This window comes from Rhinatrema bivittatum, chromosome 19 (genome assembly GCF_901001135.1).
Source record: "Rhinatrema bivittatum chromosome 19, aRhiBiv1.1, whole genome shotgun sequence".
Taxonomy (NCBI): Eukaryota; Metazoa; Chordata; class Amphibia; order Gymnophiona; family Rhinatrematidae; genus Rhinatrema; species Rhinatrema bivittatum.
The window spans coordinates 30593469-30737647 of NC_042633.1; the positions used below are offsets into that span (position 1 = coordinate 30593469).

At 43.3% G+C, this 144179-nt stretch overlaps 8 protein-coding genes across 9 annotated transcripts; 1 reads left to right on the forward strand and 7 right to left on the reverse strand.

The window, feature by feature from the left end:
* Positions 1–13448: 13448 nt before the first annotated feature.
* Positions 13449–14387, forward strand: LOC115080330 (olfactory receptor 5V1-like). Its single transcript, XM_029584480.1, has one exon. The coding sequence runs from the start codon at positions 13449–13451 to the stop codon at positions 14385–14387; it is 939 nt and encodes a 312-aa protein (XP_029440340.1).
* Positions 14388–19566: 5179 nt separating this feature from the next.
* On the reverse strand, positions 19567–20502 carry LOC115080473 (olfactory receptor 6N1-like). Its single transcript, XM_029584668.1, has one exon. It carries the CDS (start codon positions 20500–20502, stop codon positions 19567–19569), a length of 936 nt encoding a protein of 311 aa, XP_029440528.1.
* A 9652-nt stretch (positions 20503–30154) lies between these two features.
* LOC115080331 (olfactory receptor 6N2-like) lies at positions 30155–31126 on the reverse strand. The gene has a single exon (XM_029584481.1). The coding sequence runs from the start codon at positions 31124–31126 to the stop codon at positions 30155–30157; it is 972 nt and encodes a 323-aa protein (XP_029440341.1).
* Positions 31127–41807: 10681 nt separating this feature from the next.
* Positions 41808–50657, reverse strand: LOC115080466 (olfactory receptor 6N1-like). Its single transcript, XM_029584658.1, has 3 exons — positions 50582–50657; positions 42929–42989; positions 41808–42827 (listed from the first exon to the last, which is right to left on the reverse strand). Exon 3 carries the CDS (start codon positions 42821–42823, stop codon positions 41852–41854), a length of 972 nt encoding a protein of 323 aa, XP_029440518.1. The 5' UTR covers positions 42824–42827; positions 42929–42989; positions 50582–50657; the 3' UTR covers positions 41808–41851.
* A 7227-nt stretch (positions 50658–57884) lies between these two features.
* On the reverse strand, positions 57885–59059 carry LOC115080467 (olfactory receptor 6N1-like). Its single transcript, XM_029584659.1, has one exon. The coding sequence runs from the start codon at positions 59057–59059 to the stop codon at positions 58088–58090; it is 972 nt and encodes a 323-aa protein (XP_029440519.1). The 3' UTR covers positions 57885–58087.
* Positions 59060–73547: 14488 nt separating this feature from the next.
* On the reverse strand, positions 73548–75456 carry LOC115080475 (olfactory receptor 6N2-like). Of its 2 annotated transcripts, XM_029584670.1 has the most exons (2): positions 75443–75456; positions 73548–74696 (listed from the first exon to the last, which is right to left on the reverse strand). In XM_029584670.1, the coding sequence occupies exons 1-2, from the start codon at positions 75454–75456 to the stop codon at positions 73781–73783; spliced, it is 930 nt and encodes a 309-aa protein (XP_029440530.1). In that variant the 3' UTR covers positions 73548–73780. The 2 variants fall into 2 exon arrangements, with proteins under 2 accessions (XP_029440530.1, XP_029440529.1); XM_029584669.1 differs by lacking the exon at positions 75443–75456 and having other exon boundaries at positions 73548–74707.
* An 8117-nt stretch (positions 75457–83573) lies between these two features.
* LOC115080332 (olfactory receptor 6N2-like) lies at positions 83574–84545 on the reverse strand. Its single transcript, XM_029584482.1, has one exon. The coding sequence runs from the start codon at positions 84543–84545 to the stop codon at positions 83574–83576; it is 972 nt and encodes a 323-aa protein (XP_029440342.1).
* Positions 84546–130417: 45872 nt separating this feature from the next.
* On the reverse strand, positions 130418–143520 carry LOC115080333 (vomeronasal type-2 receptor 26-like). The gene is made up of 5 exons (XM_029584483.1): positions 143406–143520; positions 139219–140043; positions 137443–137670; positions 135721–135844; positions 130418–131690 (listed from the first exon to the last, which is right to left on the reverse strand). The coding sequence occupies exons 1-5, from the start codon at positions 143505–143507 to the stop codon at positions 130774–130776; spliced, it is 2196 nt and encodes a 731-aa protein (XP_029440343.1). The 5' UTR covers positions 143508–143520; the 3' UTR covers positions 130418–130773.
* Positions 143521–144179: the final 659 nt, after the last annotated feature.

Sequence of the window (144179 nt, forward strand, 5' to 3'; positions counted from 1 at the left end):
CTAGGCCCCTAAGCAGTATACATAGTCACATACATAATAAAACAAGAAATCAAACTTAAGACAGACTCGACAAAAGAAATAATCCTCATTCCCACCCTCCCCCGTACCACTGTGCATTAGCTTGCCATTACAGGATCATACTAAAAGAAAGGACTTCATACCACATGCCTTAGTTTGTGGAGGAAGATCCGGTTCTGAGCAGTGTGGGCGGAGAACCCCCGGGGACAGAGCGCCTGTCCTGCACGGCCACAGGCTCTTCCAATCTGGAGTAAATAAGCACCGGTGCATCCCGTTACCCATGGGGTAAAAATCAGATTCCCAGAAAGGGTAACCAACGCCCCCCCCCCCCCCCCCCACTGTTTCTTTCTTAGCAATGCTAGAAACAAGCAAAAAAAATTATTATTAGAAGTGCCTTCCTGCAAATATTCAAATGGGGAAATGTTTGCCAAACGGGTGAAAATTGGCAAACTTTGCATTGAATCTGCCAACATTCCTGTTGTCACAAACTTTGCAGTGAATCTGCCAACATTCCGGTTGTCACAAATTTCCTAGGGCTTGACGCCCTTACCTGCTGCCTCTGACATGCCATGGGGACTCGGTGACCTGGGGTGGTTTGTCATGAATTTCTCTCATTTGGGGGCCTTGTTATTTCTGTCTGAATCCACAATGCTTTGGTTCCCCATCGACGTCACTGTACCATATTGGATTTCATGGTCCAACATTCCATTGGTGTCAGGAGGACCCAGGCCTGAACAGGGACCTGGGTTTTTGCGCCACTGAGCTCTTGCTGCATTTGTTTTCTGTGTGTGTGTATGTGTGTGCGTGTGTGTGTGCGCTCGCGCACGCACGTGCGTGTTGGGTGGGGCAAAAAGGAAGGCAAAAAAATTGATGTGCACCACCCAGGAAAGAGACCTCAGGATGATCATGTGTATTGATCTCAAGGAAGCAAAACAGTGTGTAATAAAGCAGTGAACAGAGGGGCACAAAGGTGCCTAAGAAGGATAACTAGGAGAAAAAAGGAGGGGAAATGTCCTCTGTACAGGCCATTGGTAAGACTTTATTTAAAATAATGTCCAATTCTGGATGCCAAAAGGATGTGGACAGGCTGGAGGTGGCACAGAGAAAGACTAACAAAAGGGCCAACACCAAAAGACATATGAGATGAGATATGTCTGTCCTAGAGGAGACAAGAAACAGGGGGCTAAGATTTAGGTATGAATTATGCACAGGAAGCCATTTTTTTTTCAAGGGAAATACTACTCTACATAAGAACATAAGAAGTTGCCATACTGGGTCAGACTGAGGGTCTGATCAATCTGATCAATCCAGCATTTGTCTTCACATGTTGCTCCTTGTCACCTTTCAGTTTCACTATACCACCTCAATTTCACTATACCACCTCAGATCGATCAATCTGATCAACCCAGCATCCTGTTTCCAATTCAGGTTACAAGTACCTGGCAAGTACCCAAACATTAAATAGATCCCATGCAACAAATGCCGGCAACAAACAGTAGCTATTCCCTATTGATTAATAGCAATTTATAGACTTCTCCTCCAGGAACTTATCCAAACCATTTTTTAAAGCCAGCTACACTAACTGCCTTAACCACATCCTCTGGCAACAAATTCAAATTCCAAAGCTTAACTGTGGGTTGAGTCTTCTATTTGTTTAAATGTGCTACTTGCTACCTTCATGGAGTACCCCCTTGTGCCATGTTGTGTCAGACCAAGCAACAAATCTCTATGTCAGAAAAGTAAACAAAGGTGAGAGGGAAAAAATCCCCCAAAACGATCTGGTTCTCAAAGGAACTGGCTGAAAAAATAAAGGCAAAAAGAACAGCATTCAAGAAGTTCAAAGGGTCCCAAAAAGAGGAACACAGGGAAGAATACCTGGTGAAGTGAGGGAGACAAAGAAAGAAGTCAGGAAAACAAAAGGTTAAGCAGAAGAAGGGATAGTCAAAAAGGTAAAATGAGATGACAAAACATTTTCCGAATATATCAAAGGAAGGATGACAGCCCGAGGTGGTATAGTGAAATTGAAAGGTGACAAGGAGCAACATGTGACGACAGATGAACAAATTGCTTCTGAGTCTACGTCTACAGTTCCTGCGTCCTTGTCTTCAGTTCCTGTGCTGGTCCCGCTCCTGCGGGTGTAGGACAGGGTGGTCCGTGACCAGACCAGTGGTACTGGCTGTGTAGGGCGCCCTGAGGGACAGTGCCAATGTCTCAACCTTCCACGTCCCTACTTGCTTCAGAGTCTATGTCTACAGTACCCTGCTTCAGAGCCTACGTCTACAGTCTATGGTTCCCGAGTCTTTGTCTCCTGTTTTTGAACCTTCGTCTGCCCACGCCCTGAGTCCGGCCTGCTGCCTCTTGCCATCCCAGTGGCAGGTCTGAAAGGGCCGGGAACGGTCGGAGGACTGTTCATCACCAACAACCCACAGTTGGTTCCAGAGGCATGCAGGGGGTTGGGTTGTCTCTCTCCACCCACGCTACACCTACCCTTGGCACGGGTTCGTGCCAGGGGCCCAAGGGCACACTCTCTCTAAGGGGGACCGCTCTCCCAGCGCTCCCCTGTAACAGATAAAGTATATCTATTTCCTGTTACTTCCAGGGATAGCAATAGTTTTCTTTAGTCTACCTGGATATGAATGTTTTATGGACTTTTCCTCTAGGAACTTGCCCAAGCCTCTTTTAAACCCCTCTATTCTAGTCACCTTGACCAAAAGGTGGAAGGAAGGCCAAATGACTGCCAGCATGATTAAAAGGAAGGTAAGAGAGGCTATTCTAGCCTTAAGAACATCTTTCAAAAATGGAAAAGGGATCCGAATGAAGAAAATAGGAAACAGCATAAGCACTGGCAAGTTAGATGCAAAATATTGGTAACAAAGACAAAGGTAGAGTTTGAAAAGAAGTTTTCTGTGGAAGCAAAAACTCATAACAACTTTTCCAGGTACATTTGAAGCAAAAAGCCTGTGAGGGAGTCATTTGGACCATTAGATGAGCAAGGGATAAAAGGAGCACTAAGGGAGGACAAGGCCATAGCAGAGAGATTAAATGAATTGTTTGCTTTGATTTTTACTGAAGAAGATGTGAGGCAGATACCCATGCCAGAAGTAATATTTAAAGGTGATGATACAGAGGAACTAAAGCAATTCTCAATGAACTTGGAAGATGTACTAGGGCAAATGGATAAACTAAAGAGTAGCAAATCACCTGGACCAGATGTTACACATTCCAAAGTGCTGAAAGAACTGAAAATTGAAATTATAAACCTATTAGTAATCTGTAAGCTATCATTAAAATCAGCTACAGCACCTGAAGATTTGGCAATGTAACCCCGATTTTTAAAAAGGGTTCCAAGGGTGATCCAGGAATCTACAGACTGGTGAGCCTGATGATAAGGCCTGGAAAAATGATTGAAACTAATATAAAGAACAAAATTACTGAACATATAGATGGTCATAGTTTACTCAATGCCAGGAATTCAGCCAAGGGAAGTCACTAATCTACTAAATTATTTATGAAGGTGTGATAAGCAGGAAGCAGTGGGCGTCCCTATACACAGGCTTATTCAGGATGTGGGCACCAGGTGGAATGCCACCTATCTGATGTGGCAGAGATAGTGGAACAATAGAAATCTTTATGACTTGTGTCTGGAAACAGAGACAGGTGTGAATTGCACCCTGGAGCATCAGAAAGTTTGCCCATGGTGCAGATGGTACAAGTCCTGAAGACCTTTTGAAGATTCCATCGCAGATCTGAGCTCCCCAAGAGCCAACCTGAGTGAGGTCATCCCATAGTCAATATCCTGGAGGAGAAGTTAAGGGTTTCCAGCATGAACAGGGACTGAGACCAAAGGTAGTGGTGTAGCAGCAACTGAAAAATAGGCTAAACCCTCTCACCCACCAGGATTCTAACATATTAGCTCTGCTGAATGACCCAAAGGATGTTTCGCTCTCCGGTTCAACATTCTAATTAACTTGAAGGAGAAGGTGGTGGCTAGGCGTGTAGGAGCAGGACACCAGAGGCAGAGGGGCAGTGAGAATGCAAGAGAGGAAAGCGTTGACACCCACAGAGTACTGTCAGTATCAGCAGCCACCCCCCATCATCATCAACAACCACTTTCTCCCCTCAGTTATCTGCCATTCCCCCATGCCCACCACAGAATGGGCTTTCCCGACATAGGCCCTAGCTCTAGTAGCTTGGCAGCAGAGACCATCATGCCCCCCCCTGCACAAATTTCAGTTGCATTCTATCTCACAGAACCCATCAAGGGCATGGGCCCAGATCTATTGGCATACTGAGCACACAGGGCTATACACCATAATATAATTTCAAAAGCCGGTGGTGACTTTGACACATGTCCCTATGCTAGGTATTGGCGCCTTTCAATAAGTAGGTTCTTTTTGTTTATTAATTGGGATGGCCTTTGCGATTATATGAATCGTTATTGTATATGCTTTATATGTTTTATTTCAGTTGGATACAATTTGGGGTAAGATGTGGCAGTGAGATGCTCCTGAAGAAGCCCATAGACATGTTGGGCACATAATGCTGCACTTGTGTCCTTCCCTGTTGGATTTTTGCATATTTTGGAGCTGCCTGAATTTTCTAAAAAGGCACTGCTGAGGTTACAAGTGTTTCAACTTCTCTATTCAATTGCAATTTTATATGATGAGTTCTGTGAGATAGGTTCTTATGGCCTGGGTTTGGCCTCTGTTGGAAACAGGATGCTGGGCTTGATGGACCCAGCATGGCAATTTCTTATGTTCTTAGGGTATTAGATACCCTAACGTTTGATTTATTAGGAACCACTGGATGATTTGATGAGCTCTGCATTTGTCGGGTGGCTGGTATAAAATTGATGACTGAAAGGGATTTCATTTTTTGGAGTTGGGATCAACCAAGTTCAATGTTAGGGGTCTTTTTTTTGCAGAAGAGGACATTTTAAACTGTTGGGGTGGATACAAATTTGTAGTATTATATTTATATATGGGATGATTTTGGTTTTAAGTGTATTTGCAGTATCTATGTCTTGACTGTTGTCTGACAATGAATCGCATGCATTTTTCAAATTTAAAGAGTAAAGTTATATTTAAATGCAATATGCATGGTGTTCTATTCTTTGTATTAAATGATCAGGGATGTTAGAACATGTTACTTTATTTGTGATTAGGTTGAAAGAAGGCCAGAGATGGTGATGCCTGATAGCATCCTTGTCTCTCATGACTTCCCTCCAAGCTCTCAATCCATAGGTTGTGATATGTGTGGGGTAGGAGGGAGATAATGTGGCCTGGCTTAGCATGTGTGGAATCAGAATAGAAAATACCCTTCTTTGGGGGTCTTGAATCTCAATTATAGGCCAGCTCAGCATAGTGTTACACATTAGAAACACGTAGTAAACAACTAAAAAGCCAACCTAAGCTATAATTGTTCCAAAGTCTTATGATCTGATTAGGAAATATATACTGTCTGAAATCAAGGGTTATTTTAGATTTGTACCTGGGACTTAGACAGAATGAACCTGGCATAGCTTGCTTGGTTGAAAAGATGAAAAACTTTGAGTTATTGCTTAAGAAATCCATCATGAGGTATCCCTCTAAGATAGAGGTTTAAGGGACATGTCGCCTTAGGCCTAAAATGGTGATTAGACCTAAAATGGAGGATGAAGGTGCATATTTTAGTATTAATACACAAAATTGACGAATCAGCATATGATTGGGTTGGGGGTTGTCAATCTGAGCCCTGATTGGCTCTGTGGTATAGTGAAAATCATAAGGATATGAAACAAGGAAGTGTATAATCAAAGAATAATTGGTTGATTGGCTCTATTTGAAGGAGTTAATAAACATGTGGATAAAGGTGAACCGGTAGATGTAGTGTATTTGGATTTTTAGAAGGCGTCTGACAAAGTCCTTCATGAGAGGCTTCTTTCTAAGAAAACTAAGAAGTCATGGGATAGGAGGCGATGTCCTTTTGTGGATTACAAACTGGTTAAAAGACAGGAAACAGAGAGTGGGATTAAATGGACAATTTGCTCAGTGGAAAAGGCTAAACAGTGGAGTGCCTCAGGGATCTGTACTTGGACCGGTGCTTTTCAATATATATATAAATGATCTGGAAAGGAATACGACAAGTGAGGTAATCAAATTTGCAGATGATACAAAATTATTCAGAGTAGTTAAATCACAAGCAGATTGTGATACATTACAGGAGGACCTTGTGAGACTGGAAGATTGGGCATCCAATTGGCAGATGAAATTTAATGTGGATAAGTGCAAGGTGTTGCATATAGGGAAAAATAGCCCATGCTGTAGTTACACAATGTTAGGTTCCATATTAGGAGCTACCACCCAGGAAAAAGATCTAGGCATCATAGTGGATAATACTTTAAAATCGTCAGCTCAGTGTGCTGCAGCAGTCAAAAAAGCAAACAGAATGTTAAGAATTATTAGGAAGGGAATGGTTAATAAAACAGAAAATGTCATAATTGCTCCATGGTGAGACTGCACCTTGAGTACTGTGTACAGTTCTGGTCATCACATCTCCAAAAAGATATTGTTGCAATGGAGAAGGTACAGAGAAAGACGACCAAAATAATAAAGGGGATGGAGCACCTCCCCTATGAGGAAAGGCTGAAGAGGTTAGGGCTGTTCAGCTTGGAGAAGAGATGGCTGAGGGGGAATATGATAGAGGTCTTTAAAATCATGAGAGATCTAGAACGGGTAAATGTGAATCGGTTATTTACTCTTTTGGATATTAGAAGGACTAGGGTGGACACTCCATGAAGTTAGCATGTGACACATTTAAAACTAATTGGAGAAAATTCTTTTTCACTCAATGCACAATTAAACTCTGGAATTTGTTGCCAGTGCAGTTAGTGTAGCTGGGTTTAAAAAAGGTTTGGATAAGTTCTTGGAGGAGAAGTATTTTAACTGCTATTAATCAAGTTGACTTAATAGCCACTGCTGTTACTGGCATCAGTAGCATGTGATCTATTTAGAGTTTGGGTACTTGCCAGGTTCTTATGGCCTGGTTTGGCCTCTGTTGGAAACAGGATGCTGGGCTTGATGGACCTTTGGTCTGACCCAGCATGGCAATTTCTTATGTTCTTATATGATTTCTATGATAACTGAAAAATATATTATTGCCTGCTTTTGACTTTTGCAGGCAGAGCAACTGCAGATTTCATTTCAGTTTGCTCGCTCTTTTTTTTCTTTAATAAAACTCTCAGAACAGGAAGTATTGGCTGTGTGTGAGATTTTCTTTCACAGCCACTTAATGATTTAAAGGTTGCTCTGTGGCACTTACAAGGAATAGCCACGCATGTCCCTGTTTGGTAGGCATTCCAGACAGTTCTATGTAAAGGCTCGTGGAGTCTTGCCCCAAAGTTCACATGAAAATCCAAGGGTGAGGGGGGAATCGGCGTGCATATGGATACCATGCAATTGCACAATGAGCTCCCATCTCACAAAGTTACAGTTAAATACAGTGGGGGTTCCAAATTCTCCCAGGGTCTCTGTCGCACACCTTCAAATGCTGTGCAGAATCATTGGGCGTCCACAGATATCGGAACAGCAGCAAGGTTTGCAGCGCTACGTAGCCCAGGATTTCATTTCTATGATCTCTACAACACCAACAGCTATGAATTTACCTTTACCACTTTTGTTGCCTCATCAACGCCGTTGTGAATTATTTGTTTTCTATGGAATCAAAAGGAATCCCCAGAAATTCTAATATGCGAGCATGCAAGGTTAGTTACGAATATTTTCCATGGTCTGCATTATTCTGCTAACATTCCAATGTGGGTTGCTGTTGTATTTTCAACACACCAGGAAACCTCATCTACATATCTCAGTCAAATCATTAAGATCTTAACTCATCAAGGTCTTTTCCTATAGACACCAGATGGGGGAAAAAAGCCTTAACAAATTGACCTCTAACAGGACATGTGGGCATTTTCCTCTGTTACAGCATCTCCTTATGGATAACATGATACATAAGAAATTGCCATACTGGGTCAGACCAAGGGTCCATCAAGCCCAGCATCCTGTTTCCAATAGTGGCCAAGTACCTGGTAAGTACCCAAACATTAAACAGATCACAAGCTACTATTGCTTATTAAGTTCCTAGAGAAAAAATCCATAAACTGCTATTATGGTAATTATCCAAACCTTCTTTAAACCCAGTTACATTAACTACTGAAACCACATCCCCTGGCAATGAATTCCAGAGCGTAACTATGCGCTGAGTGAAAAAGAATTTTCTTTGATTTGTTTTAAATGAGCTACTTGCTAACTTCATGGAGTGCTCCCTGGTCCTTCTATTATCTGAGACAGTAAATAACTGATTTATATTTACCTGTTCAAGTCCTTTCATGATTTTGTAGATCTCTATCATATCCCCCCCTCAGTCATCTCTTCTCCAACTGAACAGCCCTACCTTCCTTAGCCTTTCCTCATAGGGCAGCCATTCCATGTCCCTTATCATTTTGGTCTCCTTTCTCTGCACTTTCTCCAGTGCAGCCATATCTTTTTTTGAGATGTGGCAACCAGAATTGCACACAGTATTACAAACACCCCCCAACCCCTTCTCACATTAGCTTTAAGAGCTAGAGAAATATTTCTTGTAGTGTGGATGATACAACTATGGAATATTCTAGTGCTGGCATCTTCCATATAACCGGGCATAGTCTTAGCAATCAATACTATGAATGGCCACAGGAATACATGAACAGCAGAGCCAGATTCACCAAAGTCTCCCATTTTGTATCTGTGGGGAAAAGACCTTGATGAATCAGGCCATAGGTGTCCAGGATGTTTGAAAGCAGGCTGAACGTGATGGACAAAGCCTCTATATATCAACTTGCTCCTTAGACAAGAACATAATATTGGTAAATATACAAATTCACCGGACTGTAAGGGCACAGATGAATTAATCGTGCATGTTGGATGGATAAGTGCAAAGAGAGAGGTAGCCAAGTTTGAAGCTTGCAAGTAGTAATGCCTTCATCTAGACATCTTCTCGTCTTCCTATTGCATTCAATCTTGAGGCATGCACTTATGTGCATATATGCGGATCCACAGACTGCAGTTAGGCGAACCACAGACTGTAGTTAGGCGAACCCACATAACTGAGATGGTTGGCTGCATCAGCATTAAACTGATGGCATCCTGATGCACGCAAATAAGCCATCTTGAATCACACATGACCAGTCTCCTTGCTGTCATGTTGTCTAAGCAAGGTTTTTAATTGGATGACAGGCAACGGACATAGCTAACCCCAGAGATAATAAAAGGGAGTATTGTCCTGATGTATATGTATATAAAGAATATTAACTGGTGGAGCTCTCAGCCTAGGTGAATTTTTCTTCTCTTGGCAGAAAATAACATGAAAGGCAATTTTCAAAGACAAGAATTGAATATATAAAAGGGAATTCATACAAGCCTTCCCTGATCCATCAGACTCTCACTAGATAACTAATCCGCTCATGAATATGGAACTTCACTCCCCAAATATTCACCTCATTTACTAGTTACCTAACCTAATAAGCTAACTGGCTCTAGACCAGACTCGGACATGATTCACTGTATTTAATTTAATTTAATTTAATACCCTTCTTAAGGCCTTTCTTCTTCCAGCTGAATCAGCTTCCAAGTTCATGATCCTTGTTTTAATGTAATTTTTTTACTTTCTTACTTTTTGCTTCCTCTGATTATAAAAAGTTGTTCCTTATGTTATATTTATCTATCCCCTGTTCGATGTAAACCGACCTGATATGGTATTCATCCTTGAAGGTCGGTATAGAAAAATGTTAAATAAGTAAATAAATAAATTCAGCTGCATGAGATTTTGCACCTAAAGGATTTGGCAGATTTTCAATCTGTATTAGACATTATGGGGCTAATTTTGTAGCACCTTGCATACATTTACTGGCAAATATGCACATAAGTGATGCCAATGTTCAGAGTGGATTTAAGTGCAGAAGTCTGCTTTGAAAATTGGCCCATCCAATCTTCCTGCATGCAATTTCACCAGCTATTTAGCACATAGACGTGTTTTAGGAAAATTTACGTGCAAATGTTTACATTTTCAAATGTATGCATGTTAAGTCTAAACCCCGCCTCGACTCTGCCCCCGGCAATGCCTCCACTCAGACTGGGTAAATTTGCATGCATACAGAACATACCTGTATAAGCTTACCTGCATATCAGGTGGGCCATTTTTAAAAAAGTCCATGTCTATAGGTAAGACAATGTTTTGAATATTTCCCTCCCTGAACTCCATCCCGAATATTAAGATTGGACATACAACAGCTTCTCCAGGAAGAATACCCTAAAGCCTTCAATGAAAGCCCAACACAGTCATACCATGGGGTTGTAACTGCCAGTCCATGCAGGTTACCCCAATGCTTCATCATCCTAGGCAGATGAGTATATAAGATCCTGCATTTAATCCAACCCTTGGCATCCTCCGCGTCCTACCACCAAGCTTTGCAATAATCCAAACAGCTACCATAGCATTCAGTTTGTTGCCCAAACATCTGTCCCTTCCTCCTCCCTCCCCCAGCCCCTGGGCCTTACTAGACAATATCCATCAGTCCATCCATCACCAACCAGTTGGGAATTGATGCTCCCTGGTACTAAATCGGCCACCACATAGTCTGCAGTATCACCATCCTTGTGTTTCTATTCTTTAGCTCTTTTTTGGGGACCTTAACACTTCTCTCCTTTGTTGTTTGCAATACTGCAGTCTCCAGTTCCTCTCATGCATAGCCTTACCAGCAATCAGCGGTGCATTTCCAATCCACTCTTCAGGGAAGAGTGAACAGCATAATAGGTTTAGCATTTTTCTTCTTCTTTTGCACCTCGTCTTTTCACCGACATTTAAAAAAAAAAGTAATCTTTCCTTATTCTACTGCCTTAGCTCTTTTTCCTGTGCTAGCTAGCACCTTTGCTATCCTGATGACCTTCCCTGCTTTTATCAACCTTTCCAGGTATGTTTCACTGTTCTCTTCTACCTTTTGAATGTTAATATCTACACCCATTCCTGTTCAACCACTTCCTCTGCAAACCAGATTGGGCTCTTTTTCTTCTCTTACTTCTGTTTAGTTTCCTAACCTAAAGATTTCTTGCCCTAACTATGATTCCTTTTAGTTTAGCTCACTGTTCTACTTTGCGAAGATCTTCCCATCCTGCCAGTGCAACCCTAAGGTACTCTTTCTTATTAAAATTGTTATGTCTGAATCTAGGACTCTGATCTTTGTCAGCCCCACTCTAACTTCACTCTTATACTAAACCACGCTTTCTGAAATCGCTGGAATTAAGGTAACTATCAGCAGTGACATTCAAAATACTTTTCCCATTTGTAAGTAACATATCCAGGATTGCCTCCTCACTTGTTTTTCCTGTTTCCATTTCCCTTCAGACTGGCATTTGAAGATAGCAACATAATATAGTGGGTGTTGGCAGCATACAAGGAACAATTTGACTCAACCAGTCTGCCTGGTTGTCCTCTGCTTTCTCTGCTGTTTCTAAAGCCATTGCCCAGCTATTGGCCAAACAAGCTGGTCTGCCTTCTACTACCCCTAACCAATTAAGCACGATACTTCACTTAGATGCAGCTCCAGCACTGCTGTCTGCATCGATGGTGGGGGTGGAAGTGAAATAGAATCAAAAAGTTACTAATGAGGGCCAAGAGTAACAGATAAGTATGAGAAAAAAATAAGTGTGAAAGCTTGCTGGGCAGACTGGATGGGCCGTTTGGTCTTCTTCTGCCATCATTTCTATGTTTCTATATGTTTCTATGCTTTCTGGGGGACATTTTTACCCTTAGCTTGCAATTGTAGCCAAGTCATCTGCTGCCCATTCTAGGAAATTTGCCACCTCAACTCACTTATATCTTAGTGTGCATCAACACCCTGCCACTTTAAATATTTTATATTCATCAACTTTGCCTCATCTTCTTGAGTGCTTGTTGCAGTCATACCAGCATCACTCTATGCAAGTTGGCTTTATGCCCCTCTAATATATTAGATAGACTAGGTATGACCATTTATACATTCATCTAACACCCAGGACCCCCCTTCATGTCTTTTACTCTAGCGCTCCTAATCACCTTCTTCCTGCCCACCCCGATTCTTATCGCTGCCTTTGGTGTTTGCTACAAGAACTCAGCAGAGGTCTTGCAGCCATCCTGCTATTCTGAGACCTCTACTGGAGCAAGACCTGGAGCATCTTTACCATTCAAAGAAGTATCTTCCCCTTTTTTATTTTGATACAGACTCCAAGCACCTTGTGTACCTCTTTTATTGGATGGATTATGCACAATTCAAGTAATCAGTAGCACGTAATGCAGTGGGGATCTTCCAAGAAATGTTCGACATTTTACAATTTCCCAGTGACCAGCAATAACTCACCCTTTACACTTTGACTAAATCTCGCCTGAGATGGAGATCTATAGATTGCACCTATGTAGGTCGAAGTTCACATCTTCTCTTAAAGAGAAATGACACTGCCTCTCACCTCTTCCATATCACCCTTGATTCCAGTTGCTTTAAGGTTTTCCTTTACATAAAGTACAACTTTTTCTCCTCTCCTTTCTGAACTGATTACAGCTAGGGATGGTTTGATCCGAGTCATGAGACTCATTGTTTGAAATGAATCAGGACAGATCAATGACATTAACACTATACTGTTTCGTGTTCCCTTCTAAATGAAATAAAACAAAGACATGTTGTTCATTTTTTTTTCAGCTAAGTGAGCAATTTGCAAATAGAGGGGTTAATTTTCCATAGGATCTACACGTGTAAAGGTAACATACAATTGTAATGTAACTCTTACTTGGGGTGGGTTAAGTCCCAAGGGCACACAATCTAATTTATATCTTCTGGGGCTGCTTCAGCTAACCATTCACTCCCACGCAGGCTCTTAACTCCTGGGGGTGACTCTTTTAACGGGGAAGGGGGGGCCGTGGAATGACAGTTCTTGCTTATGGCCCAGACGATGAAAAAAGGTTGCCAGTGTTGTGTTGTACCTTAAGTGCTTCTTACGAGGCGAGAGTCTATAAAAATATTCGGCAATCCTGTTCAGTCACCAGCAGAGGTGGCTTCTGTTCTCAGTACTCCCTCAGGAGACTGAGGACAATGCACATTGGACTTGGAGGGAGAGAGAGGTGGAGAGGAAGGCTCCTGAACCTTGGAGAGGGAGAAAGATGCTGGGCAGAGGGTGAGGGGATAGAGAGTGAATGATTTTTTCATCATTCTTAGTTTGAAATATTGGGTGTTATTTGATGTGCCTACTATTTTCAAATATTTTATTGGTGTTTGCAAATTTTTTTAAAAAATGTATAGGAGATTTAAATTATTCTTTGAGCAAAGAATTCTTTACATCTGTATTCATTTCTCATTGTCCCATTTCTTACAGGTGGCATAAATTGAGTGAATGGAGCAAAATAACCAGACCATTGCTGTGACAGATCTCATTCTGCTTGGGTTTCCTGATGGACATATTGGATTTTCCACTCTCTTTTTTCTCCTTTATCTCCTAATTCTGGTGGGAAATCTCATCATTTTTTCCATCATAAGGATGGATCCTCATCTTCACACACCCATGTATTTCTTTCTCGGTAACTTATCCCTCTTAGATATCTGTTACTCTTCTACCTCCCTCCCCAGAATGCTGGTCAATAGCATGTCAGGGATGACTACTATTTCCTTCAACCAATGCCTAGTGCAATTGTATTTCTTTGTGTCCTTTGGAGGTGCTGAATGTCTTCTCTTGGCCATCATAGCCTATGACCGTTATGTCGCCATATGCAACCCACTGCGGTACTCGGTCATTATGAACCAGAGAGTTTGTTGGCAGCTGGCTGCCAGCTCATGGATCAGCGGGTTCCTGAACTCAGTGTTGCACACCATCATGACCTCCAACCTGCCCTTATGTGGAGCCCATAAAGTTAATCATTACTTCTGTGATGTAGCCCCACTCTTGAAGCTGGCATGCACCAACACCTACTTTAGTCAAATGCTATTGTATGTTATCAATGTATTTCTGGGTATTTTCCCCTTTTTATTTATTCTCATCTCCTATGTTCAGATCATTTCCACCATCCTGAAAATCCGCTCTGCTGAGGGGAGGCGCAAAGCTTTTTCCACGTGCTCCTCCCACCTCATAGTTGTGACAATGTTTTATGGGACTGGCAATTTGAATTATATAGGGCCCACATCGGGCTATCCATCAGAATTTGAAAGCGTTGTTTCCATGCTCTATAGCATTCTAACCCCGCTGATGAACCCTGTCATCTACTGCCTGAGGAGCACGGAGGTGAAGAGGGCTCTGAAGAAAGCAATGGGAAAGAAAATGCTTTTGCATAGGATGTAAAATGGTTTATGGATAGGCGGCAACCTTGCCTCATGACTTGAGACAAATTAAAAATTGGAGAATATATACCTTTGACATCTATTCTGGCTTTAGGATTAAAGTATTTTGATAATGTCATAAATAAAACCAACAAAACACAGAGGGGCAGATTTTCAAAGGGGTACGCGCATACCCCCCCCCCCCCGAAAATCTGCCCCAAGCTCCCCCTGCACGCGCCGAGCCTATGTTGAATAGGCTCGGCGGCGCACGCAAGCCCTGGGACGCGCATAAGTCCCGGGGCTTTCCTGGGGGGGCATGTCGCGGCGGCGCGTCATCCGGAGGTAAGGCCACGGGCATAGTTCCGGCCCGGGGGTGTTTCGGGGGCATGGCTGAGGCCTCCGAAACTGCTCCTGGGCCGGGGAATCATGCACCGGCGGCCAGCAGGGGCAAGTGTAACTTTTATAATAAAGTTGGGGGGGGGGGGTAGGTGGGGGGAGGCGGAAGGAAAGTTCCCTCCGTGGCCGCTCCGATTTTGGAGCGGCCACGGAGGGAATGGGCAGCGCACGCAGGGCTCGGCGCGCGCAAGGTGCACAAACGTTCACCCCCTTGCGCGCACCGATCCTGGATTTTAAAAGATACGCACGTATCTATTAAAATCCGGCGTACTCTTGTTTGCGCCTGGTGCGCGAACAAAAGTACGCGTACACTAAAACCCAAAATGTCTTTTGTGCACTGGTAGGACCTTTACCCTTAAGGTCTTGGGTAACCCTCAGGTTTTCCAGAGGGGCAGTCTGTGCAAGAGAATCCACAGACTGCTACTGATAATTCAAGTTGCTCACAGCCCTGGTTGACGGGGCAGGTTGCTTAATTTACTAGACAAATATTTGGCCAATTTGTGATTGTCAGGCTTATGGATGCGTGCTATTAATAATTATTTTCCCTTCTTTTGCTTTATCATTTCTGTACTGTTCTGCGTACCTGTTCATAGTAAAAGAAGTTACCTCCAAAGAGGTAAAGTGAGGTGACAGAACATTGTTCAGTAGGGGTGTGCATTCGTTTTCGATGTATCGGCGATCCGCAACGTATATGGCACTTTTCGTTATATTCGTGGGGAGGCGAAACGCATCACGACTCCCCATGAATAGAACTTATCTGTTTAATACGTTGCGCAGCGCGTGCTTTTTTTTTCGCCGCCATTTGCAATGATTTCCAGAAGTGCTTGCTAGCAGCTTCTCTCCCTGGCACAGTGTCTCAGTCAGATCACCTAAATAATAAACTGCTTCAAACAAACACAAACAGGGCTAGCTGACACAGACACTGCAGCCAAATAAAGAATAATGAGCTTTTTTTCTCTTTCCTAACTAGCCAAAATTGTGCAGCTTCCTTCCACAAAGCCCACCTCCCCACACCACCCCTGCAAAGAAAGTGTGTGGCACGCCTCGTGCTGATGTATATATAGTGCTGGCTCATCAATAAAATCCTCAGAGAGCACTGAATGACAGCGCAATTGGCTGCATTCAGTGCATTTGGGATTTTACTTGACTTGATGAAGTCCTTTTCATTAGTGTTTTACCTCCAGTTGTTTCTTCCATTTTGAAATCAGCCTCTTTCTATGCCAAGCAGTACTCTTACTGCTTTCCAGCCTCCCTCTCTTTTGTCAAGGATATTCTCACATTAAAGTCCCTGGGGGTCCCATGTGTAGCCAGCCTGTATCTACCCTCCGACCCATGTTGATCCGCTGTTTACATGGTAACCTCCTCCGCCTTGGCAATTCTCGTTTGTATATCTACTAACGCCACCAGATTGTAAAAGACCAGCGAGAGCTCACTAGACGCCAACAGAAACACCCCACTCTAGGGGCGAACCCATTCTAGGGAGTCCTTTCCTGCGCAAAGGAAAGGGAACTCTCCCCGGGTGTAGCCAGCCTGTACCTACCCTCTGACCCATGTTGAACCGCTGTTTACATGGTAACCTCCTCCGCCTCGGCCTTGAAAATTCTCGTTTGTATATCTGCTAACTCCACCAGATTGTAAAAGACCAGCGAGAGCTCTCTAGATACCAATGGAAACCCCCCACTCTAGGGGCGAACCCATTCTAGAGAGTCCTTTCCTGCTCATAGGAAAGGGAACTCTCCCCAGGGCTCTTGTTTGAATATTTGTACTACCACCAAAATCTGCACCCGCAGATGCTCCATCCCACCCAGGCATAGTTCATCATGTTTCAGGTCCTAGCACTCGTGTTAGACTCCCTGGTCCTTGTTTCAAGATGGGTTGGGTGCACAGTACGCCCAGTTGACAGTCCCGCCACATGCTGAGCCTCGTCTTGTCTTGCCTCCTTGTCTTTCCCTTATCAACACCACAGCAACCTGACTACCTCAGCTCTGCCAGCCTGTCTTGCCCCTATCAACTTTCTGCCACTCTGCCTTGCTGCCAATCACCAGATGACTCACTCAACTCCTTGTGGTGTTCTGGCCACTCTCATGGTTCCTCAGTGTGTTGGTGCTAGTCTTTCTGCTTGCTATGTGTCCCCTTCATTGTGCTGTAGGATGTTGATGCCACTTGTCTTGCCACTTTGCCTGTTGCGATGCCTTCGAGGGTTCATGCATCTGTTATCGGTGCTCTCTTTTGAAGCTGTGGTGTGTTTTTGACACTCTCGCTGCTGCTTTGTGCCTCTGTTAAAGCACTCTTGCCACATCTGATACCCCTTTGCTCCTTTACAGTGCCTTAGGCTATTCATGCCACTTTGGTGCCACTTTGCCACAGTCTAAGTACTTTGGAGCTCTTTTGTTGTTCTGATGATTGCACCCCAGAAGTTTCATCAAAATTGATAATAAAACCCCAATTCTGCAGCCAAAAATAGGCTGCAAATCCTTCCCCCATTGACTTTAATGGGAACCGGAAAACGAATGCACTTATCAACATATTGGGGCGCCATTGCATGAATGCAACGAATATGCCCCACTACGAATACATATCCCGACTGCAACGAATACTTTCTGGCTGACATCCCTATTGTTCAGATATATTGGAGAGAGGGGGAAGGCCAGAGGTGGTATCGTAATACTGAGAGGAGATAAGGAGCAATGTGTGGAGGAAGATGAAGGAAAAAGCAGAAATTTTAATCAAATACTTCAGTTTGCTGCTCCCTAAAGATGATCCTGGAGGATGAACGTTGCTGCTGGCAAGAGAACAGATGTACGTGTGGTAGACGAAGCTCCAGTTACAGAAGAAAGTGTTTGTTTGGGTGGAAGCAGAGGAGCTGGTGGATCCACTGTTCAATAGATCCTTAGAGAAGGGAGTGGTGCTTTAAGCTTAGGGAAGAGCGGTTGTCAGCAGTGGACTCATGATGTTGGACCGGCCCGGGTATTCGTCGCCCAGGCCGGCCCAGGACACGTCATGTGGTCTGCCGAGCGCGGCTCTGTCACGGCCGTGCACAGCAGACCACGTGACTGGAGCGATCGGCCCACCGGGGGATGCCCAATCCCCCGATAGGTCAATCCGCCCTTGGCGGTTGTGGTCCTGCTTCACAAAAGTGGTAGCAGAAAGCAGGCTGGAAACTGCAGGCTGGTTAGCCTTACCTCGATCATGGGAAAATTAATGGAGACGCTGCTGAAGGAGAGAGAGGGGGACTAGGAGGCAGACCTTTAAATACCTGAAATGCACAAGCATAAAACCTTTTCAGATGGAAAGGGGTCATGATATGAAGCTCCCCAGGAGAAAACTCAGGAACAACCATAAGAAATATTTCTTCATGGAAGGGGTGCTGGATGCTTGGAATGGCCTCCCGGAAGAAGTGGTGAGGACAAGAAGGGTAACAGAAATCAAAAGGGCACTGGCTATACACAGAGGATCCCTAGTGGCTAGAGGAAGGAATTGAAGAAGCAGGGAGATCTGTTGGTGTAACTTTCTTGCTCGGAGGATACTTAAGAACATAAATTTGCATTCGGGCCATGCACTGCGATAACTATCGCATGCGTTATGGTGTTATCGTGGGCGTTAACGCCATAATGCACTTTGATGAATGACCCTGTTAGCTCGTTAAATCTGGTTGGGTCAAAGAGCTGTCCTAAAGTTAGCTGGCTAACTTTAAGATAGCCGGCTATATTCAATAGAAGCGGCTGCATTATTGAATATACCTCCAACGTTAACCGGATAAGTTTATCTGCATAACTGCCTGATTCACTAAGGCTGTTCTCCCATTCTGTGTCTATGGGTAAATATCTTGATAACCAGACCCTAACTTTGCTACCTGGATTGTGTCTGAAAATGGAGCTTCAATTTCCTAAATGCAGGAAATTTATAATAAGCTTTATATACACACATTTTTTGCATGTTAAAATCTGTATTAAATCCTAAGTAACATCGCACACAGCGCAGCATTCGCACAAGCGTGTGGTTAATATTCTGAACTGTTATTGCATACTACTTTGAGCAACTCAGCAGGCTGGGAATGGCAATTTATAAAAATGTGGAAATAAATAAAAAAAAAAAATAGAAACTTGCACTCGGCCTAGTGGACCTTATATCAGACATTGCTTATTCATATTGTGTATTTCTTTATTATTTTTGTATTGGTATTATATTTTATTTTAAAATTTCATGTATGTAAAATTTACAAACTGCCTAGATTGATGATAGGTGGTATAGAAATGAGAAAATAAATAAATAAAAATAAAATAAAATCCTTTGCCACATAAAGAGACAGGTAACTTTAAAACCCAGCAAACCTTCTTCTTTTTATTTAAAAAAACAAAACAAAAACCATGGTCCAACTGCTATTCATGCTTTTTCATATGGGTAAACTGCCCTGCGGCAACCACAGTCACTGTATCCCGTGGCTGCTATGCACAAGCCAGATATATTCCCTGCAGCGTGCCCCTTCACAACCATGCATTACCAACAGCTTTTGAAGGTACTTTCTCCTCCCCAACTACCCCCTACAAGCCCTCATGAAGCCACAGTCCACTGACTGGTCCCGCTGAGGTTGAGGGTGGGTTGTACGGGGGTGGACGTGGCTGTCACTTTCCACTGCTTCTGGATACAATCGGTCCTGACTTCTGGTTTGGTGTCTGAGTTTCTGTTATTTGACCTGTGGGGCCCCTATTGCTGCCACTCCATGCTTCAGGGAGGGGTGGGTGGGAAACAATGGATCGTGGAGTAATAAAGGGGAAAGTTCTGCCAAGACCAAGATAAAAATTTATTTATTTTAAACTCCTGGTTTGGATTATCTTCCTTATGGCATCACTGATATCTTTGTTTCTCAAACTATAGATCACTGGGTTGCATAGAGGCGTCAAGACAGAATACACAACGGCCACTATCTTATCAAAGTTGACCGAGTATGATTTAGTCAGCCGGATATACATGAAGCCAGCGCCACAGAAGAACAACATCACCACGATGAGGTGAGTGGCACAGGTGGAGAAGGCCTTCCGACGTCCCTCCGAAGATTGGATCCTCAACACGACCCGGATGATTTTGACATAGGAGAGCAATATAAGCAGGCCAGGCAAGAGGGCGGTGGAAGCGTTGAAAGCAAAGTCAACAATGACGCTGATGGTGGTGTCTGTGCATGCTAACCTCAGCAGGGGTGACAAGTCACAGAAAATATGTTCAATTACATTTGGGCCGCAGAAGGGCAAGCGAGAAATCAGAATGATCTCAGTCACAGGGTAGAGAAATCCAAGGAACCAACAGCCTACAGCCAATTGGGTGCCAAATTTTGATGTCATGATGGTCGGATAATGCAAGGGAGTACAGATGGCCAAGTAGCGGTCGTAAGCCATTGTTGTCAACAAGAAGACTTCGGTGATCCCCAGGGCATGGAAGAAATAAATCTGCAGGAGGCAACCCTTGAAGGAGATGTTTCTCCTCGTATCCAGTAAATTGTACAGCATTTTAGGAATGGTGACTGCCGTGTACCAGATTTCCAGGATGGACAGGATACTAATGAAAAAGTACATGGGGATGTGGAGGTGGGGATGGAGCCGGATGACCAGGAAGACAACCACATTCCCGGTGATGATGAGGAGGTACACGAGGAGGAGGAGCACGAAAAGCAGAGGCCTGACGTTCTGAATGTTCGGGAATCCTGCAATCACGAATTCAATCTCAGTGCTCTGGTTGTTGGCTCTCATTTCACTGCCAGAAGGTTCTGTAACAACAAGGCTGAGAAATTAGGTCTTGGTGCACTCAATGGGGGTGGGAGGGGAAGGGTTAAAGACCATTCCTCGGTCCCCTGATTGTTCAGCATCACTGTACACCAGGGCAACAGAAACTTATGCAATGACTGTATTCCTACGTAGTGCATCATTGAAGCAACTAACCTTGGAGGGAGGAAGGGTATGTAAGTGAGCCCCGTGATGGTAGCATAGCCCCTACTATCATTGCTGTCCATGATGTATTAAATAGGCTGCAGTCCCTGTAAGAGTGAAATTAGCTTTGCAGCTGCCACTAGACATCTTCCACCTCAGTTTGAGATCAGGCAAAGAAAAAAGCTACAGTCAGAGGAGAAGGCTCGGACCAGCCTACTTGTGAGAAAAGTTTTAAGCTAGAAAATTCCAAAGGAAAAGAAGTTCAAGGATAAGGGATCTTGGTATTAAGTTGCAGGGAGGAATATTCTGGGTTTACACAAACAAGTTCTCCTTTATCTGCTTCTCCTACTTATTTAAAAGTGCCTGTAGGTCCTCTCCTTCTTCTCTCACCCTACTCCCTTCCTCATTATCCTGCATCAAGCAAGCTGCTCTTATCTGTGTCCAGCCCCTCCATCCCTGACTCCCACCTCCGGGCTTTTCAATTGCCTGGAGCAGCCTTTTGGAGCTGGTACATCTTTCTCCCTCTCTGGCCATATTTAAATCTGTGAACTGCCCCACCAAGGCCAAAGAATTGCAGATAATTCATGTCTCCCAGATCTGGGAAACTCCCTTGGATCTCTGCAACCCACCTTTTGCCTACCCATTGCAGCAATACTATCACCCGTATCAGCTGAGCTCCAAATGCTGAGGCCTCTGCAGGCATGATCACTACCAGCCATTGGTGGGGCTGCAACAGGGACGGCCAGAGGCACATCTTCTCATAGCCTTCATGCCACTCCTCCTGTTGAAAGAGGAAAGCTGGGGGCAATGGGAAGGGATGAAAGAGAGTCAGAGGATGATTGAAGACATGGAAGTAGACCTACCTCTCTGTACCAGATGTTTCATCAAGAGTCCAGTCCCAAATCTCAGCCTGCACCTGGATGTCTCAACTCCACCTTAAGCTTAGCATGACCAAGGCAAACCTACTTATCCATTCCTCCCAAACCCACCTGTGGCTCAAGAATACGATGCAGTTCCTTCATTAGGCCCCACAACCAGTCAGCTGCAGGAAGCTGAGTGCATGAAGTCCTGCTCCCACTGCTGGGGAGATAGGACCAGGTGCAGGCTGACGATCCTCATAAATCCTGCATGTGAGGATCCTTCCCCCCCCCCCTTCTCAGTCTCCAGCATGAGCAGAAGTTAGGACCTATAGCTTGCACCCCACCAGCTGGCTGCTGTGAAGGGGGAGGATTACCACATGCAAAACCGAGACCTGTCTGGTTTGCTGCCACCATAAATGTGAAGGAGGGGCCTTGCTGAATCCAAAAGTCAACGCCTCTGCTGGTTCTTATGTGCAGACTGCTTGCCATCCCTGGAGCTGAATGTGCCCTAAGAATGTGCCCTAAGATAAGCCACCTGGGGAGGAGGGAGGAAGGAGTAAGATGATGGGAGGAGGATACAGATGAGGGGGAAATGGGGCAGATAGAAAAATAGAGCAGATTGGATGGGCAGAGCTGCCGAGTTATCCAGTTCCAAGAGGGAGATTTTAGGTCAGTCCTCAATTTCTGGCAATGCTTTTCTGATGAATTATGGGACCTGCACAACTGATTTTGATGGGCAGAATCAGGGACTTCAGACACTGTGCTGCTTTGAGGGTGTAAGTTCCAAACCAGGACTGGGTAACTTGGTAGTTCTGGATAGGTGTGGGGAGAGAAAGGAGGAGACATTGGACACACTGTGGGGTAAGAAGAGAGGAAGGGCTGATGTTAGAGGCCAGACAGAACAATTACCTAGACACCTGTCCCAGAGGAAGCCATGCACACCCCTTAAGCAGACAGAACCTGGCCTTGGGCCCAGTGGCAGCAGTGAGAGAGACCTTCAGATGCAGCTACAACACAGGAAATCATCATGGACCCTTGTGGTTGGGCATGCGCTCACAGATCCTGCTGATGAGCTGCCCCCTTCTCCGACATGGCCCTCCTTTCAATAAAGAAGCCCATGTGAGGGGTCGAGCCACTGCAGTGCCTGTGATCTTCCACAATCAGTTCAAGCTGCTTCTGCTCACCTGCAAGTACCTTCCTGACCTCTCCTCCCTTTTCTCCCTCTAGAGCCCCTCCCTCAAACTTCACTCACTGAGCAAGCTGCTCTTATCCTTGCCTGTCTCCTCATCAGTAACTCTGTGCTCGGCCCCATGCCTTGCCATGCCATATGCTCGGAACAGCCTTCTCGAAGTGATAAGTTGTGCTTCTTCTCAAATCCCATCTAAAAAAAAAAAACCCTCATCTGTTTGAGACTGCTTTTCAAACTTGGATCTGGTTCTCCTTCTTCATAGCCTTGCTGATTATAACTTTGATTTCTATAATAAATATGTCTCTGGTACAAGGACTGCAATGGTTTCTGCCAGAGCCAGTTCTCAAGTCACCACTTTGGTTAAGGGAAATGGAGAGTTCTCTGGCAGTATACGGAGATGCCCGTGACTCAACATTTGTCATACTTGCAGCATACAATACCACATGAAGGTATAAATGAAAGATTCCAATATTAAATACTACACAAATATGAAGGAATCAAAACAATTCTAAATGCTAAAAATAAATACTTTTTTCATAGTGTACATTCATTTTTTTTTTTAAACAAATAAGGCCGGATTTTTAAACCTGCACGCACAAATCTACGCCGGGGTGCACACTTGTGCACCTTGCGCGCGCCGAGCCCTAGGGGAGGCCCGATGGCTTTCCCTGTTCCCTCCCCCCCCCCCCACACACCTTCCCCTCCCTAACCCACCCCCCCAGCCCTATCTAAACCCCCCCTCACCTTTGTTGGCGAAGTTGCGCTTGCCTCCAGGCAGGCGTAGGTTGTGCGCGAGTCCCCGGCACAACTGCTGTGCTGGAGGCCTCGGCCCCGCCCCTGCCCGCCCATTTTTTCAAGCTCCGGGACATGCGTGCGTCCCCGGGTCTATGCAAAATAGGCTCGGCGCGTGCAGGAGTGGGTTTTCGGGGTTACGTGCATAACCCTTTGAAAATCCGCCCCATAGTCACTTGGATTAAACACTAGTACTCAATACAAAAAAACTTAATACAAAGAATTCCTAAATACAACTCTCAATACAAGGAATTTACAAAACACAATATCGCAGATAACACATAAAAACAATATATTACCATTTGCAACACTCCTCACTCAAACTATCTAAATGCATCCACTCCAACCAGTCTTTATGCACATAAATAAAATGTATACCATATAACACTATCTAAATCTTAGAGCTTGTCCAGTCCCAATAAAGAAAGGATCCACTCTGTTTTGCCAACTGAAAACTTCAGGGGATGTTAAATTTCTTCAATTCTATTTTTGGATATGAGATCCTGATTTTTTTTTTGCTGGTGAACTCTAGTTCATTATTATGTAGACTGGTAACTTTCTTCAAGAAGTCATAGTTGTGTGTAGTGGCAGCATTTCAAAATTATGTAATCAAATATTATAGAAGCGGCAAAACAATCAGAGAATAGTGACAAAAAAAAAAACCCACTAGCCTAACACAAATTAAATAAATAAGCAAAAGACTTACACTGAATTCCTAGCAAAAATGGAAAAGAAGCCCAGAAAAACTGCCACGCAGTGCCAACATGGATCTCGCAAAGGGAAGGCTCGCCTTACAAATCTGTTAGATTTTTTTGATGGGGTTAACAAACATGTGAACAAGGGTGAGTTGGTTGATATAGTGTGCTTAGATTTTCAGAAGCATTTGACAAAGTACCTCTTGAGAGACTCATCAGAAAATTAAAGAATCATGGGATAGAAAACAGACAGAAGGACTGAATGGTCACTCATTCCTCTCAATGGAGTTAGGTAAATAGTGGAGTGCCCCAGGGATCTGTACTGGGACTGGTGCTTTTTAACATATTAACATGATCTGTAAAAAGGAATGATGAGTTTCGTTTATTTCCTTCCTATACTGTACTTCCAACAAAGACAGGGGGTGTTATCAGATTCACGGATGACCCGAAATTATTCAAAGTTGTTAAATCACAAGCAGATAATGAGGAATTATACAAGGATCTTGTGAGACCTGGTGGATAGGGTGTGGATAGGGAATAATAATAGAATTTTGAAATCATTGCAGACAATACTTTGAAATTCTCAGCCCAGTGAATGGAAATGATCAAAAAAGGAAATAGAATAGAGAATAAAACAGGGGATATCATAATACCTATGCATCAATCCATGGTACAACCATCCCTTGAGTACTGTGTGCACATCTCTAAAAAGATATAATGGAATTAGAAAAGCTATAGGGAAAGGTGACCAAAATGATAAGGTAAATGGAACAGCTCCCCTTTGAGAAAAGGCTAAACAGGTTAGGGCTTTTCAGTCAGGAGCAGAGATAGCTAAGAGGAGATATGATAGAGGTCTTTAAAATCTTGAGTGGGATGGAACAGGTAAATGGGCAACAGTTATATACTCTTTCCAATACTACTAGGACTAGGAGACACTCAATGAAGGTAATAGGTAGTACATTTAAAATAAATCAGAAAAAACTATTCTTTCACCCAGAACAAACTGTGGAATTTGTTAGCCCCCATAACCACCATGGGCCTTGACAAGCTGAAGGCTCCTCTTGCATTCTTGCGTGCATCGGATACCATTCGCCTTTTGCTGGCAGCGCCTGGATAATGTTCGTGCTTCGTTCTTCATGAGAAGAAGGATAGATGACATCATTGTAAAGGAAGTTGTCTTTTTTTTTTCAGTTATAACAAAAAAAAATGGTCATTTCAGGGATGTTTTAGTGTGGGGTTTTCTTTTTTTGGTTATAACAAAAATTCAGAACCCTATTTATAAAGTAACATATCAGAAACGCACAGTGACATCTAAAGTGAATGACTTACCAGCAAATTTCTAGGACATTCTTGGTAGGACACTGTAGATTTTTTACCTTTGCTTTGTACAGCCCACAGCACTTGATCTTCCTTGTTGGCTTAAACCTGACCCTGCTTAGTTTCCAAAATCTGGCAAATTTAAGCTTACCCCATGGCAGTTCTGCTCAGGTCCATACCTTTTTTCAGAATTTAATTACAACTTGCAAAGAGGGTGGTGATGGGAGGGGAGTGATGGACCAAGTGCAATGAGCCCAAAAGTTGCTTCCCCAAGGTCCTGAAATGACCCAGGCACCTAAAAAGAACCCAGAGCCACTGGACAAATGTAGGATGAGGCAGAAAACCAATACTCAGAGTGACACAGAAGTCATGAGGCCAGAGACGGTAGGCCAAGCTAGAGATCAGAAGAAAGGGTTCAGAGGAATGGAAACCTTGAAAAAGATCCTGCGGCAAGGGCAGAAACTGCCAGGGTGGAGGACTCTGTCCTCTGTGCGCCTGATTCATAGGCAAATGAAAACACTTGGGTTCAACTCAATGGGTCAGTTATATTTTATTATTGACTTTATTCATTGCGAAAGCTTAATGACATATAATACATGCATAATAAGACCGAGAACATAACTTACTAAGCATGGATGAGTCAATCTCACAGCATTCATGATGTCTTAGGCTTCAGGAATACAATGGTGCTGGGACCCACATTTCTGGAGATTGATGGCATGCTTGAGTAGTGGAAAGCTGGAAGCACCTGTGTGCAATCTACAACTTGTGGGGATTGAGTCTATGGTGGAGGACATCACTTGACAAACCCAGGAGCACGCAAGCAGCCAGTTTACTACATCTGGATTCTACTGCTGTTTCTCTGGGTTATATAAACCTGGGTCTGGATCCTTGGAGAGATTCAGATCTCTCCAAAGAATTTCAGTAATTAAGGCACAGGTTTGGTGAAAGAGTGATCTCTGTGCTTGCTGTAATTCCTTGTTTTGTCCTGCGACCTGTATTTTCCTCAAGAAGTCCTTTCCCTTGCAAATTTGAGCTCATGGGTAGATGGCACCTTAACTCCTGCAGCACTCGGCTAAGTGGTAGGAGGGACAGGATCATAATGGGAAGGAGCTATTTATCTGGCTAGTGCTTAGATTAATCAAAATGCTATAATATTGCATGCATAATGCCCATGGTAAGAGAAAGGGGTTTGTTTAGGGTTGTTTTTAGAATCACCAAGTGGTGCAGTATCGCAGGTAAAGTTCACACACCCCATGATACTTCTATTTTGCAAGAAGAGAGAGAGAGAAAGAGACTGAGACTATTTCTAAGGCCCTCATTGTAGTCAACTATTTATATCTCTATAGAAGGGCCAGCTAATAGCTCAAGGCGAGGTGTTGGTTTAGGGGCCAGTTTTACATGTAGAGTGAGACGTACAAACTGCTCAGTACACCTCGGTGAAGATTTGATGTCATTTGGAGTGAAGAAAGTCTCACAAAGATGAGGTTTGTACAATGTTCTCTCACCCTAGCTTGATGGACTTAATAACAGGGTACCATCAAGCTAGGCCAAGATACAGGAAAATAGTTGTCTTTGTACCAAGCTGGGTGTCCTGTTTGCACAGTTAAGGAACCGCGCCATCTACTGATCTCTTTAGGTAACTGCAGTGTGGAATTCCTAGAATTCTTTTTTTGCCTTCTTACCTTTTCTTTCTGGCTCCTGTTTAGAAGAAACGCTAGAAACTGGACAGGAAGCAGCTTTCGTTTCCTGTGTTTTTCTGCATGTGATATACATTGGCACTCAGATGGATGGAGTTGTACATTGCATAGAAGTAATTGCAACCATGCGTTTGTTCCTATGCGTTCCAGTAGGCAGCACATTTTATCTGGACACAGAATTCACAGGAAAAAAAAGATTTGAGAAATAGTTGGGAGTCAAGGCTGACTTTTACCCATAAATCTTTTCTTCCATGAGCACAGTGAGTTCAAACCCTGTGTGTGAAGATAAGGAGTAGTAGGAATAAGGATGTCAAAACTGACCAGTTGGCCATACCAGGACTTTTCAAAGACACAACGTAAGCTTATAAAGTTGGATGTCTGTGTGACAGGGGCTTCACCATCCTGCACTCGTTATTTGCCCCTTTTGTGCCTTTGGTTACATTTTGGGGATCCACCCCTTGCTTTCGCCTTCCCCTTTTTGGGATGTGCCTTGGCCCTATATGAGGTGGACGATCATGCTCTTGCAGAGAAGCTGTGGAGGAGAAAGTCTCTAATGGAGACCATTTACTAGGACATGGAAGCAGAATCTGGTGGGCCTCATAGTTTACTAAGTGGAGAACTGGGTTTTTGATAGGCTTAGGGGCGGATTCTAAAAGGGTTACACGCGTAACCGCGAGTACCCCGCTCCTGCGAGCGCCGAGCCTATTTTGCATAGGCCCGGCGACGTGCGCAAGCCCCAGGATGCATGTATGTCCCGGGGCTTGAAAAAAGGGGCGGGGTGGGGTGGTCCGGGGGCGGGCGGGGGCGTGGCCGGAGCCTCCAAGAAGAGCGGCCATTTGCCGCTGTGCCCAGGATTGCGGGCCGGCCGTTGGCCTTTGAGGATTCTCCCTGCTGGTGAATCCCAGCATCCCAGGAGCTACTTGTGAGAGGAGAAAGCAATGTGAAGGAGAAATCCGGGACCTTGATAGCATCCTGGAAAATGTGAGAGCCCTTAAACCAGTCTACTCAACGGTGAAGGGGTTACATCTGGAAAAGTGAGCTGTCTAGTATTGTGAACATATTCCATTTTCAATATGGAAGACAGTTAAATAGCTACAAGGTTACTTGTGGTAAGTATTTAGATACAAAAATCATTTTCATTGGAAAGAACTCTCTGGAATAAGTGATCAAGGTATGAGGCTCCAGGGTGGTTGACTCAGGAGCAACAATACAAAATATTTCTTAAAGGAAAGCATGGTGGATTCAGGGAATGGCTTCCCAGTGGAGATGGTGGGCAGTAAAAAAACTAATGAAATTAACATATAGAAACATAGAAATGACTGCAGAAGAAGACCAAAAGGCCCATCCAGTCTGCCCAGCAAGCTTTCACACTTTTTTTTTCTCTCACATACTTATCTGTTTCTCTTGGCTCTTAGCAACCTTTTTTATTCTATTTCCCTTCCACCCCCAGCATTAATGTAGACAGCAGTGTTGAACTGCATCTAAGTGAAATAGCTTAATTAGTTAGGGGTATTAACCACCGCAATAAGCAAGCTATACCCATGCTTATCTGTTTATCCAGACTATGTAATTCAGTCCTTGTTGGTTGTTGCCTGAATATAGATCTACCTTTCTTCATTCCCCCCTGTAGTTGAAGCAGAGAGCCATGCTGGCTATGCATTGAAAGTGAAGTATCAGTCTTGCTCCCCTGCTGTTGAAGCAAAGGGCTATGTGTGAAGTGTCAAATTTTCTCCCCTGCCGTTGAAGCAGAGAGCTATGCTGGATATGCACTGAAAGTGAAGTATCAAGCATTGTGAAGGAAAGGTCAGAGATCAAGAAGAGTTTTTTGGCATTGATCCGGGAAATAAATTTGGGCAACTGGCCAGCCATTTTGGGAGTTTAAATGAGTAAAATCTTCCTAAGATCAGGCCCAATTTCTCTTTGCATAAATTTGCGCACCTAAATAGGCAATTGCTCAATGTTGGTTTGCCCACTATCTGCACAACAAACCATTTTGACACAAGCTGTAGGTTGAGGTGCTGAAATGAAACCATTTGAGAGTTTCAGCAAAGGGTGGCCGTTCTTTTTACCTGTAATGGCATTTTACCCATAATCCCCCTTTGATTGGAGTAATATGTCTGCAGATTGCTGGAGTTCTACACATTTTCCCCAGATACAGAGGGAGTATGGGATCACATTGGTGTGGGACACAATGGATTTTTATTGATGCTGGCACTCAGAAGAGAAATTGTTTTCCTCCATGTTGGTTGGATTGAGGATGTTTGCCAGCAAACAAAATATTCATGGCCAAAAAATATATTTTCAGTTTGAGTACAGAAATGTGTTGTTGAGAATTTTCACAGTCCAATGATTACATCAAGAAGGCAGTTTTCCATTCCATGACACCCACACTCCCAACCTGAACAGAAGGCAGATGTCACATAAATAGTGATTACGACTACAATTTGAGAGAAAAGGCAGTTGTTTTTGTTTTTTTTCTTACAGTCTTAGCTTTATTACTTACAGTCTCATGTACTAAAGGGCCTAAGGCTTAAAATATGATAAGGAGGGTAGCAGCTAATGCCTTTGTCCAAAAAGCATTATTTGTATACACTTTAGCATTACTACATGATATCTTAACATGCATGCAAATAAGTCCATTAAAATCCAAATTTAATTTAATTGGCTCATTAGGTATAGTATATCTGGTATTACTACATAAGTATGTTAAGATGGACCACTTAATAAAAGAAAGTTAGCAATGTCTCATGGGAATCGTGGTGGAATTCTGAATGCCAGTGCAACTCCCAGGGAGAAGAAGCTTTGGAGTATTCTTTATCATTATATTGGTCATTAAAAGCAGCAGATAGCTTGTATTATTATGATGGTTTTAATGCTGTGCAGTACATAGACGACTTTGTTAATTCTCAAAACTGAAAGGAGTCAGTGAGACAGAACACTACAGACTTGATCCTGCTTGGTGGAGGTCTGTTTCCTTATCGCTATCTTCCATATGGCTTTTTTAATCTCCTTGTTTCTCAGACTGTAGATCACTGGGTTGCACAGGGGTGTTATGACAGAATATATCACTGCCAAACACTTATCATAGTTCACAGAATATGACTTGGTCAGCCGCATGTACATGAAGCCCACGCTACCAAAGAACATCACCACCACGATGAGGTGAGTGGCGCAGGTGGAGAAGGCCTTCCGCCGTCCCTCTGAAGACTGGATCTTCAAGATAACCCGGATGATTTTGACATAGGAGAACACTATGAGTACAACAGGCCCTGAGACCATGCTGGCGTTCAAACTAAAGTCAAGAATGATGCTTGCTGCTGTGTCTGTGCAGGCCAAGCTCAACAAGGGTGACAAATCACAGAAGATGTGTTCAATCACATTTGGGCCACAAAAGGGCAAGCGAGAAATCACAATGATCTCAGGCACTGGATAGAGAAATCCACACAGCCAACAGGCAGTAGCCAACTTGATGCAACGTTGGGATGTCATAATAGTAGGATAATGCAAGGGAGTGCAGATGGCCAAGTAACGGTCATACGCCATTGATGCCAGCAACAAAGTTTCAGTGATTCCCAAGGAGTGAAAGAAATAGACTTGCAGGAGGCATCCACTAAAGGAAATGCTTTTTCTCATGTTCAATAAATTGGAAAGCATTTTGGGGATGGTGACTGCTGTGTACCAGAGTTCCAGAAAGGACAGGACACTGATGAAAAAGTACATGGGGACATGAAGATGCGGCTGAAGCTGGATAACCAGGAAGACAACAACATTCCCAGTGATGATAAGAAGGTATGTAAAGAGAAGGAGTACATAAAGAATAGGCTGGACGTGATGAATGCCAGAGAATCCAGCAATGATAAATTCCGTCACGGTGCTTTGGTTTCTGGGTCCCATTTCACTGAAATGACAAAGGCAAGCAGTTAAGATTTGATGCATGCAGAGCAGATCCTAAGAGGGCTGCATGGCCAGGGGAGTTTCATCTGGAGCTGATGCCCCTCCTCCCCAAAGAGCAGGGGAGTCCCACTGGAAGTATTGAAGAGTGGGGTGGGAGGCTCCTGGCCTGGGGCTGATATTTTTGCCACCTAGATCACTGCTTCTTCTGATCTGCTGGTACTCTGGACTGACGTGAAAAAAACCCCCATAAGAGACTTGTACTGTAGATCCAAGGCACATTGAACATGACCGCATTTAAAGACTGTAGGAACCAGAGAGCCTGCTCACGCCTGATGCAATACTGCAGAGTAGGGATGTGCACACAAATTTGCATCTTCTTTTCATTTTTGGGTTTTTTTTGTAGATTTTTTTTGTTCGTTTTTAATTTTTGAAGTTTTTATTTTTTTCAGGTTTTTTTTTCCCATTTTCAGGAAATAATTGCCCTATTTGCAAACAGAGTGCACAGTTTTGCTAATATGGACGATTTGCAAATAGTGCTTATTCATCACGTTTTACACTTTTGTTTCAAACATCCCTACTGCAGAGTCTGTTCAATCTCAAGTTATGCCTCAGCTGCTCCAGGTCTGCCACTCTCGCCTCCAGAGATTGGACTCGTTCTCTGAGAGCCAGGAGCTCTTTGCATCCCATGCACATGTACAATTTCTTACCGACGGGTAAAAAATCATACATGTGACACTCCATGCAAAAGACTGGGAAGCTGCACTATCTTTTTCTTCAGTTTTCTTACCATATTTTGCCCACTATGGCGGTTAAGCTAACAGGTCTGTAGGTGCTCGCCTCCTCTCTCTTTTCACTTTTGTGTGATTGAAAGACTTCTGCTCTCCTCCAATGCCTTGGAGCGTCTTCTGTGTTCAAGGACAAGCTGTTCTGCGCTGTGGTGAGCGCACTCAGAACTTTTCTAGGCTCTGAGAATTCCCCACTGCCGCAAATAATCAAGATCCTCCCCAGACTCCCATTCCCCATGCCTCCCAGGAGAAGGGGCCTACCCAATTGGGCTGAGACAAGACCAGCCAGAGCCTCCCCCGGTCCTCTCTAACCCATCTCTACCCCTGAATATAAGCTGGGGCAAGGGATCTCCCTGGCTTCCCCTTACCCCTTCTGTGAGGGTCTTTAGCAAAGAAAGCAGCAGGAGTGATCCCCAGTTGCCCCCACCCTACCAGCATCCCTGTTTAAATGGTGCTGGCTGGTCCTGAGACCAGCGCCATTTGGTACTTATCAGATATGGGCACCGGTCTCATGACCAGTTGATGTCTGTTTTTTTTTGGAGGGGTTCTGAGAGGGCAGGAGTGAATGAGGATTACTTCATGCCCCTTTCTTTGTTGAAGACCCCTTGGAAGGGGGTTATGGAGTCCAGGTACCTCTTCCTCTGTTATTGGGTTTATCATCATTTCCCAGTAATCAATATCATTTCCCACCTTAGGTCTGCTGCCTTTCTAGTCATCTGTAAATGCTGTACATTTTCTTTTACCATCTCCTGCAGATGTTAGCACAATCTTCATTGCTCCTCTGGGGAAACAGATACCGCCTGGCTACTGAACGATTCCACACAGTTTAAGAAGTTCCGGTAACCCCAGAATACAGACAACACCTTAGCACTCTAAGGATGGACATGCTGGAAGGGTCTCACTATTTCCTGTGTTTGTTCCACTTCAGCAGTTCAGGGATATTTGTGTTTGAGACATTTGGGTGGATCTGTTGCAGATGGAAGATGATTACTGACAGCTGCATCACATCCATGTCTATGGAGAACCTTATCCCTCGACTTCCATGCTTGTTATATGACTCTTAGGGAAAAAATTAACACGTTGTTTTTCACCCAAGCATTTTCTATTTGTTGCTATTCTTTTACCTTGGTAGGATAAATGTTGATTATGCTATGATTAATATTTTGCTTCGCTCTGCCGAGAAATTATTTGGATTCGTGGAATATAAATGATATGAAATACATTTAAAAAACTGAGGTTGCCCATCTGCCTACACCTATTAGTGAGCTCCATATTATGTGACAGGAGGATAGAGAAGGATAAACACAGGAAAAGAGAGAGGAAATTCTCCCCGTGTCTCTGTTTTGCCTAACATTGGCCACTATATCTTGCCTTTTCTTCTCTCTCTCACTGTAGAGACTTCCAGTACATTTCCTGCAAGAGGCTGTAGTGCTAGCACTGCACCAATGTTTCCTCTCGGCAGAGGAGGGTACGGGACGGTACCACCTTGCAGTTATACAGTGCATTATACCAGCATATTCCTGTGATAGTTTCCAGACAAGAAAAGAACGAACAGTTGGGGATGGCTGAGTAAACTGTGTTTGCAGGGAAGGAAAAAAAAAATGTTTTTTTTCCCCAGGACACGCAAATAAGGAATCAGTGGCGGAGCCAGGGAATAGGACTGAGACACAGGGAATTAAAGTGCCTTGCGCTCGGGTCACACGTAGAGAGGCAATGGAAAATACATGGTGGTAAAGTGATTTACCCAAAGTCAAATATGGAGATTCATTGGAAAACCAGGATTAGAACCAAGACACAGGGATATCAAGGGGTGCAAACTTTAAGTAGATTTGGTAGTCAGTGCATGATAAAGTTTAATTTCACTCTTGTGTATGGCCAGATTCATTTGTAAATAGGCAGCATGGAAAACAGGGGTAATATTTTATAGTATTAATATTTATTGGATGTTTGTGTTTTGTAACTCTATTGTAGTATTTATTTCTGTTTGAAATTGCTTCGAGGGATGGCTAGAAATGATCAACAGATGTAAAAAGTAAAGAAATAAAAGCAATGCACAAAAGCACAACCACAGTGAGAAATATAAAAAGAGTTATTTCAGCCACCCCAGGCCCACGGGAGTGACTAGAGAGAGGTGAACTTGAACCTGACGATGAAAGATTGATAATTGCAGCGCACAGCACGTGGACTCTGGACAAGGAGGGTCACAGCAAGGGCTGAAAATAAAAGGTAAAACAGACAAATGCAGATTCTATGGGTCCGAACTGGAACCGGTTACACATTTCATCGCTGCACAAAGAGAGAGCACACAAACACAAGACATGCCATACTGGGTCAAATCAAAGGCCCATCAAGCTCCCAACGTCCTGTCTCAGACCGTGGCCATCCGGCAGGATCCCAAAGAATCAGTCTAATCCAGGGATAAGTGGTGACTTCCCAAAGTCTGCATGGTTACTAAGGGTTTATGGACTTTTCCTCCAGGACCTTTCATAAAACCTTTTTTGAACCCAGCCATGCTAACTGCTTTCATCTTATCCTCTGGTAACAATTTCCACAGTTTAATTATAGCATGTGCCAAGTGAAAAAAAATACTTTCTTGGATTTGTTTTAAATGTGCTACCTATTAGCTTCATAGAATGTGCCCTAGACCTAGTACTTTTGGAAAGAGTAAATAACCATTCCTTGTTTACCTGTTCTACCCTATTCAAGATTTCATAGACCTCTATTATAACTCCTCTCAGTTACCTCTTCTCCAGGAGGAAGAGCCTTAACCTGTTTAGCCTTTCCTCATAGGGGAGCTGTTCCATCTCCTGTATCATTCTGGTCGCCCTTCTCTGTTCTCTTTTCTAGGGGAGCCCAAAAGTGCACACAATACTCCAGGTGCAATTGCACCGTGGATCGATACAGAGGCTTTAGGATATCCTCTGTTTTATTTTCCCTACCTTTCCTAATGAAGCCTAACAAGGCTCATCCACTGGCAGCTGTGTAAACACTGTAACATCGCTGTCCAGGCAAAATACTGTGATCATGACCCCGACAGAACTGCGGAGAATGAAGACGTCGTGATCACCTGGGACATTCCCATGCCAACCTGTCAAAAGATCAGTGCTACAAAACCAGACCGAGTGACAAAGGACAGCATTGGCAACAGAAGTGTCTCAGTACCAAGTGACTATTCTGCACTTTCTAAGCAGAGAGAAAGAGCACCAAGAGATGTAATCGGAGACCAGGAAAAGGGAAAGGTCCCAGTTGTATTGAGCACCACTCGATTGGTTGCTACTACCAAGGAAGCTCGTTTTTGGCATGGTGCAAGCATTCAGATGAGCCCTGGCAAGAAAGTCGAGAGACTGCAAATGTACCCACCATTGTACCCGGTTTACGAGCGTGCTTCATTCCCGTCCTCATATGAGCAAAACAGACCCACCTGCAGACCTTATCCTGGGACATAAAGAGGCTGATATTAAAAAAACAAACAAAAAACTGAGCTCCTGAATTAAGCATCTATTTTCAGCCAAATTTAGGTGCCTATGCTTTGAGCTGAAAAGTCACCTAAATTTAGAAGCCTGAAGCTTAGGGACCTAAATTTAGGGTGGATATTGATTTGTCTAGATTTAGGCCTCTATGTTAGGTGGTTCGTGCTGACAATCAATGCTAAGTTCCTCATTCTGTTTCCATCTTCTAAATCTGCTCTTAGCCACTCACGTTTTATTCTCCTAAATTTAGGGTCCTAGTGAAGCTAGTACACTTAAAAAATGGCGAAATTTAGAAGCCTGACTCTTCAAGTTAGACACCAACATCCTTTGAGAATTGACTTCAAAATGACCTCGCCTAAGGTCACTGAGAGAGGCAGCGATACAGACGAGAGAGGCTATAGTCAGTGGGCCAGAGCAGGATGGCAGTCTGGGCTGAGGAACAGTGAACAGTCACGGAGACGGGGACAAGTTAGGAGGAGGTGGTGAAGCCGGCCAGAGACAAGAAAGAAGGGATGAGGCAGGGATTCCAAGGCCAGAGTGGTTTAATTGCACTTTACACAGCACACGGTATGACAAAGGAAATTATTTACTGACCTTGGAAAGACAAATCTCAGATTGTGCATAGCGCCTGTAACTTCACCGCTTGGTTAATAAATCAATGACATATACTTTGAGTAACAGAAAGCAGGAAGCATCCGTGCACTCTGTTGTTTATGATGGCTACATTTAGAATGGATTAAGGCACTTAGTATAACCTGGGATCACGCAGAAACCTCCTTTGCCACATCTGGATTCTATCTGTTATATAAACCTGTCCCGGGATCCTCCGAGGTATTCAGATGCCTCCAAAGAATCTCAGTGATTAAAGCACAGAGAATACAACCCAACCTCTCGGTGTCTCCCTCAAGTCCTTACCTTTAATTGATCTTATAACAATAACGAGGTCCATATTCAAAAGCATTTAGCCGAATAACTCAGAAGGGGTATTTTGGAGGTGTAACCTAGAGAAGTTGAGTTAGCCAGCTGTTGTTCTGCTAACTCTAATATTAAGTTAGCTAGATAACTTATCTGGCTAACTCTGGTCGGTCTGTAGGACTGTCATAAAGGTAGCCGGAGAAACTGATCTGGCTAATTTTAAGCTAGCTGGATATATTCTGCGGCACTCAATATATGGGCTAAGTTAGCCAGATAAATGTATCCAGCAGCCGAGCCCCACAGCAGCTGGATATGGTCCTCTAACAGTGTTTGCAGCTCTCCACCAAATAAATGTATGGAAGCCCTTCAATAAATAAGGAAGCTCACTGCCACCAAGAGATTACATTCTTACTAGATGGAAAACTGGGGTGGGAAGGATGAAAGTTCAGGTGGCGTGAGATGAGGGAGGTGGGATTTTGGATTCGTTATTTTATTTGTGAAAAAGTGCCAGACTTCCAATGCGCTGAGGGAAAATATACTTTCTCCAATTTGTTTTAAATCTGCTTCATAAAACTTGCAGGTAGCAGGAGCAAGCTCACTGGGGCCCACCCTGTGGCAGGACCGGCTGGCGCTTTGTCTGTACCAGCCGCCTCCCCCCGCAGGTTGAGCCCATGGATTCCGACCACAGGCAGGCCTTAGGTGGGTTCTTAGAGTGATCCAATGAGCAAGAGCCCGAAGCCAGGCGAAGGTCAGGGCAGGCAGTGGATGGCGGATGTGAGAAAACAAGCCAGAGGTCAGGGCAGGCAGCAAACAGCAGATATGTGTAGACGAGCCAGAGGTCGGGGCGGGCAACAAACGAGAATAGTCAAGATCCAAAGTCGAGGTCAGAAGCCAGAAAGTCAGTCTAAAGGAAGACAAGACAAAAGACAGAACAAAGGCAATGACAGGGCCGGGTGGAGCAAGGGGGATAGAGACCAGGCAAGGCAAGGCAAGGTGGGTACTCAGGAACAAGACAGGAACACAGGAACAAGGCAACATGCACTGACGAGCAAGGCACAACAGGAGACCTGCTGCTGAGGCATCAGTGAGGTGTCCAGGCCAGCCTCAAATAGGAGACGACGACTGATGTCATCAAGGAGCGCCGTGGCTAGGTTCCCGTTGCTGGCCCTCTAAAAGGGATAGCATCGGGTGCGCACACACATGAGGAGCAGCCTGGGAGCGAGGGCATGATGGCGTCAACGTTCATCAGTTGTTTACTCTTTCCAAAAGTACACAGACCTCAGACGGGGGAGTGGTTTCAAGATGGCTGCTCCTAGCGTTCTCTCCTGCTGAGACCAGCGGATCTCCTAAGTTTATTTTTTTTACCTGCTAAATATTTTTTTCCCTTTATCTCGATGGGGAAAAGGAAAGGGAAAGCATGACCTCTCACTGAGATCTCCCCACCAATGACCGCTGGCCCAATTGACAAGTTTGTCGTCGTCAGCAGCAGGGGGGAATGGCTCAGCGTATTGGATCCAAAGATGCGTCCTTGGAGGATGCGGTGCGCGACGACTCGACGTGGCTCCTCCCGGACCTTAATGTGTCACTCTCTGCCCCTGAGCAGCCCATGCCAGGCGCTGGTATAGAGGCTGAATTCCATGCTGCGGTGGATCCTAGTCCAGAAGGACCTTTGGGACCTACACTGAGGGTGCCAGCTGGGCTGTTGCTGCCTGCATTGGTGGGAGCTGAAGGGCCAAGTGGAGTGCTCACTGGACAAGATGGCGCTCCCTCTACTTCGTCGGTGTTGGATTTGTTGGGGAATTCGCCCCTGCCTCAGGTAACAACTAAAGAGCTAGAAGAATGTATTCTTTCTAAACCCATTGTTATTACTCTTGATTCTGTTTGAGAAGCAATTGCCGGGCTTTCCTCTCAGCTGGGACAGTATGTTATCTCACAGCAGTCTCTCACTGAATCGCTGCAAACTTCTAAAAAAGATCTGGAGAAACTATCTGCCCAAGTTTCATGAATGTCCACCTCAGATTTCTTCACTTAAAGATAATGTTGGGAATATATCAAAAGGCCATATGACACTGTAATCTAAAGCGGAATCTTTAGAAAACGCGGCGAGGTCTAGGAATATCGGATGAATGCATTTTCCCCTGCAGAAATCTGTACCACCATCTCAGATGTTAAGAAGATATGTTATGGAGGTATTGATCATTCCAGGGAACAAGTTTCCCACCTATGGCTAAGGTGTTCTACCTGCTAATAGCAAAGAAGAATCTTCATCGGGATTCAGAATCACAACCTTCCGTAGACGGCCGGATTACTACTGTTTTTTTGGAAAACTCTGGTACCACTGAGACTATTCTTGCAACTTTAATAGCTACTTTTGTGGTGGACTCAGATCGGGACTTGGTGAGGAGATTTGTTTCTGATAGGATTTCCTCTTTTTGGAATTTTCATGTTAACGTATTTCCTGACGTGGCAAAAGCAACCCAGCTTAGAAGAAAAAGGTTTATGTTGCATCCTGGGGTGATACAACTTGGGGCATTGTTTTGGTAAAATTTCCCCTGTGATCAAGCTACAAGGGGTCAAATATATCTTTTATGACCCTTCACAATTGTCCAATTTTATAGCTCAGAGGCATTCTTCCATCTCTCCACTGAGTGTTTCTTCTCTTATGTTATCTGTCCATCATACTGATGGCTAAATACATACTTTGCTGAGTTTAACTAGGTATCCGCCTCTTTTTTCCCCCTACAAAAATGATTCCTCACATTTTTTCTATACTCTTCCCTAAGAATTGTGGGCTAACAATAGGAAAATCTTTCTTATGTAACTGGAATTACCTTGATTTGTTTTTGTTTCTCTACAAGGATAATTTCTTGGAAGTATTGTAAAAGCAATAAATAAATATGTTAAAAATAAAAATAAAGTACAAAGTCCAGGGGACACACAATGAAGTTACTGGGTAATACATTTAAGACTAATAAGAGAAAATGTTTTACTCAATGCATAATTAAGCTCTGGAATTCATTGCCAGAGGATGTGGTGAAAGCTGTTAGTGTAGCTGCATTTAAAAAAGGTTTGGACAAGTTCCTGGAGGAAACATCCATTAATCATTATTTAGGAAGAGTTACAGATATCCACTGCTTATTCTTGGGATAAGCAGCTTGGAATCTCTCTACCCCTTGGGATCCTGCCAGGTACTTGTGGTCTGGTTTGGCCTCTGTTGGAAACAGGATGCTGGGCTTGATGGACCTTTGGTCTGACCCAGTATGGTAAGTCTTATGTTCTTAAGGAGTTTCGAGGTGATGTTTTAGTAGGCCTCCCAGCTGAGCAGTACTGCTTTTTTGAGAGGTTGTGAAAGTCTTTTGTATTCCTACAGAAGAGCTGTTCCCCCCTTGTCTGAAGGGCCGACGTTCCAATGAATCTATCTTGCAAGCAGTGTACAGTGTGAATAGATAGATTTTGATTTTGAAGATCCATGGGGTAACAGGGGGTTTGGGGGGTTTTTCCTCCCTGTACATGCTAGTGAAAAAAGAGGGCTTTCCTACTCTCCACAGGGAAGAAGTATTGAACACAGATTTAGTAAGAGGAACAAGGACTAGAAGAGTTTCACCAGGGATAAAGAGACTGTGGCTTTTGTAGTTCTGCTTTTTCTTTTGCTGGCTCTGATTTTTTTAAGATGAAATTATTTTTTTTTTCTGTTAAAACACCATCATTGCCCCCTCCGTGTGAACCCCAGGAGCTACTGGAGCAGTGTGAGGGCAGACAGAATCAGACGTCCAGGACGTTGAGAGCATCCTGGGAACTGCCTGGCCCCTGAATGCAGTCCCTAAACCAAGGAAGGGTTACATGGGCAAGAACAAAGCACGTGCAAAAAACACTGCAGAGCCCTTGAAGGCAACTATAGTCCCAGCCCTTCCTTCCTGCTTGATAAGATGCCCTTGCTTGATTATTGCCCACCTGGCCTCTACATGAGTAAAACGTTATGTGTATATATATCAACAGCAACTCATACTTCTACCTGTGTATTTATAGAGGGGTGGGTTAGGTCAGAGGAGGCAATTACACAAGAAAGCAGATGCAAATTTGTGTTGGTACTTTTGAGACGGAAAATTGCTCAAAGAGTTTGCTGGGGTTTACCGTGATAATCAAAGCAAACTACCTGCGGGGTGAAGCTCATTTCTGTGTGTAAGAGATCTCTGGGAAGGAAAATACATCCGCTCTTGGTTTGGAAGAGGTAAGTTACGTTAGGGTTTTACCTGGACACTGAATTCACATTCAGAAAAAAGATGGGGGTTACAGCGGGCGACAAGGTTCTCTATTATCCACATATTTTTTCTCCCATGAGGACAGTGTGTGAAGAGGAGGAGGCGTCAGAAGAGGGATGTTAAAACTGGCCAGTTGGCCCTCCCAGGAATATTCAAAGACACAACTTATGCTTAGAAATGTGGATGTCTGGCTAAACCTCCCCAAAATATTAAAGCCTTTTGACATGCTGCTGACAGACAGCTGAAATGCTGGCCGCGTGGGAGTTTCTAACAGTTTTATCGGGTCTTTAATTTCAAATTAAATTTGAATTATTATTATATTCCTGTTTTGGAGCAGTAAGAGAGCATTTTGGGGATATTGTACAGTGCTGCGTATGTCATGTCACGCTATAAAGTAGTATTTTGAATCTTTTTTTTTGGAGGTTTTTCTGTTTTACGATTATGCTTGTCTAATCCAGCTCATGGGTGAATTACTTGTGATTTAGCATTTGAAGTCTTTTCCTCCATTTTTTTTTGCATATCTTCTTGCCTAGAGGGTTTCTCTATAAAAGAAGGGTGGGTACTTTTTGGCTTGCGAATCATATTAGTGTGGGACACATTGGTTTTCATCAGTGCAGGCACTGAGAAATCAAAATGGCTTCCTCCACATTGGCTGGATTGAAGATTCGTTTGCCATCAAAAAATAATGTACATGCACAAAAAACACAAATGTGTTGCTGAGACTTTTCATAATCCAATGATTACATCAAGAAGGCAATTTTCCATTCCATGACACCCACACTCCCAACCTGAACAGAAGGCAGTTCTCCCATAAACAGTGATAAAGACTACAGTTTGAGTGAGAATTCAATTTTTTTTTCAGTCTTAGGTCTATTATCTACAGTCTCATGTAGTAAAGGACCTTAGCTTTAAAATGCGATAAGGAGGCTAGCGGCTAATGCCTTTGTCCAAAGAGCATTATTTGTATGCCCTTTAGCATTACTGCATGGTACCTTAATATGCATGCAAATGAGTCTATTAAAATTCAAATGATTTTAACCAGCTCACTAGCATGTCCTGTGTTATTATGCAAGTATGTTAAAGTGGAGCACTTAATACAGAAAAGGATAGCAATACGTCATGGGGGTGGTGGTGGTGAAGTTCCCAATGCCAGTGTGATTTTCAGGGGGAAAGGGTTTGGAGTGTCATCATCATTATATTGGTCATTAAAACTAGCAGATAACTTGTGTTATTATGATGGTTTTAATGCTCTTTAGTACATAAGACAACATTTTTAGTTCTCAAAACTGAATGGAGTCACTGAGATAGAACATTACAAACTTGATCCTGCTTGGTGGAAATCTGTCTCCTTATCACAGACTTCCATATGGCTTTTTTAATCTCCTTGTTCCTCAGACTATAGATCACCGGGTTGCACAGGGGTGTTATGACAGAATATACCACTGCTAAAGACTTATCATAGTTCAAAGAGTATGTCTTGGTTAGCCGCATGTACATAAAGCCCACGCTCCCAAAGAACATCACCACCACGATGAGGTGAGTGGCGCAGGTGGAGAAGGCCTTCCGCCGTCCCTCTGAAGACTGGATCTTCAACACAACTCGTATGATTTTGACATAGGAGAACACTATGAGTACAACAGGCCCTGAGACCACGCAGGCATTGAAAGCAAAGTCAAGAACGATGCTTGTTGATGTGTCTGTGCAGGCCAAGCTCAGCAAGGGTGACAAGTCACAGAAGATGTGTTCAATTATGTTTGGGCCACAGAAGGGCAAGCGGGAAATCACTATGATCTCAGGCACAGGGTAGAGAAATCCAAACAGCCAACAGGCAGTAGTCAATTTGATGCCAAGTTGGGATGTCATGATAGTAGGGTAATGCAAGGGAGTGCAAATGGCCAAGTAACGGTCATAAGCCATTGATGTGAGCAACAAAGCTTCAGTAATTCCCAAGGAATGGAAGAAATAGACCTGCAGGAGACATCCACTGAAGGAAATGCTTTTTCTTATGTCTAATAAATTGGAAAGCATTTTGGGGATGGTGACCGCTGTGTACCAGAGTTCCAGGAATGCCAGAATGCTGATGAAAAAGTACATGGGGGCATGGAGGTGTGGTTGGAGACGGATGACCAGGAAGACGACCACATTCCCAGTGATGATGAGAAGGTATGTAAGAAGGAGGAGCACAAAAAGTACAAGCCTGATGTGCTGAATGCCAGGAAATCCAGCGATGATAAATTCTCTCACAGTGCTTTGGTTGCTGGGTTCCATTTCACTGGAACGATAAAGTTAAGCTGTTAAGGTTTGATAGGGCCTGGTCCAGTCATCCAAATTTTACCTCCCCCCCCGACTGAATACATGCAAATGTAGCCTCACCCAGGTATTTGTGTAGTGATGGATTGCCCCTTTGGGAAGAGACTTCTCAGGGCAACTGTCTCTGTGAACCAAGAAACACATGGAAATAAAACAACACTGCTTTTATTATTGCAGGAACCAGGGCTGCATTAGAAGCTGGGCAAAACAAAGTTTAATACATATATACATGCAAACATTGATAATCAGTACAAACAGTCTGCACTTAGAATAAATGACTATGGATATTGTACATCTTTGCATTTACTAGCACCAAGGCCTGGTATCACTATGCCCTCTAGGGTATATAACTATGTTAATCAGGTCCAGTATTAATCCTGCACAAACACATACAATTGTCCTCTGGCCCGCCACAGGTGTGCACTGCAATGTTTAATGTTCCTTGACCCATAGGAGTTAACAACCATGTGAAGTGGGCTTTTGACTTTCTGAGGGTGACAAACAATACTGAAGCACAATGCTGACTCAGCTATGAGCAGCAATAGAAGATGCCCCTTCCACCCCTAGACTACGGTGATAGGGCCGGGATTTCAAAGGCTGACTTTTAAATAGCACAGAACTAGATTTATTTGCAATCCATAGGCTTACAGGTGATGCAGATGAAGAACTATCTTGCCTTATACTTGTGATGTAACTCATAAGAACATAAGAAATTGCCATGCTGGGTCAGACCAAGGGTCCATCAAGCCCAGCATCCTGTTTCCAACAGAGGCCAAACCAGGCCACAAGAACCTGGCAATTATCCAAACACTAAGAAGATCCCATTTACTGATGCAATTAATAGCAGTGGCTATTCCCTAAGTAAGCTTGATTAATAGCTGTTAATGGACTTCTCCAAGAACTTATCCAAACCTTTTTTGAACCCAGCTACACTAACTGCACTAACCACATCCTCTGGGAACAAATTCCAGAGCTTTATTGTGCGTTGAGTGAAAAAGAACTTTCTCCGATTAGTCTTAAATGTGCTACTTGCTAACTTCATGGAGCGCCCCCAGTCTTCCTATTATCTGAAAGAGTAAATAACCGATTCTCATCTACTCGTTCAAGACCTCTCATGATCTTAAAGACCTCTATCATATCCCCCCTCAGCCGTCTCTTCTCCAAGCTGAACAGCCCTAACCTCTTCAGCCTTTCCTCATAGGGGAGCTGTCCCATCCCCTTTATCATTTTGGTCGCCCTTCTCTGTACCTTCTCCATCGCAATTATATCTTTTTTGAGATGCGGCGACCAGAATTGTACACAGTATTCAAGGTGTGGTCTCACCATTGCTCTCTGCTTCAAACAGCAAGAGTTAACAGGGAATTGGACTCAGAGAGGAACCAACAAGGGCCCTGACTTTAACGATTTGGGAAACTGAGTATGGGGTAAATTGTATTATGGGGGAGACCTGTATGACGCGGCTTGTGGGCAGACTGGATGGACCATTTGGTCTTTTTCTGCCGTCATTTCAATGTTTCTATGTTTAAGTAGGTGAATGTCACAATAATGAAATTCTAGCACAGATCCCGGTGCCCAAAGTCTAGCCCCCTGTGTGTGTGTGACAGAAGCGTACTCACACTCCCAAGGACTACTGGATAGCATTCTGCTCTCCATTGCAGGAGGCTTTATCCCAGTTCTGTCCAGAAATGCAGCAATTCAGCAGCAGCTTCCAGCAAAACACTGCAGGAACTCAGCAGTTCTGTCTGTTTATCTTAGCTGCCCAACCTAAGCAGGAGAATCACTGCAGGGAGTAGGTGATCACTTTTCAGCTGAGGCAATCTGTCTGCCCTCCTCTCTCTGCCCTCTCACCAAAAAGCCCAGGCAGACTTGAAAAGTCCTGTTCCTTCGCCCATTGGCTCTTAGAGTCATGTGTTCTGAAGCATAGTGCAGTCACATGGTGCAGTGCCACAGCTGAAGCAGCCATGTTATGGTTGGCGTCTCCGCATCACTAATCATTAGTGTCCTGGTTGTTCTTCTGTGACAGACACAAGACAAGGTAGGAGATCACTACACAAGGGAGGTTCTCTTTGGGTTCCCTGAGTGAAGCAATGTGTCATCATTGTGCTGGATGCAAACTGTATTTAAGGATAGTGGCACAGTACAATCTGGCACTATAGTGACCAGCACTATTGGTGAGGCTGACAAGGGTGAACTTTGATAAGGACTAGGTCTAGAATAGAACACAGGATTTGGTGTTGGAGCCACTTGGCAAGAGTGATCACAACATTATCAAATTTGACTTACTAACTGGAGGGAGCGCAAAAAAGAAATCACCGCGACAACATTTAACTTTCAAAAAGGTGAATATGATAAAATGAGGAAAATGGTTAGGAAAAAACTGAAAGGAGCAACTGCAAAAGTTAAACGTTGAGTGCCATTCGACACTGTCCTGGGGAAGCGCGCGCCGGCAGCAGGCCGGCGCGCGGAGATTACTTCTGCTCCAGAGGAGCATTAAGTTCTAAAATAAAAACATTGGGGGATAGGTTAGGTTTAAGGAGCGGGGAGGAGAGGGGAAGAGGGAGAAAGGTTATTTAGGGGGGGTAGGGAAGTTCTCTCCCAGTCCGCTCCATAATTGGAAATTCGATGGCCATGTGCGTTAATGGGAGTGGACTGGGAGGGAACTGGGGGAGGCTCGATTGTGTCACTGCACGTATTTTGCACCCCCCCCCCACGTGCGCCACCCACACACGCACGCAAGGCCAGTGGATTTTATAACGTGCGCGAGCATGTTATAAAATCAGCGCGTCCATGTGCGCGTTATGGGAACCGTTAGGGAGGAGTAACCCAAATTATAGCTACATAATGCAAGGTTCCGCATTAGGAGTCACCACTCAGGAAAAGGTTTTAGGTGTCATTGTTGAAAATACATTGAGATCTTCTGCTCAGTGTGCAACAGCAGCAGCCAAGAAAGCAAATAGACTGCTAGGGATTATCAGGAAAGGAATGGAGAATAAAACAGAGAATATCATAAATGCCTCTGTATCACTCCATGGAGCCACCTCATCTTGAGCATTGTGTGCAGTTCTGTTCACCGCATCTCAAGAAAGATACAGCAGAATTAGAAAAGGTACAGAGGAGGGTAACCAAGATGATAAAGGAGATGGAACGATTCCCCTATCAGGAAAGGCTAAAGAGGTTAGGACTCTTCAGCTTGGAGAAGAGACGGCTGAGGGGAGATATGATAGAGGTCTATAAAATAATGAGTGGAATGGAACGAGTCAATATTAATCAGATGTTTACTTTTTAATATCGGTTCCTGTTCTTCACAACCCTACACTCAGTCAACAGGTGTTCCCCAAGGTTTGTCACTATCTCCTATATATCTTCTACCTCTCTGTCAAATCCTATCATCACTAAATGTGCAATATAAAATTTATGCAGATGACATTCAACTATTTGTTCCCTATAAATCATCTTGGTCTGAGACTTTCTCTTTGATTCAACTTTACATCAAAACTATAGAACAATGGATGGCTCATAATCGTTTAAAATTGAATACAAAAAAACCAGAAATACTATTTCTCAGTTATATAGATAATCCTAGCAACGCCCCTCCTGCAAACATAACTTTAGGCAAAGATGTTATTCCAATTACTAAACTAGCACGAAACATAGGTGTTTGGATTGATACCAACTTAACATTAACTCAACACATATCTAAAACAGTAAAAAATTCGTTTTTCAAGCTACATGTACTAAAGCGACTTCGCCCTCTTCTGTTCTTTCGCGATTACTGATTAGTATTCCAGACACTGATTTTTTCAGGTTTAGACTACTGCAACGGGCTTTATCTGGGTTTACCCGAAACTGTAATCAGACCTCTTCAGCTGATCCAGAACTCGGCAGCAAGGCTTCTTACGGCTACTCCCACGAGACACCACATTTCCCCCATTTTTACAAAAATTGCATTGGTTACCCGTCAGATTCAGAATCCAGTTCAAAATTCTCATGACAATACACTCTCTATTAAATAACTCAGATTCTATTTGGCTATGTTCTACACTAAGAGTACATAAACCTACCAGAGAACTTAGATCAGCGGCAAAAAACTTATTAGAAATTCCATCAATTAAAAAGGCTGCTTTAAGTATTACCAGGCAAAGAGCCTTTTCAGTGGCCAGCCCCATTCTGTGGAATTCATTGCCTGACCCCCTAAGACAAATTTCAAGCAGAAATGAATTTAAGAAAGCGCTAAAAACCTATTTATTTACAGAAGCATTCGGGAAGCTCGATCCCACTCAGTAGTCACTAGCCCAGCTTCATTTATGGGTACTTAAACTTCAATTAATATCAGGAGACTACCGTCTTGATAGCTATGTTTGTGTATTTCTTCTTTTCTTTCTATACTTTTATTTAAAATAATAGTAAATTATTTAAATATGCTTCTTTTGTTATAATTTTTTAAAACTTTTAATTCACTGCTTCTTGGTTTACCGATGTCTAGCATTTGCCCGCTTCAGGTTTTGCAGAATGCTGCTGCACGAGTTTTAACAGGTCAAAGAAAAAGTGATCATATTACTCCAACATTAATTAAACTGCATTGGCTCCCAATTCAGTACCGCATTCAATATAAAGTTGCTTGTTTAATCCACAATGTCATTTAGGGAGAACATACTGAATGGTTCAATACATCGATGCGCCTTCATGTACCACAGAGGAACTTGCGATCTGCTGATAAGGGTCTCCTATCAGTTCCCACCATTAGATCTGCTAAGTTAAGCCGCGTAAGGGAACATGTCTTATCTATTGCTGGAACAAAACTTTGGAACTCTTTACCAACATCATTGAGACTGGCTACAGAAAAAAAGCAATTTAAATCCGAATTAAAGACTTGGTTATTTAAATGTGCTTTTATAGAGTACGAAAATATAGATCAGAATGCCAATAAGAATTTGAGATGCTACAAATGAGTAGAAAAACAGCGAGTTTATCTATATCTCTTGACTCATTTTAACAGGCTACCATCATCTTTTATTTGATTTCTAATACTGTTTTACCACCTACTTCATTTTATTCTTATTATGTTTTTAATTTGATTTCTGTTTTATGAGTTTTATTTGTTTGGTTTATTTTATTAACAGCTAATTTATTTCTTTATTCTGGGTAGTTTTTAGCTGTTACTATTTTATGTATTATTGTATTTCTGAATATAATGTAATTTTTGTGAACCGGTGTGAAGGTTCGTCTGATACATCGGTATATAAACGCCAATAAACTAAACTAAACTATATTGATCGTGAAGTAGATTGTATTTTTATTCTAACTTTGTTTTATTATTTTTATCTTATTTGAATTTTTTTGTTACTATCATTGTAAACCGCTTTGGTCAATCTTGTGTGGGTAAAACGGTATATAAATATTTTAAATAAATAAATAGAAAAGTACACAGACCACGGAACACACAATGGAGTTACTAGGTAATACATTTAAAACTAATAAGAGAAAATATTTTTTTACTCAACACATAATTAAGGTCTGGAATTCATTGCCAGAGAATGTGGTGAAAGCTGTTAGTGTAGCTGCAATTAAAAAAGGTTTGGACAAGTTCATGGAGGAAATGTCCATTAACCATTATTTAGGCAGAGTTACAAATATCCACTGCCTATTCTTGGGATAAGCAGCTTGGAATCTCTCTACCCCTTGGGATCCTGCCAGGTACTTGTGACCTGGCTTGGCCACCTTTGGTCTGACTCAGGATAGCAAGTCTTATGTTCTTATGAGGCAAAATATTGGAAGAACTAGGATTAGAACTGAGGCACAGGGAAACCAAAGGGTGCAAAGCATGCGAGTTGAAATTTTAAGCATCTGATATTCCTCTAGCTAGGACTCCGGGGCAGAAATGAGGCCTGTAGAACTGAAATTCAATTCCATGCACTTACTTTTATTCCACAAACTCCTCCCCCCCACACCCCCTGGCAATGCAAAATGACTAAACAGGATCTGAAGTACTCAGCTAGATGTAACTATTCTATCCTTGGCAAATGTCTCACCCAGGGATCTAGGCAGGTGGCTTCCTGGTTAGGAGCAGGCACACAGTCAGAACTGAATTTTGGGTGGGGCCCATTCACCATACAAATCAGATTACCAGAGCTGCCCAGGGAGGTTTGCAGCAATGATAAGAAATAAAACATTAAAGTCAATGAAAAACAAACAACCCAAACATATCACAATGAATAAACACATGCTAGCCCCTCTCACTTCCCCCAAAGCCAAAGAAGAGAGCAGTAGAAGAAAAGGACAAAGGAAAAAAGCGAGAACTGATATTTCACTACCTCTTTATTCCGCTTATCTACTTTTCCTACTCAAAAATGATATTGTCATTTGGAAAAAGCCATGTTTTTACTTTCTTTCTAAAAGACCGTTTCTTTCCTAATGAATCTCCCTTGGTGCTCCTCTTACTGAAAACATTCTCCTACGACAAGTTATTTTACGCACATCCCTCTTTGATGGAGTCTGTAAGAAACCATTATCTGGCGACCTCAAATTCAGCTTTGGGACACAATTTTCCAACAACTGCTGTAATTATCTGGCTCCTTCACCTCTCTCAAGGCCTTAGATAACAATCCCATCAACTTCAATTGAATCCAATATCTCACTGGTAGCCAGTGTAATTTACACAGCAATGAAGTCGCACTTGCCCTTCCTGGGTAGCCAAATATCAGCCATGCTGCCATATTCTGAATGTGTGCAGGCACTGTGCTAGCCCCCCCCTTCTCAGGCGGGTCTTCACGGCAGTAGCTCCATAAGCCTTTTCATTTCTAGCAACACTATCTTTCCTGTCTCTTCCTGGTCTCCTGGCCCATTTCTCACTCTCCTGCGGTTAAGGTGACTACTTCACACAAGGTATAAGATCTCAGGGTGCTGATGAGCAATCATAGATTGCGACTTTCACCCAGCCCAGGTATTCCTGCTCTTTGACAGGGCAGAGAGGAGGGGGTGAAAAATACTTTCCTGCCAAATGTCAACTGACTTTGAAGGCCTCAAACATTTACAGGTCTAGCCCAAGAGTAGGGGTGTTTCCCATTCAAGTTAGCCTCTTTGAAGGCACAGGGGACCATGCGACTCTGATTCCAAGACCTCCAGACTCTCTAACTCATGCACCCTTATGGGAGCCGACTCAGATCAGACATGACCATGCTGCTAGACGCAGGGCATATAATTTAAGTGCAGAGAGGTAACATGATTTCATTGAAGTCACACAAGGAGAGCAAAAGCCTTAAGCTTGGAGAAGTGTTACGACAAGGAGAATCCACTAGCACAAATAAAGAAAGAAGGAACAGAATTTGCAAAACACAGAGAGAAAAATCTCTTTGACAAGTTTGAACAAGAAAGAAGGAAAAATTGGCAAAAGCACAACTACGGTGGGAAATTCAGTAAGTTACTTCAGTAATCACACGCCCATCAAAACCTGACAAGGCAGTGGCTAACAAGCGGTGAGCTTAAATCTGAAGACAAAAGAGTGATAAATGGAGCACAGGAAAGTTGAGTACTGGCATAATGGTTCAAAGCAAGCACTGAAAGAAGTGGTAAAACAGACAAATGCAGATTCAGTAGCACAAGACTGGAAATGGTCACATATGTTGTCACTGGGTGTGATGTGCTGCTGTCAGAAGTCAGGTGGTTGACAGTTTGGTCACTGGAAACTGTGGAAATACCGTAACCGTAACATCACTATACCTGAAATGCACTGGGATCACAACCCCAATAGAGCTGCAGAGAACGATGAAGTTGCGATGACCTGGGACACTCCCATTCCAACCCATCAAAAGCTCAATGCAAGAAAACTGGACATAGAGATAAAGGAGAAACACACAAGATTGACATTGGTAATAGAAGTGTCAGTATCAAATGACTTTCTTGTAGGGAATAGCCACTGCTATTAATTGCATCAGTAGCATGGGATCTTCTTAGTGTTTGGGTAATTGCCAGGTTCTTGTGGCCTGGATTGGCCACTGTTGGAAACAGGATGCTGAGCTTGATGGACCCTTGGTCTGACCCAGTATGGTAATTTCTTATGTTCTTATTTTCTTATGTACTATGTATATATATAGAGAAAGGTTCCTTAAGAACAAAGAGATACAATTGCAGAGAAAGAAAATGTGACAAAAAGGAAATAGACATAGTCTGAGTTGTATTGGGTGCCACTTGCTTGATTAAAAGAACTTCCAGTCACACCTTGATATGTTGTTTAAACTTATTGCACCCTATGAACTCTGGAAGGAAGCTTTCTTTGGCACAGTGCAAATATCAATATGAGCACTAGCAGGACATTTGAGAGATTTGAGATTGTACCCAACATACAATGGCTTACAAGTGAGCTCCACTGCTGTGGTGCTGTGCACAACATGAAGCCTTTTGTAGACAGTAGCCTGAGACAGAAATAAAGGTCATGAAGAGAGAGGCGGCAGTCAGTGGACCAGAGCAGGATGGCAATCTGGACCGAGAAACTGTTGACTAGTTGGGATAGATGGTAGAAAGCCAGAAGGTGGTGAGACAAGAATGAAGAACAAGAAAGAGATTCCAAGGACAGGTCGCAGACCCCGGAAAGGATCATGTGGCAGAGGCAGAAACCAAAAAAGTGCAGGACTCTCCCCTCCATGCCTCATAAACCAAATTGAAAAGCAAAACAAAACACTTGAATTCAGCTTAGAGTGGGTGCGTTGCACTTAATCTTGATGAAGTTTTAATGAGGAGAGAGAATGAATGGGCAGAACGCAGCACCCAGTATGACAAAGAATATGATTTACTAACCTGGCGGGGACATTTCTCAGACTGGGCATGGTGCCTGTGACTTCAGGAATGCGATGGCGGTGGAACTCACATTTTGTAAAAATGCACCACTTGGTTAATAAATTAATGACATACTTTGAGTAACAGAAAGCAGGAAGCATCTGTGCGCTCTCTGTAGATTATGGTGACTACGTCTAGAAGAGAATAAATCACTTAGTGTAACGCAGGACCACACAGAAATCTCCTTTGCCAATATCTGGATTCTGCGGCCGAGTCTTTGCATTATATAAACCTGTCTCAGAATCCTCAAAGGGCTTCAGATCCCTCCAAAGAATCTCAATGATTAAAGCACAGAGAATACAACCCAACTGCATGGTGTCCTCTCAAGTCCTTGCCTTTAATTGATCTTAGCAATTACAGTGTTTTCAGCAGTCTACAAAGCAATTATTTGCAAGCCAAACAAGAAAAGAGGAAAGTCTCTGCCACCAAGAGCTTATATTATGTGAATAGCTGGGGATGGAGGGGGGAGTCCAGGTGAGGCAAGGTGGGATTTTGGCTTTACTTTCAATGCTAATTGTGATAGGTGCCAGACTGAAAGAAGTGTACACAATAGCACAAAGTCACACAAACTCACACACCTCTCTCTCTATTTGTGGATCAGAAAAATTGCAGGCCAGGAGGAGGAGTCAGTGACCCGCAAGAGCCAAAAGGAGGAAGTTTGGTCAGATGAATCTAATCTATTTCTTTAACTGGGTTACTAGGGAGTTAGATCAGGGAAGAGTGCAAGATATAGGGGTAGATTTTACAAGGTGCGCACGCGCGAACAAATCTACGCCCGATTTTATAACATGTGCGCGCGCTGCCGCGCACATGTTATAAACTCCAGGGTCGGCAAGCGCGCAAGGGGGTGCACAATTGTGCAACTTGCGCGCGCCAAGCCACGCAGCCTTCCTCCGTTCCCTCCGAGGCCGCACCTTCCCCTCCCTTCCCCTATCTAACCCGCCCCCCAGCCCTATCTAAAACCCCCTCCTAACCTTTATCGTAGAAGTTACGCCTGCCTCTGGGCAGGCGTAACTTGCGCGCACTGGGTCTCCATCCCCCGGTGCGGCAGCTGTGCCGGAGGCCTCGGTCCGGCACACCCCTGGCCCTGCCCCTGGAACGCCCCTTTTTGTTCATCCCGGGGCTTGCTCGGCGCGCGTGCAGGGGGCAGGTTTTCAGGGGTTATGCGCGTAACCCTTTTAAAATCTGTTACGGTCTCGGGCCGTGCCCCGGTCCCTTCACCTACCTCGGGGCCGGCCAGGCCAGGCCACTCGTCTTCGGCCATCCAGGCCCGACATGGCTTCCACCGCGGCTCTCCCTTCACAAGGGAGACGCCGCCGACCCGACGCGCGGGGGCTCGGCTCTTAAAGGGGCTAGCGTGGGAAATCAAGGGGACGGCCATCAGATGACGTCAGATGCTGCAGGGTATTTAAACCCTGCAGCTTGCTCAAATCCCTGCCTTGCAACGAGGTTCACTCAGTCCCCTGAGTTAGTAGTTGCTGCTTTGGATCTTGGATCGTCTCTTCTACCTCTGGCTTCTGACCCGGCTTCGTCCCTTGACTTCGTCTTCGTCTTCGCTTCCGCCCCAGGTTTTGGTTTGGACTTCTGACTTCTGGCTTCTGAGCCGGCTCCGTCCAACAACTCTGTTTCCAGCTTCTGCCCCTGGCTTTGGCTTCGGATCTCTGACTTCTGACCCTGCTTCGTTCCTGGACTCCGACTTCTGTTCGCTCCGCCTCTTCAAGTATCCGGTTCTTGCTGGCCCAGCGGACTCTCCTAAGTCCCAGCGGCTTGGGCTCTCACGGGCTCCTCCCAGGGGAGCCACGGGCTTCCAAGGGTGAAGACTCTTCCAGCCTCCTGGGCCCTACCGTCCTCATCGACCATCTCTTCGGCCGCTTCCTGGATCCTTGGTCGCAGAGGGTCCCACCTAAGTCCAAGAGGTCCGGGTCCCTATGGGCTCCTCCTGGGGGGACCTCAGACTTCCAGTGGTGAAGTCTTCTCCGGAGTCTCTCTTCAGCGCCGCCTCCCAGCTGCGACGCACACTGTGGGTCCCCACAGTGCTTCATCTGCCCAAGGGTCCACGACCATAACAAAATCTGCCCTACAGTGTACTTGTATTTCAGAACTGAAATGGTCCTATATAGGAAACTAATAAACAAATTGATTGCTTTTTGTATGATCCCTTAAAGTAACTGATGAGGTTAGAAACTGGTTGAGTGGCAGCTGACAATGGGTAGTGGTAAATGGAGTTCACTCCAAGGAATATGGGGTTACCAGTGGAGTTCTACAGGGATCAGTCCTCTGTCCAGTTCTGTTTAACATTTTCATAAACAATATTACAAAAGTTTTTCTGGGAAAGATTTACTTTTTGTGGATGAAATCAAAATCTGCAACAAAGTAGGCTCCCTAGAAGCTAGAAGAACATGATGATGGATGATGGATCTAATGACGCTTGAGGAATGGTCTAGCATAAGCAGCTATGATATAATGCAAAAAAATTGCAAAAACCCAATGGAGCAGTACCATTCTCCTTCCTCTTACCATGAGATGAGGTGGGGCGGATGCTTCTAATGGTATAGGGGGTGAATTTGTTCCATGCATAAAACAGAAGTGGGGTGATCGTATCTGATGATCTTAAGGTAGGAAAGGGTAGGTAATATTGCCTAAGTCTTTGGTAAGACTTCTTTTGGAGTACTGTTTACAATTCTGGAGACTACACCTTCACAACAATATTAATTGAATAGATTCAGAGGGCAGCTACGAAAATGGACAATAGTCTCACCCCCAGGGTCCTACATTCAGAGCAAGCATAGCTACCATGTGGGGCGTGCGCTGCTGTGGAAGCGACGAGCTGCAGGCCTGCAAGCGTCGAGAGCAGTGGCGACCCCTGCGCTTCCGGGCCCTGCAGCAGGAGTGGGTCCGGGAGAAACGAGGCCAGACTGACGTACGGGAGAGGCTGAAGGAGCACCTGCAGGTCTTTGCGCTAGAGCTCATCAATGACTACGTGTCCCCCTGCTCTTCTGAAGTGACGGCGCTCTGATGCCTGGCAGAGTTAACTCCTTTGTAGAGAGACTTCTCCAGTTCTGACCTGATGTCGCATCGGCTCTTTCGTGGTGTTTTGACAGAGAGGACACTAATTGAATGAATGTTGCCAATTTCAACCAGATATAAGATGGTAGAAGATGGGCCCTGAGGTCCCTGTTCCTTTCCAAGAAGAGTCGAGGCCTCAATTCCTCTCACCTTTGTCAAAAGCAACAGTTACGTCTCGGCGAGAAGCACAAGACGCTAGATGCTTTTCAGTTCACTGCAGACATCGCGCAGAGCCTTGTTCAGACATGTTGGGCTTTCTTTCTTGTTTGTGTGCTGCTGCTTCAGCGTGCAGGAAAAGCTGGACTGACGCCAACTGCTACGCAACGGCAGGGGAGGTCTTCAAACATTCCCCTGCAAAACATAGCCTTTTCCTTCAAGCTTGTACTGCTTGGTTTGCTCCAGATGTTCATGTTTTTCAGTCCTGTTCTTACTCCTGCTTCTCCTATGACCTTGGTTTTATTTATTATACTGCCAAGATATTGTTAAATTGTTATTGCCAAGTTATAAGACAAAGTTATTATTTACTAAGTTATATGCCAAAAATACTGTGAAACCTTTGTAAACAGATGTGATATCTCAGTTTGAATGTCGGTATATAAAAATAAATAAATAAATAATAAAGGATAAGGGGACAAACTTAAAGATCTAAAACCTGTATGCCCTGGAGGAAAGTGGAGATATGATAGAGACATTTAAGTACCTCCAAGGAATAAATGCAGAGGAGGTTGGCCTCTTTCAGGAGATTGGGATAAGGATGAAAGGGGCAGACTCAGGAGTAATCGGAGGAGATGATGGAGACAAGGACAGTTTGGGAATTAGTGAGAAAATGGGACAATCAGAAAGGATCTGTGTGGGAGAGGACGGGTCTAATAAATGAGCAAGAGATGTGGATGGACAGACTGGATGGGCTTTACATTCTGTCAGGTTCCATGTGTCTATGTTTAAAAAAGGTTTGGACAAGTTTCCGGAGGATAGGTTCATGAACAGTTATTAGTCAGGTGGATGCGTGGATCATCATCTCCTTCTGGGAGTGAGCCTGGTGAAGAGATCTCCTTATTGGGATGTACTGGGTACATCCACATGACCCAGACCCAGAGACAGAATGCTGTGCTAAGTGAACCATCGATCTGACCCAGCATAGTCTTACTTATGGGTTTGTAACAAAATCACAGACCCTGAGGCCTCCATGGTAGACTTGACTTTGATATAGCTCTTCATCAATTTTTGGTATACTGGAAACCAGAATTGTGAGGTAACTGTTCCAGGCTATAATCTCTTTAGAAAAGGTGGAGTAGAGAAGGAAGGGGTGGGAGAAGGGGCAATGTAGAGCTCTTTATATTAACCACAGAATCTGTCTCTGTCAGTCTCATGAGACTATGGCTAGTCTTCTCCGTAGGGCCAACAAGTGACAGTAGTAAAATGAGACGAGGCGCCACTAACGAAGGGAATCCTTTATTTGTATTACAGGGATAAGTTGCCCATAAAACGCCTGACTCTGGCCGAGTTTCACCCTAATAAGGTTACGTCAGGGGCTGTAAAACAAAGATACATTGTGAGATTAATTCATATCGGAAGCACAATCATAAAAACAAACTAATGATATCACACTCTTAGAAATGAAAGATGTACATATACAAAATCATACAAAAATACTGATAGAATATGACAAACTCCAAAAAGGAACAATAGGAATTGAAAGGAAAAAAAAAATAATATATATATTTATATATAGGGGATAGTGAGGTTATCTTATAGGCTAGCAAAGACTGAAGTCTATGTATTCCAGTGGTGTCTATTGGTAGTTATTCGCTCAATGTATCTTTATTATGTCTTCAGAAATGAATTATCGGTGCACAAACAACTCATTAGATCAGATATTATTAGCTACTTGCTGAATTTCACATTGTCATTAACTATGCAGCTTGTGCAAAAAGATCTATTTTGTGTGAATCCTGCAACCATGCTAAATGTAATTACCTGCCGAATTACACCTTTCCATTAGCCTTGCGGATTATGCATAAATATATTTTGTATTAATTGTACAAATATAACCATTATACTTTATAATAATATAAAAATCAACCTGATAAACCACTAATTTGAGGTTTCCAGAAACAGGACAGTCACATGCATCTCCAAATGTAGAATTTCTAATATAGATCCTCAGCTTACTGGTAGCACGCTGAAATGAGGATGAATTAAACAATGGGAATTAAGTGTACTCCTGATACGACTGAGCAAAAAATAAACCTTTGAGAGATTCCCTAAGTTTCCTGTAATCTAGCCATACACATAAAAATATGGAGTTCCAAATACTAGGGGCATGGTATAGAAAACAACTTTCTCTGGTGATTTCAAGCCTAATCTCTTTTTGCAATTAAACCATGAGTAATTCTTGATAAATAGAACTGTTTGATTTAGACAATAAGGCTTAATAAAGTTTGCAAGATAAGATGGAGTTCCATATCATGCTGAACACAATACTCCACATCACACTGAGAATTTCCACAACCCAATGATTACAGCAAGAAGGCAGTTTCTCTCTGCATGAAACAAACGATCCCAGTCTGAATGGATGGCAGTTCTCCTTTAAATAGTTTAAATGAGAAGACAGTTTTAGCGCTTAGCTCTATTACAAGAGTGTTTGGGTTAATGCTCATGTTTAACATGCATTTATTGGTGCGCTAGCATTACTGTGGATGAATTAATATAAATGCATATGAGCCAATTAAAATACACTCATAAGGTATTGGTTCTGGATAGTACATCCAGTGATATTACCTAACTACGGGCTGGATTTACTAATACCGCCGGGCTTTTTGAATCCCGCGGTAACGGAAGGCGGTCCTGCGCTAGCCTGCAGCGATTGCACCTCCGCGGTGCGATTGCTGCCGGCGTCACGCCGAATAACTACACCATAAAAGGTGTAGTTATTCGGCGCGAAACTGACAGCGATAAAGGTGCTTACCTTTTGCTGTCGGCGAAGTCGTTGCGGCGTCAGCCCCGGTGCCGCCCCAGCTCCTCCTCTTCCATGGCTGACACCGCCCCGAGTCCACCCCCATCTTGGTATCGCACGCAATAAGGGATTTTTTGCATGCGATCCGCTTGGAAAATGACCCCCTATGTCAACATCTGCCGAATTTTACCGGAAAGTTAACTGCACCTTATGCCACTGCAACTTTTTGAGAGAATGGGTTTTGGAGTATTCTTCACATTTTTTGTTTTGTACATTGGCTGTAAAAACCAGTAGTTAGCTCTTGTTACCAGGATTGTTTTAATGTTGTTTAATACATTGACCTCTTAGTCAGTTCTCTTAATTGAATGGAGTCAGTGAGACAGAACATTACAAACTTGATCCTGCTTGGTGGAAGTCTGTCTCCTTATCACTATTTTCCAAATGGCTTCTCTAATCTCCTTGTTCCTCAGACTGTAGATCACTGGGTTGCACAGGGGTGTTATGACGGAATATACCACTGCCAATGTCTTATCATAGTTCACAGAATATGACTTGGTCAGTCGGATGTACATAAAGCTCACGCTACCATAGAATATCACCACCACGATGAGGTGAGTGGCGCAGGTGGAGAAGGCCTTCCGCCGTCCTTCTGAAGACTGGCTATTCAACACGACTCGGATGATTTTGACATAGGAGAGCACTATGAGTAAAATAGTCACTGTGATTATGCAGGCATTAAAAAGAAAGTCAATAATGATGTTTGCCGTTGTGTCTGTGCAGGCCAAGGTCAGCAAGGGTGACAAGTCACAGAAGATGTGTTCGATTATGTTTGGTCCACAGAAGGGCAAGCGAGAAATCAAAATGATCTCAGGCACGCGGTAGAGAAACCCCAAAATCCAACAGGCTGTAGTCAACTTGATGCCAAGCTGGGGTGTCATGATGACAGGGTAATGCAAGGGAGTGCATATGGCCAAGTAACGGTCATAAGCCATTGTTGTGAGCAACAAAACTTCAGTGACTCCCATGGAATGGAAGAAATAGACTTGCAGGAGGCATCCACTGAAGGAAATGCTTTTCTTTGTGTCCAGTAAGTTGAAAAGCATTTTGGGAATTGTGACTGTTGTGTACCAGAGTTCCAGGAAGGACAGGACACTGATGAAAAAGTACATGGGGGCATGGAGTCGTGGCCGAAGCTGGATGACCAGAAAGACGACCAAATTCCCAATGATGATGAGAAGATATGCAAGAAGCATGAGCAGGAAGAGAACAGGCCAGACTTGATGAATGCCAGAAAACCCAGCGATTATAAATTCTGTCACGGTGCTGTGGTTACTGGGTCCCATTTCTCTACAATGACAAAGGAGCAGAGCAGTTAAAGTTTGTTGCATGCAAGGGAGATACTTTTTAGAGTCCATGATTGTTGCAGCAACTAGTCATGCTAGTGCTAGCCGGATGCAGTCAAACTGTAAATAAATGTAATCCTCTCTTGAGTAAGTGAACTCACTTTATACTGGGGCTGAGTCAGCACTCTCGCTTCTTAATCCAGGTGGAGTTCTCTGATATTGGTGGCAGTATGGGGATGGTAAGGATTCTTCTTCAGGTCATTAGGCATTGGACTAATTTACTTTCTTTCAATAACGAGCCCTTATACAATTACTACTATTTATTTATTATTGTTAATTATACCATGCACAATTCAAAGTATTTGGTAAGTAACATTTACATGTATAAAATATACATAGAAGACATTAAAAACTAAAAATAAACACAAAAAATGTAAACAGAAAAATTCGAAAAGTGCAAATTTTATACATAACAAAACAATACTGCACAAAAAGCACACCTTTTCATATCTCTAAGCCAGAGCCATTTCTTAAACATAGCATTTTCTGCCTTTATATGCCTGTTTGAAATAGAAAGCTTTTACTTGCCTCCTAAAGTTGGTATAGCATTGGATAACTGTTCCATTATATGGGGCCTGCTACAAAAAAAAAACATTTGCTCTCTAGTAGGGATGTGCATTCGTTTCATTTGTTTCATATGTTTCATACGTTTCATATTACATGCTTGTATAGGAAACGGATGAAATGGATGAAACGAAAGCACATCCCTACTCTCTAGTTTCTGATCAGTGAGCAGGCTTGATGGAGGTGGGGGTGGGGATGTCTAATAAATTGCGTACTACTGATCTCAAATTATGCTGAGAGGTGTCAATGCTTAATACATGATGAATAAGCATTACAATTGAGTTCTCCAGTGCAGTGTAATATGTAATATCGGTGTAATATGGTTAGATAGTTTAGTTCCTGTTAAACCCACAGTGGCATTTTGCACTGCTTGTAAACATCTTAACATGTATACAGGTCACCCCACATAAAGTATTTTACAGTAATCCAGATTGGAAATTACGAAGGATTGTGAGATGTACTTAATTCTTCTACAGTGTCATGGAGTAGGTGGTGATCAACAGTATTAGAAGCAGCAGATAGGTCAAGGAGGTTAAGGATTGAGTAGAGGCCTTTGGTTTTAGTTATAAACAGGTCATTGGAGATCATGGCAAGGGCTATTTTTGTGGAATGTAGAGGGCAAAAACCAGACTGGAGTGGATCAAGAATGGCTTGAGATAAAAGAACATCAAGAAAGTGGCAGAAAACAGGACATTCAAGAAGTTTGGAAGCAAAAGAGAGGGAGCCGGGACGATAGCTGGCAGGGCAAGTAGAGTCCAGTGAGGGTTTTTTGAGGAGTGGTGTGATCACAGCCTTTTTGAAGTCAGCAGGAACAATAGCAGTGGAGAGTGATAGTTTGATGATGTGACCGATGGAAGGGATGACGGCAAGGAAAATAGAGCTGAGCAACTGGGTGGGAATGGGGTGAGAGGAACAAGTAGTGAGCTCAGAGGAAGAGAAAAGAAGGCAATTTCCACCACTGTTACTTCAGAAAAGGATAGAGTGGCAGACTCCAAGGAAAGGGTAGAGAAATGTAGTAGAGAAGAAGGAGATAGAGACGACCTGCTTGCGCTATCATTTTGTCATGGAAGTAGTCAGTCGTAGTCTGGGCAGAGAGAGAGGGGGTTGGGAAGTGAAGGAAGTTTGAGGAGGACATTGAAGGTGGCAGAGACAGTGAGGGCTGGATGTGAGAGAGTTTGCCAGATGGACGTAGTAGCCTTGCTTGGCAAGACTAGACTCTGTTTAGTTTTTCATATCTAAAGAAAGCTGATTGTCCTTCTTTAGGGATACATAATCAAGCTAATCATGGTCTAGGCAAATCCCACAGGTAGCTTTTTCCAGCAGGGTTCGCTGAGATAATCGATGAAAAAACTACACAGGTAGTTTTGTTTTGATTACTTCCCCATGAAATGTGCACTCACACATTTGTGCATGCTTTTTGTCTGGTATGATTTTTAGGGAAAACTATATGGCTACTTATGATAGTTTTGATTCTCCAAATGTAACAACATGGGCTGGCCCTGTAGCTCAGGTGGCAAGAGCTATGCGCTGCCATTCAAAAGGTCCCCAGTTTGATCACTGGGTGGACTTTTCCACTCCCTGGGTTGGCCGGGGTTTGGGGGGGGGCTACGGAGGGAGGGAGTCGTGGTCCTTCGTTAAGGGTGATACTGAGTGGCTGGATTCAGAGCCCGTGGTTCTGGGACCATCATTGGACTTAAGTAAATGCAATTTGGAAGGCAATATAAAATAGTGAGGAAACATTTCTGAGTAACTTAGAAAGAAGGCTCAGGATGCTGGATCCCACTCCTGATTCCTATTGAGCTGCCAGGAGGAAATTGCCCAGTTAAAAAAGAACCCATGTAAGTGCCTCCCTGACCTAATCGATTGCTCATTTTCTCCTTGGCTTGGGCCTTTGCTTATCTAATTGCCTTCCCTCCTTTTCCTTTCTCCTGATTCTTCTGCCTAGGTCTTCTAAAAATAATTTTTGTATGCAGATCTCTTTGCTCTTGTCCTTTGTGTTGCCTTACAGTCTCGCTCTTTTTCCCCCTTTGGAACCAGGCTTACAAGGCTTCCCAGGTGGACAGGGGTATCCTTTTTGGGTGGAAAAATCCCCTTCCAAAAATACAAAATGAAAAGGAATCACTCTCTGCACAATCTCCCATTTCTACCTCTTCCCCCCAGGATGAAGACTCCTAATGGGGGCCCTCAAAAGTAATAAAAGATGTCACTTATAGTTCTGTTTCTCCAGATGACGCACAGGATCTTTTAGATGAACGGTTCAGGTAGCAGGGAACAAAACAGCTCTTCAGCTCTTCTAAACTTTAGCGCAGAAAGGGAGGCAGCAAAACTTCCCCCCACAAAAAACAAAACAAAACCACAATGCGAAATCTTTGCAAAAAGACAAACCCCCCTGAAATTCACTTGCAGGGAGTCTCATGTCTCATGGTTTGTGAGATGGTGAACAGCAGAATCTTCTCTATTCCTTGTCTAACCTAGAAAAGGGACTCCCCCAAATCCTCTAAACTAGGGATACTAGGGATATGACCGAAAAATCACCAGAAAAGCAAGTCCAACAATGCAACTCCACGAGGACTCTTACTGGACAGGTTGTATACCAGGAAGATAATGTCACTCCCTTCCTATTAGATGCAGGTTCAAGGCTGTAGGGGCTAGTACATCGCATAGGAAAACAATTCAGCTCAAGAAAATAGCTCCTTCTCCTCTGATTGTCAACTAAAATGCCACACCTAGCTATGATGCAAACTGCTTTTATATCAGCAAGGGGCAGGCCAATCCAGCGACTTCTGTGGAAGGAGCTGTTTGGAAATGGTGCATCCCTCCCTCCACTACCTGTCTCTTACCACCAGCTCAAAAAGGATTTAATAACCAGGGCCATAGAGTGGGGAATCCAAGGGGTCCCCACACTAGGTTTAATCTCTCAGGCTGCCGATCAGCAGTCATGCAAACAGGCTTCCACCCAGCCCTGGCATTCCTAAACTTTGAAGGGGCTGAGAAGAGAAGGGATAAATAATCACCTGCCAATCGTCAAACTTTTTTATGTCTTGCCCAAGAGCAATGGGGTTTCTTATGTAAGTTAAGCCTCTTTGACTGTGACTCCGCCCCCTCCAGACCCTCTAACTCCTGCATTCTTAAGGGGCCGACTCAGATTGGATATGACCCTGCTGCTAGTGCCACCCGTGGCTATACCCCTGGTTAGGGGCTTCGATGAGTTTGAAAACTGCCCTTTCCCAAAGTCACTCAAAGAGTGAATAGCAAAGCTGGGCATATAAGTTAAGAGCATTTCCCTGAAGTCACACAAGGAGGTCCATATTCAGTCACTGTCCAGATAGCAAAGTTAGCTGGATAAAGGTATCCAGCTAACTTTGGAGGTATATTCAATAGGAAGGCTTCACTATTGAATAAAGCCAGTTATCTTAAAGATAGCCGGCTAATTTTACCCAGCTAACTTTATTCTGATAAATGTAGGGAAGCTGTTTGGTACAACCAGACTTAGCTGGCTAACTCAACTCCTTTCAGTTACACCCCCAAAACGCCTCTAACATAGCCGGCTAAATGCCCAAATATCAATCAAAACAACCAAAAATACCACAAATGTGAGTCATCCAGTTATATTGTTCCATATGTTCTACGGTTCTATGTAAAGCTCCGCTCTCTGTTGGGCAGTTCATTGTTTTTATGTAAACCGGAGTGATTTGTAGTCCCTACAAGAACTTCGGTATATAAAAATTAAAAATAAATAAAATAAATATAATCATTAAATACTCCTAAAGAACCCATATTGTTCGATTGAATAGAAAATGAAAAAAGGTCTGCCATGTTTTGAAGACTATGAACGCAGCTCTATGTGAGAAACGTGAGAGGTTGGTATTATATCTGGTGAGCTTTTACCCCTGCCGAAGGATTGGGTCTGAAACTTGGCCATGTTGGGAAGAGGAAACAGCGCTACCAAGTCATCTGATAAGCGTTCATGAAATTATAACAGTTTATAGACATTGAAGAGAGTCAAGAAATATTATTCATGACAGCTAAGAAACATTTTAAAATATTTTGTATGAGAAACGATATGATTTTGGGGCAGTTTTGGTACATTTTTTCACAGTTCCAATTTTGTGTGTTCAACACATTGGATTTACAAATAAAAGTGGGAGGATTGGTGGTATGTTTATGATTATGACTAAAAAGTGGGTAACCGGGATGGTACCTGTATACTATTATATGAAACTACCACTGTCTTCACTCAAAACATTTTTAAAAATATTTAAGATGTTTTTCTAGTTTTTTGCAATTATTAATGAAGGCAGATCGCTTCTGAGTTCTCCATCTAAATATGGACTGAAATCCTTAAAACCTGGACAAGTGTTCTGCCGAACAGAAGGGATGCATGAGAATCCACTAACGCAGAATGGGAAAGAAGTAACAGCCATGCAAGACAAAAGAGAAAAATCCCAGAGTCAGAGCAAGAAAGAAGGAGAAATAATTTGCAAAGCACAACTGCAATCCCACAGCAGGTGAACTTAAACCTGAAGATGAAAGAGCGGTAATTGCAGCTGTGCAAACGTAGAAAGAACTGGTAAAGCAGACAAATGCAGATTGTGTAGTACAATACACGTCTGATCGGCCGATGTAAAGAGAGGTGCAATAAGGTGGAAGGGCTTATTCACTGGAAATCACACAAATACTAGAACACACTGGGATCACGACCCCCCTGACAGAATTGTGGAGAATGAAATTGTGATGACCCGGGATGTTCCCATTCCAACCCATCCATATATCGATGCTAGAAAACTGGACATAGAGATAAAGAATAAAAGCACAAGAATGACATTGGTAATAGAAGTGTCAGTACCAAGTGACTATCTTGTATTATGTAAATATAGAGAAAAGAGTCTTAAGTACCAAGAGATACAACTGGAGAGAAAGAAAATATGGCAAAAAGGCTATAGACACAGTCTGAGTTGTATTGGGTGCCACTTGCTTGATTAAAAGAACTTCCAGTCACACCTTGATATGTTGTTAATGTTTATACTTATTGCACCCTATGAACTCCGGAAGGAAGCTTTCTTTGGCACAGTGCAAATATCAATATGAGCACTAGCAGGACATTTCAGACATAGCCCTGGCTTATGACTGAGCTCCATTCCTGGGGTGCTAGGCACAAAACTAAGCCATTTGCAGAAAGTACTTAAGCAGAGGTCAGAGAGAGGGGCAGTGGTATAGGAGCGAGAGGCGGGAGTCACTGGACCAGAGCAGGATGGCTATCTGGGCTGAGAAGGAGTTGAATAGTTGGGTCAGACGAGGGACAAGGCAGGAGGTGGTGAGACAAGAAGAGATTCCAAGGACCCCGGAAAGGATCATGTGGCAGAGGCAGAAACCGAAAAAGTGCAGGACTCTCCCCTCCATGCCTTATAAACCAAATTCAAAAGCAAAACAAAACACTTGAATTCAGCTTAGAGTGGGTGCGTTGCACTTAATCTTGATGAAGTTTTAATGAGGAGGCTGAATGGGCAGAACGCAGCACACGGTATGGCAAAGAATATGATTTACTAACCTGGCGGGGACATTTCTCAGACTGGGCATGGTGCCTGTGACTTCAGGAATGCGATGGCGGTGGAACTCACATTTTGTAAAAATGCACCACTTGGTTAATAAATTAATGACATACTTTGAGTAACAGAAAGCAGGAAGCATCTGTACGCTCTGTATTTTATGGTAACTGCGTCACTTAGCATAACCCGGGATTCTTCTGCCATGTGTTGAATTATATAAACCTGCCCCAGAATCCTCAGAGGTATTCAGATCCCTCCAATGATTAAAGCACGGAGAATGCTATCCATCTGCTCTGTGCCCCCTCAAGTCCCTACCTTTAATTGATCTCATAGCAATCGAAGTGCTTACATCATCCTACAAAGTCAAACAATAAAGAGGAAGGTCCCTTCCACCAAGAGCATGCAAATGACCTCAGCATTAAATGAAAGCATGTTAACACAAATCTGAGCACATAAAAGAGTTGTGAGCATTCAAGTGAAAAGGCGTGCAGTGCAGGTGGGAGTGAAAATTATATCTTATGATATATCAAGTAGATTTATATATTATTATATATATTTATATATTATTTATTATGTTTTATTTTACATTATGTTTTACGTTCTCTTAGTTTTCTTTGTTATCTGTAACCTATGTTCCTTGTACCGCCTCCGAGCGACTGTTAACGTTACACTGTAAACCGATATGATTTGTATATTTTACAGGAATGTCGGTATAGAAAAAACAAAAATAAATAAATAAATAAATAAAATGTGCTTGTCTCTGGAGCAGGCTCTAGTGGTTGAATTGTTACCATTGGGCAAGTCTTACTGCTTTGCAACTGTCTTTGCATAAGCTCTTCGGGACAGGCACTTTATACAACAGAATTATCGCCGTTGTGCAGCTCTCGCTGGATGTATAAATGTCTGTCTCTGCCGTGGCATGCTTCTCTGGGTTTGTCTCATTTTGGAGTGCAAGGTGTGCTCTCTCTTCATCACATTGTTGTCATGCAGCTCCTGCCTGTCCCATAATTCTGCTGACAGCTCTTCTCCTAGGTATTTTAGACTGGTGGACAGTGATCCTGGCTGCGTCTAGTGTAATGTAGGCTGTTACCTACGTAACGCGTCCAGCGTTACATAGATAATAATGCTGGAATCGTACTGTTTAGTGTAAAACTATGCTTCCAGCATTACCTATACAATGCTGGACACGTTACGTAGGTAACAGCCTACTTTATGCTAGAAGTGGCCGGCATCACTGAGAAGAGCAATCCCGGGACACAGCAGAGGGGGCCACTTTGGAAGGTAACAGGGGGGATGAGTGTGGGACAGAGGAGGGACAAATACATTCTTTTTTGCGGGAAGGGGGCAGCCCGGGTCAGCGGCGATTGTTAGATCAAAGTTTAAAATTTCCCAGTTTTAAAGGTTGGACCCAGCTTGTGGGGGCAGGGGACACTACTTACTGGGATTAACATTGGCAGCTTGCACTCCCGTGTCCCCCCCCCTCCCTTATCCGATGACCATAAAATAACCACACATATACCATTATTGGTGAAAACAGGCCGCAGCTTTTATTAATAATTAATATAAACCAAACATTTTTGGTACCCGAGTACCGAGCGAGCGCTGGCCAGCCGAAAAGGCCTGGCCCAGCGCTCGCTTGGTATTTGAGGCCCGAGGTCTCGCGAGACCTCGGGCCGAGATTCCCGCCCTGCTGTGCACTGGCGTGATGACGTCACCGCGCGCCTGCGCGGCGACGTCATCACGCCCCGATGCCTGCCCCGGCCCTCCCGACGCGTCCGGCCCGCCGTGGCACTCCTCCCACCGCCGCCTGGACACCGAACCCCGGGACGCGCACGGTAAGCCGCTCCCGGGGCGGGGAACAGGGGGGGGAGGAAAGGTGGGAGGGGTCGACCGGCCGGCAAGCGCCATGTTAAGGGGTCCCTCCCCGCAGGCGCTTGTCGGTCCGTCAGTCTCTGAAGATACCCCAGTAAGTAGTGAGTTAGCTGGCTACATGAGGCCTGTGCAGCAGGGCTAAAGTTATGCAGGTAACCTAGCTGGATATGCCCAATATCCGGCTGGCCCCTCCCCTGAAAGGCCCCTCTTTAATCTGGCTAAATTCTAGCTGGGTAAGCCCTTTAGATGGATTACTATTATGTTATCCATCTAAATGGCTTTCAAATATCAAGCTCTTAAAGTTGAGTGTCTGGAAGAGTGGGCTGAGCCCATCATCAATATGGACAACAGCTAAATAGCCACAAGGTTTCTGCATCAAGCTCTTACTATTTTCCAAAAAGAATAAAAACAAAATTTGGGGGGGCTGGTGGGGGAGTTGGGCCATTTTTTTGATTTGGATTTAGCAGAGTGAAACAGAAATGGCCACTTTTTAGTTTGGATCACCACTTATTTTAAAATCAGTGCACATCCCCTTCTGCCATCATATTTTCTATTTCCAAGCATGCACCCAATAGAGACGATCTGTGATATTCCCTTGGGGATTTAAATGACTGATACTGACTTAAAACTGGACAGAATTTCTTTGTGCAAAGATTTATGCATCTAAAATCCAACCGCTTATTATTGAAAATGCAGCCCACTGTCTGCACATCTTGACACAAAATGTAGTTTCTGAATTGAGACAATATGAGAGTTTCAGCAATGTCATGATACCCAGAATCCCTCTTTGATTGGTTTAAAATACCTGCACATGTGCTCTGATAATCCCTGTGTTACTGGGAAAAATAAGAGTGGGACATAATAGCTGCCTATGAATAACACCTCTGTAACAAATCATTGTGAATGTCACTTTGTAAACCATTGTGATCTAAAGAAATAAAGAAATGCCAGCATTCGGGAAAACAAAATGGATTCATCTCTGTGCTGGCTGCATCGTAGATCGAGAGACACCAAAAAAAGATATATATATTCACGGACAGCAAATATTTTCCGCTTGATTACAGGAATGTGTTGCTGAGTGGGACATTCTGTTAGGCGCAGGTTATTTGGGTATAACTAGGCCACCATCAGAAAGATACTCAGCCACATGGTCTGAACAGGAACAGTGAGACTTCAGTATTACCCAGTGCACCCTCTAGTGTCTGATAATCTTTTCTGAGAACTTTATTAACACAGCCTGCGGCTGAACAAGACACAACCCAATGATTACAGCAAGAAGGCAGTTTCTCTCTGCATGAAACAAATGATCCCAGCCTGAATGGACGGCAGTCCTCACTCTTAGCTATGTTATGAGGGTGGTAGAAATAACGCTCATGCTTAACATACATTAATGTGGATATTCTGACCACCGCCCTCTCACACACACTACCCCCCCATTTTGCATAAATCCCTAATCCCCATCCTCACATCTCCTCTGACACAATTCTTAGGCCTCACCACTCTGTCAATAATACTTTTCAACGCACAATCCCTATCTAAAAAGACTCCTCTCCTCACCGACCTGTTAGCCAAACACAAACCAGACATCTGTGCGGTCACCGAGACGTGGCTCAAATACACAGATGTAGTACTTATCAACCAACTCCCTACCTCATCCTACGAGATATTCTCTATTCCCATGCCCAAAAAAAGAGGAGGAGGCCTACTCCTCGCAGCCAAGAAGCACCTCAACCTCAAAACCATACACATAGTCACCCCACCTAAACTTGAAGTAGGCCTCTTTAGGTCTGCTGTACTACAAATCTGTCTGGTTTATGCCCCCCCTGCTTTCCTTGAAGCTGACCCATCACCCCTAATTGAATTCATTGTTGAATGGATTCATTCAGACACTCCTTCTATTATCCTTGGGGATTTCAACCTCCATGTTGATGCCCCAGCTCCCTCCCCTTCATGTGAATCATTCATTAAATCCCTCCAAGCCTTAGGCTTTGACCAAATCATAACCTCCCCCACCCACAAGGCAGGACACACGCTGGACCTGATGTTCATCAACTCCGGTTTCCATGCCTCTTCCACTCCTAACTGCATCCCAGTCCCCTGGACTGACCACTACCTTATTAAAGGCTCTCTATCCACCAACTCCCCCATACCATTCTACACCACCCACAGCACCACCATAATATCTAGGAAGTCCTGTCCCAGTAAGGTTCTAGCTGCCACCCTCACGGCCTCTCTACCCAATCTAGTCTGCGCTGATCCTGAAGCAGCATTAGCCGCCTGGAACAACATCACCGGTGACATAGCCAATAATCTCTGCCCCCTCTCCAAGCGAGTCATTAACCCCACAGCCAAACCCACAAAGCCTTGGTACACCTTGGAGCTCAAGTCCCTTAAAAATATCCTCAGACAAAAAGAGCATAAATGGCGCAGAGACTCAACCCCACAACAGGCCGCCAGTTTCAAAACAGCGCTACACAGTTATAGACTCACTACCCTAAAACATAAACGAGACTTCTACGCAAAGAAAATACATGAATATAGATTCAACCCCAAAGTACTTTTTTCCTTTGTCTCTGGTCTTACCAAATCTACCCCACCCACTACCCTCTATCTCCGATGCAACTTCTAAATGTGAGGAACTCGCTACTTACTTCCAGAGTAAAATCGCCACCCTCCTCTCTAGATTCTCTCCCTCGACTAACCCCTCTCTCCCCACCTCCTGATTCCTCCCACCCTACAATGGATGCTCTTGACCTCACTTCATCCAAAGAAATTGAAAATATCCTCAAGAAACTTAAGCCTGCCTCACACCCCAGTGACACTATTCCCCCCAAAGCCCTCCTTGCAATCCCCAAATCCATTGCCAGTGCGTTAGCTGACATCATTAACTGCTTCCTCTCACACGGCTCCGTCCCTGACTCACTCAAACATGCTGTAGTCAAGCCCCTCTTAAAGAAGCCCACCCTAGACCCAAAAGACCCGTCCAACTTCCGCCCCATTTCCAACCTCCCTCTCATAGCCAAGCTTATGGAAAGGGTTGTCAACACAACTCATGGATTATCTTGAAAACCATGAGATCCTCCATGCATCTCAGTTCGGCTTTCGCAAGCATCTTAACACAGAATCACTACTCTTCATCCTTTCAGACCACCTTCTCAGAGGCATGGGCCAAGAACACAACTACCTGCTTGCCCTCTTAGACATTTCCTCGGCCTTTGACACCATCAGCCACAACCTCCTCCTCGCCCGCCTAGAAAGCATAGGCATCTCTGGCCTTGCTCTAGCCTGGTTCAAGTCCTACTTATCAAAAAGAAAATTCTCCGTTAAAATAGGAGACTCCATATCTGCCTCTCACCCCTTGCAACAGGGAGTCCCACAGGGCTCATCACTCTCCTCCACCCTTTTCAACCTCTACCTTACTCCGCTGTGCCATCTCCTCACTGATCTCAAACTAAAGTTCTTCCTTTATGCCGACGATGTTCAGATCATTATACCAATCCACAACTCGATCTCTGACGCACTAAACCACTGGGAAAGCTGCTTGGCATCCATCAACACCCTGCTAACCAACCTCCAAATGGCAATCAATACCAATAAAACCAAACTCCTGCTTATCTCCACTCACTCTCCTCCCCCCCCCCCCCCCCACTTTCAAACGACCCGAAATTTGGCACTGTCACAGCCCAATCATCCGTTAGAGATCTTGGTGTCATCTTTGACCAACAATTAACATGAAGAGATATGTTAGCTCCATACTCAAAGACGGCTTTTTCAAACTTAATGTCTTAAAAAAACTGAAACCCTTACTATACCCTCAAGATTTCCGCACAGTGATACAAGCTACTATTCCCACCAAACTAGACTACTGTACCACACTCTTCCTTGGGCTCCCTTACGCTTCAATAAAGCCATTACAGATGCTGCAACATGCAACAGCACGATTACTCTCAAATACCCACAAGGGTGATCACCTCACTCCCATCCTTAAAGAGCTGCACTGGCTCCCGATTCTCTCCCGCATCCACTACAAAACGCTGACCATTGTACACAAATCCCTCCATGTCTATAATTCAAACTGGCTCGACCTGCCTTTTACCCTGTACCAATCATCAAGACCCATCAGAACAGCCAATAAAAGCACCCTTATGGTACCCCCACTTAAAACTGCCCACCTCTCCTCAACACGGGACTGTGCCTTATCAATTGCTGGACCATCCCTATGGAACTCTCTTCCCCCCACCCTGCGCCTTGAACCATGCTCCATTAAATTTAAGAAGAAGGAAGTAAGTTGCGCAGGGGACAAGATGGCGGCGTAGGCAGACGTGTTAACGCTGAGCTCCGTTACCTGCAAATTGTTACTGCTAAGATGCCTGCTAAGCGGAAAGGCAAGCTCCGAATTTTTCCCTCGGATACGGAGCTTATGGCCGCTCAGCGTTTAATAACAGCATATGCGACTGCGAAGGACCAGGAAAATGGGGGAGCGTTCTCCGTTGAAAGAGCTACCGAGGAAGCGATGGCCTTTCCAGGAGAGGTGACTCTCGGAGACCCGAAATTCCTCCTTCCCCCTCCCGCCCGGAGGCCGCTGAATCACAGACACAGGAAGTGGTTCTGTTAGAAGCAGCGCAGGGAGGTCAGAGGGCGTTGGAAGTCGAAACGCCGAAACAACTCTCTGCGATCCCCGGTACACCAGGGGTGGAGGATACAGAGGAGCCCCCCGCATCAACTCCGATTCGGAGAGAGGACGCAGAGAGCTTGAGGAATGCGCTTGAGACAATACAAGGGGGAAGTCAACTGGTTGGAATATCGCCGGTACTAAAAACGGGTGAGTCATTACTGAAACCCCGTTTTTTAATGCCGCCCAAACCAGATAAAATAACACTAGAAGCTATTTGGGACATAATGGCGGCGTTGGTCAATTCGATCGGAAATTACCAGGATAATATGGAAAACATCGAACATAAAGTGGAGATATGTGAAAAACAGATTGAGGAAATAAAACCAAAATTGCAAGAAATGGAGGCTGATGTAAAGAAAACACAGGAATGTAACGTGAAAATTATAAAGGATATCACTATGGTCTCAAGGAGGTTGGAATCCATGGAGAATTATGCTAGACATTTAAATTTGCGATTTTTGAACTTTCCGAAAATTGTTGGGGAATTGCCATTCATTACATTGAAAAAATTTTTCGTAGAGAATTTAAAATTTCAAGAGGGAGAAATCCCTCAAATAAATAAGTTATATTACTTACCAAAGTCGAATAGAAATAAAGAAGTCTTACAAGTAAATGTCAATGTGAATGAAGGGAATTTAACTAGATTTCTGGAGGATTCAGCTTTAGAATTTTATGAAACAGCTACGTTAATGGTATCCTTTATAGTGGAAAAAGATATAAACGAAATAATGAAATGTTACTTTAAAAATATTTTAGTTCAATTTAGGGGAACCCCAATACGTGTTTTCCCAGACTATGCACCCATTACGCAAAGCAGGAGACGAGAGTTTCTAGCAATGCGATCGCAAGTAACAGCACTTGGTTTTTCATTTGTTTTAAAGTATCCATGCAAATGTATAGTTAGGTCTGCAAAAGACATATTTGCTTTCCAATACCCTGAGCAGTTGAAGTCATTTATCAACGCCAGGAAGGTTATTTCCCCTTCCGTAATGGTGCCTTAGACGAGGATTTAAAAAAAATATGGTAACCTTCTACTACGTTAGGCTGATTACAAGCTATAATGTTTTTCTTCTTTATTTACTTCCCAAGATTTCTGTCCCTACAGATATATTTCTTTGTTGTTTAATGCAAATATGTAAATGTGATGGTGCAAGAGAAATATCTTGAAAAATTTGTAGTAGAGATTGTACATATTGCATTTATTTTCTGTAGTAAGTTAACACTTGCTGTAATTTTGAAAATTAGAAAAATTAAATTAAAAAAAAATAAAAAAAATAAAAAAAAAATTTAAGAAGAAATTAAAAACCTGGTTATTCAAATGTGCCTACCCAGAATAGGACCTTGTTTACTTGCATCCCCCCTGGTCTGGTGGCCTAAGATACTGCACATTAAGCCTCCACTTAAGTCTCTACTGAGTTACCTCTTGTTGTTTTAACTATTACTTCTTCCATGCTGTTCTCAAGTTATCCCCCCTCCTAGTTACGCTCCCTTGTTATCATGTAATTTCAGTTCTGCTGTTTAAATGTGAACCGGTATGATGTCCCTACTAATACTGGTATATAAAAGATGTTAAATAAATAAATAAAATAAATAAATATTTCCTAATGCCTTTGCCCATATTGCATTAATTGTAGGTGCACTAGCATTACTGTGGGTGGAGTAATAAGCATGCAAATGAAGCAGTTAAAATCCAAATTTATTTTAATGGGCTCATGGTGCTGGATAGTACATTCAGTGTTAATATCCGACTATGCTAACATGGGTCGATATACACAGGAAAGTTAATTGCACCTTGTGGTGACATTGGAACATTTGGGGAGGGTGGGTTTTGGATTCTTCATCATATCATTTGTTTTGTACGTTGGCTGTAAAAAGCAGCAATTAACTCATGTTACCATGGTTGTTCTAATGTTATTTAGTACATTAACCTCCCTAGATAGTTCTCTTAACTGAGTGGCATCAATGAGACAGAACATTACAGTCTTGATCCTGCTTGGTGAAGGTCTATCTCCTTACCACTATCTTCCATATGGCTTCTCTAATCTCCTTGTTTCTCAGACTGTAGATCACTGGGTTGCACAGGGGTGTTATCACAGAATATACTACTGCCAATGTCTTATCATAGTTCAATGAATATGTCTTGGTCAGTCGGATGTACATGAAACCCACACTACCAAAGAACATCACCACCACAATGAGGTGAGTGGCGCAGGTGGAGAAGGCCTTCCGCCGTCCCTCTGAAGACTGGATATTCAGCACGACCTGGATGATTTTGATATAGGACAGCCCTATGAGTAAAATAGTCACTGAGATCGTGCAGCCATTAAAAGCAAAGTCAAGAATGATGATTCTTGATGTATCTGTGCAGGCCAAGGTCAGCAAGGGTGACAAGTCACAGAAGATGTGCTCGATTACATTGGGACCACAGAAGGGCAAGCGGGAAATCAAAATAACCTCAGGCAAACGGTAGAGAAACCCCAAAATCCAACAGGCTATAGCCAACTTGAGGCCAAGTTGGGATGTCATGATGACAGGGTAATGCAAGGGAGTGCATATGGCCAAGTAACGGTCATAAGCCATTGTTGTGAGCAAGAAAATTTCAGTGATTCCCAAGGAATGGAAGAAATAGACCTGCAGGAAGCAGCCACTGAAGGAAATGCTTTTTCTCCTGTCCAGTAAATTAGAAAGCATTTTGGGGATGGTGACCGCTGTGTACCAGAGTTCCAGGAAGGAGAGGACACTGATGAAAAAGTACATGGGGACGTGGAGGTGAGGCCGAAGCTGGATGACCAGAAAGACGACCAAATTCCCAATGATGATGAGAAGATATGCAACAAGCAGGAGCGTGAAGATAACAGGCCAGGTTTGATGAATGCCAGAAAATCCAGCGATTATAAATTCTGTCACGGTGCTGTTGTTACTGGGTCCCATTTCCCTGCAACATCAAAGGTGAGCAGTTAAAGTTTGTTGCATGCAAGCGCATCTAAATTCAGGACCAATCTTAAAACCTGGCTTTTTAAGCAAGCGTACCCTTCCGCCCCCCCCCGACCTCCTTACTGAACCTTGTACAAAGTTTGCTGGGCACAGTTACCACCCTATCATGTTATTTTAACAGCTCTCTTGAGCAGCCCCTTGATGTTCCTCTCAATTCATTGCTGTCTTACTTGTTCCTATGTGAGCCCTCTCCCCCCTCCTGTTCATTGTATTCTCCTCTCTTTAATTAAGATGTAAACCAATATGATGTCCCCACGAATATCGGTATAAAAACGTTTTCAAATAAATAAATAAATACTGTTTAGGATCCATGGCTGCTGCAGTAACTAGTCATGCTAGTGCTGCCTGGATGCGGTTAAACTGTACATAAATGTAACCCTCTCTTGGGTTCCTCTTATAGTAAGGGGACTCACTCAATACCAGTGCTGAGTCCTCATTTACTTTTCTTAATCCCTGTGGGGTTCTCTGCTGGAGGTGGTAGTATGGGGATGGTAAGGATTCTCCTTCAGGACCCTAGGCATTGGACTATTACTTTCTCTCATTAACAAGTCCTACCATTACCACTTAACATTTCTATAGCACTATTCAATGTACACAGTATTGTACAAACCATATAAAGAGACAGTCCCTGTATCTTTGTCTATTCCCGACAAACTTACAGGAAAAAGTGACTTTGGGAATTTCATTTATGAAGAAATTCATTAAAAATAAGTATGTAAGTAGGGCTATCGGGGTAAATATTTAAAATGCAGCCTGAAAAAGGTGAGCTTTTAGATGGGATTTCAATAAGACAATAGGGGGGAGCTTGCCGATTGCAAGCATATAATGCAGCCAAGTGGAAAGCCAGAATCCGGAATAGGTGGTAGGGAAGGGCATGACTTGCACAAGGAAGGGTGTAGAGAGAGATCAGAGAAGAGAGGTAGAGAGGAGCTGTAGAATGAAGGCTCTTGTAGGTGAGTAAGAGGAGATTGAACTGGATATGGGAATGGATAGGGAGGCAATGGAGTGACTTGAGAAGAGGGATTTATATGAGTGTAGCGAGTTTGGTGAAAGCTGAATTTTGGATGGCTTGTAGTGGAGGGAGATGGCTCACCGGGAGACCTGTGAGGAGCAGGTTGCAATAGTATAAGTGGGAGGTGATGAGAAAGTGGGTAAGGATTCTGGTAGAAAGTAAGGGACAGATTTTGGTGATGTTATAGAGAAAGAAACAGCACATTTTAGCAGTGTTTTGGATATGGATAGAGAAGGAGAGTGGAGTCAAAGATGACTGCAAGGTTACAGGCAGAGAGGCCTGGGAGGTTACTACCTCAAGAAGCTTGCTGTTCAGACTGGATGGACTATTTGGTCTTGTTCTGCCATCATCACTATGTTACTATCATAGGAGAGATGCTCCATCCTCTTTATCATTTTTGTCGCTTTCCTCTGCACCTTTTCTAGTTCCGCTGTCTTCCTAGTCAGTGACACTGTCTCCATTTATCTGTACTCGATGTTACCAAAACCTTTTATTGTTCCTTCTCTTGAGAAACAGTTCTGCCACCTTGGTGCAGTATCGGGGAAACCATGAACGATTCCTCACAAATCACTTAGCTAAGATAAGCAAGGAATATAGACCTTACCAGAGCTCCAGGGATGGCTGTGAGCTTTAGCAGGGCTGGAATGATCTTGCTTTTCCCAGGGAGTACTCCCCTTCAGTAGATGAAATCTGAAGATGACGGATACTTGTGCTGCAGAACATTTGTGGTCAGGAGCTGCTGGAAATGGAAGATAATTACCGAGAACTGGATCACATCCGATGAGGTCACTCATCAGCCTACGAGGGCCCCTACTTCTAAATCTTCATTACAGTCTTGAAATATGGGGGTAGAGGAAGGTGCACATGGGGGGTGGAAGTCAGAGGAAATCCTCCCTGTAGCACCACATTCCCTATATCTTGCCCTCTTCTCAATCTAGAGACTTCCAGCATATTCTATCTAGGGGGTGGGGGGCTCTAGTGCTAGTCTTAGACCAATTCTTCCTTTCAGCTCAGGAGAATACTGGACAGTACCAACTTGCAAATACAATGCTCCTGCTGCCTGAACTGTGCATCATCTTCCAGAGAAGAGGAGAAAAATATACATACAACTTAAAATCACTGTTCTGTTTCATTCTCATGCACTACTTTGGGTGCTCCTATTGATGGCCCGAGGAGGCAGTATAGAAATTAAACATATATATATATATATATATATATATATATATATATATATATATAAATAAAGGGCTCAAGAAACGAGGTGCAGGGAGAGAAAGTCACACACAGGGAGTCAGTGGCAGAGTCGGGGATTAGAACTGAGGTGCAGAGAGGAAATGCGACTCATCCCAGGTCACACACAGAGAGTCCGCGATAGAGCCAGGGATTAAATGGAAACACAGGGGGATAAAGTGACTTTCCTAAAGTCAAATACAGAGAATATTGAACCTTGCCTATAGGGACATGGGGGCAGTAGCTTTTGCCTACCTTGCAACTGCTATGTCTGTGCCAGGGGCTCCAGGGGAGAAATGATTGCAGAACTGAAAATGCAATTCCATGCACTTCCTTTTTCTCCCCATGATCCAATCAAGCCCCCCCAGGGAATCCTACTTGTAAAGTAGATAAATAGAGCCTTGCTGTGAAAGCAGGATTTAGCAGCTCTGCCCATGCCAGCTTTCTGTCTCAAGGATCTAGGTGTGTCACTCCGTGGTGAGGCACCTAAAACCTTTTCAAAATTGTCCTCCAAGTGGCTTCACCAATGTTGCCAAGAGAGTCAAAGGCAGAGCTGGATGGAGAAGTTAAATTCAGGGCAGTGAAGCAATTTCCCGAAGTCACACGAGGAATGTCCCTGAGCTTAGAACCACAAGGAGATTAATTACCTGACTTAAGGTCACAGAGAAAGGCCGTGGTACAGTAGAGAGAGGCTGTAGTCAGTGGACCGGAGGAGGATGGCAGTCTGGGGTGAGAGACAGTGAGTAGAGTCAGATAGAAGCTGGCGAGGCCGACTAGAGACGAGAACCAAGGATGGGGAAGAGATTCCAAGGACCGGAGATTCTGATGCAGACACAGAAATAGCAAAAGTGGATGACTGTATTTTCTGTGCTTTACAAACCAAATTCATAAGCAAAAAACAAAACAAATCTTGAATTTATCTCAGAGTAGTTCAGTTGCACTTACTCTTGACTTTAAGCTTTAACAGCAAGCATGATTGTACAGAATGCATCACAATATGACAAAGAATATGATCTACACTAACCTTGAAGGGACAATTCTCAGAGCATTCACGTTACCTTTGACTTCAGGAATACGATGGTGGTAGAACCTCTATTTTGTTGGTTAATAAATCAATGACATATACTTTGAGTAACAGAAAGCAGGAAGCATCCGTGCACTCTGTTGTTTATGATGGCTACATCTAGAATGGATCAAGGCACTTAGTATAACTCAGGAACACGCAGAAACCTCCTTTGCCACGTCTGGATTCTGCTGCTATGATCTGTTATATGAACCTGTCCCGGGATCCTCAGAGGTATTCAATGTCTCCAAAGAATCTCAATGATTAAAGCAGAGAGAACACAACCCAACTGCTCTCTGTCCCCCTCAAGTCCTTAACTTTAATTGATCTATAGCAATAATGGTGTTTTCTTCAATCTGCAAATTAATTATATGTAAGTTAAGCAATAGGAAGTTTTGGCCATCAAGACCTTAGAAGGTGGAAAGATGTGGAGGGAGGGAGGGAGAGGAGAAATAGTTCACGTGAGGTTGGATGGTGGAGGTCGTATTATGGCTTGACCATTTTTTTTTTGCATGTTCATTTCTCCACGTTTGTGAAAGGTGCTAAACTGAACGCAGTTCCCAAAATAGCACAGCAGTACAGAGAGAGGCAGAATATCTTGGCGAGATGGCAACGAACAGGCCCCTGAACAATTATCAGCCATGAGATCATGGCCTGGGAGTGAGGAGACAGGAAGAAATCTCCCCATTAGGAACTGATGGATGCTCCCAAGCGAGCGGGACTGGCCACTGTCACAGAGAGAATACTGAGCTCCACGGATCATGGGTCAGAGCCCAGCATGGCACTTCTTATGTTCTTAGTCCCCGGTCCCGGGCTATCCTTAAAGTGAAAGAATCCACACTCAGTATCTGTGCTGAGTCCCTGACTCCCCTTTTCCAAAACCTGATCTGTGTTCTCCATTAGAGGAGGAATAAATCTTTCAGGTAGGGATGTGCAGGGGGGAAAGTTTCACTTTGGATATTTTTTTTTGGGGGGGGGGGTGGAGGAATTCATTTTGTTTGTTGTATATTTTGGATTGATTTGGTTTCCAAACTTAAATATCAAACAAGTTAAAATCCCGCCACCCATCCAGCTCCTACGTACCCCATTGGGGGTATGCAAGGTAGAAAGGGGCAGGAGTAAGCCCCAGTCGCTCCTGCCTTGCCAAAGGTAGGCGTTAATTTCTCCGGGCACCGGGAAAGTGCACAGAAAAGCAGTAAAAACTGCTTTTCTGTGCACCCTCCGACTTAATATCATGGCGATATTAAGTCGGCGGCCCCAAAATAAAATTAAAAAAAAAAATTAAAATTAAAAATCTGCCTGCAGCCCGCAGGTTGGAAGACGGACGCTCAATTTAGCCGGCGTACATTTTCCGAACACGCGGCTGTCAGCAGGTTCGAGAACCAACGCCGTTAAAATTGAGCATCAGCTGTCAAACCCGCTGACAGCCGTCGCTGCTGTCAAAAAGGAGGCGCTAGGGGCGCACTAGTGTCCCTAGCTCCGCCTTTTACTGCGGGCCCTAATTTACATACCTGGGCTTTCTGAATCGCGTGCCCAGAACAGTGGCCTGTGCGCGCATCGGGAGAGCGGGCGCTCGCCGGCTCTCCCTCGCGTTTTTCTGTATCGGCCTGTTATGCTAGTAACTGCTGCTCCGTAATAGTAATTGACAATTCTACCATTACACTTCAATACTGAAGACCTTACTTGATTTCTGGCTTTTCCCCTCAGTTCCACCACTCTAAATATAATCCATGGTCATCACAAGTATTTCTGATTCTCTTAATACATTTTCAACATCCCTATTCAGAAATTGTATTGCCCTGTCTAGGAAGACATACGGTATTTCCTTATATTTCTCCTGAATCTTATACCATGATCTTTTGCTTTGCAATATCTTCTCTACTGGAACAGGTTTGGCATTTCTGCACCATTTAAAGTCATTGCTATACGTCCCCCACCTCACCCCTTTAAGGGTTAAATTAAATGATCATGGGCAAAAGTCCACCCGCAGCACTTCCCACACAAACTTGAGCAGCCACCATTTTGTCTGGGGACTTTTATTCCCCTTCTGGATGCTGCGTAATTTAAGGCCATGGGGCAATAAGAGACAGCATTCCAAATCAAACCTGACTTGCCTGCCTATTGTGTTTTTTTTTTTGGCCCTAGGCTTTATCTGATTTTTAAATGTCTTGAAACCTCCACTCCTCACCTGATCATATCCTTGGTTCCATAGGATAGCAGTGATGTTGAGAATGATTTCTTGCCCTGGAGATTCCCTGGAATCATATCTACCCACTTTGTTCAGTTCACTTGTGTCATTCGGGTATATTTGAATATTCATGATGTCAAAGATGGTTGGCACATCTCCGTTTGCATCAAAGTAGACTTCTTCATTAGACTCCGTCATGAAACGCACATCCCACAAATAATTTATTTCTTTATTTTAAATTCTTATATACTGACATTCCTGTATGGCATACAGATCACACCGGCTTACAGTGCAACAGAACAGTCGCGTGGGAGCGATACAAGGAACATTTGAACATTAGCAACTTATTAAGAAACAAGTAACATTAACAACCAGGAGAATAAGTAACTTCGATACAGAGCAATTAAAGAATAGGACTACAACACAGAATGGAAGTAAATTAGGGTAGGGATACATTCCAGTAATGGGAACTGCTCAGGGGCTGGGGAGTAACTGGGCAGAGGACTTGTTCTAGAGGGTGCTGGTTGGGGAAATTATGGCTCCTATAATGTAGGACCTATAATGTAGGACCTATCAAATTTAGTGATGAAGGACAGGCGTTGTCCTGAATACATAGATCATTTCTGACGTTATGAATTTCCCTATGGCTGCTTACCTAGTCCACCCCTTCCCCCTCTACTATGCCTCCAGTTTATTTAAGGTTGCTGTCTTACTCAGGTCAATCCAAAGAGGCTGATATAATCCTGGTTTTGCTGCCCTTGAATTGATGGCAACCCTGTGTCCTTTTCCTCCTACTTCCAGATAAGCAGCAGTGCAGGCAATGAGGATAATGTAAGACCCTTAGTCCTCATGTTTGCTCTTCCTCCTCTTCTACGTGGAATGTGAGTCCAACTCTAAACAGGAAGTGACAGCTTAGATTGGGAGGGGCAGACGTGAACAGGGAGGCCTATCAAATCCATGTAGTCATCTGCTAAGCATCTCTGTAAAAGGAGAAGATGGGGAGTCTGGGAACACCACATTGAAAGTTTGTTAATGGCACCAAATTGAAATGAGCATGACCTCAAGGCGACCGACGATTTTAAATTGTCATCTTATAATGGTGCATTTCCTAAGCCCTCATGATCTAAATTTTCCTTTGAAAATGAGATGAGACAGATGTGCGAAAGAGAATTTCTCTAACATCTCATTCAGATTCTGACGGATTTGATTCTGTTCTACAAAAAATGGCCCAGGCATGGGCATGTCCCCAATAATGCCTTCTTTAAAGACGAACGAAAAGAATTCATTTTGTTTTTCTGCTCCTTGCGCTCAACCTTTACCCTAACCTGGTCATCTAAAGGCCCAACTAACTGCCTTGCAGGTTTCTTGTTTTTATTATTAGCTTTTGCCTCTTTGGAATATTTCTCCTTAAATTCCTTCTGGACAAGTGAAAAGTGTAAGAGCAATGCTGGAATCCTGTTTGCACAATAGCCCAGTAAGAAGAGATTTTAAAAAGAAGGCACAAAAGATTAAAAACAGTCCAATCTTAGATACTGAAATAAATTAATAGTTATGAGCGTAGGGAGGGTAATTTTATAACAAAGCATACTTAGGGATACTGTGTTAGGAAAATTCATGCAGATTGAGGGTGAACGTTCAAAGTGGATGCATATTCCTAAATCCGCTTGGAGGATTAGCATGTGTGCGTGTCATGTAGTGCGGTATGGGGTAGATTTTCAAAGGGATACGCACGTAACCCTGGAAAGCTACCCCAAGCTTTCCCGGGGCTTCCAAAAAGGGGCGGGAAGGAGGCATGGCCTGAGGCCATTTGCTGCTGTGCCCGGGATCGCGGGCCGGCCGTTGGCCAGCGCGCGTAACTACTTCAACAAAGGTATGGGGTGGAGGTTTAGATAGGGCTGGGGGGCGAGTTAGGTAGGGGAAGGGAGGGGAAGGTGCAGGGTCGTGGAAGGAAAGTTCCCTCCAAGGCCGCTCCAATTTCGGAGCATTCTCGGAGGGAACAGAGGCAGGCTGTGTGGCTCGACGTGTGCAAGTTGCATAATTGTGCGCCCCCTTGCGCGCGCCGACTCTGGATTTTATAACCTGCACGCGCAGGCTTTAAAATCTGCCCCTATATGTGCACACTTGCTTTGTCCCTTAACACCTCTTTCTGCAAAGATTTATGCATCTAAAATCCAACCGCTTATTATTGAAAATGTAGCCCACTGGCTGCACATCTTGACACAAAATGTAGTTTCTTAATTGAGACAATATGAGAGTTTCAGCAATGTCATCATACCCAGAATCCCTCTTTGATTGGTTTAAAATACCTGCACATGTGCTCTGATAATCCCTGTGTTACTGGGAAAAATAAGAGTGGGACATAATAGCTGCCTATGAATAACACCTCTGTAACAAATCATTGTTTGTTTGTTGAGCTATAACTATGAATGTCAGCTTGTAAACCATGGTGATCTATATATGGAACGACACTATATAAAATGTTTAAATAAAGAAATGCCAGCACTCGGTAAAACAAAATGGATTCATCTCTGTGCTGGCTGCATCGTAGATCGAGAGACACCAAAAAAAGATATATATATTCACGGACAGCAAATATTTTCCGCTTGATTACAGGAATGTGTTGTTGAGTGGGACATTCTGTTAGATGCAGGTTATTTGGGTATAACTAGGCCACCATCAGAAAGATACTCAGCCACACGGTCTGAACAGGAACAGTGAGACCTCAGTATTACCCAGTGCACCCTCTAGTGTCTGATAATCTTTTCTGAGAACTTTATTAACACAGCCTGCGGCTGAACAAGACTCAACCCAATGATTACAGTAAGTAGGCAGTTTCTCTCTGCATGAAAAAAACGATCCCAGCCTGAATGGACGGCAGTCCTCACTCTTAGCTATGTTATGATGGTGTTAGAAATAACACTCATGCTTAACATGCATGAATGTGGATATTTCCTAATGCCTTTGCCCATATTGCATTAATTGTAGGTGCACTAGCATTACTGTGGGTGGAGTAATAAGCATGCAAATGAAGCAGTTAAAATCCAAATTTATTTTAATGGGCTCATGGTGCTGGATAGTACATTCAGTGTTAATATCCGACTATGCTAACATGGGTCGATTTACACAGGAAAGTTAATTGCACCTTGTGGTGACATTGGAACATTTGGGGATGATGGGTTTTGGATTGTTCATCATATCATTTGTTTTGTACGTTGGCTGTAAAAAGCAGCAGTTAATTCATGTTACCATGGTTGTTCTAATGTTATTTATTACATTAACCTCCCTAGATAGTTCTCTTAACTGAGTGGGGTCAGTGAGACAGAACATTACAGACTTGATCCTGCTTGGTGGAAGTCTGTCTCCTTATCACTATTTTCCAAATGGCTTCTCTAATCTCCTTGTTTCTCAGACTGTAGATCACTGGGTTGCACAGGGGTGTTATCACAGAATATACCACTGCAAAAGTCTTATCATAGTTCAATGAATAAGTCTTGGTCAGTCGGATGTACATGAAACCCACACTACCAAAGAACATCATCACCACGATGAGGTGAGTGGCGCAGGTGGAGAAGGCCTTCCTTCGTCCCTCTGAAGACTGGATATTCAGCACGACCTGGATGATTTTGATATAGGACAGCACTATGAGTAAAACATTCACTGAGATCATGCAGGCATTAACAGCAAAGTCAAGAATGATGATTCTTGATGTATCTGTGCAGGCCAAGGTCAGCAAGGGTGACAAGTCACAGAAGATGTGCTCGATTACATTGGGACCACAGAAGGGCAAGTGGGAAATCAAAATGACCTCAGGCAAACGGTAGAGAAACCCCAAAATCCAACAGGCTGTTGTCAACTTGTTGCCATATTGGGATGTCATGATGACAGGGTAATGCAAGGGAGTGCATATGGCCAAGTAACGGTCATAAGCCATTGTTGTGAGCAAGAAAACTTCAGTGATTCCCAAGGAATGGAAGAAATAGACCTGCAGGAAGCAGCCACTGAAGGAAATGCTTTTTTTTGTGTCCAGTAAATTGGAAAGCATTTTGGGGATGGTGACCGCTGTGTACCAGAGTTCCAGGAAGGAGAGGACACTGATGAAAAAGTACATGGGGACGTGGAGGCGTGGCCGAAGCTGGATGACCAGAAAGACGACCAAATTCCCAATGATGATGAGAAGATATGCAACAAGCAGGAGCGTGAAGAGAACAGGCCAGACATGATGAATGCCAGAAAATCCAGCGATTATAAATTCTGTCACGGTGCTGTTGTTACTGGGTCCCATTTCCCTGCAATGTCAAAGGTGAGCAGTTAAAGTTTGTTGCATGCAAGGGAGATACTGTTTAGGATCCATGACTGCTGCAGTAACTAGTCATGCCAGTGCTGCCTGGATGCAGTAAACTGTACATAAATGTAACCCTCTCTTGGGTTCCTCTTGTAGTAAGGGGACTTACTCAATACTAGTGCTGAGTCCTCATTTACTTTTCTTAATCCCTGTGGGATTCTAAGGATTCTCCTTCAGGACCCTAGGCATTGAACTATTACTTTCTCTCATTAACAAGTCCTACCATTACCACTTAACATTTCTATAGCACTATTCAATGTACACAGTATTGTACAAACCATATAAAGAGACAATAGAGGGGAGCATGCCGATTGCAAGCATATAATGCAGCCAAGTGGAAAGCACAGAATTCGGAATAGGTGGTAGGGAAGGGCATGACTTGCACAAGGAAGGGTGTAGAGAGAGATCAGAGAAGAGAGGTAGAGAGGAGCTGTAGAATGAAGGCTCTTGTAGGTGAGTAAGAGGAGATTGAACTGGGTATGGGAATGGATAGGGAGCCAATGGAGTGACTTGAGAAGAGGGATTTATATGAGTGTAGCGAGTTTGGTGAAAGCTGAATTTTGGATGGCTTGTAGTGGAAGGAGATGGCTCACCGGGAGACCTGTGAGGAGCAGGTTGCAATAGTATAAGTGGGAGGGGATGAGAAAGTGGGTAAGGATTCTGGTAGAAAGTAAGGGACAGATTTTGGTGATGTGTTATAGAGAAAGAAACAGCACATTTTAGCAGTGTTTTGGATATGGATAGAGAAGGAGAGTGGAGTCAAAGATGACTGCAAGGTTACAGGCTGAGAGGCCTGGGAGGATTACAGTGCTATCCACAGAAATGAAGGAGAAAGAGGGAAAAGATGAGGAGCTCAGCCTTGACCACGTTGAGTTTAAGGTGGTGGTGGGACACCCAGGCAGCAATGGCAGACAAGCAGCCTGAGACCTGGGCTTGGATGTCTGATGAAATTTCTGATGTAAAGAGAGAAATCTGGGAATCATCTGGCATGAATACCCATAGGCACCAAAAGAGGGACAAAGGGACAGAACAACAGTGGCTGGTTATCCAGAACCATTATGTCCCCAATGTAGCTTAGATGTCCATGCCGGTCCTGATGGGTAGGGTAGTCTGTCAGCGCGACTGCTCCAAGCCCTGCTGATATTTATTTATTTATTTAATGGTTTTTCTATACCGATGTTCATCAAGGATATCACGTTGGTGTACATTGAACAGGAGTATAGCGCCGAAGGCGTTTGACAATAAACACGAAAGAATATATGAGTTTAGACTTGAGTGAATAGCGTAACATAGGAGAAATACAAGGTAGTATAAGTGATATATAAGATATATAACGGGAAAAACAATGCTATATAGTATATACAATATAAGGAACACAGCAAGATGCATTGGGACTAAAAGGGGGGAGGGAGGGATTCAAAGGAGGGAGTTAGCTAAGGGGAGATTGAGGGAGGATAGGCTAAGAGGATGTGTGCATGCGGAGAGTAGGAGGCCAAGGTGTAGATATTAGGAGTAAGCCTGTGAGAATAGCCACGTTTTGAGTTTTTGCTTAAAGTTTTTCGGGCATAGTTCTTGGTGCAGATCTGCGGGCATTGTATTCCATAAGACGGGGCCAGCTAAGGAGAGGGCTCGAGCTTTGGTGGAAGCAAGATTGGTGAGTTTAGGAGAGAGAGTGCGTATAGTGGCAAGGTATTGGTTTCTTGTCGGTCTGGAAAAAGCGTGGAATTGGAGGGAGTCTTTGAACCAGTTCATGATATTACTGATTCCCTCTAAAAGTACGAGCTTGCAGCTTCTGGTAGCACTGCCTACTGCACAAAGTAATAAGCAGCAGCACAGCAATGCCCTGAAGCGGTGAAAAGTTGACGGCAGACTTTCAATTCTTTTTATTTTCTTTGAGATCTCAATTTTGAGAAGCAAGTAGCTTCGTAGTCTCTCTGTGCTGACTCTCTGAAACCAATCACACGAGTGACCCAAAATGGAGTCTGTTACAGTTTAGCTTTCAATTTCTGGTGGGGGAAGGCGGGGGGGGGGGGGGGGGGCAGGTAAGCTGGGATAGGGTACTTGAAAAAAGAAAAACTGCTTGCAAGAGATTGGTCCTGCTCCAGGCTCCATCACCCGCTGGCTCCAGTCTATCTGAGACTTAAGTAAAAAAAAAACAAACAAAAAAACCCCAAACCATTGCCAATGCTTCTCCTCCCGTAAACTTTAACAGCAACAAAACAAAATAAACAAACACGAAACTGTTTGCAGCTCTGTTTTGTTGCCATTGAAATGAAAAAAAAAAGGTCAGTCTTTCATTTTGTTTTGAAACGAATGCACATAAGACGTGCCCTGCTGGGTCAGACCAAGGTCCATCGAGCCCAGCATCCTGTCTCTGACAGTGGCCAATCCAGGTCTCAAGTACCTGGCAGATCCCAGAAAGCAGATCTCCTTCCTGCTACTCACTCCCAGGGACAGCAAAGGCTTTCTTTAGTCTACCTGGCTAATGATGGGTTAGGGACGTTCCTCCAGGAACTCATGCAAACCTCTTTTAAACCCCGCCATGCTAGTCACCTTGACCATGTTTTCTGGCAGCAATTCCCACAGCTTGACAGTGCGCTAACTGAAAAAGTACGTGATTTGTTTTTAATCTGCTGGCTGTTAGTTACATGGAAAGGGTGAATAACCATCCTTTATTACACATTGTTATAATTATGCTTTTGGATACCTTTTAGAGTTATTACTCTGAGTTCCGTGTTCACTGTAAAGCCTGCTGCTGCATTATTTTTTCTGTAAACCGATTAGATGTTCCCAATTATTGTCAGTATATAAAAATGTTAAATAAATAAATAAATACAAATTGCGCCCCACTCATGAGTTTATAAACTTCTCTCATGTCCCCTCTCAGCCGTCTCTTTTCTAAGGTGAAGTGTCCTAGCCTGAGTCATCCTCCCTGAAACTCCAGGGGGGACGACTCAGAACCAACATCAGGAAATATTGCTTCATAGAGAGGGTGGTGGCTGCCTGGAATGCCCTTACGGAACAGGTGGTGAGGACAGGGATGGCTGTGAGCTTTAGCAGGGCTGGAATGATCTCGCTTTTCCCAGGGAGTACTCCCCTTCAGTAGATGAAATCTGAAGATGACGGATACTTGTGCTGCAGAAAGTTTGTGGTCAGGAGCTGCTGGAAATGGAAGATAATTACCGAGAACTGGATCACATCCGATGAGGTCACTCATCAACCTACGAGGTCCCCTACTTCTAAATCTTCATTACATCCTTGAAATATGGGGGTAGAGGAAGGTACACATGGGGGCTGGAAGTCAGAGGAAATCCTCCCTGTGGCACCACATTCCCTATATCTTGCCCTCTCTCATTCTAGAGACTGGAATCTAGGGGGTGGGGGGCTCTAGTGCTAGTCTTAGACCAATTCTTCCTTTCAGCTCAGGAGAATACTGGACAGTACCAGCTTGCAATTACACTGCTCCTGCTGCCTGAACTGTGCATCATCTTCCAGAGAAGAGGAGAAAAATATACATACAACTTAAAATCACTGTTCTGTTTCATTCTCATGCACTACTTTGGGTGCTCCTATTGATGGCCCGAGGAGGCAGTCTAGAAATTAAAAAGATATATAAATATATATATATATATATATAAATAAAGGGCTCAAGAAACGAGGTGCAGGGAGAGAAAGTCACACACAGGGAGTCAGTGGCAGAGTCGGGGATTAGAACTGAGGTGCAGAGAGGCAAAGCGACTCATCCCAGGTCACACACAGAGAGTCCGCGATAGAGCCAGGGATTAAATGGAAACACAGGGGGATAAAGTGACTTTCCTAAAGTCAAATACGGAGAATATTGAACCTTGCCTATAGGGACATGGGGGCAGTAGCTTTTGCCTACCTTGCAACTGCTATGTCTGTGCCAGGGGCTCCAGGGGAGAAATGATTGCAGAACTGAAAATGCAATTCCATGCACTTCCTTTTTCTCCCCATGATCCAATCAAGCCCCCCCCAGGGAATCCTACTTGTAAAGTAGATAAATAGAGCCTTGCTGTGAAAGCAGGACTTAGCAGCTCTGCCCATGCCAGCTTTCTGTCTCAAGGATCTAGGTGTGTCACTCCGTGGTGAGGCACCTAAAACCTTTTCAAAATTGTCCTCCAAGTGGCTTCACCAATGTTGCCAAGAGAGTCAAAGGCAGAGCTGGGTGGAGAAGTTAAATTCAGGGCAGTGAAGCGATTTCCCGAAGTCACCCGAGGAAAGTCCCTGAGCTTAGAACCACAAGGAGATTAATTACCTGACTTAAGGTCACAGAGAAAGGCCGTGGTACAGTAGAGAGAGGCTGTAGTCAGTGGACCGGAGGAGGATGGCAGTCTGGGCTGAGAGACAGTGAGTAGAGTCAGACAGGAGCTGGCGAGGCCGACTAGAGACGAGAACCAAGGATGGGGAAGAGATTCCAAGGACCGGAGATTCTGATGCAGACACAGAAATAGCAAAAGTGGATGACTGTATTTTCTGTGCTTTACAAACCAAATTCATAAGCAAAAAACAAAACAAATCTTGAATTTAACTCAGAGTAGTTCAGTTGGATTAACTCTTGACTTTAAGCTTTAACAGCAAGCATGATTGTACAGAATGCATCACAATATGACAAAGAATATCATCAAGGGACAATTCTCAGAGCATTCACGTTACCTTTGACTTCAGGAATACGATGGTGGTAGAACCTGTATTTGTTGGTTAATAAATGAATGACATATACTTTGAGTAACAGAAAGCAGGAAGCATCCGTGCACTCTGTTGTTTATGATGGCTACATCTAGAATGGATCAAGGCACTTAGTATAACTCAGGAACACGCAGAAACCTCCTTTGCCACGTCTGGATTCTGCTGCTATGATCTGTTATATGAACCTGTCCCGGGATCCTCAGAGGTATTCAATGCCTCCAAAGAATCTCAGTGATTAAAGCAGAGAGAACACAACCCAACTGCTCTCTGTCCCCCTCAAGTCCTTAACTTTAATTGATCTATAGCAATAATGGTGTTTTCTTCAATCTACAAATTAATTATATGTAAATCAAGCAATAGGAAGTTTTGGCCATCAAGACCTTAGAAGGTGGAAAGATGTGGAGGGAGGGAGGGAGAGGAGAAATAGTTCACGTGAGGTTGGATGGTGGAGGTCATATTATGGCTTGACCATTTTTTGTTTGCATGTTCATTTCTCCACGTTTGTGAAAGGTGCTAAACTGAACGCAGTTCCCAAAATAGCACAGCAGTACAGAGAGAGGCAGAATATCTTGGCGAGATGGCAAAGAACAGGCCCCTGAACAATTATCAGCCATGAGATCATGGCCTGGGAGTGAGGAGACAGGAAGAGATCTCCCCATTAGGAACTGATGGGTGCTTCCAAGCGAGCGGGACTGGCCACTGTCACAGAGAGAATACTGAGCTCCACGGATCATGGGTCAGAGCCCAGCATGGCACTTCATATGTTCTTAGTCCCCGGTCCCGGGCTATCCTTAAAGTGAAAGAATCCACACTCAGTATCTGTGCTGAGTCCCTGACTCCCCTTTTCCAAAACCTGATCTGTGTTCTCCATTAGAGGAGGAATAAATCTTTCAGGTAGCGATGTGCAGGGGGAAAATTTTCACTTTGGATATTTTTTTTGGGGGGGGGGGGGAGGAATTAATTTTGTTTGTTGTATATTTTGGATTGATTTGGTTTCCAAACTTAAATATCAAACTTTTAATAAAACAAACAAGTTAAAATCCCGCCACCCATCCAGCTCCTACGTACCCCGTTGGGGGTTTGCAGGACTAAGCCCCAATCGCTCCTGCCTTGCCGGCTGTGGTTTAAAAATGGCGCCAGACTCAGCACCGGCTGGGGCCAAGCTGTTTTATAAAGAATAATGCCTAAAAAACAACCCGGCCCGGCCCTGGTCAGCCCTGAAGCCAGTGCCGGCAGGGCAGGAGTGACTGGGATTCGCTCTTTGAAACCCCTGATGGGGTAAGTAGCAGCTGGGAGAGATGGGCTGTGGGAGATCCAAGGAGTGAATGTGCTGTTAAATAATGCACACTATTTGCTAGCTCACACCGGTTACCGAATCACAAAAATCTGATAAGGTTTTGGATGTTTCAGGATGAGTCCATTTATTTATTGCAAGGAATTGTTAGTCGCTCTCATACCATAGTGAGGAACAGGCTTATTAGAAAAGGTGAGGGTGGGACTTATTTGTAGAAGGGTGGTGCAGGGGACCAGGTAAAGTGGTACATATAAGGCAAAAAAAAAAAAAAATCAAACAGGAATGAGTAAGGGGGCAAGATTTATAGGGTGGACAGGTTCACTGGTAGTGTCTTTTACAGCACATATATGCTTAGTGCAATGTGCTGCAGGTTATATGGGACAGGTTGACATTTGCAACAGATTATCTGTTACTGGCTCTGTTACAGATGATCAGAGCCAGTTTAGAGCTGGGCCTTGGATGCCACTGTCAGCCAGGCTGTCTATTAGATGTCATGATCACTGGTGTTGAAGGCCACCGAGTTCAGTAGTATTAGGATGTAGAGAGAGGAGGACTGCTTCAGTGCTGTGACCCTTCCTGAAGCCTGATTAGAGGTCATCCAGGGAGTACCTTTCTTCTAGCAGGGTCTGGAATTGGTGGTAGAATGCCTTTTTTAATGATTTTGGCTAGTAGAGAGGTGTTTGAGATGGGTCTATAGTTGTGCAGAAACGAACATGTTGCCATTGTTTAGGGGGCAGGTTACTAGTTGGGCGATCAAGCTGGAAAGACCAAATTTGGCTGCCTTGACAGGACTCTAGTGAGCTGGGTGACCGGTTGAGGTTGGAGGAGATCTTATTGGCACACGTCCTATAAACTTGGCTGCATCTCAGATCTCTCCAGGGAGGACAGAGCCTTTGACACCGGTATGTGGAGTAATGAGCACTGCAGAAATAAAACACATAATTGCTTTTTAGGGCACTAGTTCACAACCTGCTGCAGCCACCTGGCTCCCTGAATTCAGCCCTGGATATCACACTGCCCCTCTGTCCATGGATCAGTGCGGCCATCCTGTGGCCAGACCTCTCCGTACCTTGCCCCCAGAAAACCAGTTCCCTTTGCTCCTCCTTGTACATTGCAGGCAGTACTATTTTTTTCCAAGCACCAACAAAAGGGATGCTGTATAGTACATGCACGGTGGAGAACTTCCTGAATGCTTTTCAGATATCAGGGCTGTTTGTCACATGGGGATGGGTGTGTGTGTGAGAGAGACAAACAGCGTGACAGAAAGTAAACCAATGGGAAAACTCTTCCTCTGAGTGTACAGGAATAAAGGCGAACAAATAAAAACAAAAAATATATATGAAAGGAGACCTGTTTATTGGCTAAACAATACATTTCTTGACTAGCTTTTGAGATCTGATACTCTCGTCCTCAGGTCAGAATAGAACAAGCAAAAAATGACATTTACCAGGAAATATAAGCGAATCAGAAAAGACATTTCAATAAAAGGATAAAAGGGGAGAGGGTTTGCTGTAAGATCAGAAGGTGGCAGGCAGTATAATTGGCTTATTGGAAGCCTAGATATTTGAGTATTTTCTCATCAGTTTCAAAGTCTTGCATTCCTGGATTGCCATACATTTTTCCTTTACTTATGCTGATCATGAGGTCATTGATGCAGTGGTCTGCTTCTGAAAATGCTCCCCCACAGAGGTGGCACCTTCATTTCCCCCTGTGGTCTTTGATCTTCTCTTTGTGTGAATTGACTCCTGCCTTTAATGTCTGGCCTGTTTCACCAACGTAGCACATGCTCTTGCTACCTTGCCCATCACTGTCAGATATGGTGCCAGGTTATCCCAGCTTCACACTTTGATCCGTAAGTGGACAAAGAGTGACGTGGCAGGAAGCTGGCATGATATTGACAGTATTGGGCAAGACAACAGGAGGTTAACACCTTTCCTTCTGCTGGTGGAGGGGCATGAGGAAGTCTTAGGGGGTTGGGTAGTCTACCAGGAGCTATGAATAGCCTTGTTATTGTGTTAGGAGAGCATCAGTCCTAGAAGTGAAAGGCTCTGTATCCCCTATGCAAATTCAATAGGCCATTCAGTTTCTTAGCATGTTATTTCTGTATTGCATTTTTTTCCGACTAAGTGTTCCTTGATGTTCATCTCTGGCCGTAGAAGAATAATGTAAAACTTGGGGAAAAAGATTAGGAAGAGTAACCCTGCACCAGAAGCTAGGATAGCGAAGATTTCCACAGCAACCATGAACTTCCCTTGTGTGCTGAGATAAGCAGGAATGAAAGACAGCCAGACACTCAAGAAAACCAGCATGCTGAAGGTGATAAACTTGGCCTCATTAAAGCTGCTGGGTAATGTCCTAGCCAGGAAGGCCACAATAAAGCTAATTATGGCCAGGAAGCCCATATATCCCAGCATGCAGTAGAAGAGTATGGTCAACCCATCACTGCACTCAACAATTATCTTCCTACTTTCAGATCTGGTATTGTTCTTAGGAAAGGAAGGATGGCTTGAAATCCAATAAATACAGATTACCAGTTGGATGAGGGAGCAGAAAACAACAATAAAGTTAGGTATTGTAGACCCAACCCATTTTTGGAGGTGATTGCCAGGGTTGATGGCCTTGAAGGCGATGATTACTGTGACTGTTTTTGCCAGTATGCAAGAGACGCTGATGGTGAAGATAAGGCCAAAGGCGGGCTGTCGTATCATGCAGGTGATCTTCATGGGAAGGCCAACAAATGTTAATGAGCAGAGGAAGCAGAGTGCAAGGGTGCAAAGGAGAAGGTAGCTGAGACCTCGGTTGTTGGCTTTCACAATTGGTGTGTCCTGGAACCGACAGAAGACAAAGAGAATGAGGACGGTGAACAAGGACAGGATAATAGCAGCAACAGCCAAGGCTGCACCCAGGGGCTCCTGATAGGACAGGAACTCGATGACTTTTGGAAGACACTTGTCTCGACTTTCATTAGGCCAGTAGTCTTCTGAGCACTTCCAACACTCAGTTGTATCTGAAAAGGAGGAAAAACACCAATCACAAACCCAAACTAAGAACACAATCTGTCCTTCTGTGCTATAACTTTATAAGGCTCTGGTTGTCCTATTTGAATAGATAAGCCAATGTAACCTCGAGGCCAAAACTTCAATGCCATAAGAATGTATGTATTGCACAGAAATGCATCACTTCTTTCACTGTTGACATCATAGTTGTATTCAGACATATCAAGAGAACAAGGCTCCCCTTCATCATATCAGTGGTCACAAAAGCTTATGTACAAATTTACCCAGATAACGTCCTTTGAAAACTGGCTTCATTTTGTCTAGAAGAAAGGAGATACAGGGATAGATGATGCAAACATTTAAATATCTAGCAGGTTTCACTCATGTACAAGAGGTGACATTTTCCATAGAAGAAAATCCTCCCCAAAATAAAATATTCTGTGCAAAAAATCAGTTTAGACTAAACTGCAGAACGGTAAAACTTTCTTCTTTGACAAATAATCATCTGTAAGAAAGAAATGTCTGAACCAGCCTGATGGCCTAGTGGCAGCTGATTTCGTTCTCAGGCCCAGCATTTGCTCCATGGATTGTCAAGTGCTAGGAGAACCCCAGCCATCACCCAGCTGTATTCCAAAGTGAGGTATATTCTGTAGGACCCCTTTATCTCCCCTTTCTATTAAACCTGATCATTGTTATGGATTATAAAGAGAGGAGGGTGTGGTCCTGGGGTTGCAGTAATTTCCAAATGCACTGAAAGCTGAGTTGTGAAGTAGATGAGAAGGCCAAGAAAATAAGAATAAAATACCCAGTGTTGACTTTTCTGTCTGTCCTGGCTGTCAGAATCTCTCATAAATGTATCCCTTCAGGACTCTAGGATTATATGGTTTGTTTTGGGCATCTAGGGTTACCAACAAGTCTCATACCAACGGAGACAGTCAGAACCAGACCTGTTCCTTCCCTGTTGCAATTATGGACCTTCCATTTTCCTGCCGTTCTTACAGAAATTGGAACAAGAATTCCCAGCATGCAATGGTGTAAAGCAGGATAAGCTTATGGGCAACATTGGCAATTATGGAACACACATGGTTCAGCCAAACTCATCCAAGAAAAGCCTGGGATGTGCGACTTCAGATCCTCAGAAAGTCAAAGTACATCCTACTAACGTCCCATGCTGACTCACAGGACCACCAGAGGTAGCTCACCTGTTTCGTTGGCTATTTCTCCAACAGAGCAGGAGATACAGTCGAAACAGCAGGTAGGTTGTCCTATTCTGGCAGATTTCCTGTATCCAACAGGGCAGCTCTCACTGCAGACAGAGAGAGGGGTCTGTGAATAAAAGGATTAGAATATAGATATGAGGCTTGGATCATTATCTATTATTGTATCCTATCTACATAGTAACATATTCATGACAGCTGAAAAAGACCAAATGGTCCATTTAGTCTGCCCAGCAAATTTCTTACAGGCCGATACAGTAAAGTGCGCTCCGGCGGATTGCACTGTTAGCCCGCGTTTGGCCGCCAAGCCGCACATTTTAATTTCTGCCGGCGCCGGGGAAGTGTACAGAAAAGCAGAAAAAAAAGTATTTCTGATTCTCTTAATACATTTTCAACATCCCTATTCAGAAATTGTATTGCCCTGTCTAGGAAGACATATGGTATTTCCTTATATTTCTCCTGAATCTTATACCATGATCTTTTTCTTTGCAATATCTTCTCTACTGGAACAGGTTTGGCATTTCTGCACCATTTAAAGTCACTGCTATATGTCCCTCACCTCACCCCTTTAAGGGTTAAATTAAATGATCATGGGCAAAAGTCCACCCGAGGCACTTCCCACACAAACTTGAGCAGCCACCATTTTGTCTGGGGACTTTTATTCCCCCTTCTGGATGCTGTGTAATTTAAGGCCATGGGCAATAAGAGACAGCATTCCAAATCAAACCTGACTTGCCTGCCTAATGTGTAATTTATTTTGGCCCTAGGCTTTATCTGATTTTTAAATGTCTTGAAACCTCCACTCCTCACCTGATCATACCCTTGGTTCCATAGGATAGCAGTGATGTTGAGAATGACTTCTTGCCCTGGAGATTCCCTGGAATCATATCTACCCACTTTTATCAGTTCACTTGTGTCATTCGGGTATATTTGGATATTCATGATGTCAAAGATGGTTGGCACATCTCCGTTTGCATCAAAGTAGACTTCTTCATTAGACTCCGTCATGAAACGCACATCCCACAAATAATGTAGGACCTATCAAATTTAGTGATGAAGGACAGGCGTTATCCTGAATACATAGATCATTTCTGACCTTATGAATTTCCCTATGGCTGCTTACCTAATCCACCCCTTCCCCCTCTATTATGCCTCCAGTCCTGTATTTAAGGTTGCTGTCTTACTCAGGTCAATCCAAAGAGAATGATATAGTCCTATTTTTGCCGCCCTTGAATTGATGGCAACCCTGTGTCCTTTTCCTCCTACTTCCAGATAAACAGCAGTGCAGGCAATGAGGATAATGTAAGACCCTTAGTCCTCATGTTTGCTCTTCCTCCTCTTCCACGTGGAATGTGAGTCCAACTCTAAACAGGAAGTGACAGCTTAGAATGGGAGGGGCAGACGTGAACAGGGAGGCCTATCAAATCCATGTAGTCATCTGCTAAGCATCTCTGTAAAAGGAGAAGATGGGGAGTCTGGGAACACCACATTGAAAGTTTGTTAATGGCACCAAATTGAAATGAGCATGACCTCAGGCAACCGACAATTTTAAATTGTCAGCTTATAATGGTGCATTTCCTAAGCCCTCATGATCTAAATTTTCCTTTGAAAATGAGATGAGACAGATGTGTGAAAGAGAATTTCTCTAACATCTCATTCAGATTCTGACGGATCTGATTCTGTTCTACAAAAAATGGCCCAGGCATGGGCATGTCCCCAATAATGCCTTCTTTAAAGACGAACGAAAAGAATTCATTTTGTTTTTCTGCTCCTTGCGCTCAACTTTTACCCTAACCTGGTCATCTAAAGGCCCAACTAACTGCCTTGCAGGTTTCTTGTTTTTATTATTAGCTTTTGCCTCTTTGGAATATTTCTCCTTAAATTCCTTCTGGACAAGTGAAAAGTGTAAGAGCAATGCTGGAATCCTGTTTGCACAATAGCCCAGTAAGAAGAGATTTAAAAAGGAGGCACAAAAGATTAAAAACAGTCCAATCTTAGATACTGAAATAAATTAATAGTTATGAGCGTAGGGAGGGTAATTTTATAACAAAGCATACTTAGGGATACTGTGTTAAGAAAATTCATGCAGATTGAGGGTGAACGTTCAAAGTGGATGTATATTCCTAAATCCGCTTGGAGGATTAGCATGTGTGCGTGTCATGTAGTGCGGTATGGGGTAGATTTTCAAAGGGATACGCGCGTAACCCCTGAAAAGCTAACCCAAGCTGCCCCTGCGCACGCCGAGCCCTTGTGCGCGCATGTTATAAAATCAGGCGTAGGTTTGTTCGCGCCGGGTTGCATGAACAAATCTGCCCCTATATGTGCACACTTGCTTTGTCCCTTAACACCTCTTTCTGGTGCTTCTGTACATTTTTAACATGCACAACCCTCCCCCCCCCCACACACTCATTTTAGGAACATTAATGCTTTCGACAATCAGGCCCACGTTGGAAGGGAAATCATAAAACTGATCAACCTCTATGTTTACAATCAAGGTTCCATTTTTCAAAACTTCAAAAAGTACGCATAACATCCATTAAGAAGTCAATTTTTTAAACCCTGTGCATATTTTAAGATGGGCTGCGGGAACAAATGGCACTGCAAATGGTCCTCTTATTGTTAATGTTATTTTACGTTTTATAAAAATGGGATGTTTCTCCTTTATTTAAATATTTGTTTGGATATATTTGACATTATATAGTTAAAAGTACAATTTAAAAAATATCCAAAATTGGATTCTAAAATACATATTTCTGGGTCTGACTGTTTAACATTTTGTACCACTGTCTTTTTCCTACTCTCACTGTAGGTGCTTGCTTGCTTCTGTTTCCTCATTAGCCTAATAAAAAACTCAAATATTGCCAATACCTGCCACATCTTCTGGGAGTTTGTTCTATAAACATCTTCTTTGGCTCCATCCGTAATCATGTTGTGGAGAGCATGCGCATAAGCATAAACAGCCAGGTAAGCATGATAGGAAATGCTCAAATCATTCAACTGAAAGACTGAAGAATCCAAGACTTTGAGGTCTTCTTTTCCTGTACATTGGGCGACTTCTCTGTTCACTACATGGGTCGTGTTCTGTCCCTCCCATCGGCACCCAAATGCTTTTTCCCAGAAGAGCTTGGTAAGGGCATCCCATTTGTACACAGAAGTCCCCATGTTGTGCAGGAAATTGATGAAGCGGGGGATGCTGCTGGTAGAACCAATGAACACCATGCTGCCATTTAGCAATTTCCTTGACTCGCTGGCGAACAAGTGTGGGTTGAATGTCAACATTGAGGTGAAGATCCAGACCATGTTGGTGATGTTGCGATAGGAGAGGAGCTCCAGGATAGGCTTGAGATGCATTTCATAGCAGTTCCACACAATCAGTTTTGCTGAGGACTGATGAATCACCTCGGCCACTCTCATCAGCCTTTTGCTAGGGTAGTGATCATCGATCATCTCCAGAAAGGCTACGCAGCCACCATTCTTCACCACTTCCTGCCGTATCTTCTGGCTACTCAGGTTGGTGATGTCTGAGTTGGAGGACAGGATCCCCACCCATGTCCAGTTGAAGTGCCGGAGCAGCTGGACAATGGCCCTGGGCTGCAGGGTATCTGCCGGGTAGGTGCGTAGGAAAGACGGGAACTGGATCTTATCACTCAGCATTGGGTGCTGTGCTGCAAAACTGATCTGAAAAGCAAGTTAGTCCCTCAGATTTATATTCACAGGACTATTTATAATATTCTAGTGACTTGAATAGGCAGTGACAAAAGTATTCAAGTATGTGCTAAAAGGACAATAATGGAGACTTTTGGACCAAGTATAACTTGTTATATGGAGCTTACAAAGAAGAGAAGGTGTGATCTAGAAGGAAGATCACTGAAAGATGAGTTTGGGAAGCTTCTGAGATGCCTATTAAAATGTCATTGCAGCAAAGACTCCCTGCCATTTCATCCGTGTTATTTGCTCCTTAAAAGGTGAATTTTCAAAAATTGAATGCATAAAAATCAGAATAAGTAGCACTTTTTCAGACTTGTTTAGCTTAACTGGACAAGTCTGAAAAGTGCTAATTAGACAAGTAGTGCCTTTCCCGCTAATTAGCCAGATAAATCAGAACTTATTCAGATAAGTGGCGCTACTTATCTGGATAATTCCAAACTTGTGTAGCACATATATTTTTACATCCACGCATATGTTTGTGCTCATATTTGCGTGTATTTTATAACCTGCGTATATCATATGCATGCAGGTTATAAAATAATAGTAAATTTGTGCGCGCCCATATACATACGTATATTTGTTGGATCTATGGACTTGTGGTAGAAATTTCCTTCAGAAAAGAAGGAAGTAGAAGACCAGAAATACAACAAGAGATGATATGGAGTTAAGTGGTAAACCACTTGATCAAAGACAAAGGCAGAGGATTATCATACCTGCGGGAACCTGTAAACTCCTAGTATCCTGGCCATAACTGCAGTTGCCGCAGAATGGATCTCTCCAATGATTCCCGCCAGAGTTATATGAGCATCACACTTATAATTCGGGAGTGTTCGGTTTTCCCCAGACAGTAGCTGCAGAGTGCCCTGGAGTACGACCACGTCTGAAAGACAAGAGTCCAGGATCCGGAAGCCCAGGGTGTGGTTTGGCAGAAGATGCTGGTTCTGGTTAATTTCTTCTATGGTAAACAAGATGGCCAATATGTCTCGATAATATCGCATCTGAAAACTTTTAGGGAGAAGCCAGGCATCATCATGTTTTGCAATTTAGAAAATGCTGTGTCAGCAGAATTAAATGTACTGTCTGATAAACATGGAACTCAGCATAAGCGAAATATTTCTGATCCTTATAAACATATGGTCTTCTTATAGATATTTCACATATATATAGGCACATGTATGCATTTACATCTGGGACTAGTAAATAGTTTTAAGATGATTGATTGATGGTTAATATGCAATGACTGAATACTTGCTGGATTATAGATTTTATTGATGGTTAATTGGCTTTTGATTCATAATTTATTGACCATGCACTGATTGGTGTCTGATTTTCAACTGATGGTTCTTTGAGGATTTATATTTATTAATTGAGCACTTGTTGGATAAAGATTGGTTAATGATTTATTTATCGATGACTTGATTATCTATTGATTAAATTGTGATTGATGAGACTATACTTTGATAAATAATCCTTAATGAAAAACTGATTTACTGATTGGCTTTCTATAAAAATATCATTTTTCCATGTTATTGATGGATTAGTATAAAAACCACCTGTATATTGATACCCAGGAAGTCCTTCCATCCTGTAAAAACTCCCTGATAGACTCAATAAGCGGACAGAAGGCATCAGCTTTTCTTTACCTCGCCTTATGAATTCCAGCATGGTGATGAAATCGGTCCTTAATGGGCTATGAAAGCTGGAAAGTCAATAGATACAAGCCGACCTTCTTTCTCCCCAAAATATTCTAAATCCTTAACACGCCCACCTGCCGTACTGTTCATAGTTCTCAAAAGTCGGCAGCTGTTTTGCCCTGTCAGGCTATAAAGACTTGTTTCATTCTGCAGTGAGTTCTAGTAGCTGTATCTGCCTTTGACATCTGAAGGGGATCGTTGCATTTTCAAATGGTCATGTAAATATAAACCACTTCAAAAACATAGAAATAATGTGACAATCTATAATAATGGCTGAGAACTGCAAGAAACACAGAATAGGATAGCAGATAAAGTGTGGGAGGCACAGCTAGTATGCCCAATTTCCTTCTTGCATCATTAATATAGACCACGCATGTTTACTGGCTTTCTCTTTGCATTGTCATAGCCAAGGATCATCTCTGGTTATCCTGCATTTGAATTTGGATATTGCTCTCCCCTGTACTACCTTCACTAGGATGCTGTTCCTTGTATCACCTGAGTCTGTCCCCTTGCAGCCTCTTCTTCTAGAATTCCTTTTCCACTGAAAAATACTTCTTGTGCATTTAGACCTTTAAACTATTTGAATGTCCCTGTCATACCCCATCCCCTCTCCATTTTCTAGGGGACATATATTTGAATGCCATTTTTAGACAACTCGAAAAAGAATTATATCCTGTGAACAATTCCATTTGCCTAATTATGTTTTCTGGTAGAGCGGATAAAGACGACTGTGCATCAGTGCCTTATCACCTGCATATTAAAAAAAAAAAAGAATTCTTATTCATTTTAAAGTAAATTTAACATTGATAACATTCATCCATTGCCCACAGCTTCTGCTAGTTCTATACTTCTTAAACAGTCTTTTGAACAAATCTACCAGCCTCTTTCATACTTAGACAATATGCTATCATATCCTTTATCTTGTTTTCTACTGAGTTATTGGTAATTTTTGCAATATTGTACACATGCAAAATAATTGATAGGCAACAAATTTGCAATACACTCATTTTGGGATTTTATTGGAAAAAACATCTTAAATTACTCTCAAGAAATGTCTCAGTTGTGCCAAATGTTAGCCATATCTGGCTGCAGCATAAAACACAATCAAACAAACATCTGAAGAGACTCATATCATATCCAGTTTTGGATGTTGTTGCTTGGCTTTGTGCCTATGGTCCCAGTTTATTACTATCTAGTGAACTCAGGTCTTTATCCTGGTTAGCAATGGAAGTAAAAAACACATCTTTCCTAGTCAGCAGATCTTACTTTTCACAGCGAACTGGCTGAGGGGTCCCTCTGAAGTCAAGGACTGGGTAAACAATGGCAGCATGAGCTGCAGATACCACCCCCAGGACAAAGTCTCCATCCATGGAGAAGGCTGTCACCTCCTGCAACCCCAGCTTGCATCCTGGAGCTGTGGCTTCCCTGACTGGAACAGTGAACAGCAAGAGAGCCAGGCACTCAAAAAGTCTACTAGTCTCACCCTCTTTCATCAGTACCTCCCAAAAAAGCACAGAAGAGATAAGAGACAAAGGGAAGGAAACAAATATGGGAAAATGGAGCATATACAAAGAGATATCAAACGTGCAGAGAGAGATCCAATTCGAAGAAGGAAATCTAGAAAGAAAAATGACCAGATAGATCAAAATCTAGAGAAGAGAGACAAGGAAACTAATCAGAGGAGGTTCAGAAACGTAATGGAAAATTCAGAGAAGTCACCAGAAATAAGAGAAAGATCAAGGCACCGAGTGAGACTGAAACAGAAAAGACCAAGGAAACAGAGAAATGTCAGAAAAAATGGTCATAGATGAATATCTGTGCCACAGGACTGTCTTTAGAGCCAGTGCGTTTATATCTTCTCTGGCTGAGGGTCGTTTCGCTGACTCCTATAGTTCTACAATTACATAAAAAACAAGGTGGTACTCAGGTGCCTTCTTCCACTCATTACATGATGAGTAGGTATGTGACATAATAACAGGGCCTGGTCGGTAATCATAGCCAGATGCATCCTCTGGGATGTATGGAAGAAAGCACATTCATTGCCTCTAATTTCAGATTTTTTATTTCCATCTTCTGTTTTAGAAATAGGAAGATGAGCTCTTCGGTACTCAACAAGGAATAAATCCACCACTGATATTACAGAGAGATTTCAATCCAATTTTCAAAGATACATAAAGGTGGATTTTAAAAGCCCGATGTGCGCCAAAACTGGGAGATGCGCAAACGAGTTGGGCCGGCGCGAGCCGAACAGATTTAAAAAGCCGCCCGTGGAAGCGCGTAATCTCCTGCTATGTGCAGAAGGGAAAAGTTCCAAAGAAAGGGGCGTGGCATGGCCCGTCTTCGATTTCACATAGAAATGTGCATGTAAATCCTTACGGGCACAGGGGCGCGCCAGGGACCCCCTGCCATGTCACTTCACTTCTGCTATGGATGACATATAAGTAATAAAATATAGATAAACTAGCCGTTAAGCCCGTAACAACGGGCTACATTAAAAACATTTTTTTCGGTCCATTTCCTCCCCCCTCATTCTCATTCTCCCTCCCCCTCCTCTCCCTTCCACCTCCACCTTCCCCTCATTCTCCCTTCCACCTTCCCCTCCCTCTCATTCTCCCTTCCCCTCATTCTCCCTTCCACCTTCCCCTCCCCCTCATTCTCCCTCTCATTCTCCCTTCCACCTTCCCCTCCCTCTCATTCTCCCTTCCACCTCATTCTCCCTTCCACCTCCCCTCCCTCTCATTCTCCCTTCCACCTTCCCCTCCTCTCATTCTCCCTTCCACCTTCCCCTCCCTCTCATTCTCCCTTCCACCTCATTCTCCCTCCCCCTCCTCTCCCTTCCACCTCCCCCTCATTCTCCCTCCCCCTCCTCTCCCTTCCACCTCCCCCTCATTCTCCCTTCCACCTCCCCCTCCCTCTCATTCTCCCTTCCACCTCCCCCTCATTCTCCCCCTCCCCTCCCCCATTCTCCCTCCCACTCCTTCTCACCTCACTCTCTCCTTCCTCCCTCCCCCTCCCCTCAGTCACTCCCCTCCTCATTCACAACCCCTTTGGATGGCGCGCGCCGCTGCAGGTCCTGGTACTCGCCGCCGCTACGGGCCCTCGCCGCCGCTACCGCTATGGGTCCTGGTCCACGCCGCTGCCACCGCTACGGGTCCTCCCAGCGCCATTTTTGTAAATAGGCAAACTCTGGCTGACGTGTTCACCCGCACATGCGCAGTAGAGCTGCTCTCTACTGCGCATTTGCGGCACGTCGGTCAGGGCTCCCTTATCTAGTAGATAAGCAGATCAGTGGAGTTGTAAGGATTGGGGGTAACAGGGGAAAAGGAAGGCAATTAGACTAGGGGGGTTTGGAAGTCCTATCCCTTACCTGGGTGAAGTGGGAATGAACTGGGAAAACTGGTAATGGCGTCGATGTGCACGTCTACTAAAATCCCCTCACTTACACGGTAGAAGTGCACATAGGCGCACATCCACTTAAAATTGCACACTCTTGTATGCACGCATATACGCACGTAATTTATAAAATGGCCATGTCTCTGGGTGCAGGCCGATCAACGCGTGCATATGTGCTCCCGTGCACCAGTGTAAAAGTTACCATCTTGGGTTCCGACGACAAAGATGTAGAGAACGATCAAGGCCTGCAGTAGCTCAGGGGAAGGAGTACAGTATTTCACCTCTGACACTGGATGGATCAGGGAATTGACACAGGAGTACAGAGCTTGCTACCTCTAAGACTGGATCTTTTATGGGACTGGCACAAGAATACAGAATTTTTCACTTTTAGGGGGCTGAATGACTTGAGGGCATTGTCACAGTCTCCTCCCTTGGACTTGATTCACATATTTGGCATGGGAGTAGAGAGACATTTTATCTATATGACTGGAGGGCCAAGGGGATGAGCACGGAGCAGAACCTATCCCCTGTAAGACCTGATGACTCAGGGGATATAGAGCCTGTAATCTCTATGATTGGATGGGGCAGTATATGGCACAGGTACACTTTCACTTGTTTCACTCCATGATTCAGGGGATGGGCACGGGGATAGAGCGCTGAACACCCCTCATGGCTGGATGACTCACTGGGATGCAGAGACTTTATATAATAACATAACAAATGAGATAAGGACCAAAATGGCCCATCCAGTCTGCCCAGTACCAATGGGTTCATTTTGGGTTAATGTACACACATAGATTTCCAGAAGGAACCCAACACCCACTTTCAACTGGTTATGACATTATATGTGATATAAATCAGAAAGAAGGGCATGGACCTTGACAGGGAGCCCGAGAAAATATCATGGTAAGTCATCCTCTTTGAGGTTTGTTGGAAGAACCTGGGGCCCCAATTTAAAATAATGATTTTAATATAGGGATATTTGTGGGCAAAATACTGCTTTACCCTTTACCAGAAATAGCTCTTTAGAAAACTGCGCGACCAATAGCGTGCATAAAATTATTCCCGTGCTCACTAGATGTGCATGCTGTATTGCTTATAGGGGAGAGGCGTTCCAAGGGTTGAGGCACACACAAATTCTCTCAAGAAAACCACACTTGCCAAATAACAGATCTAACTGTGTGCGCGTAGTTTTACTGGGATAATTTTGAAAGAGGTCTTATGCATGTTGGGGGTAATGTTCAGTTACTAGCCAGATTGCAAAGTTAGCCGGATAAACGTATCCGGCTAACTTTGGAGGGATATTCAGTGCGGCAGACGAATACAGCCAGTTATCTGAAAGACAGATGGATAACTTTACGACTACTCTTTGGCATGACCAGAGTTAGCCAGATAAGTTATCTGGCTAACTCTGATAATTTATCCTGCTAACTTCACTCCACCCTGGAATGCCCCCAGAATGCCCCATGTTATCTGGCTACATTTTACACAGATAAATGCCCAAAACATTTTCTTTTGATGTTGTAATCCGCCCTGATTTTTTACCTTGGAACATAAATCTAAAAGAAATATAGAAATAAAGAAACCCCCCCGAGGACCAATTGCTGGGTGATTACCTCGCGTAGGTTAAACAAGATTCTTCCTCTGGAAGTCATTCCCCCAACCTTTCTGGACAGATAGTAGGGATTTGTATCACAAGTTTTTCTGAGCGCATGAAACTTAAATAGAGCTGGGCCCGGGGAAGGAGGTAGATCATTAGGAAGAGAAGGGAAGGAAACATGTAATTATCCATGGAAGCATCCACGACCACATTTATGCTCTTTTATAAACCAGGGGGCAGAAACTGCACAATTTCACAGAAGAGAAAAAAAATGTGCATCTGGAAGGAAAGACGCTCCCTAAACATATGTGCATAACCTGTCTGCCTGTGATGTCAGCTGCCAGCAGTGTGCGGATACATCAGCAGGTGGTGTCAAGGAGGGACTGGCACCTCTTCCCACGGCTGATTCAGTGGGAGAAAGGCAGCCTGGTCCCCACCCAGTGGGGCTGGAGATTTGGCAGGCCCTCCTCCACCACTCCATTCACCGGACCTTCTACCTTCTTCCTACCCCCCCCCCCCCTCTGTTTGGAGATGGGGACGGGAAATAAGTGGGGCCCAGGTCTGCTCTCTTTGGGAAGGTGGCACCGAAGAATTTTTAAAGAAACAAGCAAACTCTGCAGAACCTTACAAGCTGCTTCTTTACAAATCATCCTCCATGGCTCACAGGGTAGGGTGCAAGTCTGGAACAAGGAGAAACACTGGGAAAACTCTTCCTCCGAGTAGTGAGGGCTTTATTGGGGAGAAGAAAGCACAGTGTTTCTGGTCTTCCTCGCCTTTCTGCAGCAGAGTGAAAGGTGAGAGGAGGTCGTGCTGGGAGGACCTCACTTGGTGGGGGCATTTGGTGCCTTCCCTTGAGTTTCTGTGGTCTGCAATAGGGTATCACACTGAGATGTGTGTGTGTATGTATATAGGCATCAGTGTTTCTCTCTGAGAGGCATGCACATGTCAGAACAGGCGTGTGTGCATGTGTAGTAAAAGTAAAACTCTAGGATAACTACTGTATATGCACTGTATCTCTTTAAAAGGGAGGGGTACCACTGTGCCAGTCCCCTGAGTCATTCAGTCCAAAATGGGAAAGGCTCTGTATCCCTGTGCTCATCTCTTGAGCCATCAGCTTTAAAGGTTGAAAAGCTCTCTTATCTCTTGTGCCTAATAGGTCATTCAGTTTGTGGGCATGTTACTTAGATTTTTTTCTGTTTTGTATATTTTCCTGCTAAGTGTTCCTTGGTGTTCATTTTTGGCCGTAGGATAATAATATAACACTTGGGGAGAAAGATTAGGAAGAGTAATGCTGCACCGGAGGACAGGATGGCAAATATCTCCACTGCCACCATGTTCTTCCCCTGAGTACTGAGGTAGGCAGGAATGAAAGACAACCAGACGCTCACAAAGACCAGCATGCTGAAGGTGATAAACTTGGCCTCATTGAAGTTGTCGGGTAATGTCCTAGCCAGAAATGCCACCAAGAAGCTAACGATGGCCAAGAAGCCCATATATCCCAGCATGCAGTAAAAGAGCATGGTCAACCCATCATTACACTCAACGATTATCTTCCCACTTTCTGATCTGGTGTTATTCTCAGGGAAGGAAGGATGACTAGAAATCCAATACAGGCAAATAACCACCTGTACAAAGGAGCAGAGAACAACAATAAGGTTGGGTATTCTAGGCCCGACCCATTTTCGGAGTTGATTGCGGGGATCGATGGCCTTGAAGGCAATGACCACTGTGACAGTTTTTGCTAGTATGCAAGAGACACTGATGGTGAAGATAAGGCCAAAGGCAGGCTGTCGTATCATGCAGGTGATCTTCATGGGAAGGCCAACAAATGTTAAGGAGCAGAGGAAGCATAGTGTGAGTGTACAGAGGAGGAGGTAACTGAGTCCCCGGTTGTTGGCTTTCACAATCGGTGTGTCCTTGAACCAGCAGAAGACAGAGAGGATGAGGACAGTAGCCAGGGACAGGATAATGGCAACAGCTGCCAGGGCTGCTCCAAGGGCTTCCTGGTAGGAAAGGAACTCAATGTCTTTTGGAAGACAACTGTCTCTACTCTCATTGGGCCATTGGTCTTCTGGGCACTTCCAACACTCAGTTGTATCTGAAATGGAGGAGAAACATCAATCACATATCCAAGCTATGGACACAGTCTGTACATCTCTGCTGTACATTTACAAGGCTGGGGAGGTACCTTATGAATGGTAAAGGTTATCCCTGGAAGCTGTATCGATAAATAATATGTATACTTAAGGCAAAGACTGCAATTCCATAAGACAGAAATCATTAACTAGTGCCTTAGGGCACATTTTATTATTTAAATCAAAGCAATTTGAATAATTTTTAATAGAACAACATGTGCATGAAATAGGATAATGAGGTTTCCATCATCTCATTAATGGTCTCAGAATTTTATGTACAATATATGGATAATTGTTTTAGTTAGGACAAAGGTATCCCAACCTGTAATGATTCATTTTACACAGACATGGAGAAAAATAAATGACCTTGGATAAAGATTCTCTCCTTTTAAATTATTTTCTTCAATTTTTATAGCCAAGTTTTTCAAAGCTCACATTGTTGGGGAAAGGGACGCCAGACCAAAAATAATAACGTTCCAATATATTAGTGTGTAAGGGTCTCACAAAAGTGTGGAGATTTGCAACCACTGATTTTGATTTGCATTATTCTTCAGTGTGCTGTACTGAATGTATTCATCTGTCTCAGTTACTACACTAAAGTGTCTAGTTTTAATAAAGTCAGATTGTGTGGGAGTGTTTTTTTCCTACTGGAAGTATAAGAACATTTCTTAACATCTTAAGTGCCTTCAAAGACTTTAAATTCCCCCCATCAGGACTATGGGTCACAACATGTCTGCAGGAATCCCACCGAGAGTTGAGGACACGTGAGACAATGTGATCATGGATCAGCCAGAAAGGAAGCCACTGACGTCACCCCCAAATGTTGAAAGGTCTGGATCCCTTTTTAAAAATGGGCGTTACATTAGCCACTCTCCAGTCCTCAGGTACTATAGCCGATATGAATGAAAAGTTAGAGATTAAGGGTTGAATGTTCAAAACAATCCCTCTAAGTAAGTTTACCAGATAAGGCTAGGCTGCTGAATAACCTCTTTGAAAGAGGTTATTCAGCCTAGCCTGCTATTGAGCAGGTCTAACTTATCCAGTTAACATAACCGGATAAGTTTAAATATCATTCATTACCTATCTGGCTAAGTTAACTGTATAAGTAGCACATCCCCAAAATGACCATTTCTCACCTACTACAGCTTGGATAATTATTTATCTGGCCAAGTACTTATCCAGATAAATGGTGGTCCCTAAACGTGACCAGATATTCAGCCACTGCCACTTACTGGATAAGTCCTTATTTATCTGGCTAAGTGGAGCTGAATACTGACCTCTAAAAGGAATAAGTCTGCAATTTCATTTCTCAGTTCTTTTAGAACTATGGGATGTATTCCTTCCAGTCAGATGATTTCTTACTCTTTAGTTTGTCAGTTTACTCTATTACATCTTTCTGGTTCAAAATGATTTGCTTCATTTCCACCGAATCATCACCTTCAGTGAATGTTACCAGCATAGGTATATCCTTTGATATGTTCCTCAGTAAAGACCAAAGCAAAGATTTTTAGTTTTTCTACTATGGTCTTGTAATCCCTGATAACCCTTTTTACTCATTGATCATCTACAGGTTCAAATGAATCCTTCACAGGATTTTTGCTTTGAAAATACTTCGTCTCTCCGGCAAGCTTCTTTTCAAATTCTCTGTTGGCCTGTCATATTAATGCTTTATATTTAACTTGCCAGGCTTAAGCTCTTTCCTATTTTCTTCATCTGGATCCACCTTCCAGTGTCTGAAAGATGTCCTTTTGGATCAGCATTGCCTTTTTTAATACTACCTTTAGCTTGCTGCCCTGACTGCGGAATCTAATTTTAGGCGGTTGGCATTTGAGACCACAGGAAAATGTTGGTTGCGTTGGGCAACCATTGTCACAAATAAGCTTTGAACCATTGGAAAAAGTCTGAACCAGACCTGTTCTTGCACCATCACAAAACATCTTTCATTTTCCTGTCTTTCTTCTATAAACTGAAACTATAAGGCCTTCCATGTAATAGGTTTAAAACAGGACTAGATTATGGGAAAATTTAGCAATTATAGAAGCCAAAATGGTTCAGTCAAGCTCATCCATGACAAGCCCGGGGCATGATAGATTGGATCCGTGGGAAGTCAAAGATTCACATTGATTTACAGAAGGATGAAAGGTGCCTCACCCGTTCCATTGGCTATTTCTCCGGCAGAGCAGGGAACACAGTTGAAACAGCAGCTGGGCTGTCCTATCCTGGCAGATTTCCTGTATCCAACAGGGCAGCTCTCACTGCAGACAGAGCGAGGGGTCTGTGGATTATAAGAGCTTTAGAACTTAGATACATAAGCTTGTTGGTCATTTTCCAAGGACAAGCAGGTTACATCACCCACACAAGTTATTGATGATGTCACCAAGGGCAGATATCCCAGATATTTTTAAGGAAAACCTAGAAGACATTTTCAGGGCACATGTGGGATTTCCCATGTGCTTATTTCCCCAAGGAGCCCTCTTGGATTTTTTTTTTTTGGTATACATAGGGGTAGATTTTCAAAGGGTTACACGTGTAACCCCCGAAAACCTACCCCAACCCCCCCCACGCGTGCCGAGCCTATCTTGTATATCAATAAAAAATACAGGTACCCTTGGGAGGAACAGAAGGGCAGGGATTCTGCTTATGAAAAGCACCAGCCTCTGTCTTTCCTTGTATGACAGTGAGTGCTGCTTTTTATAGGTAAAACATACAATAAACCCTAAGTTGCATGAACCTATGGGAGTATCACGTACATAGTTTCTCATATCAAAACAAGATGAATTAGATCTATGTTACTTTCCTAAATTATCTCAAAGTGGGGCCTACTTGCCTAGTGGTCACATCAATCTTCTGTTAGTTCTTTGTCCTGTCATTTTTTCACCCTCAGGGAGATTTCCAAGACTCTGGTTTCACAGATGCCACTGTAGTTGAAATGTTAGCCTGTGAGATTCTGATCTTTTCCTTCTGCTTTTTTGTGATCCTATGACCTTCCATCACAAGGTTTAGACAGCTCCTGCTGCTGTCCAGATGTCTCCTGGAATTTCTCCAAATTAGGGTCAATAGGGCATTTAAGGTTCCCATGGCCAGAACTGCAAGCAGGCCAAGGCAGCAGAGGATTCTGGGTCAATCATAGTCTCCATGTTGGTCTCAGACTCAGGCACCCATATCATATCCCTCTTGTGCCACTTTCAAATGGCAAGAGTGGCACACCAAAGCACAAGAGAGGGCAACAGGTCAGTGAAGATAGACCATGGCAAATAGGCCTAAAAGTGTAGTCTAACAACTAACCCTTGGTTTTTATCAGATGTGTAGAACAGTGCATGTATCCCTCTAGATCCCTAATAATGTAAGTGATACTCACATATATATAAGCATTCATCAGTTAGCAAATGGCAGCATGTCAATAACTCCCTGCATCTAATAGAATGTATGGGAAGAGCTAGGAAAACTGAAAGTAGACACGGTCTTGGGGCTGGATGAGGTACATCCCAGAATACAGAGGGAGCTCAGAGATGTGCAGGTGGGTCCACTGCATGACCTGTTCAATAGATCCTTGGAAATGAGAGTGCTGCTGAGTGACTGGAGAAGAGCAGTGGTGGTCCCGCTTCACAAGAGTGGGATCAGAGATGAGGCAGGAAACTACAGGCTGGTTATAGCCTCACCTCTGTGGTTGGTAAATTAATGGAGACTCTGCTGAAGGAAAGGACAGTGAACTATCTAAAATCTGGTAGGTTGCTGGATCCGAGGCAGCATGGATTCACTAGGGGAAGGTGCTGTCAGACAAATGTGATTGATTTTTTTTGATTGGGTGACTAAAGAACTGGATCAAGGTAGAGTGCTTGATGTGATCTACTTGAATTTCAGCAAAGTGTTTGATACAGTCCCACATAGGAGACTCGTGAACAAAATGAGAAGCTCGGGAGTGGCTGCCAAGGTAGTAGTGTGGATTGCAAACTGGTTGACTGACAGGAGACAGCGAGTAATGGTAAATGGGACCTACTCTGAAGAGAGAACGGTGTTAAATGGAGTGCCACAGGGATCGGTTTTGGGACCAGTTCTGGTCAATATCTTTGTGAGCAACATTGCAGAAGGGATAGAAGGTAAAGTTTATCTTTTTGTGGAAGATATTAAGATCTGCAACAGAGTGGACACGCTGGAAGGAGTAGAGACTCAATACTTAGTTTAGTAGTTACACTGACTTTGCTTTGCTGGAAAAAATCACCGATTCAAATTCACTGACTCATTCACAGACTCAACATGGCCATGTTTCAACATATAAAAATGCCTTCTTCAGGAGTTCATTAATATATTATCATTATCCAAAGGGACGGTTTGATGAATAGACCAAGCTAAATATTGCTTGATTGCCATTTGGAATTGTTCAGCTCTAAAACATTTTTTATATGTTTTTGACAGTTAATGTTTGGTACATTTTGAGAGGTTTATGAATAAAGTTTTTGGATAAAGTGGTAGGAAGAGTGACGGGACATGATTTGAATTTGTGGTGTTTAAAATACTGATACTGTTTGAAGCTTATTGCAGGTACGAGACAGTGGATTAAAATCTTCCCACCTGTTTCTCTGATACTGTCCCTTCCTCTAATGATAATATAAAAAAAAAATAAAAAATATATATATATATATATATATATATATACTGTTTACTACTGAGTCCCTGCTTCTCTTTATTTTTTGGAGTTTGATATTTCAAATATATGTCAGAAATCTGAATTGCTGTCACTTCTTACCTGGTTATACCTTTGGTTCCATAAGATGGCAGTGATGTTCAGAATGATTTCACCACCTGGGAATTCCCTGGAGTCATATCTACCCACTTTTATCAGTTCACTGGTGTCTTCTGGGTATATCTGGACATTCACAATATCAAAGATGGTTGGCACATCTCCATTTCTGTCAAAGTAGACTTCCTCTCCGGACTCTGTTATAAAATGCACATCCCGCAGGTAATGGAGAACCTATTGCATTCAGTGATGAAGGAAAGGCAGTAGGCTAAATATGCAGATAATCCTTATAGGGACATTGACGACATGAATTCTGAGTGCTCACCTCTGCTTCTTTCTGCCACCCCTTGCCACCAACAACAATGGCTGTGGATGTTGATGGACTGATGGGCTGGGTCAACTGGTGAAGGTCTTAATGAACTGGTGCTTACAAGTAGTGGGATAATGATTAAATTCAGCTTCAGCCACCTACATGATCTCCCTCCTGCCCAAATATAAAAATAAGCATGGGGACAACAGCCCCTTGGCCCATCTCCCAGCTAAACACGAGAACAGAAGAAGATAAAAAATGCCATACTGGGTCAAGACCAATGTCCATTGAGTAGAGTATCCTGTCTACAACAGGGATCATTCTGGGTCACAAGTACATGGTACATCTCAAAAAGTAGATCTGTTTCTTGATACTAACTCCCAATGATCGCAGTCTACCTGGCTAATATAAATGGGTAATGAGATCATTTCTTCCCCCTCTCCTCCCATCCTGCTGAAGAGCAAGATATGCACAGGACCAACAGTCCCTGCCTGAATCTGACTCTCCTCATATCCCCTCAAAAGTATGCCTAAATCCCCTCAAACTGAGCCAGGATTACATCCTCCTCGCTCAGCTTTCACTGTTGCTCTGACAACAACACTAATAGCATTTGACCCTCATTAATCAGCCATTTGAAAATTGTTCTCAGCACATGTAGTGCTCCACAAGATAAGTACTTGTAGCCTCATTAAGAGGAGGCATTCTCCGGGCCTAGTAGGATCATTTGTTAGAGTAATACTGGATGCCAAGTCAGGATGGGAGGAGGAAAGCATGTGGGCTCCTCTTGGCTTGGCTTGAAGTGTTCTGTGGGGGTGGGAACATTTTCTGAGTGATTGTGGGAGCCATCAGCCCTGGGTTAGGTTTTAATTTGAGTTATTTGTGTGGGTTGGAGGGGAATTGAGGGGCTGTTGGATCAGTGATTATCTTGCTATTTGGGCAGGTGCAATGTAGCAAATTAGTTACTGTGTGTGCCAAAATGTAGAGATTGTGTGTGTGTGGAGGGGGTGTGTGCTACAGTCTCTATATGAGCTTTACAACAGTGCAAATGTTTGCTCTGGACAAAGGTGTGGAACTGATTCAGTGAAGTGTGTATGAGAAATGGCGCAGGGACATAGCATGGCCATTAAAATGAAGGAACAGGATTAAAAGAAAGGCTATATATTTTCAGGGACTGAAAGAAAAATGTAGCGATATGTTTGCAATAATTGGGATGGTGAAACTGGGAAGTGAAGGAACGGCAGAAAAAGGGAGGTGGTTGGGTTTCTTAAGGAGTACTTCCGATGTATGATAGAAAGACTGCGAATCAGGCCGATAGTGCTAGACTGCTGATTTTAGACCTGTTGAGCCCGATATTCATAAAATGCCGAGTGCCTGATTTTCGATGCCTTTTTCCAGCTGAAATTAGGCACTCTCTGAATATGGCTGCCTAATATGGCCAGCACTCTGGGATCCTCCCCTTCCTACTGTGTTAAAAAGCGATCTGTACCAAGGGCATTCTCCAGCCCTTAAGTAACCTCCTCACCTTGTTAAAAAAAAGTCTGTGCCAGGGGGTGGAGGGGTGGGAAACGGTGGTTCCGTCAGCTCACCCTGGCATCTCCGTCCCCCTCCCATGCATCCTACCTGCCTTTGGTGCTTGAAAAATGAATGAATGGGGAACCTGGATTTTGAGCAGCTAAATCTATGAATCCAGGATGGAAGCTTTGCAGAGAAAGGCAATTAAAATGGTATTGGATATGTACCAAACGCCATATGAAATAACACTTAAAAACCTAAATATGCCTATCTTACACAAGAGGTAAGGGGGGGGGGGGGGGCGCATGATGGAGCCACTCAGAGGGCAATTTTTGAAGCCATTTATGTAGGATAAAATATGTTTTATTTTCTTAAATCAATCATCTAATCAAGATGGCTAAAAGTAGATGTGGTGCTCCAGGGAGCGTGTTTAGGTCATGGGAGGAAAATAGCATAGCCCACATTTTCAAATCTTCGTTTGTTAATTCCCATTAATAAAGTAGTTCCACAAAGGTCAGATACCATTGACAATGGGTGTTCTGTCCCCAGGGTAAAATGTCAAAAGGAAAGTATGAGTCCGCAGGTAATTGCCCTCTGAAACATCTCGAATGTCTAAATCTGGAGGAAAAAATGCAAATCTTTTTCAGAAGAATAAATGCTTTAAAACAAGAGGTCATGGTATGAAGCTAAAGGGAGGTAGACGACATCTGAAAGTACTGCTTAATGGACAGGGTATTGGCACACGTAATGAATCACAAAAAGGAGGAAGAACTCATTCACAATCAATCATACCTAAAAAAAAATAAAAAATTAGGAGAATAAACACTGTAATAACAATTCAAACACACTCAAATTACAAAAATGTGTACATAACAAATGGCTCCAAACAAGGTTGGCAGCTCCGTTTCATTCCTAAGGCAACCATGTGCCAAATAATCATTTGCCAGTGCAAACTTTGTTTCAAAGACTCAACTTTTATTAGAAACTCAAAATGGAAAAGTGTTCCACACAGTGTTCAAAGAAAAACTTCAGAATTAGGAGGCTCAGCAATGAGGAAAATGTCAGAATAAGGCAAATATAATCCAAAGACTTGTACTCTTCCTTCTGCCATTTGTTATAACTTCAGTATACTTGCTCACCGCTAACGGGTCCCAGCATCGGGGTTTCAATGAACTGCTTCAGGAGACTTATGCGAAAGGAACTGATGTCTAAAAAAAAAGTTAAGGGGTAGATTTTTAAAAAATGCGCTCGCACATCTATGTGTGCGCGCTACCCGGCACACACACATGGACGCGTGCATCTTATAAAATCGGTGGCGATGGTGGTGGCGGTGTGCGCAAGAGGGGGGATCGATTTTGTCTACATTCGCGCGGTGGGGCATTCCCCAGTTGCCTCCCAGTCCGCTCCAGGCCGGCGCGCGAGGCTCCAGGACAGCGAGGAATGACGCTGTCCCAGACCGCCCCCCCTTTTGAGGCCCTGGCACTTACACGCGTCCCGGGGTTTACGCGTGTGGCCAGGCCAATTTGAAAATTGGCCCGGCGTGCGTAAGGCCTGGGATTTACACGCGCCAGGGTTTTAAAATTCGGCCTTAAATCTTTAAAAAAAAAAAAAAGGTTTGGACTGGCAGATGATGATTGGTACATGTTTAGTTTAGGTATGAAATTGAGCCAAGGTTTCACGTTTGTTTCGTGTCGTTTGTTAGAGCTACATTTTTTATAATTTGAGTGTGTTTGAATTGGCATTACAGTGTATACTCTCCAGTCTCCACTAGTTTTTTGTTTTTGTTTTTTTAAGTTTGGGTAAATGTAATGGCCTTCCAGTGGTGGTGGTAGCAGACAAAAAAAGTAGTAAAATTAAAAATATATATATAGGATAAGTACCAAAGGATCCCTAATGGTGAGAAGATGAGGATCAGCTGGAATCTGTGGCATTGCATGAAGAGTGAGGCGGGGCAGACTGGATGAGTCTAATTGTCATTGCCTGCTGTCATATTCTACGGCAGGCAATGCCGTAGAATATGACAGCAGAAACAGGGTTCAACGGTTGCAGGACTGCAAACCAACTCATCCTTGATTTAATGAAGTGCAAAGGCAAGGGAAGAGATAATAAGAACATAAGAAAGAGTAGGTAAAAGAAGACGGCCTAAAGAAGACCACAGGCCATGGGACAGCCAACAGGCTACAATGATCTAGAAACCAAACAAGTTAGTATTGGAGGGGGTTGCTGCAAGTCAGGTATGTCCGACAAAACTGGAGGGACCTATGAAGCTGCATATTGAGGCAACAGCTTCTCTAGTTTTGGTAGCTGTTTAAAAAATGATAAAGCTTGGATTTAAGACATGGCGTGGGCTGGATTAAATATGGGATCCTGAATTGTCATATCCACAGGAGATTAGAGAACCAAGGAAGAAACAAATAAAAGCTGATTGACTAAGGAATGACATCTTACAAAACCATAAGGTTTTTATGGCTGGTAATTGGGTTACATCCTTGCAGTGTGGACAAGAATACGTAGAAAGAAAGGAAGAGACAATTATTATTATTATAATTATTGAGGTTGATATTCAGCTGCTGTGTGGCTCAGTAAGTTAGGCTATCTTAGGACAGCCCCTACAGTGCGATCAGTTAGCCGTTTAGGTAGAGTTATCGGAGCTAGCTGGTTAACTTAAACAGCTAACTCCACTCCTCCCTGGAATGCTTCCTGCCTGACCAGGATAAGAATATAGCTGGATAAGTCTTTTAATATCGTGACTAAGCCAAATAGACGTATAACTTTTTAGTTTTCCATCTAAATGGCTCTTGAATAATTGGCCTCATTATTATTTTAGAGAAGTGAGTGGTCTGGTGGTTCAAGCACTGATTTATGAGTCAAGAGAAATAAAACACTACCACAAAATCCCTGTATAACCTTAGAGAAGTCACGTAACCTCCTTGTCTGTCAGTTCAACATTTAGCTCCATTGTTGACTCACTGTGTAATCTTGGATGAGCCACAGCCTCCCTGTACCCTCAGCTCTTTTCCTCAAGCCTGCCAGTGGTCCTCTGTGAGATCTTATACATTGATGAAACTGGGCAATGGTTATTTAGATAATATTAACAGTAGCATTATGCCTTCTCCCCGACCTTTGAAAGCATCAACGCAGTGCAAAAACCAATAATTTGCTCTCTGAACATCCACCATAGAGTTGACCATATGCATGTTTCAAAATCTCTAAAATATGAAACACCACTGAGATCCTATATCCTGGTTAGCACTTAAATTCTTAATTATTATTACCCATACCTGACATGGCTTCTTCTTATGAATGTTGATACATGTATCAAAAGCATCTTCCTTTGCCACATCCAAAATCATGTTGTGCAGGGCATGTGCATAAGCATAAACTGCCAGGTAAGCATGATAGGAAAGGCTTAAATCATTCAACTGAAAGAAGGCTGGGTCCACGGCTTTAAAATCCTCATCTCCTGTGCATGGGATGATGATTTCCCTGGTTGCTATGTGGGTTTTGTTCTGTCCCTCCCATTGACACCCAAATGCCTTTTCCCAAAAGAGCTTGGTGAAGGTGTCCCATTGGTATGCAGAAGTCCCCATGTGATAGAGGAAATCACTGAAGTGGGGCATGCTGCGGGTAGAGCCAGTGAAGAGCATGCTACCATTGAGCAGCCTCCATGACTCCTTGGTGAATAGGTGTGGGTTGAAGGTCAACACTGACGTGAAGACCCATACGATGTCGGTAGCATTGCAGAGAGTGAGGAGCTCCAGAATAGGCTTCAGGTGCATTTCATAACAGTTGCACACAATTACAATTGCTGAGGACTGACAGACCATCTCTGCCACCCTCGCCAGCCTCTCTCTGGGGTAACGATCATCAATCTTCTCCAGGAAAGCCACACAGCCACCATTCTCCATTACCTCCTGCCGTATCTTTTGGCTACTCAGGTTGGTGAGATCCGAGTTGGAGGAGAGGATCCCCACCCATGTCCAGTTGAAATGTAGCAGCAGCAGAGAGATGGCCCGTGGCTGCAGTGTGTCTGCAGGGAATGTCCGTAGGAAAGATGGGAATTGGAGCTTATCACTGAGCATTGGGTGCTGTGCTGAGAAGCTGATCTGGAAAGAAAGGTTATCATCATCTCCCTCATATATATTATATTAAAGTGACTGTTTCGGGATGACTTGGGTGGGAGACGGAGAAGATAGTAAAGGATTTGGGAGCTCTTGGCCAAATTGGAACATTCTTTATGGAGTTTACAAATAGAAAGAGGCATGGTCTATTAGGGAAAGCATTAGATGATGAGTATGGAAAACATCTGAGACTCATGGTCAAATATCATTACACTAGAGATGCCCTGCTATTTCTTCTTTTTTTTCCTCCCTGTGCCTCAGTACTCAGCTCTCTCTTGCAAGTCCCTTTATCTCACTGTACCTCAGCCCAGCTTTATCACTGATCATTTCTGTGCGATTGCGGGTGAGTCGTTTTGTCTCCCTATCCTTCAGTTCCAAACCTGTCTATGCCTCTGACTATCTGTGTGATCCAGCATTGTTCTTTTTTTCCCTTTGGAAACATTCATGGAAATCCCTTTTTTCATTCTGCTTACTGAATGGTGCCTTAAGGATTTCCGTTTCATCTGAAGAGTCTGAGCCCATTCTGGGTTTTGCCTCATTGGATCTAGGGACTTGTACTACCCGATTCCCTTAGGTGACTGGGTGACCATAGGTGCAGTGAGGGAAACACCAGCAGGCTGATGCAGTATGGGCGCATGAGAAACGGGTGCTCATGATTGAGTGCCCAATTTCCTTATATGAGCCAATCCAGCTCTCCCGGGCGTGCGATGCAGTATGCTAATGAGCTGCTGCGTTAAAAAGGAGGGGCCAGGGAAAATTGTGCGTCCCTCGCGCCTCCTCAGCAGTGGGTGTCCAGGAGAAGTGGCTATGCATGGGTTAGGAAAATGGATGCTCATAAATTGAGTGTCCGTTTTCTGAACCTGACTGCTGTCAAGGTTTTTTTGGGGTTTTTAAAATTTTTTTCCATGTTGCTGCTTTCCGTGATTCCTCTGACTTAATATTGCGACAATATTAAGTCAGAGGAACCACAGAAAAGCAATATTTTCTGCTTTTAGGTTCAACTTTTGGGGCTTCTTAAGATTTAATGCCAGCTCTGGGGCTGGCATTCATTTTTGACGGTTAAAATGTGCACAACGGGTGCATAGTTATTTTTTACATCAGGAGTACAATATGGACTTTACATGTGATGAGCGCTATTAGCTACACGCTGGTTTGGACGCACATTTTTGATGCGCTGATCCCCTTATTGCACCAGGGGTTATGGACATGCATCCAACCACGGGTTAACCTGTCTGCTAGCCTGAGCCCATGATATTGCATTGGGCCTACAGGATTGTGCAGACATAATTCAGGCAAGTGGTAACCTATCGGATTATAGACTGAGGAATCTCCTACCTGTGGGATCCTGTAAATCCCTAATATCCTGGCCATGACCTCAGTTCCTGCAGAGTGGATTTCTCCAAGGATTCCTGCCAGAGCTGGGTGAGCCTTGCACGTATAATTTGGGAGGGTTTGTTTCCCCCCAGACAACAGAAGCAGAGTGCCATGAAGGGCGATGACTTCGGAAAGACAAGAGTCCAGGATTTGGAAGCCCAGGGTGTGGTTTGGTAGCAGAAGCTGGTTCTGGTTTATCTCTTCTATGGTAAACAAGAAGGCCAATATGTCACGATAGTACCGCATCTGCAAACTGTAAAGAATAAACCAGACTTCCTTCATCATGTTTCTCCATTTGGAAGGTGCTTTATGAGCAGCATTACCCAGGCTCCTCCCCACGCCTGAAAAATATAAATCCTATTGATGCCAAAATGGGCCAAATAATTCTCCTGCTCATAGTTGTGTGGTTTTATTATAGAGATTTCACGTGGTCCTAGGTCTGTGCATCACATAGACATCTGTAACTGGCAAATTGTTTAACTGACAGTTAATTGAATGATTGTTAGTATGCAATGAGTGAATGTGTATTGGATTAAAGATATCACTGATTGTTTATAAACATTTGGAGGGCAATTTTCAAAGCCACTTGCCTGTCTGAAATTTTGCCCTTTTCAAATTCAGCTAGAAAAGTGTGAGGTGTTCCTAATGCGGGCACATTGATGTACATTAAGGAGGGGAGCTCCTTTAGGTGTTTTTAGGTTAGGAGAGGCAAACTGTGTGGACACGTGACATTCTCAAAAGCACGCCTGCTATTTTCTCCATCTTGGCTGCCCACATAAGAGAAGGTGCAAACTACACAAGCCATTTTAATATGCAAAACTGCTATATGCAAAGTTTCAAGAGAATGTAGAAAGAACCCTCATGGCCTCTCTTTGAAAAATGTGGGTACAGTGCATTTGTTAGAACCACCCAGGTAGTTTGCATCTATGAAGACTGTTGGAAAATGTCCTCCCGGATTCATAATTTATTGAGCATACATTGATTATTGACTGATTATCCAAAGATGATCAAATGATGATTAGAATTTATTAACCGAACTCTTTTTGGATTAAAGTTGATTATTTAGTGATTTGTTCATTAGTGATTTCCCATTTATTGACCATTGGTTAATGACTGAATTTTCATTGATAATGGTTTGAGTAGCCATTGATGAAATTGCGATTGATGGAGTAACCATTGATAAAAAGCTGGGTAATTTTTCAGGAAGGATTGTTGATTGGCTTTTCATAAAATCGTTATTTGCCACAAACAGTAATTAAAAACTACCTGCCAGGAAGCAATTAAAAGTCCTGTAACCCTATAGGAACCATCCTTATCCAATAGGCTAAATGAGGAGTCAGAAGGAAAATGAAGCTCTTGGGTGCTCCATCTTTCTTTTTATCTACCATGAGGAAAGTCCATGAGCAGTATAGAAACAAGATTGGGTTGTAAAAGTTTAGGGGTCAATAGATATTAGCCAACCCATTTCTTAAAAAGAAATATATATATATATATATATATCTTAAATCCTTATAAAATTACATATCATTCTATTAAATTCTCCAAAGTCAGAAGGAACATATGTTAAATAATTATATTCATCAATGAGTCCTCGGAGCTGTAGTCAACAGAAGAATTTTCTAAAAATATTGTTTAACTTTAAAGGTGTAATTTTATAAGTCATTTATGTGCATAAAACTTGTCAATATACTTGTAAATAGCTGCTCTAAAGGTGTCCCATCTCAGTGCATGTAAAAATATGTGCAAAACCCAGTTTTTCATGTACTTTTATACATATGAAGGAGAGATGTTCTGGAGGGTGAAGTTAAGGCAGAGTTTATACTTAATATGCATACTTTTTGATTTTGAAAAGTATGCACACAAGGGTGCATGCATAAGTTATAACTTTACACTACAACTTAGGACCAATTACTTAAGTTCTTTCCAAACTGATTTAATATGCATAAATTTGCTTTGAAAAGTTCCACGTGATTAATGTAGATGCAAGCTTTTACTATTATGTGTGCTATGTGAAAATGAACCTCTAATTTTAGAGACCACAAAGGTCCTCCACCACCCTCCTCCTCCAACCGTAGATGCCAATTTTGAAATCCCATCCTATTCAGCTGGCTGAAAGACTAAGTTATGTGGCAAGTTATGGTACCTACCATTGACATCTACAGGCTCATAGAAACATTTGAAACATAAAGACATAGAAATATGATGGCAGAAAAAGACCACATGGCCTTTCTAGTCTACCCATCCACCCAACTAAATTAGCTTTATAATTCCCATAGAATCATGATGGCAGATAACTGTAAGAAACATGGAAATAGGGAATATGGTAGCAGAAAAAGATTATGAAGTCCACCTGTCTCTGCTCAGTTTCTTTCCTATTTCAAAACCATGGACCACACTTACTCTTTGGCGTTCAGCTTATCTTATACTTTACCAAATTCCGTTACTATTCTATTGTATCCTTTTTTTTATCTCTTTTTTTTCACAATGAGGTATTGGTGATTCAAAATTCTACATAAATTCTAAATAAGATTCAAGGAATTATCCAGTTAAGCCAGAGCTTGGCCATGTCCAATGACTTAAACAAAAGCAAACTAAGGCTTATCTGAGATATTCATACCAACCTGCATCCAGCTTTACACCATTTATCATAGCTTATTACCAACTAATGTATAGGCTAGCATTCATACTAATCTATAGTTTTCCCACTCAGTAGGTCTTACTCTTCACAGCGCGCTGGCTGAGGGATCTCTCTGAAGTTATGGATGGGGTAAACAATGCCAGCATGAGCTACAGATATCAACCCCAGGACAAAGTCTCCATCCATGGAGAAGGCTGTCACCTCCCGGAGATCCAGATTGCATCCTGAGGCAATGGCTTCCGATACAGGAAGAATAAGCAACAGAAGAAGTGGACGATCAAAAAGTCTCATTTTTCTTGCAGTCTTTCACAATTTTCTGGTTTCAACAATAGCATACGGTAAGCACAGAAGAAAGAAAGAATAAGGAAGGGGAAAAATAAAGCACAGAGAAAGAAAACGAGATTAGGAAAATGAGCAGAGAAAGATCAAACAGTGTAAAACGTTGGGAAACAAGACAAAACAGGTAATGAGCGAGAGAGCAAAAACAAAGTGAAATCTAAAGAGAAGAGAGCATGGAAAGATCAAACACAGAGAGTGAGATCCAAAGAGGAAGGGCCAAACAAGCAAGCAGAGAAAGCTCATGCAAACAAAGCTCATACAAAGCTGGAAAGAAAAATCCATCAAAAAGTTATCACAAGCGAGTTTCTGTACCACAAGACTGTCAATAGAGCCAGTGGGTTTATATCTTCTCTGCACAAAGGTTATGTCACTGATCCAGTGATTCTGCTATTGTAAATAAGGATGATGGTACTCAGGTGCTTTCCTTCACTCATTGCAGGATAACTATGTGTGTGATGTATAATAACGGGGCACGGTTGATAATCACAGCCCGAGGTGCCCTTTGGGATGTATGGGAGGAAACACACAAATTTGTTCTAATTTCAGATTCTTTATTTTCTCCTTCCATTTTAGAAATAGGAAGATTAACCCTTTGGTGTGCAAGAAGGAAGAAATCCACCACTCTTACATAGAAAGAGTTCAATACAATTTTCAGAGATACTTACATTTCAAAGATTTAATAGAGAAATGAGAAGGACTGGAAAATTTAGAGGGATGGGCATAGGGAATACAGACACGTCTGAGACTGGATAGGGATACAGAAGGTCTAGTACCAGATGTCTCATTGAATTGGCATAAAGGTACAGAATTTTTCACCCGTAGGGTTGGATGGCTCTGAGGATTGGCACAGGAATACAGAACCTATCATCTGTAGGACGGGGTGGTTCATGGGATTAGCACATGTACACAGAGCATATCTATAGCTCTAAGACAGGATGGCACAAGGATTGGGCACAGGTATATAGAAACATAGAAACAAAGAAAATGTCGGCAGAAAAGGACCAAATGGTCCAGCCAGTCTGCCCAGCAAGCTTATGGTAGCATCTGCTGCGCTGTACAAGTCACCCCCTTACTTAGTTTCCAAAACCATCAAAGACAGGGCCCTTGTTGGTTGCTGTCCGAGTCCAATTCCCTGTTACCTCTTGCCGTTGAAGCAGAAAGCAATGTTGGAGATGATTCCAAAGTATCAGGCATGTTGGTTAAGGGTAGTAACCACCACACCAGCAAGTTATCCCTATGCTTATTTGTTTTCCCAGACCATAAAATCCAATGTCCTTGTTGGTTGCTGTCTGAATCTAATTCCCCCTTTTCCTCATTTCCGACTGCCATAAAAGCAGAGAGTAATAATGGAGTTTGCATCAACAGATTGAAGGCTTATTGGTTAAGGGTAGTAACCGCCGTACCAGCAAGTTACCTCCATGCTCTCTTTTCTTCATTTCCATCCTCTAAGCCTTTAGGGATCCACAGTGTTTATCCCATGCCCTTTTAAAATCTTTCACCGTTTTTGTCTTCACCACCTCCTCTGAAGGGCATTCCAGGCAACCACCACCCTTCTCCATGAAAAAATATTTCCTGATGTTGGTTCTGAGTCGTCCTCCCTGGAGTGTCACTACATGACCCCTAAATTTCTACTGATTTCTTTCCAACGGAAAAGGTTAGTCGATTGTAAATCATTAAAACCTTTCAGGTATCTGAAGGTCTGTATCATATCTCCCCTGCACTTCTTCTCCTCCAGGGTATACATATTTAGGTCCTTCAACCTCTCCTCATAAGTTATTTGATGGAGACCCCCCACCATTTTTGTCACCCTTCTCTGGACCGCCTCCATCCTGTCTCTGTCCCTTTTGCGATACGCTCTCCAAAACTGAACACAGTACTCCAAGTGAGGCCTCACCAAGGACATTATCACCTCCTTTTTCTTACTGGTTATTCCTCTCTCTATGCAGCCCAGCATTCTTCTGGCCTTGTCACAGTGTCTAGCGATCTGAAGATGGCACAGCAATATCACCCCAAGGTTCCTCGCTTTCTCCATGCACAACAGCCCTTCACCCCTCAAGACGTACTGCTCTTTTGGATTACCACACCCCAGATGCATGACTCTTCACTTCTTGTCATTGAATCCCAGCTGCCATATCTTTGACCACTGTTCAAGCTTCTTTAAATCACATCTCATTCTCTACGCAGAACCTATTGCCTTTAGGACTGACTGGCTGGCTTGATGGACCAAGAAAGCAAAAAAGAAGGCTGTCTATAAAAGCCGTGAGGGAAACAAAGTGGAATAGACGCCAGATGTCCGATCAGAATCTTTATCAGAGCGGAGACAGATTACACCTTTACCAAACTCGCTAAATACCTTTTTATTCAATGATAAAGCACCCTCAGATCAAACGCGGTATGACTGCATACAGCCCCTGAGGCAGCCCCAAATATAAGGGGTGAAACGCGGCCAGAGTCGGGCTTGTTATTGAATTACGTCTCCACAAAATAAAGATTCTGATCGGACATCTGGCTTAGAGTATGGGCATAGGGATGTAGAATCGTTTGCTTCTAGGGTTGGACAGTCCAGGAAAGGGAACTAGGATATACAGTCTGACACCTCTGATACTGGTCGACAAAGATACAGAGACTTTCACCTGATGTATTGGTGTAAGAATAAATGATAGGTAAATCAGGAAGAATTGCATAGGGAGCTGGTGCAAACATCACAGGTAGACTTCTGAGATTTTGCATAGTAAATTGTGTAAGGATAGCAAATCATTCTCTTTTTGTGCAAGAAGCTCTAGTGATAGATATAAGTAATATACATATATGTTCATATTTGCCAAAATATACCTTCCTGTTCAGTAGGGATGTGCTGTTTTCATGTTTGATGTGCTATGCAATCCTAACGTTTTTGCATGCATAAAATGGGATTTCCATGCATAAATTGTGACTACATGCCTAAGTGTGACTTTATGCACATAAACTAAATTTACACATGTATAATAATGAAACATAATAAAAGGGCAAGTAGAAAAATAAAAAAGGAATGAGACAAAATAACCCAAATAAAAAATTGCCCATTGCATACCATTTACTCTTCAATATACACAAAAATAAAAGTGCAGTGCACAGTGGAGAAAAAAATATGGTCACTCAAATAATGGTATCTGGTTCTCCAGCTTCCTTTTTTCTTAAGTGAGCAATAATCCAGCTATTCACATTCATACAAACTCTGTGTCAGATTTTATCTATGGGGTTTGCATCAATAATCAAAGCAAAAGTATGACGGTAACTTTAAAACAGGCTTGCGGCCATGTGGCAATTTTATATCCTGCACACACATTCACAAGTATATAATAAAATAGCCCTGGTGAGCGTTGTGTGTGCTCCTAATTTTAAAGTGTGTGTACAACACAGCTGCGTAAAGTTGGCTTTGAGCCATGCAAGTGAGCGAAGTTTAGAACAGGCGTGTGTCCATGCCACGACCAGTTTCACCAGTTTGCCCAGTTTACAGCTAGGTCCTCCAACCCCTCCACTGGTTCATTAGCCTGCACGCCCCACAATTATCCCAGATCTCTCAAATACCTCAGAGATGCCTGAAAATAGTTTTCTTGAGACTTACACTTTCTGCATGGTAGAAGTAACTGGGACAGTCATTTTTAAACAGGCGTGCGGGCACACACATGTGCACATATGTTGGCTCGTGTCCAGGAACGCAGTTATTTTATAGCATATGTGCACATATGCATGCAAATCCTGTAAGTGAGGGGATTTTAAAAGAGGCACATGTCAATGCCATTGCCAATTTCATCAGTTTGTTCACCCCCCTAGTTAAAAAGTCTCCTTTCCCCCCTTTTAGCCCTGACCTTTAAAACCCTGCTGATCTTTTTTTCTTTTTGTTTCATGACCTCCACTCCATCCATTGCAGAACTAAAGTTATTATGCAGCAGGGGACCTGACACGTGCTTGTGCGCATAAGTATTTACATGCTGGCTTCATCTATACAGGTCTCCCGGAGGTTACAGTGAAAACATTAGTTACTACTGAATGCAGCCACCCACTTGATTTCTGGAAATAATCACAGGGACCCGTATTACACCAGACTTCACTGATCTTCATTGGTTACAAATTACCCAATGGATTCTGTATAAGAATGTTGATAAGGAGTTCCCTTGTAGGTTACTCCCTCTCTTCAGATCCCCATTTCACATAGGTTTAACACATCATTGCTTCTTAGAGATAATGGGGCAGATTTTTAAAAAGTACGTGCGTGCTTTTGTTCGCGCAACCGGTGCAAACAAAAGTACGCCGGATTTTAAAAGATACATGCGTATCTTTTAAAATCCAGGGTTGGCGCGCGCAAGGCTGCGCAAAATCGGCAGCCTGCCAGCGCCGAGCCGCGCAGCCTGCCTCCGTTCCCTCCAAGGCCGCTCCGAAATCGTTTATATCTTGAGCATCGGTATATTAAAAGAACTTAAATATATGTAGCAAGCAGTTGTCTATAATGTTCAAAACAGTTTGTTTAAATGTAAAACTTTCTATTTTTTTCTGTAGTCAGTTGCTAATAATGAACTTAACCTGACCATAATTTCTGGGAGCTTTGCCAGAACTGGGCTTCCTGCCATTTCTGGACTTCTTACTAAATCTGTGCTGTCTGCCAAATATATTCTTTGAAGCAAAATAAGAACTTGGAAAGATGACAGTTGCCTTATCTGGCACTAAATGAGAAAGATAAGCATGCACATTATCTCTAGACAACTTCATGTTTCGAAGACTGAGACAGGATCCCAGGAGGTCAGAGGTTATTGTTTTTTGTCTCACTATCCTTCTTCACAGCTCCTACATATTGTTTGAGACCCAAGGGACTCATCCTCCTGTGCCAGTGCCAACTAAAGTCTTCCCACAGAGGTCTTCTAGATGTCCCATCACTAAGTCATGCTCAGCTTGGAATAACAAGGGACTGCGCCTTCTCAGTTGCAGATCCTATTTTCTAGAACTGCCTGCCTGAAGTTTTATGCTTGGCTGGTAGCCTGAAAACTTTTAAGACCCTCCTAAAAACATTTTTATTTAAATAGGCTTTTTATTAATTTTTACCAGGTAGTTTTCTTTCTGTGAGCAAAGCAGCACATTTATTTATTTAAAATCTTTTCTATACCATCGTTAAGTAGCATACCGTCACAACGGTTTACAATGAGGCACATATATACATCTTTGAAAGTTGTATAAATTAATTCAATCTATAGGAAATGCCATTAAGTTCCGGTGACATAGTTACATAATAAAGACTATTTGCAAAAGTTAAAGATCTTGTCCTTTTCATCGCTTCTCAGTTTTATTTGCATATATATAACTATCGTAAAGTATGATTTTGTTTTAATAAAAAACACGCTTATTGACCTTAAAGGTGCTGCATTCTGCTGTGCTGCTGCCAGAATTCATATTCCACTATCCACTGCTCTCTTTGTAGAACGCTTGCTTGTAAAGCCAGGTTTTTAAATATTTTGAAATCTCTCTGTAGTCTGACTTCTAAGGGCATGGTGTTCCACAGTATTGGTCCGGCTAGGGACAGGGCCCGTTCTCTCACCTGGGTTAGTCTAGCTGTTTCAACTGAAGGGATGGTTAGGAGTGCTTTGTTCGCAGATCTGAGGTTTCTATTTGGGACATGAACACGCAGTGCTGTGTTCATGTCCCAAATAGATGTCTCTATTCATGTTTTAATGTTTGATTGTATTGTAAGCTTTTATCTTTTATGCTTGTTCTCTTGTGCATTGCTTAGTCTATACGTTGAGTCGTCACTTTTTAAGAAAGATAAAGAAATCCAGGAACACCCATACCCCAACCGTACCATGCCCATATCACGCCTTTTTGAAAACAAATTTTGTGCGTGCCGCAGGAGATACACGTGAGTGCAGGTGCCTTTGAAAATCTGCTTGGCACATGCTAGCCCAACATATTTGTATATCTCCTAGTTTTGGTGTGCGCCGGGCTTATAAAATTCACCTTTCTACGTGCAAGTATACCTGGGCATGCACCAAAGTGCATAGGTACTTGTGCACACATCTCTTAGCTCCGCCCAGGAAAGCCCAAGCCCTGCCCACACCCACATTCCACCCCTTTTTTTGTCCAATGTGAAATATTTGTGCGTCGGGACTTGTGCACGCATGTGGGCGGCTTATAAAATCGAGTGGACACGTGCATGTCCTACATGCAGGCACAGCTCCCAATTTTGGTGCCCGTCTGGCATTTAAAATTCACCTTTATGTGTGCAGTTTGGTTTTGATTATGGTCATGTGGGAAAAAAAAAGCCCACACAGATTTTCACCTTCTAATTCTGCAGACAATATTTCCAGCCTGAGCAACTTGCATAGTTTTGAAAATCCAAAACAAAATGAGTTGTTCCCTCCCCGACCTAACCCCAGTCTTAGGAATATCTCAAAAACAATGCAGGCAATTTTACCTTTTTTTTTTTTTTCTTTGACAGTTTATTCATTTTGTTTCGCAAATGTCGTCATTTATTTCAGTGTCATTATGTCATTTCTATTAAGGTCAGTGGAGGAAGCAACACATTCTAGTTTTGACTTTAACATTGGGGTTGTAAAAATCGCACCCTCTCATACGGACTGAAAACCTGCCCTCGTTTTGTGTCCTGTAATTCCCACTTGACTGCACAACGTCTCTGATTATTTTGCCCTTTTATCTCTATTTCCCGTGAATCTAATCCCCAGCCCTTTCATGGACTCTCTGGGGGTTTCCCTGTACCCTCTTTTCTCTGTGTCCTTGCATTTAAAATAGTAATAGGAAAAACCTCGTTCCTGCCCTCTGCAGATGTGCTCCCTCCAAATCCCTTCCAGACATCTTCTCTTCAGACTGGCTGGCAGACTCCACAGTAACCAGCATGTCCATCGGTTCTTGAGAAATCTGATACCAACCGATAAATGGGCGGAGAGCTATACACAGCTGCATAGGGAGGCAATCTCAGGGGAAGAGTGGAGTTTGACCCGATGCCCATTTAAGTCTTGGCGTATAGCAATCTAACAGTTATTGACACATAATGAGAAAAGATGAAATGACCTTTGCGATGCTCCCTGTGAATTATATGCCTGCTCTAGCTATACCAGTGGTAGAAGTAGGGCAGATTTCAGAAGATGTAGGTTAGAGGTCAGATGCTGACCTCGCCAATGATCACTAGAGTCTGCTGTTTAATAAGCACTAGACATTAGATGAGTCAGTCTGTATTTTTCTATTTATGGAGAGGTTATGCATTTCTCTATGGTTTTCCTTTTCAGTAGGGAGATATTATTCCAAGGCTGCTTTTCCTTTCTTGTTGCTTTATCTTGTTCTCTGTCATTCATTGCTTGTTGAGAAAAGAGGCAGAAAAAATAAGAGGGAATGAAAAAAAATGTGTTATGTATGAATCAAAAATATACATTAGAAGATAAATATTGACAAAACAGCCTTTAATGCATAATAAATACATTATATTAGTAACTGATTACAATTAAGACCTGAGAGTGAAAAAAAAATTAGGTAACTAATGCACAAAATGAGGACTCAGTTCCAGAAAGTAAAACAGACGTCCTGACACGGCCCTGTTCCAAGTTAGAAATAAGGCAGACCATTTTCTCTTTTCCCTCCCCATTTCCATCATTTTTCTATTCTCTCCTTTCTTCCACGGTGGCTTCACTCTCCCATTTTTATTTTTTACATTACATGCTTTACAGATGAGCCCCAATAAAGCTGAACATTGTCTGGAAATAACCCCTCCTTCCAGTAGCCTTTGTGTGGAAGTAGCGGAGACGTTCACCTCGATAGCTGATCAGATCTCTGCAATCGCAAACAAGTTTCCGAGGGGCTGTGATTGGAAAAGCCATTTGAGATCCTCCGTGGATGTAGGCACCCCTTTAAACCATTCATTTGGAATCCAGAGTCAAATAGTTTGGTGTTTTCTATTTCCTAACATAATTTTGTAACTCATATTTGCAGAACCACTCTGGAATCAGACAATTAACACAAAAATGAAATCCAAATAGCTTGAAGAGTAAATTACTGATTTATTTATTTAGTCGGTCCTACTTCTTACTTGCCTTTCCAGGGACCACTCAAGATGAAAGTAGTAACATAGAATTGATGGCAGAAAAAGACAAAATTGTCTGTCTAGTCTGCCCAACAAATTTCCTATGGTAGCAACAGCTGATCCATGCAGGTTACACCCATGTTTCTGTTAAGGATAGTAAAGATAAGAGACTGTTTCTCTTCCATCTCTCTTTGCAAATTTAGGCACTACAGCAGACTACAAAGTGAGGGTAAGGCCTTTTGTCTAGTGTCCATTCCTTAAGCCACGGAGTCCTATAGTTAAAAGACTTTTACCCTGTGCCAGTTGTTTAGGTCATTCATTTTCTTGACCTGTTATTTAGACTATTTCCGTGTGGTATTTTTTTCCTACTAAGTGTTCCTTGGTGTTCATCTCTGGCCAGAGGAGAATAATGTAGCACTTGGGAAGAAAGATTAGGAAGAGTAACCCTGCACCGGAGGACAGGATGGCGAAGATCTCCACTGCCACCATGTACTTCCCCTGCGTGCTGAGGTAGGCGGGAATGAAAGACAGCCAGACGCTCACAAAGACCAGCATGCTGAAGGTGATAAACTTGGCCTCATTGAAGCTGTCAGGTAATGTCCTAGCCAGGAAGGCCACAATGAAGCTAATGATGGCAAGGAAGCCCATATATCCCAGCATGCAGTAGAAGAGTATGGTCAACCCATCATTGCACTCAACAATTATCTTCCCACTTTCAGATCTGCTGTTGTACTCAGGAAAGGAAGGATGGCTGGAAATCCAATAAGTGCAGATAGCTAGTTGGACCAGGGAGGAACAAATAACAATGAGGTTAGGTATCTTTGGCCCAACCCATTTTCGGAGTTGATTGCGTGGGTTCACTGCCTTGAAAGCAATGACCACAGTGACAGTTTTTGCTAATATGCAAGAGACACTGACAGTGAAGATGAGCCCAAAGGCAGGTTGACGAACCATGCAGGTGAGATTTATGGGAAGGCCGATAAATGCTAAAGAGCAAAGAAAGCAGAGCATGAGGGTGCAGAGTAGGAGGTAACTGAGGCCCCGGTTGTTGGCCCTCACAATTGGTGTGTCTTGAAATTGGCAGAAGACAAAAAGGATGAGGACTGTAACCAAAGATAGAATAATGGCGGCAGCAGCTAAGGCTGCTCCCAGGGGATCTTGATAGGACAGGAATTCAATGACTTTTGGTAGGCACTTGTTTCGACTTTCACTAGGCCACTGGTCTTCTGGGCACCTCCAGCACTCGGTTATATCTGAAACAGTGGAGAAACAGTCACAGGCATATGCTATGGACAATATTTCCAACTTTACTATAACTTTACAAGGTTCGGCAGTCCCATATAAAAACTGTAGATGTTATCCCTCAAAGCCCTCTAAATAAATAGGTAATCTTGAGGTGAACACTTCATGCCATAAGATTGGAATCATTCACTAGTGGCTCAGGATTTGTTTCACTATTCAGATCAAAGTTATTTTGAGTCTTTTATTGGAACTATATCATAATTATACAGAGATTTCCTTGTACATGAAATGCCAGGATAAAAGGATCCCTTCTTCACATCAATGGTCTCAAAAAGTCATGAATGTATGAAATAATTGAACATCTTCCTTCACAAAAGGCTCTTAGGTGTATCCAACCAGAATCTCTGTAATATATGTATTTTTATGCACCCCCCCCCCTCCTGTCTCGGCAGACAATTTAAAAAAAAATAAAATTTATATATATATATTTTGGTCTAACAAAAGGCATTCAGCTCATAAAGATGCCCTGTGATTCAAACAGTACATTTATTTATTTAACAGTTTTATATACCGAAATTCTTGTAAGGGGTTACAAATCAGTTCGGTGCTACATGTTCAGTTAGGCCCATTATTGCAAAGTTATGCACCTACTGGTAAACTCACACAGAACAGAAAATTGGATCATGCAGGTAAGCATACATTTAGACACAAGCCCAGCCAATTTTCTCAAAACACAAGGCACCCACTTTCACTGTATTTCATTATTGGACTGCTCTGTGAGTACTTTTTCACCTTTCAAAAATGGCGCGATAGCTGCGTTAGCAGCAGGCCTACAACGTGTGCACGTTTATGAAAATTCAATGTAGCCACTTTCAGGTCGATTTTAAAAACATTGCTCGTGGAAAAACACCCACATGTGTGTGTATGGGGGCCGCCCTCACACAACGTGGATTTTAAAAAGCCGCAAAATATGCATGAGGAATAAGGGGGGGGGAGGGGGCTAAGACTTGCACACATAACTCTGAATTTTAAAAATGAATTCCGCAGCACACGTATGCAAGATATCTGCGTAACCCTACTGCTGCTCCTGATAGAAACATAGTAATGACAGCAGAAAAGGGCCAAATGGTCCATCCAGTCTGCCCAGTAAGCTTATGGTAGCATTAGACATGCTATACAGGTCTCCCCCATAATGGTAGCATCTGCTGCACCATACAAGTCACCCCCATACCTCGTTTCATAAACCATCAAAGTCAGGGCCCCTTGTTGATTTCCCAGTTACCTCTTGCCGTTGAAGCAGACAGCAATGTTGGAGTTGCATCATCTCCATGCTTATTTGTTTTCCCAGACTGTAAAGTTCATGTTTTTGTTGGTTGCTGTCTGAAACTAATTCCCCTTTTCCTCTTTTCCCCCTGCCATTAAACAGAGCAATAATGGAGTTGCATCAATAGTATGAAGGCTTATTGGTTAAGGGGAGTAACCGCCATACCAGCAAGTTACTCCCATGCAGAGGAAGTTGTCACTTTATTGCCAGGTTTGGCAATATGAGTTCGGCAATGTTCTTGGGGACTTCCGAGATGGAATTAGAGGTCCCCTCTATTGAGGCCTGGTGTTTCTCAGCACTGGCAGTTATGTTGGGGTGATGGGCATCTGCATTTGGATGATGGAGGGGTGGGCCCGAGTGGTGTCAGCTGGGCAGGATGCTAGGACCTTGGCCTCCAGAAGTACAGTTGGATTATGGGGTGGAGGCATTAGTAGCAGCTGTAGATGAGGGGGGAGGCAGAGGAGGGCAGCTCGAGGATGGCAGGCTTGTTGGCTTTGTTTGCCTTGGGGCATACCTTGTGTGTGCAGGTAACCCATTATTACTGCCTCAGGTACATTTTATAGCACCACCCTGGTTCCAAGGACCTTCAAAGGCTCAACTGGTGTGAATACCCCCTCCACCACTATGCCCTTTACAATTACCATATGTGTGGCAGTCAGTGCACAGAGGAAAAATACTATTTTTCTGTACATCTTGCCAACCACCACAATGGCTGGAAGAGCCGCCACCACCACAACGTGGTCCTCGAAAGTTGCCTCTCCATTGCTGGGCACCTGACCACATGCCTCTGGATTAGCCCATGGAAGGGGTAGGTGATGTAGCTGATTGGGTACGGGGGCCCTATTGCCTGATCGTGGCTGCTGTGTTCTCCCTCCATTCCCCCCAGTAGAGTCCCCAGCTGCCGTGCCTGATGCTGCAGCCGCATACAATCTTATTTCTGGTGGAGGCGATATCAAGGGAGGAACTGTTCTTACTGTTCCCTACTGCTGCCTGAGGTGTTTTAACATTATCTGCATCAGCAGGAAAGCCGCTTGTCTCTCTGGCCAGCGTTGCAGCCACCTCCGAGGTGGAAGGAGGGGTTCTGCCGGCCAGAGTGGCTGTCGCAGCATTGGCTGGAGCTCAGGCCGAAATGGTTTACAGTGACTGGTGAAATAGTGCCATCCACTACAGGATCCCTCAAAAGAGGAGTCTCTGCCCCAGCAGCTACCAGTGCTGGGACAGGAGTAGTGTGCCTAGCAGCAGCAGAGATGTAATGTAATTATTTGCTGCTGCTGGGGCAGACGCTGCATTCTGAGGGGGTGCAGTGATAGTAGGTGCTGGGGAGGGGGGGCAGCTGAAGGTGTTGCTGCAGCTTTTGGGGGTGCTAGCTAGTAAGTCTCTGATGTTTTGCTTTGGTATTCAATTCTAGCCTGTACCTACCCCCCCAGTTTTCTTGTGGCCTACTTGAGGCTGCTTCGTCCCCATTGTCCAGACTGTTCTTTTTATTGAGGATTTGGCAATGGGGGACTGGAACTGAAGCAGCCTCTTATAAAATAAAAATAGGAAGCCAGGGGGTCTATTTAAATGTGAATTTTGTTTTTGTCTTTTCTTTCCAATTAAATATATAAATGTGAATTAAATAAATGTGAAAATTAATTTAAGCACAGGATTATTTTTTTGAATTGTAAGAGAGTGCACAGGGAGGGAGTGTTAAAAAAAAAAAACTGAAGCTGAATCTTACTTAGGAAAAAAAAGTGCTTAGCTCCTTGCTGTACAGGGAGGGTTGCTGCAGCAGGTGTCTGATTACAGCTCAGCCGGGCTTCAGAGCTTGTGGCCCTGCTGAGCAGCTGAGGTATTCCCCCCCCCCCTGCCCAGAGCTCCAGGAGCCCAAGTATTTGGATAAAGAAACTAAGAGGTAAGAGCTGCTGCTCTTTTAACTTATAAAACTAAAATAAAATCAAAAAAGGCAATTGTGGGGGAAGGGTTGAAATTAAATAACTAAATCAAACAAAACAACTGAAATAAAGCTCTCCCTTCTGCTCCAGTGGGAGGCTGAAGGAAAGAGCACAACAGAACTTAAAACTGTGAAGCCAATAAGAAAGGAAATGTGCCTTGAAACTCACCCTGCCTAAAACAAAACTCACCCTGCAACTAAAGCCCTGAAAAACTGTCCCTGCCTAACTAAAACTTCACCCTAAAATAAAGAAAGTGTGTGTGGTGAATGGGGGAAGGGGAGAGAGGCTGCAGTCTGTACACAGGGGAAGAGAGAGGAGCTGCCTTCCCCTCACACAAATACATCAAATAAAAGGCTAAAGAAATGAAATAAACTTTAAATAAAAGTGAGGACTGATGCCTCAACACAAACTGAACTACAATCTGTCAAAATTAGAAGGCTAAGTAAATGAAAATAAAGGTTTTAAATCTCTGCTGCAGGAGCACGATGTGCACACAGCCTCTCTCTAGGGAGAAAAGAGTGGCCTGGCTTTTCCTAATTCAAATCTGGGGGTGGGGTCAACAATGGTTCCACCCCTTTTTATGTAATCACAAAATATCCACTTCTCTGGTGTCCCCTCAAGGGGGCGGGCACCAGAGACTAAGAAAAGTCCTGGCTTGGCTTTTAGGCTGGTTAGTAATTACAGAACCCAAATGGATCCACCAGGCTCATCCATGATCAGGCTGGCCTGTGATACATCACAGACATCCTACACTGATCGACAGCTGCACCAGAGGTGGCTCACCTGTTTCATTGGCTATTTCTCCAGCAGAGCAGGGGAGGCAGTCAAAACAGCAGCTGGGCTGCCCCATTCTGGCAGATCTCCTGTATCCAACGGGGCAGCTCTCACTGCAGATGGAGCGAGGGGGCTGTGGATTATAGAAAGTTTAGGGAAAAAAAGATTATATAGGCCTAGAATCATTATCTATTATTAAGGATGTGCACAGAGAACTTTTTTTGTTTGGCTAAGTTAATTCATTTGCTTTGTTTAGCTCAACAATTCATTTTGGGCCAGATTATTGTAAAGCTTGTTGCTAAGTTATTAATATTATTATTATTATTATTATTATTGTAAAGCTTGTTGCTAAGTTATGTTACATTGTGAACCGAGGTGATGTTTTGCAAACGTGCCTCGGTATATAAGAAACCCTTAAATAAAAATAAATAAATAAATAAATCTATGCCCGATTTTATAACATGCGAGCGTGTAAAACCCCGCCCTGACCTTTGTTGGCGAAGTTGCGCCTGCCTCCGGGCAGGCGTAGGTTGCGCATGCCGGCACGACCGTGCATATCTATTGAAATCCCGCGTACTCTTGTTCGCGCCTGGTGCACGAACAAAAGTACGCGTGTGCGCAAATTTATAAAATCTACCCCATAATATACGTGCGTAACCCTTTGAAAATCTGCCCCTTTATTTAGTAAGGACCAAAAAAATATATTTGTTTTTTTTTTGGTGTCATTTGTTTCCCATTAAAGTCAAAGGGGGAAGCTGCGTTTTGAATTTTGGGCTCAGAATTTCCATTCAGGTTTAGTGAAACGTAGGCCGACATCATCAGCGGAGGGAAGTGAACCCCAACACGTGAAGAGAGAGGCAAAGTGGCAGTGAGGCTATGCCAGTGCCCAGTGCCGCACAACCAGCCAACTTGTGCCAGGCAGCCTCGCCTGCCAATGCTGAGTACCTCAGGTCAGCCTTGAGAGGGTCACTGGCCCCTCCAAAGACATCCTAGGACCCTCACCAGAAGGTTAAATAACCTCCTTCCTCCTCTATTTTTCACATGTAATATAAATAGACGTGGGTTAAAAGTGGCTATTCCGTGCAGACTATTCAAAATTGCATCCTCGAAGCATTATAGTTTCCCTTCCTCCCCTTAATAAAGGGCTAAATTAAAGAGTAGTGGAGGAGTAGCTGAGTGGTTAGAGCAGCAGGCTCTAACCCAGGGAAACCTGAGTTCAAATCCCACCACCATTCCTTGTGCACATCACTTTACCCTCCATTGTCTAAGATACAAAATTAGAGTGTGAGCTCTCTGGAGATAAGGAAATACCCACAAAACCTCAATGTAATCTGTTTGGATGTACACTTTGAAGTGCCAAAAAGCAGAATATAAAAATTTAAAAAGTCCGCCCTTCTCACTGTGGGTTTTTTGCTGATACCTGTTTTCTCTGTTTCCCCTCTTCCTGAAGCTGCTTGAAATGAAAACTATTGCCACTTTTTATTTATAAGCCGACTTTTCAGTCTGAAACAATCGCCCAAAGCAGCTTACAGCACATACAAAAAATATGACAATTTCAGAAAGCTGGATATGCCCACAATAAAACATAAACACACATAAAATATCATCTTTGGCAAAATGATGCATCTTTTCCAAGTTATGCAAGGAAACCCACGTGCTGGACTTTTGCACTTCTTTTGACCACTAATTTTAGTTGATTTTAAAAAGCATCCCAAAGTTTTTACTCCTCACCTTGATATAGTTTTGGTTCCATAAAATGTCAATAATGTTGAGAATAATCTCCTCGCCTGGGGATTCCCTGGAATCGTATCTACCCACTTTTACCAGTCTGGTGGTGTCGTCCGGGTATATTTGAATATTCATGGCGTCAAAGACGGTTGGCACATCTCCATTCTTATCGAAATAGATGTCCTCCCCAGCCTCTGTTTTAAAATGCACATCCCAGAGATGATGGAGGACCTTTTGCATGCAAAAGAAAGGTGGTAAAGCTAACTGTGCAGATAGCTATGAATTCTCCACCAGCTGCAGTGCCCACTTCTGCTTCTCTCCCCTACTCTGGCCTCAGTCTAGGGTTGCCTCTTCACCCAGGTCTACCCACAAAGGCTGATAGGGTGCTGAGTTTATCCCATTTCTGACATGGGATTGCAGTTCTGTTTTTTTTTCTTGGGAAAGCAGCTCTACATTTCCCCTCCCTGAATTATGGAAGGGCGGGTAACAAATATGTTAAATAAATAAATAAATAAATAGAGTGCCGGCGACGAGGCTAAACTTGGCGTGAATCGGCCTGTTTGGGATCCTCCAGGCCAGTAACAGCAGCACAGGTGATGGGACGGGTGAAAGAGAGCTGCACTCCATGCCCTCATGTTTGCCCTTCTTTCTCCTCCAAACAGGCAGTGTGAGGTTGGAGGGGGAAGTGGAGACAGGCGAGAAGTGCACTCATGAAGTCAGGACCTATGGGACTCTGTAAATGGACATATAAGAGGGACACTTCATGGCCTTGTTGGGATTTTATTGGGATTTAAATATCTGTTCTATTTCTTAAATATATTAACATTCTTTGATGTAATATTAATCTCGGAATTTGGGGTTGTCATTCATTTTTCACCTTTATTCAGTTGCCACCATTCTGTCCTGTCATATATATTTTTTGAAGTTGATTTTGACTTTTCTTTAGTTGGTTACCTGTCTGAAAATTGTCCTCTTCTGCCTAGCTAAAAGTCCATGTGGGCTTCCATCGCGTGGACTAAAAACAGGTATTATTTTCGGGGGGGAAGGCACTGTTTAGGAAAGGGAAGCATGCAGATATTTCAATTTTCACATATATGTATGGCATTCTGCCCCCTTGGCCCCAGCTGCCTGCACAAATTGCAGGTGGAAAGTGCTCATGCTCATTCTATATGTGTGCATTCCACATGTTAAAAGTACCGGCACACAGCACTATTCTCATAAATGTGCATTACAATATTTTAACATATTGAGTACACAATGAATGTAATAAGATAACACAGTAAATGTGATTTTTTTTGACCTGTAAAAGTACCTTCTAGGTACACCTGGCCAGAACCTACATCACTAAACATTTGTACGTATTTTTATGATTTAATGTAACAGAAACTTAATGGCACCGGTTAGAATGTACTACAGTACGCTTACTCCAAACTTACTTATGTGCCTACATGTAAACCGTTGCGATGGTATATAACTTAGCGACGGTATAGATAAATAAATAAACAAATTAATTAATTAAATACTCACTGACTTTGCAGCCTCGCAGGCTATTTGAAAATTGCCCCCATAGTTAGATAATAGCCACAGTAACATTATGCCTTCTATCTTGGCCTTTGGAAGATCACAAGTAGTGAACAAACTAATAATGTTCTATCTGACCATCCACCCTTGAGGTAGCTGCATGCATGTTTCCAAAGTTCTAAACCGTAAACACTACCAGGATCCTATTTGCATGTTAGTGCTAAATAAAAAAATAATCCCAATTATTAATAGCAATACCTGCCATGGTTCGATGGTCTGAATGCTGCTGTGTATACCAAACACATCTTCCTTGGCTCTATCAAAAAGCATATTATGAAGGGCGTATGCATAAGCGTAAACAGCCAGGTAAGCATGATAGGAAATGCTTAAATCATTCAACTGAAAGAGCACTGGGACCACTGCTTTGAGGTCCTCTTCACCCGTGCATGGCACGAGTTCTTTCCCAGTTGCTATCTGTGTTGAGTTCTCTTCCTCCCATTGACAACCAAATGCTTTTTCCCAGAAGCGCTTGGTGAGGGAATCCCATGGGAATGAAGAAGGCCCCAACTGGTAAAGGAAATCAGTGAAGTGAGGGATGCCACCAGTGTAACCAGTGAAAACCAGGCTGCCATTGAGCAGCCGCCATGTCTCTCTGGTGAACAGGTGTGGGTTAATTGTCAAAGCTGAAGAGAAAACCCAGACTATGGTGGTGACATTGCGGAGTTGAAGGATCTCCAGAATCGGTTTTAGGTGCATATCATAGCAGTTGCACACAATCACACTTGCCGAGGACTGATGAATCACATCTGCCACTCTTGTCAATCTCTCTCTAGTGTAGCGATCATCAATCTTCTCCAAGAAGGCCACACAGCCTCCATTCCCTATCACCTCTTGACGTATCTTTTGGCTGCTTAGGCTTCGGCTGTCCGAGTTGGAGGACAGAATCCCTACCCACGTCCAATTGAAGTGCAGGAGCAGTTGGGCAATGGCTCGGGGCTGTAGGGTGTCTGCAGGGTAGGTACGTAGAAAAGATGGAAACTGAAATTTATCACTCAGCATTGGGTGCTGCGCTGAGAAGCTGATCTAGAAAGAAAGATTTTCATCATCTATCTCATAAATATCCTTTGGACTCTTTAGGACAAAACAATGAGTAGCGGTGAAGGTACTAAGGAATGCATTAAGAAGGCAATAATAAAAGGCTTTTCCATAGGTAATAGGGTGTTTGATTACTGTCCACCCTCTACGTGTGTAAAAGTATGTGCATGTGTCAACAATGTGCATACTTTCACCCGTGTAATTTTAAAGGCATTATTGAGTGGGGGTAGGTCAAAGAAGTAACAACATACCTAATTTTTGGATATTCAAAACTTACATGCATGCTTTGTCTTTAAAAAGCACTCACCATGCAAAGTGGGCGCAAGTTTGTATGGATACTTTTGAAGGCGGCAATAATCAAACCAAAACTACCCATGGGTAAAAACTACCTGCGGGGTTTGCCATACCATTGGTAAGTTTCATTATCTATAAACCAAAGGATAATAATGGAAGCTCTTGACGGAGTTTACAAACAGAAAGCAGTATGGTCTATTAGGGAGAGCACTGAATGATGAGTTTGTGGAAAGATTGAGACTCTGAATCCCATACTCAAATACGAAGTCCTTGGCTCAGTGTGCTGTGGTAGTCAAAAAAGCAAACAGAATGCTAGGAATTATTAGAAAGGGGATGGTACATTTATTTATTTATTTTATTTAATGCTTTTTTTTTTTATACTGGTATTAGTAGTTACATCATACCGGTTTACATCCGAACGGAAGGTGGAAAATACATAATGGAAAATACATAACGGAAAATGTCATAATGCCTCTGTATCGCTCCATGGTGAGACCGCACCTTGAATACTGTGTACAATTCTGGTTGCCGCATCTCAAAAAAGATATAATTGCAATGGAGAAGGTACAGAGAAGAACGACCAAAATGGTATGAGGAAAGGCTTTGTCAGCAAGATGGAAAACAGGAAAAGAGGTGGAATGGGAATAAAAATATGTATCTTATTGTCTTTTTTTCAATTATTTTTCTGGGGACAAACACCCCAGTACAAACAACAAAAGCAAGATGGGAGAACTAGGCTGGGATCTGAACAGCAAACAACATGGAAACAGCAAAACTCCCATGCTGGTACATTATTGACATGGCAAGTAGGCAGAGTAGCAGTAAGACCTGAAGGTGATTCATCAGGGGCATGGCATTTTGAGTGAACATTTTTCATGCAAAAAGGAAAAAATATGTGAAAAAAAAGAGATAACTTTTCAGTCCCATGATGACAAGTATGGATTAGAACATAGAAGCCAATTTGTTGAACTCTAATCTGAGGACCCTTCAATATTTAATATTTAACTGAGAGAGGTAATGGTGGTGGGGCCACTTGGCAATAGTGATCATAACATGATCACATTTGAATTAATGACTGGAAGGGGAACAGTAAGTGAATCCATGGCTCTAACACTAAGGGGCAGATTAACTAAGGGGCAGATTAACCCCCGAAAAGCTGCCCCTGCGCGTGCCGAGCCTATCTTGCATAGGCTTGGCGGTGCGCGCAAGCCCCAGGATGCACGTATGTCCCGGGGCTTCGAAAAAGGGGCAGGAAGGGGGCGTGACAGCAGTCCAGGGGTGGGTCCGGGGGCGTGGCGGCGGTCCGGGGGCAGTCCCGAGTCCTCCGGCGGGAGATGGCACGCCAGCAGGCGTAACTTCTGAAATAAAGGTAGGGAGGGGGATCTAGTTAGATAGGGGAAGGGAACGGAGGCAGCCTGCGCGGCTTGGCGCGCGCAAGTTGCACAATTGTGCACCCCCTTGCGCGCGCCGACCCTGGATTTTATAACATGCGCGCGGCAGCGCACGCATGTTATAAAATCGGGCGAAGATTTGTTTGCACTGGGTTGCGCGAACAAATCTGCACCCGCGCGCAGGTTTTAAAATCTGCCCCTAAACTTTTAAATGGGAAACTTTGACAAAATGTGGAAAATAGTTTTAAAAAATTGAAAGGTGCAGCTACAAATGCAAAGAGTGTGCAACAGGTGTGGAGAGTGTTTAAAAATACCATTTTAGAAGCACAGTCCAGATGCGTTCCGTGCATTAAGAAAGGTGGAAGGAAGGCTATTTTAGCCAAAAGATCTTCATTCAAAAATTGGAAGAAGGATCCATTAGAGGAAAATAGGATAAAGCATAAGCATTGGCAAGTTAAATATAAGATATTGATAAGGGTGAGCCTCTGAGAAAGTATAGAGAAGGGCGACCAAAATGATAAAAGGCATGGAACAACTCACCTATGAGGAAAGGCTAAAGAGGTTTGGGCTGTTCAGCTTGGAGAAGAGACGGCTGAGAGGGGATATGTAGAGGTTTACAAAATCATGAAAGGACTTGAATGGGTAAATGTGAATCAGTTGTTTACTCTTTCAGATAATACAAGAACTAGGGGATACTCCATGAAGTTAGCAAGTAACTCATTTAAAACAAATCTGCATAATTAAGCTCTGGAATTCACTGCCAGAGGATGTGGTTATGGCAGTTAGTGTAACTGGGTTTAAAAAAGGTTTGGATAAGTTCCTAGACCAGAAGTCCATAAACTGCTATTAATCAATAAGGATTAGTGGCTTGAGATCTATTCATTTAGGGGTAGATTTTCAAAGGGTTATGCGTGTAACCCCCAAAAACCTACCCCTGCGCGCACAAGCCCCGGGACACGCGTATGTCCAGGGACTTTCAAAAATGGGCAGTCTGGGGGCGTTCCTGAGTCCTCCGGCACAGCAGCCATGCCGGAGGTTCGCCGGCCGGGGCAGGCGTAACTCGCCGAAATAAGGTAGGGGGGGAGGCGAAAAAAGTTCCCTCCGACATTTCGGAGCAGCCTTGGAGGGAATGGGGAAAGAAGCCACCGGGGCTCCGCTCGGCGTGTGCAAGGTGCGCAAGTGTGCACCCCCTTGCACGCGCGCCGACCCCGGATTTTATAACATGAGCGCGCATGTTATAAAATCGGGCGTAGATTTGCGCGCACAAATCTACGCCCGCACATAAGTTTTAAAATCTGGCCCTTAATGTTTGGGTACTTGCGACTTGGTTTGGCCAGGGTTGGACACAGGATACTGGGCTTGGCCCAGTATTGCATATTTTATGCTCTTATTTTATTTTGTAACTCCCTAGCATGCTTTACAGTGCTGCCTTTGCAGGCCCATGAGTTACAAAGTATCCAATACCTTTAAGGAACATGAGTATTTTAAAAATTGTCCCACTAGTTTAATAAAAAGTTATAACTTTATATTTTATATTTATTTCTATTTATTAAGGAAGAGTTTGGATTTATTAATGAGGAAACAACTAGGGCTGTGCAGATAAAATGAAGTCCAATGGAAAAACGGAGTGGACATTTCACGAGAAAGAGATGGAGAATCTCATACCTGTGGCATCCTGTAAACCCCTAGTATCCTGGCCATGACCTCAGACATCGATGAGTAGATCTCCCCAAGGATTCCTGTTAGAGCTGGGTGAGCCTCGCACATATAATTCGGGAGGGTTCTGTTCCTCCCAGACAGCAGTATCAGAGTGTCCTGCAGAGCGACTACCTCTGAAAGACAAGAGTCCAGGATCCGGAAGCCCAGGGTGTGGTTCGGCAGCAGCTGGTGGTTCTGGTTGATTTCTTCCATGGCAAACATGACGGCCAATATGTCCCGGTAATATCGGGTCTGAAAACTGCTGGGGAGAAAGCAGCCTTCAGTCATCAGGGTGCACCCTTTGGAAGGTGCTTATGTATGTTATATGTAATCTGTGCTGGCCAGATTTGTAGTCTGGACGCAGCAGAATAAAAATGTTTAAATAAATAAATCCTGGGTAGATGAACATACAAATTCCCACCTATTTCTTCCATCTGTCCTCTCAAACCCTATCCCTCCACCAAAGCATGTTCAAAATCTGCCACAATGCTGATCTCTACCCCTGCAGCCTCAGGCCTTGTCATCTGATTCTTATAAAACCAATAGTTAAGCCACTACCCAGGTCTCCTCCCATGTCGTCTTGCCAAGTTTATTTTAATTTTAAACAAATGGGAATCCAAACCTAATCAGGCATTTTTGTTTTGGTTTGTTTTACACCAAAACAAATGCAGAATCCGCTCAAAAATCCCCCACATTTTCAGCTTCATTTGTTTCAGAAATGAATGAATACATACAATTTTT

Excerpts from the sequence above, each read along its gene's own strand:
- LOC115080466 (XM_029584658.1), bottom strand. The coding sequence starts at position 42,823 with ATGGAACCCAGCAACCAAAGCACTGTGAGAGAATTTATCATCGCTGGA.
- LOC115080467 (XM_029584659.1), bottom strand. The coding sequence starts at position 59,059 with ATGGGACCCAGTAACCACAGCACCGTGACAGAATTTATAATCGCTGGG.
- LOC115080330 (XM_029584480.1), top strand. The coding sequence starts at position 13,449 with ATGGAGCAAAATAACCAGACCATTGCTGTGACAGATCTCATTCTGCTT.
- LOC115080332 (XM_029584482.1), bottom strand. The coding sequence starts at position 84,545 with ATGGGACCCAGTAACAACAGCACCGTGACAGAATTTATAATCGCTGGA.
- LOC115080331 (XM_029584481.1), bottom strand. The coding sequence starts at position 31,126 with ATGGGACCCAGAAACCAAAGCACCGTGACGGAATTTATCATTGCTGGA.
- LOC115080333 (XM_029584483.1), bottom strand. The coding sequence starts at position 143,507 with ATGTGCGAGGCTCACCCAGCTCTAACAGGAATCCTTGGGGAGATCTAC. Across the intron at positions 140,044-143,405 it reads GGGTTTACAGGATGCCACAG|ATCAGCTTCTCAGCGCAGCA; the intron begins GTATGAGATTCT and ends CTTTCTTTCTAG. Across the intron at positions 135,845-137,442 it reads GGAACCAAAACTATATCAAG|CCCCCTCGCTCCATCTGCAG; the intron begins GTGAGGAGTAAA and ends TATAATCCACAG.
- LOC115080473 (XM_029584668.1), bottom strand. The coding sequence starts at position 20,502 with ATGAGAGCCAACAACCAGAGCACTGAGATTGAATTCGTGATTGCAGGA.